Genomic DNA, 105871 nt, shown 5'->3' with positions numbered 1-105871 from the left:
TGCAGACAGCTGCTGCATTTTTCTGCTCCGTACCGGTACTTGTTTCTGCAGCATGCTGACCATTAAGTGCCTCTGGAGTGTTGGTCTCGGTGGCAAGCTCTGCAGAGCAAAATATCAAGTATAGTGCCTGGATAGTAGGTATGCGTAATCGCCAGGTAGCATCTCTCTACCTTAGATTCCCAGACTGCACAGGCGTCGAATGCATCGAGTACAGGATGGGCATCATCGGCACTGACGGGACAAGTGCCGCTGCCATTGGCTGCCGTGGTTGGACAAGATGCCAACTGCAGCTGATTGCGGGCAGGATCATGCCTGAATCGTACCAAGTAAGACCGTCATGGACTTTGTTGTCAGACAAGGGATGCAGCAAGCCAAGCGTTGGCGGCGAATAGGGAGTTGCACGGAGCTGTCCAAGTCATGTCGGTATAGGGGGCGAGACTCGCTTGCGAAACTTGCACGTACCTCCGGTTACTTATTAGGTATCTTTACAGCCCAAGCAACCTGACCCAACTGATGAACTATATATATGGCTTCAAAAACAGAGAGTAGCTTTCCCTTTGCATCATTGAACGGAGTCGGGTTTCAGGCAAAGGTCGTGACATAACAATATGCCAATTATAGAATAGAAACGTCGAGGTTCTGGGCCGGTTGCTTTGGCACTGCAACCCTCGGTTCTAAGCGCCGAGCAGCGAGTGGGGGAGAAATCATCAACGGTCGGGGGAGAAATTGGCACCGGCTGCCAGCGAGTTGGGGTCTGTGCTAAATTAGACTGCTGGCAGCTCATCATTAGCTGGTGCCACATTGCGGGCGGCCCGGCAGGATTGAGGTATCCCCACAAGCTTCCAACTTCTTTTTGGAACATCCAGTCTCCGTAATGAGATCAGTCCAGCGAACTAAGGTAGGTAAGAACGATAATGAGCAGCACAGCTAAGGCCAATCCGTCGACTCACCTGCCATTGATTCTTTCAGCCAAGTGTATCACAAGTCCGTACTTTGATCAAGTCTCTGTAATTTAGTACATGGCCGAGCTGATGAACAGAGGTACTCCCCTGGACCCGAATCCCCTCGAGTGGTCCGGCCTGGGTGATCCTACGAACATCGAAATATCCGCCGCGTTGACTCTCCGGGCTAGCAGCATGTGCGCATCTCGCCAATTGCGTGCGCAACAACGATGCATGTGCTACGCACTTGCCGCAACTTTTCCACCAACTGCTCAGCCCTGTGTCCTGGCACCTTCCCGTGCCGTGGCAAGTGCTTGTGCTGGGTACTAAGAACTATTAGCTGGAGAAAGAGCGAAGGAAGGCCCTGCTGACTCTACTCGTACCTTACTTTACTTGTACGAAGCCCAGCAATTCCGTCGTTCTTTGCCTTTCTCATCCTCTGACTTGCTAGTGTGAATAATCAGTTTCCCTTTTTTTGCTACCTCTCCATCATGAGGATTTCCTGACAACCCGAAGAAGAAGGCCTTTGAGCGTTCATATCTTTTATACTGACGACCCCTGCACGCGGGCGAGACACCCGTTTTTTTCTGCCCGTGGGCGGCCTCCCACGCTATTCGAGAACGACGAGCGACTGAGCGAGAGAGAACCGGACCGACGACAACAAGCAGCCAGGAGCAATGGCCTCGTCCAGCTCCATCATCACGGAAGCTGTCACGACCGACACGATCCCTATCAGCCGCCATGTGAGGATTGCAGGCGGAATAGCGAGTCATGCCTTGGAGAGGAGCTCCGAGGCGCTGCGCGGGCTGGCGCTCCAAGGCGGGAGCAGCAGCAGCGACAACATCGGCGTGAATGCGGATGTAGATTTGGACGAGAAGGAGTATTGGAATCGAAATCCGAAGGGGACTGCCATTGGGATCAACCTCGACACCAGGGACATTCGTGATGGCTTGCATTTACACAAGCGACACCTGGGCGGCGGCGCGATTGCTGGAATCACCATCGGTGCGGTTGTTGCGGTTGCACTGCTGGCCATCTGTCTCTATCCGTGCTTCCTCTATTTCAAACGTCGTCGAAGCGGCCAGTTGCATCCAGCATTCGATGCCGAGGCAGGCATCGCTCCCAACACTGGCCACCGCAGCAGCGCCTCCGGCGGAGCAAACACACCTCCCAAGCGCCTCTCGTCGAGCGACTCGTATAAGCACCGGGGCGACTTGACACGCGGGGGAGATGGAGATGGAGGAAGCGCCGACTATGGCAATTGGGAGGCTCCCGTCGACGGCGGCATCAACAATGGCTACTCTTTCCCTCTCAACGCGGCATATCTGCAACCTGGGGATCCCGGGTTCGTCGACAGCAACATTGCTCAAGAACATCGAGTCAAGGCCCAGCCGTTTCCGCTGCTGGGATGCGAAGATGGCGAGTTTGCACCGCCGATAGACGATGACCAGCCCGGCGTGCTCAAGGGAACCAGCGCCGACTACTACAGCCCCCATATCCCCTCTGAGGCCTTTGGCATGGTTACGCAGCCCGACGCGGCGCTTGACTCGCCCGTCCAGCCACCCTCTTCTCGTTCCAGCTCTCTTCGCCAGAACATGATGCAGATCTTCCGCCGCAAGACGGGCAGAGACGCAACCATAGACTCGACTATCTCACGAACAACCATCACAGAAGGAGCCGCATCTTCTCACCTTAACGGTGCCACTCCGCTGCAGACACTTATAACGACGGGTGACCGAGTCGAGTCTCCCACAAACCTATCGGCTGCCTCCCTACCCCTTTCGCGCTCGCCCTCACATCACCAACCCCACGCTGAAGCCGCGCCTGGAGCAAGCCTAGCGCCGGTCAGCCCGCCCACCAGTAATGCACCGGAGCCCTCCTCCAAGGCTACGCCTCCAGAGTCACCCCCGTTTCCGACATATCACCAGTTCCGAAAATCTCCCTCGCCGCCTGTTGCTGCTCCCGGAACCGTAAACCCCATGGACATTATGCCCGCTTCTACAGAAACCGAGGTCTGGCATAGGACCGAGCACCAGCTCTACGAGGCCTTTCACAAGGTGTCGACAAGCGACCCGGTCTCGGTCCCGGCGCAGGATGCGTCATCCACCATGCCGTCCCCTTCTCCAACGCCTCCCGAAACGCAGCCTCAGCCAATATTCACAATACAGTCCCCGGGCGAAACCAGTCACACCGGACTCACTCCCGATCACATCATCATCACCAACACCAACGCTAATACTCACAACGACAAAGCCGATCCCCAACGCGATAATGGCGATGTCGCTATGCTAGATGCAACTCTTACTCCGAACCACGACCACAGCTTGGCAGCCCCAGACGGCCGACACCCGAGCTACCCCTCCGACCATTCCACTCCGCTCCCCGGCCCTTCCTTTACCGATGTTTCATCACAGAACACGCCCTCGACTCAATTAGATACCCCCTCCCCCGAGTCCATGGGAAGTTCTGATTTCCGACACAGCGCGTCGCCACACTCTGGTGCTGGCAGCCACTCCCCCAGGACTGGAGCCTATCGATGCGATGAGCCGGGCTGCAACCAGTCCTTTGATCAGCCGCACAAACTTAAGTATGCGACACACATGTCCACCCCCCTTTGTCTAAGATCTGTACTAACCTCATGTCCTTTCCCGCCACAGGCATCATCAGCGATATCATAGCAAAGACCACAAGTGCCCGTATGCTGGCTGCGGCAAAGGTTTTGGCACCAAGACTCATCTGCAGAGGCACATCAATGACCGGCATGAGAAGAAGAAGAAGTTCCATTGCTCTGTTGTTGGATGCGACTACTCCAGAGCAGGGGGCAAGGCTTTTCCTAGAAAAGATAACTGGAAGCGACACATGATCAAGATACACAATATCGAACAGCAGCAGCTTCCGGAGCCGATTGAGGTCGATATGGATCTGGACGGAATATGACCAACACGGGGAACATGAAGGGGCGAAAAAGAGAGTGTGGAGACAGACGTCTCCCATACAAGGAATAAAGGGATACGAAATGCGAGAGTGAGTGAAGACGCATAGAGGCTCCTTTTTCACCTCCATGCGCCCTTGAGGACACGGGTCTACGTACTTGCGACGCATCATGACGCTTCGAAATCTTCATGGATTATGTGCTATTGCAGCATTGCAAGGTCAGGGCTCATCATTCACCGCGCTTCACTCAGTGGCAACCTCGCAGGCGCCGCTGGCGTTCCCGACTCAAAACGACGAGTGACCTCGGCGGAAGCGGACTCAACCATCACTGCTATACTCCCGCATCATGAAATTTTTTGAATCTTGGCAGGTCTTCTGCCTGTATGAATCACTTTTCCATTCTAGGCATAATCTGTCATTACCGCATCGAGCACATATGGTACAGAGTTCCATCGAGGAAAGGGCATTTTAGCTTCAGCGAGCGCTTGGATATCTCTGGTGAGCGTTTCACCCAACTTAGGTTATTGTATAATAAGGATGAGCCAGCCTCTTTCTGTTAATGGATAAAAATACATCACGCGGGGACGGACTTCAGGAAGGCGTTATTACCTCCTTTTTCCGTCCTCTCTTTTCAATCTACCTCGAAGGGTAGGTAGACATGCAACCCTAAAGGAACAAACAACGCGTGATGGGTATATTCAACATGAGCAGACGGCCCACGAAGGAAAGCCGTCCGCCAGTACTCCGTAGGTATACTGCGAACATTTGATGTTTATCTCTCTCTCTCGCTCGAGCTTGCTTCAGCTCAATTCTCTGATTAATCGCTTGACCAATTTCCTCTGTTCGTCCACGCCGAGGGACTTTTCGTCTGTTTCCTGAATGGCCCTGCCGACGGCAATGATGGCCTTGGTGCTGTCACTGTCTACCCACAGCCTGCCGTTTCTGCCGGTCGCCGTCTCAAACTGGACACCGGCGTCGGCAAGCTCGTCGAGGACCACAAGCCGTCCCTGCTGCGCCTTCTTGGGCATCATCAGGAGGCGGGCCATGCCGAGCGATATCGTAAACAGCATGCCGCCTACCAGCGGTCCAAGGCCATCGGCTTTGCCTGTTGAAGCGGAGACACACTCAAGCTCGGCGTCCATGTGCTTGTTGGCGAGCGTAACGCGGGCGTAGACGAGCGCTCCGGGGAGTAGGATGGGGCGCGTCTTCTTCGTCGCCGACTCGAATGAGAGCTGAGGGAGGAGGGCGGGAGCGGTGTAGTCGGAGAGGCTGACGAAGTAGACTTCTTGGGCGGATTTGTTGACGGTGCCAATGACGAGCTCGCCTACTCGCGGTATGTACTATTCGATGATATCGCCAAGCTAAAGCGTTAGCCGCTGAACAAGCACCACGATGGCATCGACATCGATGCAAAAACAATCAAGTTGACAGCCGAGTCTCACCCTGCCATTTGCCGTCTCTACACGGATGGCATTCTTCTGTCTGTCTGTCACCAGCTGACCAGCCAGCGTCGGTACAAGATCGCTGGGAGGGACATGGCGCAGGCCGGGGCCCAGTCGGAGAGGCTTCTTTTCGTGCGTGGGGATCAGCGAGGCATCAATGCGATCGCCCGGCAAGACAAATATTGCTTCTGAGGACATGCTGTGATGTGATGCCGAGATTGTATCGGTTTGTGAGGAACAAGGACAATGCTGAGGTTCAGCCTTGCGTTGCCTCGAGGAACTCTTGAAGTTGGTTTGATTTTTTGGAGCTTCCGACCACGGGCTTTGATTGGACGGATAAGCGATAAGGTTGCTTGCTTTGTCTGATTGGTCGCCTTCTATCGTCGCGGCGCGGGGTGGCTGTAGTCGCCACTGGACAGGAACCCGTCTGGCTGGGTCTCTTTTTTTTTTGCTCGAAATTTTTTGTTAGGAGGAAAAAAGCAGCCCCTCCACCAGAGAAGAGTCTCCAACCCACCTGCAACTTCTTACAATCTTTTCTGCTTGCGAATTGACCGACGCGGCAGCAACAGTCCAGTGTCCTTTATTCGTTCTTCTTTCTCGATCTCGTCTCTCGAAGCCAAGTTTCACACAACTCACAAAATCCGACCCAATGTCTGAGAGCAACGGCGTCAAGACCGGGGTCGAGCCCGGTGACCGGGTCGCCATCGGCATCACCTTTGGCAACACCAACAGCTCCATTGCCTTTACCGTCGACGACAAGGCTGAGGTCATTGCCAACGAGGACGGCGGTATGTTCTGATTCATCTTGATTACGAGCGGACGCTGCGTGGCTCTTCATGAGCATGCTGTTGGGAGTGGAGGGGATGTTGTTATGGCGCAGCAGATTCCCAACCGCTACTCCAGTATTCTTTTCAAGTTTCCCTTTGACTGACACCTCGCGGTATTACAGACCGACAGATCCCCACGGTTCTCTCATACGTCGACGGCGATGAGTACTACGGCACCCAGGCCAAGAGCTTCTTGGTCCGCAACCCGAACAACACTATTGCCTTTTTCAAGGACTTCCTAGGCCAAGAGTACGACCGCCCTTTGCCAACAATGATATGAAAAGCTCTATGGGGAGAGGGGGAAACCGACGACTACAAAGTCAAAACGCAGTGCTGACCATCTTCTCAGGTTCAAGTCCATCGACCCCACACACTGCCACGCTTCTGCCCACCCCCAGGAGGTCTCGGGCGCGGTCGCCTTCACCGTCAAGGACAAGGCCGGCGAGGAGGATGAACCCTCAGTCATCACAGTCTCCGAGGCTGCCACCCGATATCTGCGACGCCTCGTCACCGCCGCCTCCGAGTACCTGGGCAAGAAGGTCACCTCGGCCGTCATCACCGTCCCCACCAACTTCACCGAGAAGCAGCGCGAGGCTCTGATCAAGGCCGCCAACGATGCCGAGCTCGAGGTCCTGCAGCTCATCTCCGACCCCATCGCCGCCATTCTGGCTTACGATGCCCGCGCCGAGGCCAAGACCGAGGACAAGATCATCGTCGTCGCCGATCTGGGTGGCACCCGCTCCGATGTCGCCGTTGTTGCCTCAAGAGGCGGCATGTACACGATCCTGGCCACTGCCCACGACTACGAGTTTGCCGGTGTTCACCTCGACCAGGCCCTGATGGAGTACTTTGCCAAGGAGTTCCAGAAGAAGCACAACGTTGACCCGCGAAGCAACGCCAGGAGCCTGGCCAAGCTCCGCCTCGAGGCCGAGGCTACCAAGAAGGCCCTGAGCTTGGGTACCAACGCTCAGTTCAGCGTCGAGAGCTTGGCTGAAGGCTTCGACTTCTCCGCCACCCTCAACAGGACACGGTACGAGATGGTTGGCCGCAAGGTCTTTGAGGGCTTCAACCGCCTGGTCGAGAGCGTTGTTAAGAAGGCCGAGCTGGATGTTCTGGACGTCGACGAGGTTATCATGTGCGGTGGTACCTCTCACACCCCCCGAATCGCCACCAACTTCCAGTCCATCTTCCCCGAGTCGACCGTGATCCTCGCCCCCTCCACCAGCACGGCCGCCATCAACCCCTCCGAGCTGCAGGCTCGCGGTGCTGCTCTCCAGGCCTCGCTGATCCAGGAGTACGACGCTGCTGATATCGAGCAGTCCACCCACCCCGCCGTCACCACCGTCAAGCACATTTCCAACGCCATCGGTGTCGTTACTGTCAACGCCGAGGGCGAGGATGTCTTCACCCCCGTCATGCAAGCCGAGACGGCCGTCCCCGCCCGCCGGACCATCCACATCGCTGCCCCTGCCGAAGGCGGCGATGTCCTGGTCAAGGTTGTCGAGGGTGGCACTCACATCAAGGTGACCAAGCCCGAGCCCAAGGCCAGGGTCGAGGACGTGCCCGAGGACGAGGACGACTCTGACTTCGAGGAGGAGGAAGAGGAGGAGACGCGCGAGAAGATCTGGAAGATTGGCTCACCGCTCGCCGAGGCCGCCATCCGGGGCGTTGCCAAGGGCGGCAAGGTCGAGGTCACCATCAACGTCTCGGCCGACCTCAGCGTGATAGTCACGGCTAGGGAAGTCGGTGGCAAGGGTGGTGTCCGGGGCAACCTGCAGGCTCCGTAAATCGAGACGTGTCTGAAAGGTTGAGTAGAAGAGGGGAGGACATTAAAAACAAAGAAGAGGGGAAGGCAATATTCTTCGGCATGAGATGTAGAAAGTATATGTTACAATCTGCCGGCTGTGCGCTTTTCATATGGGGTGGAGCACATCTTTTTTTCATATAGAATTTCATGAAGAGCAAAGAGGCTCGCTGTACTCGAGTGATTCTGGGGGACATGTAAGTAGAGTATGGCCGATATGATTTCTGGGTTCTGAGGAAATAAATAAAACGGAGTCGACGTTTGGCAGCTTGGCATTTCCCATCAAAGAGAAGGACAGTAATTTCTACTGGCCATCGAGAATGTGTGCAGACGTGTGTGTTTGGACGGTAAAACGTGGAGGTGTGTCAGCTCGTTTGATAGTAAATGGGTAGTGACTATGAGAAAGCAAGTTGAACAATCCATCCCCCATATAACACCAATGGCCAAAGTATGATAGAGCACAAGATAGTTGAAGAGATGATGACAAAATCAAAAAGTAAAGCAGCGGAAAACCAAGATGAAATAAAAAAGCAAGGAGAAAGGATGATTGATGAAACCGCTGCCAAGATTCGCTGTACAAAACATAATCCACCGCCTATGCGCTGACGCTCCCAGGTAAACTCCAAGCAACTAAATCATCTCGAACATCAGACTCCCCAATTTCCTTTGCGCGTTTCATATTGTCCCTCTCGCGCTCGCTGCTCCCGAGCGTTGGCGCCAGGCTGAGCAGGCTGCCGGCGCTCTTGGTGCTGGCCATGTCGTCGTCCCTGGATGCTGTTTCGCGGCCGTCCTCGCGGATCCGCACACCCTTCTTAAACGGATTGCGGTTGCCTCCACCCGTGACGGTCGAAACGCTTTTATCGCTTGACCCAGAATGGGTGCGGCGATGGTGAGGATTGGGGCTGTGGGGGGGTTGATAGGAGCTGCCCGGGCGGAAGTGAGAGGACGAATTGGAGTGGTTGCGGCGGTGGTTCAGGGCCATGCGGCGATATTCGGGTGGCCGTAGGCCTCCCGAGTTCTCGGCGTCCTCTTCGTAGTATTCGTCTTCGGAATCGGGGCTGGTGGCGCTTCTATGCTTGGTCCTCCAGCCGTTGCCGCCAGAGAAGATGTCCTCGATGCACTCATCAGTGGGAAGCTCCGAGGGCTGACGGGTCCACGACGCTGCGAGGGTCCGACGATACAGATCTTGGACCTCGGCAACATCTCGGTTCTTAGACAAGTTTGGCAGAGCTACGGTGCCATCAGCTTCTATAAGTCAATAAACGAGAGCGCGCAAATCAAAGGGTATAGCACAGGTAGCTGGCCAAAGGGTTCAACTTACGCCCCAACATCTCGTCCTCGTTCTGCTCCGGTGCCATGAAGCCCACAATTCCCCCAAAGACTGGCGCCGATTTCAGTGGCGGCGCGATGAAGTTGCGTTCACCGTCAACCTGGATGAGCAGAATGCTAACTTTGAGAGTGCTGTTGACTTTGCTGTCTTGCATGAGGTATCTGCGCACGATGCCATCTTCGCACTCTCTTTGCATCTCATCAGACAGTTTCAAGTCTCTAGCACTTGTAGGGCTCAGTCCGGCGCTGTTGTTGCGTCGTCTAGTTGAAGTCGGCGAGGCAGGATCCCTCAGAAGGGTTTCGCTCTCCTCGACGAATTCGGCAAGGTTGATCTTGATATGACCAAGGGTTATCTTCTCGGTGAGGCCAAACTCTTGGACAACTTCGAGCTCCAAGAGACACTCGTTGAGGTGGTTGTTCTTGTCGACGGACATTCGAACCCCGGTGACCACCTTGCTGAAATTGTACTCAACTCGGTGATTCGCAATGGCCGCTTTTGCGGTGCGGCCACGATGCTCAGCATGCATAGAGTGAGGGAGATGCCATTTGATGAACGAGGTACCAGAGACGAGAGGCACATTGTTCAGATCGAAAATCTATGAGGTCATACCAGAACATACAACGTTAGAAGAAGAGTCGTCGAGGGTCTTTGAGAGAAATGAGGTTTCTCATCCGTGTAAGCTCACCTTGAGATGAAGGTCAAATCTGGGCTAGACACAGGACAGAGGGGCGTTAGTAAGAGATCTCTTGGCTGACCAGCAGTAGGATGGGAAATGGGCGGCGAATTGCCTCACCTTGCGCCCCTTGCCGACTGTGGGAAAAAAGGGCATGTTAGCCAAGTGTTGCTGCAAGTTGTCGTCCGGATAGGCCGGGCACAGGGACAAGTCGCGTCAGACCAGCTCACTGGAGCTCAGGAAAGACTTGGGGAGGGGAGCGGACGACGCATAGTCCAGGATAACAGAGAGCATGAGCACGAGGGAAGGAATGCATCAAGGGGCCACGCCCACTCAAAAGGTTGATGCACGCTCAGTCGGCCCGTGATAGTTCACCAATACGATGAGCGGGAGGATCGGGGCTTACTCAGGGCAGACATTGTAGCCAAACGAGGCCACGGCTAAGAATAACCAAGCAACCAATGCCGGTAAGGCCTAGGCAGTCTCACTAGTATGAGATGGTTTGAGACTGCATGGCAATACGGCAGATAGGGAAGCAAGCCACTGCAAGTGGAACTTGAGCTCCGCGGCGCAAGACGCTAGTGGTTTGCGTGAACCCGGCCGGTAAAAATTAACCGGAGGGAACAGATGGATGTGTTCTGGCTCAGCCGCGCCTCGAGACGTTGCGACAGGCTGGGGCGTGGGGTGAAGCAGCAGAAGCTGGCCAGGGGGCCCGAAGGATGCGGTTGGACGAACGATGGTCGATGACAAGCTGAGCGCTAGTAGGCGTACGAGGGCGAAGATGTGTAGCACTGATAGGCGTGGTGTGTTAGTGGTGCTGCAGCGGTAGAAGCAGGAATGTGGATGTTACATCGCCAGCTGACGGGCAGCTTTTGATGTCGTGAAGCGCGTGCCCCTATTGCTTGATGGACGAGGCGCATTAGACAGATGAGCTGCAGCTGTCTGGCGTGCTATGGAGCACGCTTGAAATGAGCGAGCGAATGAATGCAGCAGCATACGCGTACCTGTCAGGGGTGGACTCGCTAGAGATGAGAACCCGGCACTGCCGAATCGTATTGGCAACTGACAGGGTTGAGGTTCGGATGCTCCCAGCTGGGGTACAGTAAGAAGAGAGACGTTTTTGTTTCGTATAAGGATCGCTGTGATTAAAGGAATCAGAATCCAAGATCGAAGCCGGGCTATAAAGCGGCTGCAATTGTAGGTGTTATTAATGATCATATGAGAAATTGCTAGAAGATCGAATGGGGAGTCGGTTGAATCTGCTGATGCCTTTAGACGGATCGTTGACGTGGTGGAGATGATGAGCAGTGCGGGCAGAAGCTTGAGATGGGCAATATTACTCTAAGCGGTAAGCCATTGGACGGCCTAGGGCAGGTCTTGTCCTGTCCGGTAGGCGGTGAATCTGGAGCTCAGATACTAATAGGAGATGAGGTGCAATATGCGGTTGGGAAGGAGCTACAATTGTAAGTCGGTAGAGGAAGGTACTACTGGCACGGATGACGCACGTGGAACTGGGAAAAGCCTCATATCAGGTGTTTCATGATAACTTTACCTATCGGCAATGATGCTTGGGGAAGTCGATGAATTGGTTGCACTTGACATTGTACAAAATCATCGTCATGTCATTAGACAGTTATATCACTGTCTGCAGTGTCAATGCCGAGAAGAACAAGAGACACTAAAGCTAAGCCATTTCGAGAGAAGAGCAAAAGACATGATATCTGAAGCAGTGAAGCATCCACAACATTGATCACTTTACCTACATAGCTGGGTTCCTATGATGATACCCAGGTGGTGATACAGCGGGCAGCCTGACAAGCCGACTGGAGGATTATGTGGTCGGGTGTGTTACAGCGGATTATAGCGGGAGATTACAGTGGGTGCATGCACTGGCAAGCACAAACTTGTAGCTCCCCTGCTTATCGATAAGGCCTGGGCAAGAAAGTTTCCCAGGCTAAAGCATCACCGCGCATCAAACCTCGGTCAACCAGCAAATCGAGCTTCGCAGGGCTCTCCAGCTTGCCATTGAGATGGCTTCCAACCATTCCACGGGCGGACAGTCCGGTGCTGCTTCCAAGAAGCGCGGCGCACCGGCTCACAATGCCCGCAGCGATGCGTTTATGCAGAAGCGCGCCAAGGTGCATGCTGCGCGAAGCATCCCGACGCAAGCTGCTGATGCCGCGCTCAAGGATGGCGAGCTGGATCTGGTTGCCTTTGTGGCGGCTCATGAGTTTGAGATTCGCGCTCTGGAGCAGAGCATGGCCACGACCAAGGCCGTCAAGAGCAGCAGAGCCTTCCAGCAGGTCCCTCGCGGGCTGAGACGACGGACGGCGAGCCACAACCCCAAGCGGGTGCCTCGAAGGCTTCGCGCCAGGGCCAGGAAGGAAATGGACGAAGACAACACTCCCCTGGTCGAATCTCGAAAACGAAAGCCGAGGACGACGAGAGCGAGGATACGAGCCCAGACAGCCAAGCGACTTCGCATACTCTCAGCGCGAAAGAAGAAGAGGAAGCTGGAGAGGAACCAGCAGGCCTCCAACGACGCGAAGCGGGACGACCCGAAAGCGTCAGGGACCACCAACGTCGACGTCGTGGGAAGGGCTCCCAGGCCCAAGATACGGAGGAACGCGCTCAACGAACCTCCTAGACCAGCCGCAAAGTTCAGGAAGAGGCAGATCAACAAGACCTGGCTGCCGACACATCAATGGCACGCAAAGAGGGCTCGCATGACGGAGCCCACGGAACCCCTGTGGCGCTTTGCCATCCCGTTGACACCCAATGAAAAGATATACCGACCGACACACAGGGCACAAGGAGAACGCGGCACCATGGTTTGGGACATGACCTACATGAGCACCATTGGTCTCTATGGGAACTTTGCCGGCATGGCGAGAGTCCTCCGGAGGGTCGGAGTGACGAACGATTCTTGCTGGGACGACAGAGGATTGAAGTGGAGGCAGGGCACAAGAGCGTGGACTGGAATTTTGAGTCGGGAGAGAGCTGGGGTTCATCGGCCAATATGCCAATCGATTGTTATCTGGGATCCTGAACCACCGTCACAGCATACCGAAGAAGATGGCGCAGAAGGAGAAGGAGAGCAGCGAAGCAAAATCGATAAGAAGACGCAAAGACGTGTCTTTCTCAGAGTCCACCCTTCGGCTTTCCTAGAGCTGTTCAATGAGCTGCTGCGGCTGATAAAGATGGAAAAGCCCCGGCTGTACATTGAAGATCTGAGATTCGAGATCGGAAGCATAGAGCTCACCGGCCCTGCGTCTACTGAGACTCTGCTGTCAGTCTTGACGCCGTATCCTTCAGGGGGCTCAGGTCCGAAGAACAAGCACGCCGAGCTATTCGAGTCTCTGAAAGGGCTGATGAACCCGGCTGCTCTGCCGAGCAATTCAGTGCTACACTTTGCAGTCCAGGACCCTCGGCTGCGGTATCCGCCACGGAAGATGGAGTTTCCCGAGAATGAGCAGGCTCAGATGGATTTGCTGGCCACAATCGCCAGCTGGCCCGCAGAGAAAGACCTGCAGCCGTCGCTTTTGTTTGACCGACATGCCCGGCATAGGGCTTCCTGCTTGCCATCACAAAAGTCCATCAACAGGAGAAGAAGTAAAGCCACGTCCGGAGCACTTCTGAAGCCGACCATACATGATCCTCCCATTCCCGTTACGCTCATCGCGTCTCGTTCCGCACCAGGCACGCAGGCGCAAGGGACATGGACTCTCCTCGCCCCTTGGAAATGCATCCTCCCTCTGTGGTACAGCATCGTGCACTGCCCGCTTGTCTCAGGCGGCAACCCACGGTTCGCCGGGCTGAACGAGACGATGCAAGTGGCTTTTGAGCGCAGTCTTCCATGGTTCCCCGCCGACTTCCTGGGCACTGATGCTGGAGCGGGATGGGAACTTGAGCGGAGGCAGAGGCGAAAGAGGGATTGGGCACGGCGCCCAAAAAGCAAGAGGGTCGAGTGGGCGTCTCTTGCGCTAGGCGCAGGCCGACAGGGTGAGATTGGGGACGGACACGCTTGTGACTTTGAATTTCTCTTTGGCCTTGCACAGCAGCAGCAGCAGCAGCAGCAGCAGCAGAGTGCACCGCCCGACGATTCAGGAGATGCGATGGATGTTGATGATGAAAACCCGGCGCCGACCAAGAAGAAGGGGAATAACGTCGAAATACCTTACCTCAAGCTTCTGAACAGCATCCCCAAATCGGTCTTCAACAGCCTACTATCGCCATCTCCGACTCTTCAGCCACTCCTTCCATACGCTATTGCGTGTGTCCGGATATCGCTCCTCTCGCGAGGCGTTGCCAATCCATGCGCGAGAATCTACCGTCTGCCTTCAGAAGCTATTCCGATACCACCATCTTCTGATGCCGAAGTCCCCGCAAGCATGCCTCCAGGAGCGTCGTCTCTCCCGTCCGATCTTCGGGCGCAGTGGCTTTCGCGCATCCCCTCGTTTTCATCCTCTTCAACAGTGTCCAAGTCTAGGTCATCTTCATCTTTCCAGACTCAGTCGAAGAAGACGGCGTCACGATTAGACGACATAGAGACGCGCAAACGCATTCTAGCACAGGAGCTCCTCAGTGCTCCTATAAGTCTGGAAAGCGGTTTGGGGCCCAACGAAACAGACATTGGCGGACACCATCCGCTGGTGCCTGATGCGAAGGACCTCATCGGCTTTGTCACCACGGGATCGTTTTGTCTGGCGAACGGTCGAGGGGCGGCGATTGGCAGCATCGCCGTGGAGAAGGTGTTGGCCGATGTCCGCGCGAACCCCAAGGAGGGAAGGCTGTGCATTGTGAGGAACGCCGGCGAGAATGTTGGCTGGATCGCGAGGTGGGAGGTGGTTTGATTGTGCTTGCATCTTTTCTCACTGCTTAGGAACAGCATGGCCGCATTTTTCCGGCCCGTATATAGAGGATCATATAATGACGATGATGATGGTACAACACTCAATAGTCTGCAACCCTGACGTCCAATCAATTAATACCAAATCCACGCCCACGGGGTTGCATTCGACGCGAATCAATCACGCCAAGCAAGAAATGCTTCATCCAGCAGCATTTTTAGTACCAAGCGCCCTGAGCTGGACATCCATGTGCTTGCGATGCGCGACTACCTACACTAAGCATCGAGATGACGATAAGCTCGAGTTCGAGGGCATGTGAAAGGCGTCATTGACAAGGGCACGCCGACGGAGTTTTGGGTGAAAAAAGCGTCCGGAGTAATCTGTCTTGTTCTTTTCCTTACTTGTCAACTCTTGTATTTCCAGTTGCAGACCGTATCAATCAGAGCAGAGATGGCTTCATCAGACGACAAACCAGAGACAATCACCGGCGGCTGCGTCTGCGGTTCAGTCCGCTACACCGTTACCTTTCCCCCCAACCACGATTTCGCCAACAGAGTGAGTCCTCTTCCTCTTCAACCTGTTTCTTTTTACTTTTTCCATAATTTCCCCTCTCCATTGAACTAGAGCTGAGGAGAACGACTTCCAGTCAACGACCTGCCAATGCGAGCAGTGCCGCAAAAACACAGGCTCCCTCATCTTCCGCTCCCACAAGGTGCCCAAGTCCGCCGTCGCCTTCACGGCCCAGTCGACGCTCAAGCTCTACTCGGCCACGCCGCACTGCGAGCGCGGCTTCTGCGCCAACTGCGGCAGCTTCTTGTTCTGGCAGCGCGACGATCGCGAGGACACGTGCCTCACCGTTGGCTGCTTCGACGCGCCCATCCTGGCGCGGTACGGGCCGCTGCTGACCAAGGCCAGGAGGCACCTTTTCTGCGAGAGGGAGGTGCCCGGCGTGACGGACCATTTGGTTGGTAATAGGTTTGCTGGTGATGATGAATGAATCGCTTTGGTCATTTCTTGGTAGTAGGCTCGAGTAACAATGGTATTCACATATCAGTCATGTCTCGTCGTCTTAGTCTATGTTCTTCAATGGGTTTCCAACATGACGCTACCACAACTTTAAGAGGCGTCAAGGCCACAAGGGACCAAGGAGCAAAGAAGCAAGAAGAGCGGGCACGGACAAGGAGGAGGAAAAAGCCATCATTATTCTCGCAGGTGGTATCTGGCGTTAGTTGACCTATTTCAAACGCCGGCCCTAGAACAACCAAACAAATCAAATCCCACTGTAAAGTCAATCAATCATAAAGAAAGAGCAAAAAGAAAGAAAAAGAAAAGAAAAGAAAACCCAAAAAAACCCATCAACTCCTTGCCCTGTCTGTTCCCAAGTCGTCGCCCAAGTAATCCCAGCAATAATCGCCTCTGGAGAGCTTGTCTAGTCCTCCTCACTGATCTCGCTTTCGTCATCGTTAGCATTGTCGTTGTAGTAGTAGCCGTTGTTGCCACTGTCTTGGCCATTGCTCTCCAACTTTTCAAAGGCGTTCTCCAACTCTTGTTCCAAATCTAACTCCAAGTCGGCAACATCGTTGGTCTCCTCTGCTTCTCCTTGTGCTTCATCTTCCTCCTCTTCATCCACGTCCATGGCCTCCGAGTGGCTCTGGCTGGCGTTCTTCACTGGACTGGGCAGCTTAAACTCCGTGTCCGGATCCATCCCGTCGTCTTCGTCTTCCTGGTCATCATCCTCTTCCTCCACCTCGGACTCGCGCTGATCCATAAAGTCATCAAAGCGCCGAGGGGCGGGAAACGCCGGCGAGAAATGGGTCTGCTTGGCCGGGTTCTCCGCGCCCGGGTACTCGATGAGGAGATCGCCATCGTCGTCCTCGTCTTCCTCATCGTCGTCATCGTCCTTCTTCTTTCGAGACTCGGACTGTGCTGGCTTCGGCGGCTGCGGCATGGGGAGTGCCAGGTCAATCTTCTTGGGGAGCTTCTTGTCGAGCTGCTTTTTCTCGAATATCTTCTTCTCCAAGGATCTCTTCTCCACCGACTTCTTCTCTAGCGGTTTCTTGTCCAGCGGCTGCTTGTCGACCGGCTTCTTGTCAACGGGTTTCTTGTCCATAAGAGGTTTCTTATCGAGAGGCTTCTTCTTTTCAATGAGCACCCTGTCAGAGGACTTCTTGTCAAGCTTCTTCTGCATCACCTCCTTGGTCTGGACGGTGATAGTCTTATCATCAGCCTTGGGCGTCGACTTTGATTTGTCTTTGTTCGATACATTCTTCTTGTCTCCCACCTTTTGTGACTGGCCATTCTCCAGATGAGGGTATCGACGTCGCAGCTCCTCGGGGTTGCTGTTTCCGGGGATGCGCGTGAGATTCATGTTGAACGTGGAATCAACCTTGTCCAGGATGAACGCCTTCCGCTCGGGATCGAACCATAGCACGTAGTCGTCATCGTCGGTCGAGCGCGTTCCGGCGAATCCGACCGTTCCTTCGGGACTGGGAAAGGTCAAGTCGTAGGAGGTTGTCTTTCCAGGGAGCGACGGCTTCAAGCGTGCGTCGGACGCAGGGAACGAGGGCTTGTGGTTGTCTGCGCAATGTGTATTAGCATCTGTGTGTCTTGCCATGACATTGATTCGTGCCGAGCCGACGTACAGCGAATGCCGGTAAAGATGTCGTTGGAGGTCTTCCCCAGTAAGCCATCGCCGAGGATGATGGGGTAGTTGCCCTTGGCTGTCGGGTCAATCAGCTCAGCCATGGCGGTCCTGCGCGTTGAGCCGCTGTAAGCCTGTGATGCCCTGGTCGGTTGTTGCGCGAGGGACGAGTCGCAGCAGCGCCGCGAGCGTGCTTGTTCGGGGTATCAGCGTGGCTGTCCGGCGATCGGGTTACGGAAGGGCGTCGGCTGAAGCTAATGCTGTTGCTGCCGCTGCTAGAGATGCTGACGATGAATCGATGCAAGGCAGTGACGGAGACGGAGGAGGGAGAATGACGGGACAAGGGAATTGACTAAGAAAAGGCAACAAGGCCAGGGGCGCACAGCCTTTATAAGGCGCCGGTCCCCCTCCAAAAATAACACACCTCAACTGAAGGTGTCAACCAGCCTTCAACCTTCTTTGTAGGTTTCGCTACAACGGGTCGGTGGCTGTCAGCCTTGAAGCCCGGGCGCTTCCCCGTAGCTTGCTTCGGCAAGGCGCGCGCCAAAGAAGATAAACCTTCAGGCTCGGGCTGCTTTTTAATCTCGACCGTGCTGTTTGATTGCTCGGCGCAATCTGTTGGTTGTCTTTTGCTGCCTGCGCGGTACGCAAGAATACCTGCCCGCACTGGAAAGGGTTGATGAGTCCACTGGCAGAGTCGGTAGCACAACCGCTTAGAGGGGGTCCGTGAGCGGGCAGTGCGTCACTGGTATGCACTCAACTCAACTGCTGACCTAAACACAGGGCTATCCTTCGTCTCTGATCTCAAGGTTCCAGAGGCTGAACTCGCCTTGTTCACGGCCTGTTCTAATGCAATGCTCTGATGCTTTTCATCCCCCCGAATAAGCTGTTCCGATGTCACCAACTCGAATGAAACTACCTACTCGGTAGTATTCCATAGATACCTAGTGAGCAGCTGATCTCTGGGCCATTCGCATGGTTGGACCACTTTGCTGAGTATGAGGGAGGGCCCGACCTGGAACGGTCAGGTAGGCTCGCGATGGTGGCAGTGATATGTCTGCGGGTGGAGGTCACAAGTGTGCTCGTCTTTACTCAATTCCTCTCATGCAACTGCGGACTTCCCTCTTCACGACGTGGTGTTGCCATTTCGTCACTTGTGTCCAGTTGAGCTTCCTTCAATACAATTCGATCTGTGAAATTGCCAAATGTTGGTCTTAAGATATAGTACGAAGGGACACGAAGAGCATCTCAACGATTTCTCTAGAATGCAGATGGTTGAACATGATCCCTCTCGTCTCACCATGACACCGAACTCATGCATACCCTTTACAGCGTTCTCATCCGCTCTTTCATCATCGTACGTTCCAACCAAGGTATGCTATTCGGTGTGCATGTACACACGAGAGCGGCCATCGTATTCCAATAAACCGATTTCCCAGTCACGCAGTGGCAAGGACTACGGACAGGAGAGGGCCCCTCAGAGTCATGGCCTCGGCCTTGTGCTACGGGCTTTGACGGCGACCTTAGTCCAAGTATTCTGAAGCTCCTCAGCCTCAGAGTCTACCTATCCAGTAGTCAGGTATCTATACTTAGGGTAGCTTCAATTTGAGATTGAGGAACCTACAAAAGACACTGTGAGATGGCTTTATTTATCAGGTTCCAGTTGTAGAAGCAAGGTAGGAATTGGCAGTTACAGTACGTGATGCGCAACTCCATGCATATACTAGCTCTGCCCCTTCCATCGCCGTAGATCAAGACTGTTACCCTGCCTTCCTCAAGCATACAGCTAAGAGATTGTGAGTCCGCAGATGACATAGGAGGATAAGTACGCAGTGGTTACACCAAGTTCATCGGGAGTTGGCCAAACCAAGGCTGGCATATCGGTAATCGTTCGACTCTGAGATCCCCGATCGGGCTCCCGCAAGGACTTTCATTCGCAAAATGCCAGGTTTCACGCCAAAGTGTCTGCGAGGTCGCACCGTCTCCCTGGTCTGAATTCAGTACTGGTACTGGTCTGTACAGTGGACAGTATCGCCCTCTTGTCAAAGAGCTGCATGTAAGCTCCTGCAAAGCCGCTGGCACAGACATCTCGATCGTACCAGAGACGGGATCGGGGCATAGTAATATGCTGGCTTATCCTGTTCACTCTTCTAAGCGCCGTATCTCGGGTTTCAATGACAACTATAAGGCCATGTCTCGGCGTCATCTGCTTCCATCGGCCAGTTCATCGGCGAACGGAGCATCAATCTCGCCCTATTGCCGTGGAGAGCGACACATCTCTGCTTCTCAAGACATCGACCACTTGGAGCGATTACGCGGCATCCAGGCAGCTCACTCACTCAACTGAATCAAGAAACAAGGCGGCGCTTGGCGGCCTCACTTTCCGGCTGAGACATGGTCCTTGCAAGCAGTCCCCCGACCAGGCGCCGGAGTACCTGATCCCGGGTTCCCGGAGTAGTAGAAGTGGGTTTGCGGCTTAGAGGATCTGATACATACATGAACGCCGCGAAATCTCGACTTGCTTGTGACCTGTCTAGTCAGATTTGCAAGCAAGTGATTCAGATGCGGCTCCATTCACACCATCGATCGCCAGGCGCCTGCGCTTGTGATGAGAGCAGGGCCAACGCCAGCCCGACTAGGGTACCTGGTCATGGTCGTAGGGCGCCTCTTTTGCTTCCAGCGGTGCTCTTCTCGTCGTATTTGTGGCCGCGGTATTTGCTTTCTTTCTCCTTGTTGATGTGATCGCGCGATCAACATGAGCCATGAGATGCAATACTTGGGAGTGACCATCTCAACAGGGGGGCCGCTGCATATCTTGCAGCCCCGCCGGCCCGTCGATCAAGGTTGCCGGAAAGGCCAGGCTCTTTACCGCCTCCAAGGTTGTCTCCGGTTTGCCTGCCCAAAGAATGGCTGGGGTTGAACTTCTCGTACAAGTAGCCCAGGCTTCAATGGGCTAAAGCTACCTAGTGAATGACGTGTGACGGAGCAAGATTGCCAGGGCAAAGGAGGTTGTAAGGAGAGACGACGAAATGCTGGGGCACCAGGGGATCAGACGTGAAATCCTCACTCTGGACGACCTTACCCAGCAAGGCGGATCAAGTATAGTAAATAAGCAGGACCTGAAGCCAGAGCCAGAGCCATCCAAGCCAGCCTTGCTAACACCTCACAACCAACTGCACACAACCGTTAGTTGGCTTACTCGTTTCCATAGGGCAGATCTAGAGAGAGGCTTACCCGCCCAGCTGTATACGTACTACATACCATATGGGACGTGCACACCAACTGTCCATCACGGACTGCCGGACGATCTTGGCATGCGTAGAGACGGAGCAGTAACAGTACCTTGGGTTGCTTCGGCGCGGGTGGTAATTTAGATCCCGTAGTACTGCTGTACTAGTAGCATCCGTAGTCTGTGGTGCAACAATGTGCTCTCCCTTGTGGTGGGGGTGAAACTTGAGGTACTACTCCGTACATCTCTCGGGCATCTTGCTGTCGTGTCACACACAACGAACCGCATTGTTAGACGAGTCGAATGGAGGGCGTGAATGCTTCGTCCTTCATACTACGACAAGTAGTAGCTGCAGCATGTTAGCAGCCTTGTACGAAGCACTCGTATAGGCAAGTTGGAGGGGTCAAGAATACTCTGATTGGGCTTCCGTTTCTTACACCTTTCCTTTCTGTCTTTGTCCTGTCTCCCTCTTTCGCGATCAGATGTGGGCGATGCCTTTGGGGCTTGACGTAAACGATCGTAGAAATCTATCCACATGCCCCCCCTCGTTTGGGTAGCACTGACTGGCAAATCATGCGGTAGATGAGCCAGTCGGCACTGGAGAATAACACTTCGTATACATTTGTTGGCAGGGGGGCACTGCTTCGACTACTAGTAGGAGTCCGAGTATGATAACGCAGCCTGGACTGTGAGACGGCACATCTGCTCCGCAACGCAACTCCGCCAGGGGACGGGAGATGGGGGTTTTGCTGGGCTTGATTTGCACTTTCTGCCAGTGATGCCTTGACGATTCTGGGAGGTCGGCAAACATTGTCTGTGCGCGGGCCTCCAGTCATGTAAGGGATGTAATACCAAATGTGCGTTCGCTCACTTGCTACCTACCTGGGGTTAGGTAGCTAGCTTTTTCGGGCTTTCTCAGCGGCTCTGGCGGCCATTCTGTTCGGACCATGGTACCCGAGACCCGGCGACTGGTATCCTAAGAGGGTGTTATTATTAGATTTGGGTTGCTGTGCATTGAGAGGCCCGAGATCGCAAGCGTCGTCGTGTCATGCTGGAGTCGGTACTGGATGGCGGCCATTCTAGTAGACGATGGGTACTTTGAATTCCTCGGTAAAGACTGGCTGGCTCCGATGCCCCCCAGCTTGGCTCAAAGCTTAGAATTTCCTTCAGTCAACGTTACAAAAGCCGGCCTGCTTTTTCTTTTGGCGGACGAGGCGGATGAGAAAAATGACGAGTATCATGCAGGCAAGAAAAGGCCAATAGTGGGCCTGACTTGCATATACAGACTGCTCGACGATCCGTCTCGCCAGGATGATGGAGGGCAGCAGCGAACTGGAGCGATGGGCCATTTGGTGGACAAGAAGCCCAAGCAACAGGCCATCCTAAGAGGGGCCCGGAAACTCTGCTTGTGGTGGTGTTGTGTTGGTGCAGGCGATCAGTCCACAAAGATGTGTCTCACTTCTTGTGTGAGCCAACCGGCCAATTCAAGCCTGTGACCCATGCTGTGTCCAAGCGAGGTGAAAGAGGCATATGCCAACTCCGAGCACGTACTTGGCACCGGGTGGCCTGAATTCTCGCAAGAACCAAAGGGTCGGATCAAATCGAAATATACACAAGTGGACGAAAAAATGGCGATGGCAGTAACCTCAGGGTATTCTCGGGATCTTGGCCCCGGCTCGCAACGGGCCAGCGAGGTCAAAGCCTGATGCTAAGATGTATCACGCCCAGACAGAAAAAGGCTGGCTTCCTAGATGGTAATTGATGGAAGCAGTAGCATGTCCTCTGCATCTGCCACCCACCCTTTACTCCGGCAACACGGGTACCTCATACGTTGTACAGAGTCACGAGCACCCATCCTACTCTGGTACCTAGGTACCAAGTATGTATCCATCCAACCGGCCGGCACGGCCTAGAGCAGCCGAGAGACTAAGAAAAGTTCAGGTGGCTGGCTGAGAAGAGAGGGAAGAAAGGAACCCAGTCAGGTCGCAGGAGCAAGTATCGCCGTCGTTATTGGTGGCGAAGAGACCGAGGGCGGAGGACGGCCGCTGTCGGGGTTGTCGATGGCGGCGGGTCGGGAGTCGGGAGGGGAGAGGCTGCGAAGTGCAGGTCGTACGATGTGTGAAGTATCATCTATTAGTAGATGTAATTGCTGTAAATGGCGAGCGGCGGATATCAAGGAATTGCCCAAGCTCTGCTGCTACGAGAGCACATGAAGATTCAAGAGGAGAAAACCCGGTTTGCCTCTATTATTTACAGATTTGGTGCGGTGTATCGCTTCGCTTCGGACGCCTTACGAGCGGGCAGGCGCTGCCCTTCGGTGCCCTGATGGCCAAGTGTAAGTTGCCTGTCAAGTGCACTTGCCAATACCGAAACATCGCGTCAATCTGCCGATACCATGGGGCTGCTGCAGGGCAGGTGCACTGACAGGAAGGCAAACCCGGGCTTATAAAGACTGGAGGCAATAGGTAGGTACCTATAGGTACTACTTACCGGCAGCATGGACGTCAGTGTGCAAAATACCTCAAGATATGCTGAACCACTTGAGTCTTTAATTGCCTTTTGAAGACGCAGATGGCGTTTTGAGAATTGAAGTCATCCGCATAGGTAGCTCGCGCGCAGCACGCAATACCCGGCAGTAACAACTCGGACCACTGCAGACACCACGAAAGCACGACACCACCGCCCGCTCGGTACATATTACCCATCTCTGTGGCACCGCGCCACTCAGGGTACAGGTAAGGTGCTGAGGCTGTGAAGAGGTAAGGTAAGCCAGGTAGGTAGTATTTAGTACTGTAGGCATCTCAAAGAAGCAAGTCGGCCACCAAGGCCCGCGCGGTCATTCGTCCGGCCATTGTACGGGCCGCTGTCAAGGGCCGCACCGAGTTCCTGGTTACTACAAGTACCTTGGGTCTTGTATTTTTATTCAGGTGAGATCCTTGTTTCAGAGTAAGGAGGTGCCTCTTGGTGGCTCACTCGCTCTCGGCTCGTGCGTCTTTTCTCTCGCTCTCGCGCTCGATACTGGTTTCATCCATTGTGATTTCAACACGCCCCCTCTAGACGGCCGGATCGCCACGCCCAACACCATCCCATCACCTCAGAAGTCACAATCAATCGCCCTTCACCGAGGTGCACTAGCGGCATCGACTCGCGCCTAGCATTTCTGCCAAGGATCCCCCTGGTCGTATCATTAGTTCGGAACTGGGCAACTGGGGTTGCTTCACAAGCTGCATGTGCTGTGTTGGTGCGCTTTCTCTCTCCCGCCCTCCTCTCTCTTTTTTCTTCTTGTGCCGCCACTCGCACAAGAGCTGGGAGGAGAGAAAAATTTTCACCAGTCGAGATCCTGTTGCGTTGTTTCCTGAATCGACCTGCACTAGTAGGCACCTATGCAATTCCGTGGTATCTTGTTGGCTGCAACGTCCGCCTCAGATGCGAAGCACCATAAGTATGTATGTATACCGTTGTCATAAAGTAAGGTACATGTAAGATATGCCATCGGCTCGCCTCGCTCTTCTTGTTGTATCGGACTTCTTCCTTCCTTTCCTTTCATGTACGTCTTCTCATTTCTTTTCTTTTCCCTCCGTTTGCTGCTATTACTAGTCCATGCTCGTCCCTCCCCAATAGATCGTCGTCTCTCCGAGACCTTTGTCTTAAAAGACCCTCGTCCTCTGTGAAGCCGGACAAACACATCCCGAGTCTCCTGGCTTGGCTTGTACGACCGCCTGTACCACTACCTACTTAGACTCTTGTGATTCTCTCCTGAAGCCAGAGACAGACAGAGCTTCAAGACATGCGTGCCCACTGACAGCTGGCAATTGCATCACAGGGCTCGATCCCTGCCCTCTCAATCTCACTCCCGGGCCCCCCCAAGATTTCAGGCCCACTATCCAATCGGGAGCGAGAACCGGATCTCAGACGCTTGTCTCTCGACAGCTCTGATATCCACACCCTTCAAATCTCTTGCGGGTCGGAATCATGCCATGTATTAGTATGTACTCTGTAGAGGACCCAGGTAATAGGTACCGTCTTCTCTCCTGGTGATATTCTTCCTGCTACCTTACCTACCTTACTGGTTGGATCTCATGCTATCGCTTCAGCATGACAAAACCCTCAAAGGTACCACTGCTGCCGGGATGGTACAGGCTGTGTTGGGCTCATTCAGCAGCATGTGCGAGTACCGCTTGTAGTCCTGACCCCGTACCGAGACGGTAGGGATGCACGATGTGTGCTACCTGACGGTACTAATGAGTGTACTAATGCACCTCTTCGTTAGCCAACGAGCAGCACTGGGCAGCTGCTACTGCTCGCTACTGGACCTGTACTTCACGCTCCGATCTCCTTCGGACTCTCTCCCGGAGACTCTCCCTTCTCCTCTCTCTTCCCGTCCCTCTTGTTATAGGGCAGGGTGTAGGGGTCCACGGTACGGGATACCTGCCTTATGTCATTGTGCGTTAGCTGGGAAGGACCTACCTTACCTTACCTTACCTTGCCTTACCTTACCCCCAGCGGATGTATATATGCAGCCGGCCCCATTGTCCCTGCTGTAGAAAATCTTCCGTATAGGAGCAACCCAAGAAACACCTGCCTTCCGTACCTTCTCCGTCTGCCTCCTCAACCTTCACCTCTCCGACACTTGTTCATCTTCTTCATCTCCTTCACAGCTCCTTGTCAGAGCTCTTCGCCGTCTCAAACCCCTCATCTTCTTGATCGACCACTTTTTGATCTCCCTTTTTTGCACTTCTCCAGCCCATATTTATCCGCTTCGACACGCACATCGGGCCCGGCAATGGATCCATTGTCAGTCCCCGTCCCGCCTTCTTCTGACGCTGCCGCCATGTCCGAGTCCGACTCTTTCGCCATCCCTGAGCTCAACGACTCGGAGTACTTTACGGAAGTACTGCGCCTGCCTCCGGGCAAGTCTGAGGCGGAGGCTGATCAAGAGCTGGTCGCCAGAGCAAACGCCGCTGGCATCGCCGCCACTCTGCCGTCTGTTGCCAGCAAAAGACATCCGGCCAGCAGCTGTTCGGTCTCGTCGTTTGGGACCCAGCAAGACCGCACCTTTTCAAATGCGTCCAACGGGTCAGCCAGCAGTGCCTTGACTCCTCACTCTTCCATCTTTGGCCCCTCGAGCTCCCTCTTCGATACCGGCTCTGGGACAAGAGGTGTTTCGGCTGCGAGTCTTACGTTTTCCCACTACGAACGACTTATTGCCTCTGTGGACTCTGGTAACCCACAGCATCAAGTTCCCAGGCCTCCACCCACGCCCATTGCCAACGGTAGCTCTGCCCAGAGCGTTGTGAGCGTTGCATCAAAGAAGAGCCATCGTGCAAACCTGCGAGATCGCTTGCGTTGGAAAAAGAAAACTGTGGCGTCAGTGGAAGTCAAGATGTAAGCCCCTCCAATTCCATATATAAGTCTTGCTTCAGGTCAGGGAGCCTTATCATTACCTTGATTTCTTCAATATGGCGTTGGGATGAGCTGACACCCTTTTGTGAACGCTCGTACAGACCGTGCATTAGCTGCCAGAAGCCCTTTGGAGCAGAATCCAATGCTTTGCACAAGCTCCAGTGTGGACATATGCATTGCGTCGAGTGCATACGAGACATGGTGAATCAAGCCGTTCAGAATGAATCCCAGATGCCACCACGCTGTTGCTCTCAGCCCCTAGCAGCACCCCTTGTTAGGACAATCCTGAGCCAGGACGCCCAGGTGACATTCCTGCTGGCGGTCCTCAAGCTCAACACGCCAGTCGAAGAACGAGTGTTTTGCCCTGATCCAGCCTGTGGTCACTTCATTCCGTCTAACGATGCCCACGACGCCAAACATCCGTTCGACCTTACCTGCTTCAAATGCAATGGCCGTGTGTGCGCCATATGCAAAGGCGCTGCCCACGCCGTGGGTGAGAATTGCCCACAGGACTGGGAGCTGGCGGTGTTGAAAAAGAAGCAGCAGCAGCAGCATGATAGGGCATGTTGGAAGCGATGCTACGAATGCAGGGCGCTGGTCGAGATGACCGTGGAATCTCCCTACATGACCTGCCGATGCAAAGCTCGCTTCTGCTCTGTCTGCGCCGCCATATGGGATTCTACGACTGGATGCCCCAATCTCTGCAGCTTTGAAGAGGAGCTGAAGCGCCGCCGACAGACGGAGGAGACGGCTTCCAGCGAGGCTGAAGAGCAGATACGCGCCAACTCGTCAATTCAGCAACTTGGCCAGGAACAGCAAGAAGAGCTCGGCCGTTTCCTGGAATATAAGTCACAAGGCAAAGACGCCTTGCAGACGCGCCACCTGATACAAGAGGCCGCCGTGGAAGAAAAATACGACTGCCAAGAGGAGAAACTCCGCGAAAGACACGAGAGGGCTTGGGCTCAGCAAGAAGACCGTCACGTCGCCGCCGAGATGGCGCTGCTTGAAACGCTACAGCAGGATGAACTGAATATACATCTGCGACTCAAGCATATGGAGGCTTACTGCAACGGCGTTGGGCGGAACCCCAACTCGACGGCCCCCGTCAGGGTCGTCACTGAGCGAGATCTGAAAGAGTTGGGTCAGCAGTACTACCTTCGAGATGGCATGGATCGCACACGCGAGTCCAAGATCAATCTCATGCGGGAGCGGCAGGCCGTGAAGATGGAGGAGCTTCGGGCCAAGCAAGAGGAAGAATATGCGCTATTCACGGAGGCGAGACAAGAGGCGCTGGACCGGCTAGAAGCCCAGTTTGTCCAGGAAGAGTCTCAGTTCAATGCCATTTTCGCGTCACGCCAATCACAGCTGCAGTCTCGATGGGTCCTCGCCATTGAGGTCTTGTGCAAGGAGCTCGAGGAGCAGAACCCTGGCCAGATTTATCGCCGCATTGCCACACCGAGATGGCCCGATGAAAGGACCCTAGATGTCCTCAACTGAAACCGACCGGAGGCGGTGGACACTGGAACATCACTATAGAGCAGGCGGGCTCGCTCAGGAGCGGCTTTGCGTACACCTCGATGACAGCCTTGATGTTTTATACACGCCAGGATGGCCTCGTCGCATCTTGTTTCCTTTCGTCTCAATTCTCTTCTTTTCTCTTGTTTGCCAACTGAGATGTGGCCATCACCTGGGCTCTTTTATTCCATTTGTCTATCTCCTTCCTTTCCTTTGTCCTACTCCTGTCTCTTTTCCTTTGTTTTTTCTCTACCTTTTTTTCTCTTCTGTGAGTGCTGCTGGCAATCGGCAGATCATAACGATATTATTATTTAGAGCATGGGCACTTCTAATGTCTTTTTTTTTTCCCCCTATTCGCATCACACCAATCGCCAGTCAACACCAAGACGGTGTAACTGACGGCTGATTTCCTCATACCCTCCTTTTAATCCTTTTTCTCTCCTGTTACTTCCTTCATGATAGTGTCATTAGCAGCGTATAAGCGTTCAAGCATGCTTCAGGTTTAAAAGACAGACAGCCAGAAGGCAAGCAAACAGACATTTTTGTATATATTATCTCTATATTCTCCGCATTTCTGCGCGTCAGACGGAGTTCACTTTTGATCTTGCCTGTCATCGGTGCCTGGCGGAAGGCCAGTGGATTCTTACTATGATACCAACCAAAAGGGCGTGGGTTCACAAAGGGGTGCTGCTCGAGGATTCTCTTTTGTGTTGTGTCGAAGTGGAGGATTGAGCTGCTTCCCCAGCTGGCCTGGAGGCTCTTGTCACACGCAGCACCAGGGTTGCTATAATAGCTAACATAATGTGAACACCACTTATCTAAAAGATACCTAGCCATTCGGCATATGACATCTCAGCTTTTCGAGAACAGTGCGGCTGGTGCAGCAGTGAGCAAAGGCTGGGTCAGGGTCTTAGAGACCAGTCAAGTGAAAAGGGGAGGTCGGGTCAGAGCAAGAGTCTGGACCTCGAGCCCATCGGACCAACGGTACAGCCAAGCCTGCACGCGACGCAAATGACATACAATACTCTGGGTTCCCGGTTCTTGGATTTCATGTTGCAGATCTCGGTCGATGCCTGGCCTAGCTAGTACTGAGCGGGAGAGACATGCACCAGGCTACGGATCCGGTTCAGCTGGCTCCCCGCCACTTGGATCTTCCCCCCTGAGCATAGGCGCCGGAGCCAGTTCCGAGGCAAGTTCCCGTCCCAAGGGGTGTAGACATACCATCGGCCCAGGGTGATTTGCCAAACCGGAGTAACATGCTGGTGTCAAGCTCTTCCGCTGCGACATGATGCTAGGATGTCTCTTACCCGGGTACCTTGTGTTTCCTTAGGTATTTGCCCGTACAGCGGGGATTAAAGGAGGCTCGACAACCGGGTTGACGGATATTGCGGGCATTAGATGCTACCTCTGATCCGAATACACGTCATTCGTTTGGCTGCTTTCTGAGACAAGCAGAGTTGACTTTTTTTTGATGCCTGGATTCCGGTTTCCGCGCGCGACGTGAAAACTGGTATGACTGTGATATGTTTCAAAAGAGGTGCTGAATGGAGTCATGTGTGTGTGTGTGCCCGATGGCGCTTAGACGTACTGGCCAAGACACAGCAAGATGATCCGTTTGACTCTCCTCTGTACTGGTGTAAGAGTCATGCAGACCGTCTCGAGGAACAATTGCCTTCTCCCGCGACCTCTTGGCTGTTCCCGGAGGAAAGATAAAGGCGAATGCCGAGCGTTGATGACAGGGAGGAAAGACACCAAAGCACACACCTGGGTGGAAAGATGCCGCGAACTGAGAGACAAGACACCCTTTCCTCTTCCTTCAAGTGGCGTATCTGGTGTCTCATACTCATCATACGAAGTCAATAAGCCGCCGTGGAGCATTGGGTATCAGCACTTGCATTCGATCCCATGCTGTTTTCCGCGGCATCCAGGTTTCCGGTACCGTGTCTCCTTTGCGATGAAGGCCGGAGCAGAAGGAGCGAGAAATGAAAAAAGCAAAGAAACGCAAAGACGGCTAGTACCCCTGACAACCGAGAGTACCGCAGTTCAGCCTCGGTCACAACAGATATGTTCCGAAGGCAGCATATGACTGCATGAGCATCTGCACAATGGCCCCGTCTCATTTCTCGCTTTGGGAGCTCAGCTCGACACGGTGTGTAGCCTCCGCAGATGGTAGATCTGCGGTCTATCTGTTATCACTGCTGTACTCGGTACTTCGTAGAGAGTATTCGCAGTCGTCAAGCGTGACACACATGTCACTGGAATCACGCGATCAACGACATGGTGTCTGTGTTACCGACGTCGAAGCCGCGAGTAGGCCGGTCTCCTTGTCCGGAGAAGATTCAAGAATCAAGATCGGCGATTTGGCATCTCGCCAGAGGAGCGGCCGACGAGACGGTGCGCCGTTCGGATATTGCCTATGCGTCGTATCAGTCGACGCGATGCTGCTGCAATCATACGGGGAGTAGTATTAGCATTGAGCGTCTCAGCCTCTGTCTCACTTTGAGAGTCCTTCTGTAATATCCTTCACAACATAACCAAGCCAGAAGTCACGGACAAAGTGCTGTATGCAAGTGTTTGACACAGGGGAGTGGAGATGGCGCAGAGGCGCATGTTGGTGACCCCGGTCAAGAGCTGACAAGGTTTGGCACACAGATGGACAAGACGAGATGGCAGCTGGCGCTAGAGCAATGCGGCTCCGTAGATCCGGAACGCGGCTATTCTAATTCTCCGACATCGAACATCTGGCCAAAACGGCAAAGTGTCTGGTTGGGGCTTTGCTTATCGCACGTGACCTTATCGCTCGTGAGCCCCCCACAACGCGGCGCACCGAACTGGGTCTCGCAAGCAGGAAAAAACCCTGCCGAATAGCACAAAATTGCAGCCGAAGGAAAAAATACGCCCTCTTCGCTACCCACACGGTCTACCGCGACTTCTACCTTCTCTCCGCCCTCACCTTCTTGCAAACCTTCCACAGTCAAGGACACGCATCATTCACAATGGAATCCAGCAGCAAGGCTCCCGTTAAGCTCGTCAAGGTGACCCGAGTGCTCGGCCGAACCGGTACGATGAGACTTCCTCTCGCTCTCTCGCCATGATATTCTCCCTCTCTGCCGGTCTGTTGCCATCACCGCTGCTGCAATTGTCGTCGCCGTTCTCGCCGAACTATTGGGTCGGAGAAAAAAGGAAGAAAACAATGATGTTTCGATATTCGAATGGGAAAAGAGGGCAAGGAAGACTCGGCTCGACAGCGCGGCAAATTGCAAGCATACTGGTGCACGGTGGCCTACAGATCGGTTGAGGGGACATATTAGGGCAGCGATACGGAATCGAATCATGGAAAGCTAACGGAAGAATGCAGGCTCTCGTGGTGGTGTCACCCAGGTCCGCGTCGAGTTCATGGACGACCAGACTCGTTCCATCATCCGAAACGTCAAGGGTCCCGGTATGTCGAGTCCTACAGTCGAGAAGTTGGGTGGTAATTCGTTGGCTAACTGGCTTGCTTAGTCCGTGAGGACGACATCCTCTGCCTGCTCGAGTCCGAACGCGAGGCCAGGCGTCTGCGATAAGCGTTGGAAGGCTGGAGTGGTGGAAAACAAAGCGGATGGTAGAGTCTCTCAATGGCGTGAACGGGTACGGGTTTTTCTTTCGGGTGTGTTCCATCTGGGCATTTACGGCCTCTCTTGCGACGACGGCATGAAACGATGGTGTCAAGCAGCGACAACCGGCAGGGCTTCATCCTATTAGTCGGAAATACCTAGGCTCATTCTCATAAAAAGGAGATACAAGGCGTCTTTTTTCTTTGGGTCCAGGCACGGGATAAGTCCGAATTTCATTTCTCAAGTGCCGCTCTGTGAACTGCCAATATCTGGCTTAGACTGACACGACTCATCACTGGGCCTCCCCCCATTGGGCTGAAAGCTGCTTGAGAACTGCATTAGCAGAATCCACATACGTGGATGGTTGTGTTTGTCACTTGATATCCTTCTTCCCAAACGACGTTCTGACGACATCTTGTGGTGCTTGGGCTGACACACGTCCGTTAAAAATCGATGAGATCCCAAGTCGCATAGGATGCCGAGCATGGCTACCTGCTCGACTCTGTTACCCTTTGCATAAATAAGCATGTGATGCTACCAGAAATGTGCCTGATATCGATCGGTGACAGCTCCCTGCTACTCCTGCAACTGGTGGCGTTCTGGCGGCGTTCGCACGAGGAGGATGATGGGCTTGAAACCATCAACACCATTGCAAATACGATAGTCCCGGAGTGCCAGCTGAGGCTACGGTAGACGGAGCAGTGCTAGGTTGCCTGAGCGGCCAGTAGACTCGAACACCGGTCTCAGGGCTTGCTTTGTAATTGATCCTGTGAGCGCTCGTAATTCTATGAATCGCGCCGTAGTTGAGAGAGACCGGACACTTTAGTGGCGCCTTCGTTTCATCTCTCGGGCGCTGCTGAGATATCGGCGTATAGATTGAGGCCGGGGAGGGAAGATGGCGATGATACTGGTAGTTGCAACTTATAATGGCGTTAACCGCAAAGAAGCTGCGTCTCTGGCGGGTTACCTGGTGGAGAAGCCCGAAGCTGAAGTTGTTTTAGATCGATTTGTGATGGGTTAGTAGGGCCTTGGGCTGCCCTCCGGATGGATGCCTCGCTGTTGTGCCATCTTCGGTCCATCCATGTGCTGGACCTCCCACGTTTTTCGCGGGCACGAGCTACGGACCGCCTGGCTGGATATATGGCTGATCAGCGTCTGACGCCTGGCGCCTGTCTAATAGGTAGTAAGGTAGGCAGAGTGCAAACATTGGACCTGGGCGGCTTCTGCCCGGTCTGGTCGTTCTCTGGTAGGCTCCCCCACAGCAGCCACGCACATGTGAAGAGGCACCACTAGTCTAGATTTATAAGGTGAACAGAGCTCACCGAATACCACTGCCGAGCGCGAGCAGCTGCTGCGGTGTCGACACCTTTGATACGGACCTCTTTTCCTTTTGAATGGTGAACTCCAATCTAGAGGGGTAAAGCGCCAGAAAAAAAGTAGATACTTGGCTTCTTACAGAGGAAAGAAGAAAAAGATAAAAGAAAAGAGAAAGAAATCCGAGTAGTGACAGCAGTCTTCCCTTCATGCCTCCAGACGTGGAAGAGACGGGAAGTCGATGTGAAAGTGAGCTTCACCTTATGCAGCAAGCAGAGCCGAGTCCCTTCTCTAGCGGCAATCCTTCTGGCGACCTGCAGGCTTGAGGTGTACGCCGTCCTGGCAAGGGTACTGAGGCGGTACTAAAGCATCACCCAGCCGCAGCGTCCGAGGGCCCTGGAGACTGCGGCCGGCACGAGACGGTACTACTGTAGTGCCATCTCCAGCGTGCTGCCTCTGTGCTCTGCCAGTACCCTGCAAGTACAGCCGCCAGGCATCGCCTCGCTCAGCGAGACCAAGCCGCCAACGACCCCCGGAAGAGCCACTGAAAGCCAAAACGTGCCGCCGAAGACCACCCCCATACTAATCCGCTCTCCCCATTTTCCATCAATCCCCATCTCCATTCTTTCATCCCCATCCCCATCTCTTATCCCCCCATCCATATCCATCGCCATCGCCATTATCCGCATCGATTCACAGCCTCCTGCTCTCCCCATTATATTTTACAGTCTCTCAACCCGCAACAGCAATTGCACTATTCAGAGCCTTGGCAGCAGTCTCGGATCCCTTCGTTCTTCAGCACAACTTTTCGCGGTCTGTCCAGCCGTATCGTTGCTGATTGGCTTGTGCCACTGCTGCCCTCTTCTTTCAGTCTCCGGCCCCTCACCCTGTTGGCCTGCCCTTCTCTTCTCTTTTCCTGTCCTTTCCTTTCCTTCCTTTTTCCCTTTCCCTTGTCCTGTTTCCCTCTTCTTTTCGTCTCCGGTGACGGCGAACCAAGAGGCGGCATCTGTCAATGCTTTTCTGAGCTGATTGAAGCTCTGATAAACGACGCTTTCTTTGCTGTACAGAGCAAGGAAAAGCAGACGGTAGAGCTCCAACCGCGGCCTGCGGAGCTCATCAAGTCGCAAGAACATCCCACATCGTCCTCGAGGCAGCTTAGGAACCACAAGGGGCTCATATCCTTTCCTCTTTTCTTCGTCTCCGGTGAGTTTCCTGCCCCCCTGCCTCCCTCCTCAGCCACAATGTTGGTTCGTCGTATTAGTAGCTCGTTCCATTCCTTGTGGTTCCTGCATCTCACTGACCCGTATCCACATCCTAGCACGACACCCCAATCGCCGCGGCGCACCTCTTTTTTTCCCTCGCGAATCAGCGGGCGCTACGGAGTACGGAGAACGAAGCTCTAGGATTCGTCATCGTCCGCTGTCCAATCTCTCCCTCGCCAGTCACATACGAGGCGCCGAGCCCTCTCAAAGTCGGAATCGCACACAATGTCCGACTTTCGCTCTCCCATCGACACTTCTGTGCCGTCACTGTCGCTGCAGATGCCGCAGACGACGACGCAGCAGCACAGGCGGGACTATTCAGGATCGATCACGCTGGATGACCCTACGCTGGGTCGTCCAGCTTCCGGCGATGCTGCGGCGCAAGACGGCGCCGCGGCCGACAGAGGCCTCAGCGAGAGCATAGCGGCGCTTCACTTGGGGACGGTTGCAGACGAGCCCAGCCCTCCACCTCCAACCGATCCAGCTGTCTTGAAGCTGGTTGGTGAGGTGCTAGCATCAGAGGTACGACGGGGTCTTCCTAGCTCAATCTACGCGCGTCCTCTCCCCGTGCTAACCTCACGCTCAACAGCAAGGCATTCCCTCGTTGCTACATCGTCTGAAGCAGAGCATAGCTTCTGCAAAGGTACGTCCACCTATCTCGCATCGAGATTAGGCACTCTCGTGCATGATAACCGGCTGCACATCATTCAATGCTAGCTGCAGCCCTAGCACCGTGTGGCTGAGACATCGAGAAGCAGGAAAGAAGCTGACATCTGATTAGGAGTTCGGCACCTTTCTCAAAAAACGAGCCGGCCTAGAAGAGGACAGCGCTCAGACGCTCAAGAAGCTGGCGCGCGCCACCCAGGATAACATACGACGACCCGAACACCGCGGAGGCACCTTTGTCAACGTCTACGAGGAGATGGTACACATTCACGAGCGCATGGCTGATAACGGCATCCAATTCGCGGCCACACTCCTCCAAATGAACGAAGAGCTCCTCGAGGCAGCCGGGACTGCCGAGCGCAACCGCAAGGTCTGGAAGTCCAACGGCCTGGCCGCTGAGCAAAAGGTCGTCGATCTCGAGGCGGCCATGCGCAAGAGCAAGGCGAAATACGACTCTCTCGCTGAAGAGTACGATCGCGCCAGGACGGGCGAAAGCAGGCCAGGCGGCGGCAAGGTCCTGGGCGCATTCAAGGCACACAAGTCGGCCGCCCAACAAGAGGAGGAGCTCCTGAAGAAGGTCCAGGCGGCAGATCAGACCTATCACAGCGCCGTCACCACCCTGCAGACCGAAAAGGCCCAGCTCGAGACGACGACCCGCCCCGAGATTGTCAAGTCGCTGCAAGAGGCTATCCGTGAGATTGATGCCGCCGTCGGCCTGCAGATGCAAAGATTTGGTAAGTAAAGGCGCGGCACAATATCGTACCTCGGGGGGTCTTTGCAGATCTGGATGATACTAACAGAGGGCACCTTGAATAGCTCTGAACAACGAAAATCTATTGCTCGGGAATGGCCTTGTCATCAGCCCCTTTAGAAACTCTGCTACCATCGGCCCCAACCAGCCCCGAAGCATGCGATATGCCATTGCATCCATCAACATTGACAAGGATCTTGATGAGTTCGTCGCAGGATATCATTCCAAGGTTCAGCCGAACCCGGGCGAGGTCAAGTACGAACGCAATCCGGTGCGTCTTCAACAACAGCCTCCCATTAACTCGTTGCCAAGCCTCTTATACTGATGCCCATTGGTCTTTAGGTACTCGGTCCTCAGCCAAGCTCCATGAGTCACTCAGCTCTGCCCTCTGCACCTCATGCGTCTAAGCCTTCCGTCAGTCAGGCTCCTCAGGGCGGATACCAACAAAGCCCACAATCGTATTCGGTGAACTCGAGGACAAGTGGTGGCAATAATCTTCCCAGCCCGTCGGCGGGCGCCCCAGCTTCTCAGGGACCCCCGGGATCCATGGCACAAGGGGCTGCTGCTCCTCCCGCCAGTGCCGAGCCTCTCAAGTCGTTGCATCAGCCCAACCACAGCCGAAGCTTCAGTCAGGGCAACATGCTCAACTCTCCCATGAGCCCTCAAAACCAGCCATACGGTGGGGGCCCCCGATTTCCCAGCGGCGGCTCTACCACTACCGGCCCGCCCCAGCTCGGGGCGCTTCCGTTCCAAGATCACGACGGTCCGTCAGCCAAGAGCGCTTCACCTCCTCCTCAGCTGGGACTTCCGTACCAGCCTCCCGGGCCAAGCGCTCCACCGGCATACAGCGCCCCCAACCACGGCCCCCCAGCTCTGGGTGCCTCCACAGGCTCCAAGCCCGTCTTTGGTGTCCACCTTGGTCGCCTTTATGAGCGGGACGGCCTTGCTGTGCCCATGGTCGTGTATCAGTGTATCCAGGCCGTCGACCTGTTTGGTCTTGGGGTAGAAGGAATCTATCGCCAGTCTGGTTCATTGAACCACATCAACAGACTTAAAGCCATGTTCGATTCAGGTAGTTATCCACATCCATTTTCGCCGCTACCAGATTCAGCGGACCGGTATATGCTAACAGATGCCCTCTCATGCAGAATCTCAGTCGGCAGCCCTGGATTTCAGAAACCCGGAGAACTTCTTTCACGACGTCAACAGTGTTACGGGCCTGTTGAAACAGTTCTTCCGTGACCTGCCCGACCCCTTGTTCACCTCGGAACACCACAGCAGCTTCATAAACGCAGCAAGTAAGTTACGATCCATCATCACTCATGTCCTATCCAGAACATTTGTTCCCTGCATGTATTCGGAGCCCAGCATGGATACTAACCGCGCACCTGCAGAGCACGAGGATGAGATTGTTCGACGAGACTCGCTCCATGCCATCATCAACAGCCTGCCCGATCCCAACTACGCCACCCTGCGTGCCCTAATGCTGCATTTGCACCGTGTCATCGACAACTCTCACATCAACCGCATGAACTCTCACAACTTGGCTGTCATCCTCGGACCCACCCTCATGGGCACTGACCCAAGCACTGCCATTACAGACGCCGGTTGGCAGATCAAGGTCATTGACACCATCTTGGTCAACACTTACCAGATCTTTGATGAGGATTAATTCAGTGGCTTGCTTTGCTCTTCTGTAAGGAAATCTTTCCTATTCTCAAAATCCCTCTCTTGCATGGCGTTGTCTGCTTGTCCTCCATTTCTTGACTCGTCGGATTTTCTTCAATTTTTTCCTCGCAAATCTCAATATTTGGCCGGTCGCGCTTTTTTTCGCATTTGTCTCCATTTCTCAAAGACGTGTTGATACATACAATCCATTTCCTTTGCCATACTTTCCTCCCCTTTGTCCAACATAATGTCATGGTCGTCTGGTTCGGCGCCCATCTTTCTTCCATCTGTTGGGCTCCCTGTATTGTTCATAGCTTGAGGGGCTCAAATGGCCATTTACTACCGACGATCAACGATGGCTTGCCGGCTAGTAAGACCACCACCACATGTGTCGTGATTTCTTCTCTGCCACGGGTTGGCGTGGACGGAACTGGTTGATGGGATGGCTGGTATGAAATAAGCTAGGATAACTTCACAGTATGTATTCAATAGAACGTTGTCCCCGTGTTCTCTTGTTTCTGTCCTCCAGTGACACTCGAGGCTTTGGAGATGTAAAGATGACTTGCAAAAATATATTGATAATCCATAGTCATGTGAATCAGCAGAGGTATCCTACAATAACAAGGGGAATTGAACCAAGAGGAATAAACCCGCTCCAGGCCTTGTCATGCCCATGCCGTATACAGAACAACCGCCAAGGCCCGTTTATGAGATGGAGGAACAGAAATGAAATCGTCATGCGCCTGCTTCTACATCTTGCCTCCTCCCACCACAAAGAAAGAAAATAACCCATCTTCCAATGCTCCTATGACCCCGTCCTGCATAACTTCAGGCTTGACCAACAACCATGTAAACGTGAAAGGAAACCATTTCTACTTCTTCAAGATAAGTAAATGATATGGGTAAGAAGAAATCATAGAAGAGAAAAAAAAAAAAAAAAAAAAAAAAAGAATAGCAGGAGGCAGGTATGATGGAGAGAAAAAAAAAAAGGAAAAAGAAAATGCTATGCTCTCCCGACACTCCTTTCCCATCTCATGCACGTTCTTGTCCAATAGATTGTGGTTTCCAAAGAGACAGGAGTAAAGCAAAAGACACGTTGCGATCGCACGGAAGTTATAACATTCAGGACCCTCCATTCCCATTATGTGGTGTGATGCATCCTCCTTCGACAGACAAGCGCAGATGAAGAGACATAGCCAATGTTGACAGTGGAAGCGATGCAAGCGCTTTGCCAGAAAATGATATGCAGAGCAAAGAGAAAGAGAAAGGAAAAAAGAGACATCAAGGGCCTGGAGTTCCCATTTTCCTTTGCAGGATGATAATTTGATCGTGAACATTGCCATAATGCGCGCTGAATGGTATTTCGTAATAATGAGGAGAATATGATAGCTGGAAGTGAACGAAAGCTCAAAAGGGGGCAAGCAAGGCCCAAATCTCCGGGGGGGGAAAAAGGATATGAACACTATACACAACGTAAAAGAAAGTAAGGTAATAAGAAAAAATAGGCCCAGGCACTGCCGAAAGTAAGACAGTCTCTTAGATAACACACATTAGTGTATCCTGATGGCTTCAAAAAGACTTAGGCTCAAGCTCGTATCGTTCACTCCGACATTAGGGGTAGGCTCGCTAAGCAACTCCCACCGCCGGAGAACGTACGGAGAGAGCCTCTCTTGAGATGCCGGGCCAATGCCATACATTGCACCCATGCCCCTAGCTGCCGTGCTATGAGGCGTCGTCGTCTTCTCCCTGTGAGCAAGCATCAGGGCGTCCGTCGAGGCCATCTGCGGAACGCTGAGAATGTAATGCAGGCGAGCGTCCGAAGAAGTGTGAAGGCTCGGCATCATGCCCGGAAGAAGGAGAATGGACTTGGCGCAGTGAAGGCGTAGGTCATCCGGCAAGCCATCCGCGAGAACCGTGGTGACATCAAACACCTGCTGCAGCAAGCTGCCACCGACTAGCTGGCTCGGCAGCGCTTCGAGCGCAAGGAAAAGGCGGCAGAGAGTCAGGACAGTGTGCGCTCGCGCCTCGTGATGCGGAGGCAGAACCAGCTTGCCTTGGGCGGAAGTGGTCATGACGGACGCGCTCAATGGTTCCAGAGATACACTGTGCAAGAGCACAAACTTCAACAGCATTGGTAGCCAGTGTTCGATGATGGGCACGAGCATCCCCTCCGTCTTATCCTCATGATCCTTTGGCGCAACGACAATCTCAACAAGGTTCGACAGCCTATCAGCCACAACACTGTTGAGCTGGGCCGTGTTCGGCGGCGGCTGGCCTACCACGATGGCCTCAATGACGCCTAGTAGCTTTTCAGCAAGGTATAAGTTGTTACTGTTTGCAGCGGCGTTCTGGAGGTTGCTGGGCTCCTTGGAGGATGTCGGCACCAGGTCCAAAAACCGGGAACGAGCCTGGCTTTGTAGATGGCGAGAAATATCTTCACTCAGACAGGGGAGCATGGTCGTCCACATAATGTTCTGGGCCTCAATGGCGCGATCCATAGCCTTGGCAAATAGATCGAACGGGGAGGGGCTCGGCTGCTGCTGACCATCTTCACCCTCGGTCGGTCGAGGTGGCGAGATGGACAGATCCATGTTGAGCTTAATCTGGCAGAATGGCATGGTGAGCTCGTTGGTAAGTCGCAAAATTTCGTCATAGGATGCTGCCAAAGGCGCGCCTGGAGGATGCCCTTCCTGCTGGAAAAGGCTGCTGATCATCTCATGAACAAGACGGAACCCTGCCGGAGGTATGTTCTTGGGGCTGAAAGCTTCCGTGACGTCTGGTGTGTGCACCACAACCAATAGTCGCAAGGCGTCGAGCACACTCTCACGGTATGTATCGTCATCAAGGGGCAGTTTCGTGTTGCCAACCCGAGCCCGAAGGTCGGCATATTCAACGGCCGCATGGCGTATGAGCGAAAGCAGGCCTTTGTAATGATTCAGCTGTATGGCCCGCTGGTAGATGCCAAAGCGGTAAGCCTCCTCTTGGCTCAGGTCCGAGTCAGCAGGCAGTCTCGACAGGACCAGATGAAGCAGCTCCTGGAGGTAGGTTACTGCTCCAGGGGTTGCCAAATCCAAGGCAGTTGCCGCCGCTGCTTCGGCATCTCCCGACGAGGGCGCCTGGGTCAAGCTTGCGGGGCCGACCAAGAACGAAACAGGCAGAGCATCGGTGATGATGAGGAGAGGAAACACGGCATCCAATCTTTGGCGGCTCTTGAGTAGTCGAACACGCCCAACCCAGTCAGACATGAGCTTGTCAAAATGCTGGGCATCGAATAAACGTAGGCGGGTTAGAAGGGATGCGTGAACCCTTCGGTTGTCATCCATCTTGGCCCAGCCTGCTTCCAGTCTCCGTATGATATAGCCAAACAGACGGTTCATGGTTGGGTGGTCTATGCTGTTCCCGCTCGCCAGCAGCTTCTCAATCTGTTCCGAGACCTCGCCATCAGCACCCGACGGTGGATTGACCATGTTGTCCGAAATGGGGGAGCATGCGTCAGTTGCGTTGTTGCGATCGCTCTGGGTAAGCTCGTGGGCCAGATACTTGGAGAGTTCTTGGCGGCTGGGCATCCGCCGGGAGAGGAAGCAAAGCGCGGCAAGCAGCGGGCGCGAGACCAGTCCCTGCTCTTGGTTGATGGCCTTGAGCCGCTCAAAGAAGATGGTGAACAGCCGCTCGGCACCACCCTGGGCGTAGAATACCTGCAAATGGAGGTTTACAGTGTCGACGCAGGATGCGAGCACCTCGATGTTGGTCGTCCTGGAGCAAAGTTTGAGGACGTCACAAAGGGCATAGAAGTCTTGAGTCGCTTCCAAGATGGTGCGTATGGCAGAGAACATACGCAGGGATACTGGCTGGACAGATTTGACAAGCCTCAAGACAGTCTCGCGCAGATGAAGGCCCACGGCAGTCTGCAAAGCCTTTGAGCTGCTGATAATCCTCGGGAGAAGCTTCCGCAAAGGAATCGGCCTTCTGCCGGCCATGGCGTCTCCCTCCACAGGCAAGCCCAGGGTGTGGTTGACGCACATCAAGGAGTTGCTGATGTCGCTTGCTTCCTCGGCGGTGGAGTAGTTGGCAGCCCGCCTCAGCAGGTTGGCCCGGTCATCCTTCTGGTCTTCGGTGAGGTAATGTATGGGGAGGTGAATGAGCAATCGGGTGGTGCAAGGAGCATCGTCGGAGTCCACCTCGGAGGGGTGGCTGCAGGCGCCGCGGGCCACAAGCCACTGGAGATATTGTGAGACCAGGAACTGTCCCGTCCGGACCAGCTCCGTCACCAGGTGGTAGACCATCTGCTTCCGTCCACCATCGCCGGCCGGAATAGTGTCCATGTGCTCGAGAATGGTGGCGGTGACGTTGATCCTGAGCGTGCTCCAAACCTTGATAAGGTTGGCCGCGATGTACACCCTTGCCAGGCCAGGGCGATAGAACGACGTAGCCCAGTCCACGGTCGTCCTCACGATATCAACCTTGTCGTCTCCGGTGGCCCAGCACTTTTGGGGCAGATCGCGATCTATCTGGCTAAGCAGCGTTGCATCCAGTAGCCGCACCAGCTGCGGTCGCCCGGCCGCTGGCGAAGCAGTGCTAGTGATGGACACTTGGCCATTTCTGACACTGACATGGTGGTACGCCTCTCGGCCTGCTTTGTCATCCCGAGGTAGGAATGCTTCCAGAGCATCTTTGTATTTTGGCCAAAGGCCTGGGTCGATGAAGCTGTCAGGGTTGTTCCTGATGAGCGAGGCGAGTAGGGTCGAGAGCTGGCTCGACAGTTGAATAAGAATATCCTTGTCAGGGTGTACATGGATGGTATGAAGATGGCCAAGGATGGAGTAAACAAGGCGACGCCCATATTTGCGCGAGCGCAAGATGTCGGCCCAACATATCTGGGCAATCAGAATCCACATGGGGATCTTGGACTGAGGGCTGTGCTCTAGGCCGGATGTAATCCAGTCAAGGTAATGGTCTCGATCAAGGAGCTGCTCGGCATAGAGGTTCGTCGCCAATCGTATTCTATAGTATAAATGGTCAGCTCGTAAAGGAGAGAGGTGTGGTAGGGGTACAGGACGGTGGCATGGGTTCAACTTACGCGTAAGTCACCTTGGCCTTCCAGTCTGGTTCGCCAAACGCAGAGGTAACGGATTCTATAAATTGCTCCACAAAGACGGTCCAGTCTCTTATCCACTTGAACTCGCCTGCTATGGCAAAGGCGCCACCGGGAGCACCTTTTCTCTTGAAGGCGCGGATCTCGTTGGCACCGACACACTTGGCCAGCCAGACAGCTCTTTCGGTTGGGACGCTCTTGTTCAGACACTGGTCCAAAAGAGTGCGGCCACGGATGCCATGGGGGATGGTTCTACTCAGCCGCCGGAGGGAGATAGCGGGATTGGCCAAGTCCTTCATCCAGACCTCCCTCTTGGTATCCGTCAGGGTAACGCGAGGAGGAGGTTTAAACGTCGATGGAGCAGTGACATGACCGCGGTGCCTGCGCTGGTTAAGCACACCCATGAAGATGGTAGAAAGGGCACTGAGGCCCGATTTCTGCTTGATAGCCGGGGATATAGTCATTCTCGCGGAGCTCGTCTCGTTCTGGTTGCCACGATCCCAAGTGCCTTTTTGGATCGCTTCGGGGCTCCAGTCGTCTTCGTGATGCTTGCCGTTGCCGCCATGCCATGGGAAGAAGTCGGCGTGTCCAGAAAAGAGCCCCCGACTGAAAGGGTCACCACCCGTTGGGTTTGGCCGTTTCTCAGACGAGGGGTAGCGTGGAGCGCCCTTGGGAACCTCGACGGTCCAAGGCCTCGGACGACCGTCTTTCTTGAGGGCCGGCGCGGCCCGCGAAGGGGCTGCCAGTCGTCTCGAGAGCTCTGGGTATGTTTGTGATGTTGGCGGACGTCGTTTGGGCATGGGCAAAGGCTGGTTGTCATTGTCGATGTCGGCCGCCGAGGCCCGAGAGGGCGCCGGGCTGGAGTCGCCGACGTCTGCAGCATCAGCCATCGACGGCACCCGCGACGTGGCGTGGCTCTGGGGCGATGAGGCGGCGGAAACGGATGCTGAGGCCGACGCCGAGAGGGACGCTGACGCTGCGCTTCCTACGACCGGATCGATGTTGGAGAGTTCGAGACGCAGCCGCGAGCCGACTCTTCGCGGCGTGGCGACAAGACGGCCTTGGGCTTGAGCTTGGTTCGCGCCATGGCTCTGGGCCTGGACAGGGTCGAAGGAGTCGCTCGAGGCATCGCTGAGGATCGAGTCCTTGCGGATGGGCGATGAGGGAAACAGCTGTTGCGACAGGGCGCGTTGCTGAGGCGGAGGGCGCTGGACCGGCGGCAGCGTCGAACTGCTGAGAGCTCGCTGCGGCGGTCGCGGGTGGACGCCTATGGGGGTCCTGGAGGTCATCTCTCAGACAGGAGGTGAGGCGCCATCCCGGTGTATTGCGAGCTATCGAGAGGTGAGGTGTAGTAATTAGATGCTGGAGTTGATGGATAAGGTACGGTACGCAGTTGGTACAACCTGGTACTACTAGGTGGTTAACTAGGTAGTAAGACAGGTACTTGGGAGGTCGACGTCGTCGGGTTCGAGGCGGCGGCTGAACGTTCAAAGCGCTGGCTGGTCCGAGGCTGGTGACGGTGGCCACAGCGAGATCAGAATTTGGTGAGAGTAATGTTGGGTTGTAGTGACTCGGATAGAGGCGCGAGGAGAGGATACATGGACGTTGAATTTTTCTGGACCCCGAGAGAGAAGGAAGGTATTACGGAAGCGTCGACCGACGTCCGGCAGAAGGAAGTTGTATTTTCCCGCTGCACCCGAATAGCAGCCCCAGCCTCAGGCGTTGCGACAGCGCGCACGGCAGCACAAAGTCGGGGGCCCTCGTGCGGGAGGCTTTCGCGAACAGGACGCTCGAGATGTGCCTTTCTCGAGCAGGCCAGGCAATGGAGTGCAAAGGGCGAGGAGCAACGCCTGGCTGCCAATGATGGAATGGAGAGAGGAGGGAGTCGGTTAGACAAGACAAGGCGGCAGAGGCGTCTGGAGGTGGACGATAGCGGCAGCGAGAGCGAAGCTGACGGCGATTTTCTGCCAGTACTCCGTACGGGGGGAGGGTGAGAGGTATCTGTACCTGTGCCTGTCGCGCAGGCTGAGGGCATCCGTCCCTGATTGTGCCCTGTACCTGCACGCCGGACACTGTGCGGTGCCGGATTAGGGAGCCGGACAAAGCACCGGGTATCAAGTATGGACGAGGTGAGGTGCGCAAATCTCCCCGGGTTGGCGCCTATTTGGGCTGCTGCGTGTGTGTGACAGCCTACAATCCAGAGAACAGCGCCTCGAAGGCATTGTACGTTTATTGGTACGTGCAACACAAGAGGATTGGCTTCGATTCGAGCCTTTGATTCGCTTCTCCGGGACACTCCCCCTCTCCCTACGCAGGTCCGAATACTGAACTTCCAGCTGGCGAGGCATATCTGTTGTTCTATCTTTCGGAGATGCATTCATGCTCCTCTATCAGCTTACCTAGGCGGCAGAGAGGCTGCCAGCCTGCGTGCTTACGAGTAGGACCTTCCGAATACTGTAGCGTCTTAGTTGCTGGGGAGCTCACGGCTTGTTGGGTACGGACTGCGTTTGATGTTTGGGCACAAGAGGATCGAGGCCGAGATGGATGCACTGCTGTGCAGTGATAAATGCGAGGTGCGGGCGTGCAGCGCTGCCTCTTTCGGATGGGCACCTGCAGCCATCTAGCAGCGCGATAAGGGCACTATTGCGGCTCCAGGCAATCGCTCAGGGCCTTGTTTAGCGGGATTGGGGGACATTAGCGGGCGCTATCTGCGCTACTAGATGGCGCTAGTCCACGGAAAGCTGCTGGCTCCGTGTCAACGTGAGACCTGATGCCTCGCCACGCACAGTATTAGAAGGCATATGAGTACAGGTACCCGTGGACCTGAAATTTGCCTTGCCGTACAGGCACTCGCTCAGCCTGAAATAAGGTAACCCCATGCGCCACATGCCACACCCCGTTGCAACCACCCACCATGTGCCATCCATCTCCAGTCTCTTACATGACGATTTGAGATGCGAGGGACGCAAGCTGCAAATAACCTCTCATGTACGTATCGCGGAGACAGCGACCGATATGACGCTCTTTGGGCGGTGATGGGTTACTTCTGGCGTCGACAAGGGGCCACTGGCTCATTCATCCGGCCATCACTACATGTACTCACGGCCAGCCGGAGCATGGCCAGCACTCATTAGAAAGCCGGACCAACGCCGTCGTCGAAATGATTCACATCAGCAGGTTCTTGGGCGATTAAGGTAAGCGACCGTTGACCATGTCTGTTTGTCTTCTATCCGTAAACGGGTCCAACTTGTCCTTGCATCCAGCACGCGGAATGCGGGAGCATGCAATCCCCGCACAGGCACAGAGAGCATACCTTATGCATACTACTCGTAGCAGGTATGTGTACCCAATCTCCATTCCCAGTGCCTCTCCCCAGTCATTTTAGCCTGCTAATCAAATAGTTGGACCACGATGAACGTACACTGGTCATTCAACAACCTCCATTTGCGCTCCATTTCCCTCTCTGGGCGGGGCCCGAGGCGGTGAATTGGATGTCATGATTCTTGTTTGCTGCAAATTGATCTCGCGCAAGGCCAAAGGCATGTCTAGTCTGAGCGCCACAATGCGATAAACCTGGTCTGGTCAAATCATCGATTCATTCTACCTACAACTACAGGTAACAATAATGCTCTACGTGCTGCAGCTTCCTACCAGTAGTACGTACTAATTTCGGCATCAGAGCTCGAGGACAAGTGCCCTGCTCAAGCAGAAAGCAAACAGGCCAACCACGGAGCCTCGCTCCATGCAGCATTTGGGTTCATCAGTATAGGCATTTTCCTCCCTCGCAGCCACTCCCCGGAGCAGGAGACCGCATGCCCAACTGAGACCCCGAGATTGCACTCCGCATAGTAACTGGGGAAATGGCCGCCACGCAAACGACCACTGACCGTGCCTTGTACAGTGTCTGCGAGGTAGTCTCTACTCAGAACTGCACGCAACAGTATGTACTCCATGTACTATCACCACTGCTAGGGTCTTCTGAGGCAAGGCCCGGCTGTCGCTCGTACCGAACAGCCAGGTCTGTCCTCTGTCCCACTTTGTGACGCAGGTCAAGACAATGTCTCGTCCATCAACGAGGCTAGCGAGGCCGCTTTTCCCTCTCGTTCGTACGAAGGACTTCGCAGTGTGCAGGAGAACCGTCTCTCCGTTCCGTTCGAATGTGTAGGCGTCATGTAGATCACGAGGCTACCAAGTGAGAGGAGAGACAAAAAGCGCCCATCAGCACGTGAGAAGGGGTAATGGAGCACAACAAAGAACAAGTGATATCATCCGAATGCCAGTTGCCCGGTATTATGTATGTCTGATGATTAGTACTGCATCTCTCCGGCCCGGCAATCCTGAACAAAATGACCAACTTGATCATTATTTGTCATTCAATCCTTTGGAGCATTCAATCCTTTGGAGCAGAAGATCGAATCCGATAGTAGTCTCCATGGGATGAGACAGTCTTACCGGATGGCTGTTGGGCAGGTATCATCACATCATCCTTTTTCCACTTGGGTGCCAGCCAGCTGCGCTCCATACATGCACGTCGAATGCATGTACAAGCACGCTTCCTACAGAATATACAGAGATAGGTAGATGTAGGTAGTAATGTCGTTGAGATGCAAGGCCACGTCGACACGCATTCTATGCTACCCTGGACTCGGAAGCCACCGAAGTGGCGATAGGACTAACTACAAGCAATTACAGACAACAGATAGGCCTGATGGTAAGGCGAGATCAGAAGACAATGAAACGGTAGACAGCGTCATATTACTACTAGTTGTTACTGATACATACAGATGGTACAGGCATTGTACAACTGCGAGCATGACACAATCAAATATCTGGTGATACAAACTGGCGGGCCTCGAAATCCGAGTCACGTACTTTAAAGCTCGCCAGCACCGGCCTCGTTGATGCTCCACTCGCTCCAGCCCTTCTTCTCACCAGGCAGCTGGATGCCCTGCCACTGCTCCTTGGTAACATTCCTCCACTCCTCGACGGGAATCCATCCAATGTACGCACGGTCACCGAACCCGCCAATCCAGTACACCTGCGTAACCACCAGCCGTGCCCATTCGCTGGCGTGGATGGGATTGCCAGGCAGCCAGTACTTGGCGTCTGGGTGCTTGGTGGTGTAGCACGAGGCAAGCTGGACAGCCTCCTTTATGCTCGGCTTGATCGGTTCCAGATAGCCGATGAGCGAGAACCTGGGCAGGTTGGCGGCAGAGTAAGGTGCCGTGTCCGGGAGCGAGAGAGGAGATGAAACGTCCGGCTCGTCAAGTGTCGAGGCTTCTCTGTCGTCCTTGTTACCCAAGAACGGCACGAAGGCGGATAGACGAGACAGGAACGAGATGCGCTTGGCCGGCGGATACGGCGGAACCCACTCCACGGACAGAGACAGGTTGGATCCTGCGCGGGCGTTCTTGAAGCTGGTGGCAATCTTGATGGCCAGCAGCGTCGGGTTCCCCTCATCCTCGCAATCACTGATATACTCAAGTAGTGCAATTGGCAAGCCGTCGAGCCCCTCCGGTCGTCTCTCTGCGGCATCCGCCTCGCCTGTAGAGTGTGACTTGGGAAACACGGTCGACAAGGTGCCGAGCTTGCTGAGGGCCAGGATGCGCCTGCCCATGACGGCCGATTCGAAGCTGGTCGGGATGCGTCCCGCGCCGACGCCGCCCGTGTCACCGAAGAGCGGAGCGGCGAGCTCGAGGGCGGCGGCATAGGCCGAGAGACCGCCAATGAGGCTGATGAGCTTCATGATGAGTGATGTTTCAGATGGCAAGAAGTGGGAACGGCGGTTTCTGAGACAGCACAATCAGTCAGCAGCTGAAGCTGGTACTAGCAGCAGGCGATTAGGATTTCTTTAGGACGGGCCGCGGCCACGCAATGCAAGGGATGAATCAAGGCGCCGGCATACGACTTTGTCCACAGCCAGCCTCTGGATCAATTCAATTGGAATCAGGAGAGATCTGATGCGTAGTGCAGAAGCAAGTTGGGCGATGGCATACACGTAAGACTCAAAGAGGGGGAAGAAGAGGCTGGGTTTGATCCCCCTGCTCCGGGTCAAGTGATTGTTGGATCATCGACGGCGTGACGGCAGCTGACTTGACGCTGAGATTGATAAGATTAGATCATTGGCTACAATTAGCTAGCCACTTGCTGACATAAGGAGCGTGCTTCAAAAATGCCGAGGTACATTGAATTACACAGTGCGACATCCTCCTCTTTCAACCTCTCACGTCTTCCATCATCTGTCGCCCACAGTCCTTGTACCACTTCTCCAGCTGAGGCATGGGAGCCAGCTCAAAAGTCTGGACCAATTTGATGACAGGCATGCCGGGGTAGAGCTTTCTGACCTCGGCTTCCTTTATCATACCGTTTCCCCCGATGCAGCTCTTGGGTATATCCCTTGGGGAAGCCTCGCTGTTGTGGGATATCCATCCTTGCATGATGAGCTGCTTTGCCTTCTTCCACTGCTCCAACTTGTCAGTCGACGGTCGAACCTGAGCCTGCAGCTTCGTGATAGCATCCTTCTCCCATTTACTCATGAAGCTGCCATCAGCCCCGCTCATCGCTGCGAGGAGTAGCTGGTCGAGCTGCGCCACCTCTTGGTCGTCCTCTATGTCGACATGGACAAACGACTGGCCACCGAACAGTCGGGCCACTGCATGCGGATGCCATGATTGTTTGTCTACCTGAAAGGTATTCCCTGCCATCAGATGGATAACGCAGATGTTTGGAAGCTGGCGGTCTTCACCGAACAGGCCAGTCAGCAACAGGCTATCGACGGTCTCTACATCTAGCATCACTGCTCTCGTCTCCTGAAGGAGCTTCTTCTGTAGAGGGATAAAGCTGCTGTCTTTCTTCATTCTGAAAGGCGAAAGGTCTAATATGTCAGTGTGGCCGTTGAACCACGTCCAGGAGAGGGGGGCGAGAAACTCGTGGGAGTATAGCGCGCCATTCTGGTACGCAACGTATCGAGCCTCCCGGCAGACGGCGGAGATTGTTGGCGGAGAAAGCGTCTTCCATTCCAAAAATGACGGTTGGAGGAACCGGAACGGCCGAAAAATCTGCACAGGCAAGGCCAGTTTCCATATGCGGCATCGAAGCTCTGGGGGCAGACGTGAGAAGAAGGGAAACTCTGATGCACCTTCACGGCGTAATGCGAGGAGTTGGCGCTCCAGTTCTTTGATCTGCTGCTCCTGGATGAACTGAACTCGTTGCGCCCTCTCCAGCACGTCCTGTATGTCGTTGATGTTTCTCGCCGGCGAAGTTTGCGAATCGAAACAGCGTGATGGTGCAGCCTCGAGCAAGCAGTATGAGGTATCCATGTCAACTGTTTTGATACAGGTGATTGGGCACTTCAACAGTTCAACGGCGTCGACACTTGAAAAGCTTGGAGTGAGCAAATGTTGTACACAAACGTGGATGCCATGCTTGATCCATGGAAGCCCTTATGAAGGTTTCGATGTATGTGATTGTCTGTGGGCAAACCATCACCGGACTATTATTGCAGTCACTTCTACTGGGGAGAGATGAACGATAACTCTGGGTCAAGTGTATGCCTTTCAGCAGGTCCATTGTTCAATAACCCAGGTCTTTACTACGCGATTAATCGACCTGTAAGTCTATGATGGGCGAGAAGTGGCGACTGTTCACGACTCCTTTGATGCTTTGTTCCAAGCGGGAAAAGGGTGCTCTGATTGTGTGTGGCTTTGGCTTCCAAGGAAAATGCAGCATATCGACGCTGATTCGATAAACCTAGAGTGCGTGTAGTCTCGCGCTGGCGGACGAATTCTATGTTAAGAATGGTGACCAAAGAAGACATCGTACCCCTTTGACGATGCCAAGGTGATACATCGCCCCCTCCAACGATGCGAGAGTAGCGAGGGCTAGGGGCTCTTCGTACTACCCACTCGTATGAAAGCATTAGTCGCCCAACGGTGGTTATGGCTCTCTATGGTAATACATGTTGCTAACGGCCCTATGCTTCCCTTATTAATCGATGAACTTGTTTGTTTGTTTACTTGGTGTTCTTTGTCTTCAACAACGGCGTCTCCTCCATTAACCGCATGAACCTTGTCCCCCTCCCTCCACCCCTCGAGTCACTTGAAACACAAAGCGGCAAACTGCATTCAACACGAGCCCGCCCTTCTCCGCATCATGCTTTGTTTACACGTCTTTGCGTCCTTCTCCCTTGCGCAATGCGGTTCAGCATGCCACATGTTGTCATGGAAATAACATGGAGAGCTCAGACAATCCAGCAACGCTAATCCGCATGCAGAGTCAATCATTACAGGTAAAGTACGACAAACACCGTCAAAACTCAAGGAATCCATGTCGAGACATTGGGCAGTCTGCAAGGCCGGCAGACAGAAAGGCTCCGCTGGAAGGCCTGTCTGCAAGGCAACCAAACAAGGCTCGTAATGCAACGGCGACCCGAGTTCAAGTACTCGTACCTATGGAAACATCGACGATGAGGCCGATTCGGTGTCCAAGCTGAGAGATTCCGATCCTCTTCCCCCCCGCTGCTGAGGTCATTGAGGGAAGCAGCGCCACCAGCAACCCACTTGGCAGGCCTGCCCCCTCAACCCCTGTAGCCTAGTTCCGTAGCGGGGTGCCACAGGGCCACAGGGCGGCTACAGGGCACAAATCACAGCCCTCGCAGCGCCGAGCTGCCCTGTATTCCAGCGGCTGAGGGCGTCCAAGCGGCGCCTGGCTAGCGCCCCCCTTAGCAGCCTTGGGGACCCCACCCGCGATAATGCTTGTTGCTGCTGCAACCATGTTGACTTCCAGATCCTCCCCAGGCCCGACTGGTCCAATCGCAGGGGCTGCCCTTCTCCAACATCCCACTTTGCCCCAAAGGCCTTTTTACCCCCCATGCCACTTTTGCATATTGCTTGATCAATGATCGATGATACTACCTTGAAGCCCATCGATAACTTCTATCGTCGACTAGCAGCCTGGTCGATTCAGTGATTATCTGGTAGCTCGAGCTGCGTCTTTGTCTGCAGTGGAGAGAGAGAGTCAAGCCATTGAACAAAGCGATTACGGTGTCAGTACGCTCAGATTCCATTGCCTTTGTTTTCTTCTCTTGTTTCCATTTCCTGCGGCTCATTCACTCGACCAGCGGCTGACCTGCTTCTTCCGCTTCTGCCACCCAGACAGCAATAGCATCGGTTGTCGTTGCATCATCGTGCCCAGCATCTCATCCCGTCGTCAAGCCTTTGGTCTGGCTCCTCCAGCCTGCTCCACCTCTTTGTCCTCGTTGAAATCCCGTCCACCAGTTGGACTGCTAGACGAGGGGATCCGCAGACGCACCTAACACCCATACCCGGTGCAGACAGAAACAGGGCATCGCGCATACAGACGCAGAAGGCAGATGCTACTATCCTCCGCCGCAGACGCCCAGCAGCCAATCGATTCATCGGCAGCTTCTATCAATTTTTCCACCCTGGTCGGCAGTCCCTCTCCTCCACCGCCACGTCACGCCTTGCAGCGGGTTTAAAAAAAAATGGCCAGCTTCATGTCGAATTTCTTCCCCGGTGGTAGCAGCGTCGGTCCCGGCAGCAGCAAGGACAAGGCGCCGCTGGCTGGTGACGCCGCGCCTCGCCCTGTTACACCAACCATGAACAACATCAACAGCTTCGTCAACCCTCTCAACACGCCTCTGGGGAGCCCTAGCAAAAGGACGATCCCGCCTGGCGCTCACGACCTCCCCACAGTTTTCGACACCGCTATGAACCTGAATTCACCCGGCATCGAAGCTCCCGTGAGGCTGTCACGCCCGCAGAGCGTAGTCGCTCCGCTTTCGCCCGGCAAGGCCAACAACTCCCAGCCTGCGCCTCAGCCTCACCTCCAGCCTCGGGACGGGCAGCAGCCCAGCTCTGCCGCCATCGAAGAGGTCGCCGCACAAAGCGTGCAGAAGGGAAGAGCATCGCCTGGCACGCCCAGGAGGCGACAGAACCAGGAGAATGCGCAGCCGGTGCCTCGTCTCGCCGCTCACGACCAGGAGCGACAGCCCCACCACAGCCATGCCGCACTCTCTCGCCAGCAGCCCTACGAGACTAAGGATCGTCCCATCATTGCTAAGAGGTTTAACACGGCTCGCGGCTTGACGGCGGAGGAGCGAGAGATTCTGCAGAGACCCAATGTGCGCCGCATGGTCAATGTTACACAGCTTTGTAAGTCTTTCTGATCTGCTTGCCTTTGTGCTGTTTTCTTTGCATGTCCGTGATCCGAGATGATACAACAATGGGATGGGGGGGCAAAGAACAAAGGGGAAGGGTGAAATGGAGGAGAGGGCTGTATAGGACCCAGGTCAGGGACAGGAAAACGCTGGAACAGCTTTGGCCTTCCCTAACATCTCCGACCAACCGATTTGGCCAGCTGACTGATTGACTAACTGCCATCTTCCTTCTATCTAGATTTCCTGGATTACTACTTTGACCTACTTACGTATGTCGGCGCGAGACAGAAGAGGCTGGCCGCCTTCAAGGCCGACATCCCGGCACCTCCCGCCACTGACGAGGAAAGCTACCGACAGCTGTGGTCCAAGTATACCGGTCGAGAGCGAGCCAACCTTCGCAAGCGTCGCATCCGACTGAAGCAGGGCGACTTCCAGATTCTGACCCAGGTTGGCCAGGGCGGCTATGGCCAAGTCTTCCTCGCACAGAAGAAAGACACGCGCGAGGTGTGCGCCCTCAAGGTCATGAGCAAAAAGCTGCTGTTCAAGCTGGACGAGGTTCGACACGTGTTGACGGAGCGCGACATCCTCACAACAGCCCAAAGCGACTGGCTGGTCCGGCTCCTGTACTCATTCCAGGATGACAAGAATATCTATCTTGCTATGGAATACGTGCCTGGTGGCGATTTCCGTACCCTTCTTAACAACACGGGGGTGCTCTCCAACCGACATGCCCGGTTCTACATTGCCGAAATGTTCTGCGCTGTCGACGCCCTCCATCAGCTGGGTTACATCCACCGAGACCTGAAGCCTGAGAACTTCCTCGTCGATTCCACCGGGCACGTCAAGCTGACCGACTTTGGCCTGGCTGCCGGTGTACTTGCTCCGTCCAAGATCGAGTCCATGCGACTTAAGCTGGAACAGGCCTCAGAGACGCCGGTGCCGTTTGGCAAGCCGATTGGCCAACGGACCGTGGCCGAGCGCCGTGAGAGCTACCGGACGATGCGCGAAAACGATGTCAACTATGCAAAGTCCATTGTCGGCTCGCCCGACTACATGGCGCCGGAGGTCTTGAGGGGAGAGGAGTACGACTACACTGTGGATTATTGGAGCTTGGGCTGCATGCTGTTTGAGGCGCTCACCGGCTTTCCCCCATTCGCCGGCGCGACCCCTGACGAGACATGGCGCAATCTGAAGCACTGGAAAGATGTGCTCAAGAGGCCCGTCTGGGAAGACCCCACCTACTTCCTGAGCAACCGGACTTGGAGTTTTATCACGACGTGAGTTACAGCGCTACTTCCCGTCCTTTTCGTTACCTGCTTCCAAGCTAACACAATCATGGTATCAGGTGCATCAATTCGCGGGCCAAACGCTTCTCCGTCATCAAGGACATCTACGCCCACCAGTACTTTTCCGAGGTAGATTGGGCCACCCTTCGGCAGACGCGGGCGCCGTTTGTGCCGGAGCTTGACTCGGAAACGGACGCTGGCTACTTTGACGACTTTGGCAACGACGCCGACATGGCCAAGTACAAGGAGGTACACGACAAGCAAGCGGCGCTCGAGTCCATGGCCGAGCGTGAGGAAGAGATGAGCAAGAGCCTCTTCGTCGGCTTTACGTTCCGGCATCGCAAGCCGGCTACCGAAGACGGCGTCAGCCCGCGGAAGCGCATCCCGACTGATGACTCGTTTGGAACCATGTTTTAGAACCGAACATCGCTGTACAAAGAAGTCTATCATGGGGTCGCGTTCCGCTCGGCAAGGCTCTTTTGACACACCCATTGGCGACCACTCTTTTCCTTTGTGTTTTCTGCCGGAGCCATATATCTGGCCCATATATCATTGTTCAGTTATTGTTTATGCGGCGACCCTTTCTGAGTGATGGGCGGTAGGTCTCCCTCATTCTTCTTTCCCCTTCTGTAATTGGCCGCGGCTCTCTCTATACTGCGTTTCCCTTGTCGTTCTGGTTGCGATAACCGAACTTGTCGACTACGGGCTAAACCCCAAGCTACTTCTTTAATAAGACATCGCCTTTTCCCTCTTATTTCCTTGGTCTCTGGCCCCTCCCCTTTGTATTTCGTTGCTGTTATGTGTTTCACGGGGTTGGAGTTGCAGAGAGGGAAAATGGAACAAGAAGATAAAAAAAGACGTAAAAGGGGCGCCGGTGGCGAGAGTTTTCACTTGTGATGGTATAAAGGACCGGATGGGCGGACTGCCACGTTGGCCGGCTGGCATCTCGGCAGTTTCCAGAGGCGGTATGATGCATTCATGTAGGAGTAATGAGCACGAGTATATAGTACACAGGTAGACAATTGAATGTATAGCTTTGCATGCGTTCGCTAGCGTGAGTGCGTGGGAGAGGATGGGGGGAAAGACTGCCAATACCAAGCAGGTTAAGGATCGCACAGCCGCTAGCACCAGCTTTTGAGCATCATTGATTCATTTCACAAGCCTGCCTACAAAAATCGCAAAGCGCCTCATTATCTACATCTTCGGCCATCATAAAAAAGAAACGAGCAACGATTATATCCGCGCGTTTCCAACTGAAGCAGATTGCAACCACCTCGTCGTACCTTTCAAGTCATTATCCGGTCATTCCAAAAAGGGCGTCAAAAAAAAGAGGAAGAATAGAAGAGAGAAGGAAAGGAGGAGATTATGAGTATCCCTTGCGCCGCAGCCAATCTTCGTCAAGTAGATAACCTCTCCTGTCGGGAATCTCAAGAAAAGAAAAATAAGGTGGCGAAAAGAAACAAAAAGAGACAAGCAAGGGGACCGAAAACTGCGGGCGTGCCTCATCCAAAGCTGAAAACGAACCACATCATTGACGAGTAACCAAGGCGGGGAAATCAGGCTTCAAGGAAAAAAGGCAAAGTACTAGACAACTCTCTCCCTCTTGGGGAACTCTGAATTGAGAAGCAAACGGAAAACGCCCACACAATCCACCCGACATTGATCTATGAAAAGATTCGCAAGGCAAAGAGGAAATCAAACTGCAGCGTTGTATCGACCAGCTCCATCTTCGCTTCACACCTTAGCCGCAGCAGTCTCCGTGTTTATCCTCCAACGGAACTCAAAATTATACCGACATCAGGTCGTACACGCGGGGCCGTTATCGTGGCATCGTTGAACCTTGCCCCTGGCGTTCATGAGTGGGTAGCTTCTCAGCAAGCGTCCCCTGCCTCTGTACCATAGTTGCTGGATATCAAACCAAAGTTGCTCTTCAAAGGCCACCGCCCATATTTAAGCCCAGTCAGAAAAGAAACAGAAAGGAAAATAAGGAATAAAAGCCATTGTCAACCTCCGAAAGTAGTCGTACTTGCAACCCAAAATTCAGACCCAGGTATCATTTCTTGAACCAACACGCCATGAAGATGCCCATATTAAAGCGCCCAGTATCCTTCTCGCCGCCCTCAGCTCATCTGCAGCAATTCCAGCCACTCTGCAGTGTGAGCCAGTGGCCGGCTTCTTCTCCGTGCCTGCCATCGTCCCTTCACGCTGACCCGAACACTGTCCGTACGCCTTTTTTCTTCGTCCAGCATCGACGATCTCACGTCGTATTCGCCTCTCGCCAGCCTCTCTTAAAGACTCATAGTCAACCACTCCCATTCCTGAGGGCCTGACGAGCTACCGGCGCTGTTCACAAGGTTGGCCTGGGAACCACCCATGGACACCATGCTCGATCCCATCATGGAGCGTTGACTCATAGAGAAACTGCCACTTGAAAGCATAGTGCTAGAGATGGAAGGCATGCTGGGAGTCGGACCAAGCTGTCGTCCGATAGAGTCTCCCGGGCTGTCGAGGTCCATGGCTGACGAGGAAGTGCCCTCGCTCTTGCTGTGCCTGCGCTGTCTTTTGGAGGACGCCGTGGCCGGTCGGGACATGGATGACGAGGCTCCGGGTCCAGGCGTTGTCTTTGGCGGCGCCGCAGCAATGGGCACAACGCCCTTGCCGCCCACGATAGTGGCTCCTCCGTACTGGCTGCCAGGCGTGCTGCCCGCGGTGTGTTGTCCACTGCTGGCGGGGCTATCGCCGTCCTTGTTGCTGCTGGGGCGGTTCGTGGACGGCGGTGTCACGGCTTGGTGGTTCGCCGTAGCAACGGCTGCGGTCGCGGCGGCGGCGGCAGCCATGGACAGTGATGAGTTCTTCCTCGAAGCGGCATTGGAGCCGTTGCCCGCGTTCTTCTTCCTCGATCCCCCGACTGGAAGGTTGGCACCGGAACCCCTGTTTCTCTTCTTGATGACGTCCGTCTTCAAGCTGAGGGGCCGCACGACGCCGTGCAGCTTGAGGAAGAGACCACAGGCATTGCAGAGAGGCTGGCCCTCGGGGTTTCGTCTCCATAACGGAGTTGTCTGGGTGAAGCAGTTGGTGCATGTGGTGGGGGTGCTGTTCTCTCCGGGGTTTCCACCAGCCGCATGCAGGTTGGTCGAAGAGCCGTGCTTGGAGCTTGGGGGCGGTGAGGCTGGCCTGCTTGGCGCAACTGACGAAAAGCCGGAGGCGGTTCCCGAAGCATGAGGACCCGGCGAGCTGGGGAGAGACTGAGCGATTTGCTCGAATCCGCTGTGCTTGGCAGCCATGTGCGAGGGTGTCGACGAGTTGCGAGGAAGTCTGTTTTGTCGCTTGTCGTTGCCCATGCCGAGGGTCTGCGAGTGTGACCGGCTCAGGCTATGGCCGTCCCAGTCGTTACTGGTGTCGACGTAATCAGTCGTGACGCTTCCAATCTGCACGTGCTTGCGAGTTGGGCCGCCGGGGAAGCGAGCAGCTTGCGTGCTGAATTGTCCCGGCAGAGAGGCGTCCCAGCTGAATGTCCCTGCCTCGTCGACGGCAGATGTGAAGTCGCCGTGGAGGCCAACGCCACCGCGGTCTAAGAAGGCACTGCCATCATCCTCATCGGACTCTCCGCCAAAACCAAGCACGTTTCCTTGCTGCATTGGCAGAATGGGAGATGCGACCTGCGAGTCTGTCTGGAACACTTGGCTTGGGTCGATGTGCCCAAAGGAGGTTTGGGCAACGCTATATGATGCCACTGCCTCAGAGCTGGCGCTTGTGGAAGGGAACGCAGCGCCATTGCCGCTGCCGCTGCTGTTGCCGCCGTTGGAATCGCCATACATGAACTGGTGGTTCATGTGGTGGTTTAGGCTACCGGAGCTCTGTCGGAAGCCCGGTGCACGGTGATGCTGATGGTGCTGTATATCTTGGGAGCCGAAATAGACGCCGTCGCCCTCGGTCATCGGATGTGGGGTAGAGGTGGCAGAAGGATAGCCAGAGCCAGTCGGAGAGTAAAAGTCGGGGTTGTTCAGCGAGGATTGCAGCGCAGCGTTGTTGTACACGGAGGGGAAAGGACCATTATGCACCAGTGGAGATGTCGACGGAGAAAAGGAGAAGTTGGGATGGAACGGAGCAGAGCCAAGGACGCCGTCGCTGTCCATGAAGTCCAGATTGAAGGCAGAGCCTTGGTTGTTGGCCATGGGCTGCTGCATGGTCATCGCGTTTGTGTTGTCGAGAGAGTACCCATTGAGGTCTGGGTCCGCTTCCAGCTCGAGGCTGAGGCCAGACGCGTTCGTGTTGATGGCGCTCACATGGGGCGAGAAGTTGGCAGGCCGTTTCCTCGTCTTCGGATGCATTGTTAGCAATTTCTCATAGCCCACGATGGTTGATATATAATGTAGAGGAAGAAGCAGATTGAATAAATATCCACGGGGAGAAACGACGATGGCAGTCCAAAAGATAGAAAGACGGGGGTATATAGAAGGTACGGAGAAAGGCTAAGAAGGCAGAGTTTGGGGCGGAACGTGGCGTGCCATGGACAAGAAAAAGGGAAAGTATATAAATAAAAGAAAACGCAATAAGAAGAGTGTTGCGAGGGCACTGGAAAGGCTTGATCCGCTGGGTAGGGGCTCCTGTTCCAATGAAAGTCGGATGCACTCACCCGCCGGTCGTCTATACTCGTCTTCCTGTCATGTCGAGGGACGTAATGGAATTCATCAAATTGTCCCCGCTGGTGAGGTGGCGCTACAGGGACGGACTGGGCGACGAATTGATTGGCAGAAGAGCCCTTGCGGCCCTTGATGGGGATTGCCGAAGCCAGCGGCCTGGATGATTTGCTGGTCTTGGTGGCAGCGGTCTGCGAGCCGGAGAGAGACGATGCGGGCGGCTGCGGTGAGCTGTCCTTGACGGAGGCACCTCCCTCTTCGGCGAAGATGAAGTCGTCAATGTTCATGGCATCGATGCCCTCAGCATGGGTATCGGACGTCTTTCGCAGCTGCTGGGCGATGCCGCTGGGAGCGCTCTGCGGTTGCGTCGGTTGCGAGAGGGATCTGTGATGCAGGGAAAGAGAGGATCAGAAAACATGTCAGCCAGCGGCGGGATGATGTGATGAAGGGCGAACCCGCTTCCCTCCCCCCAAAGGGAAAGCCAAGCCGCATCGAGCCTTTTACATGGGCATCGACGCAAAGAATAGCAGACCAATCAGGTTGGGATGGCGAGGCATGAGACAGACGGCAAGGAGATTCTAGTATAATAATACCTGTTGTGCGTCTTCTGCTGCTGTTGCTGCTGCTGCTGACGCTTGCGCAGGTTGAGGGCCATCATGCGCCACGTTAGGTTCTCCATTCGCTGCTGGTTCGGCAGCTGCTGCTTTGTCCTGTTGAAGAACTTCCAGATCTGGGCCGCCAGCGGATCGTCGCTCTGCATCTGCTCGAGGCTGCTGGACGAGCCCGAGGCGGCGTTCTCGAGAGACGGGAACAGGGCGGAGTCGAGCACGCTGTTCTTGCGAGACGCGGCGGCCTGCCCGCTCGTCACGGCGGCGGAGGCATTGCCGTTGGTGAGTGCGACATGGTCGTCTCGCGAATCCATGCGGGCGAAAATGCGGTCGGTACTTCGATGAGGATCGGGTCTTCGCGGGAAGCGGTAATCGTGTTCTGTGACGGTCGGGTGCATCGCAAGCGGCCCGACAGCTGCCATGGATTGATTGATTTGCGAGAAGCCCTCTGGACGGCGCCTGCTGGATGAACTGGGACGAATGACAGGGAAAGCTACGCCTTGATGTGCTGTGCACGCCGAATGCCGTGTGTAAAGTACGTAGGATGATGCGAGTCCGGGTGGAGGGGTGACAAGAGAGGATTAAGAGAGGGAAAAAAAGAGTGAGAGCAGTACGGAGTACCCCTGCAAGTTTCTGCTTGACGTCGTCGGCCTGTGACAGGCGAAAGTAAGAAGGCTAATGGGAAAAAGAGAGAGAAGAGAGAGAAAGCTGGCGCCGACCGGTGCTTGGATGAGTGAAATTGGGGGGAACCGCCGCACTCTGGCCGGGCGGGTCCTCTGGCTTCAATCGCGAGAGCAAAGCAAGCAAGGCACAGATCTCAAGCTTGAACGTATGGACTTGTACAGTACTTTGAATGTGTGCCCGTAGTAAATGCACCAGTAGCAGTACTAGGCAAGGTAAGGTATTGTTAGCAAGGTCGGCGGCCTTGGTCTGTCGAAGAGCCGTCCAGCGCGGACGATGTATTACGGAGAGGTGGTATTCGCAGGTAGAGAGTGAGGTATTACCCAGGCCTGGGCGCCGAAAAGAGGGCCTCGGTGTGGACTCAGATCGAGCGCGTGCGTCTGTCCTTGTGTCTTGCCGACCCTGGTCGAATGTCTCAGCGTCTGAGGGGAGCGATGCCGTTTTGATCTGAGGCTTTGCGTTGCTATGCCCGGCTGGGATGATGGCGGAGGCCGGCCGCGGCGCTTTGCAGTTGTTGCTCTCGGGGACTGAGACTGAGACGCCCTGGAGGGTTGCGGGAAATAAGGAAAGGTCGAGAGCCAAAGCCGGAGCCAGAGAATCAAGAGTCAGAGTCAGAGCAAAGGCGAGAAAAGGCGTTGATGCTTCGATTCTAGGGAATTGCCTAGGACCTGCTAGCAGCAAGCCGGTTAGTAGCGAAAATGGGGACGTGAAGATGGAGACTGACCGATAATACTCCCGTCCCCCGTACCTGCCGCGCTTTCTGGTGATTACAGACAGGCAGGTGCCTGCCCGTGGCGACCTCGCCTCCAGGTCTCGGGTACCTCTACGCGCTAGATGCGTCCGGGCTTCGGACCGCGTTTGGGATGACTCTGGACGGAGCGCCCGCGTATTCATACATGGACTTGGCGTACCAGACTTGGACGTGGAAGGGACCCTCGTGGCTCGCAGCCGTCGGGTCCCACTCAGGTACGGATAGGGTACTTTCCGACTCCAATTCTCAAGGCACAGTAAGAGTACTGAGACCGAGTACATGTAAGTATTGGTTCCCTCTATTTCACCGTTGGCATGTGCTCGAGTCGAACATGGCGCTCGTACTGCAGGTGCCTTCCAGACCTGCTGCGAATTGGAGACCTCAGAGGCGAGGTACTGGGTACCACGTTTAGAAATGGACTGCTAACGGAACAGGGCACCATTTGCTCCTCCAGGTAGCACCTACCTGTTCCTTGTGTGTTCAGGATATCCGTCTGTACAATCACCTCTCACATTCTCCCAAGCGCTCAAAATGCAGCAGAGCAAATATGGCGCCGAGAAATAACACGGAAAAATTAGCAAAAGACGAGGGGAACTAGATTTCGGTACCAATAATCCATGTTCGCAATCTGCCAAGCAGGACCCTCAAGGGTAGTTACTGCAGACGAGTGTCGTTTGTACCGAGAACGGAGCTGCGCTTCTGCTAAATGGGCTCCACCCATCGGGCCCCACCATCCCGAGGCCCTGAGACCATCTTGGACTCGCTACTACCTTACGGTAATAACTTGAAGCGTTGGTCCATTGGTAGACGGGATGTACATGTACGAGAGCGGATGATGCTGCGGTAGCGGTTGGAACTTCATCCCAAGTCGAGAGTACCCAGCCAAGGCAACGCACACTTGAGCAGGTCGGGGACGATCTATGTTCTCCGTCAATGCAGCCACAAGCAGCGTGATCAGGACGATCAGGAGAGCACAGCAAATCATGATTCGCAGACCGGGTACAGGATGATGCACGCAAGCCAGGGACCGGACAACGATAGACGCGGTTGTGGAGCGGGGAAGGCAAAGTTCCCTGATGTGCCTTGTTTTCGGCCGTTTGCCTTTGCAGCTCGAGCATTCAGCTTGTTGCTCCAGTCAAAGAGCTGGTCGGCGTGAGTCTGTATTTGTGCTCTAGGCCCGAGACTGACTGATCAAAAAAACAAGATTTCATGGCTCTCTGGGCGATCCTACAGATGGCAGAGCGAACTTGGCAGTTGAGGAAGCACCTCTCCTGACTGCTGTTTTGGTGCCGCCGAAATCGAAGTCCGAGTTGATACTCCAGTATTTCAGAATCATGTACGAACTGGAGTGTACGAGAAGACTAACTCAGCATCAATCCACTAGCAAGCACCTCTGCTTTGCAGCAAACCGCTCCGGCAGCTTTTCCCCTTTGGAGTCCAGGCTTTGACCTCGTCCCCGCGCCGATGGACCGCTGCTCCCGCTTCACAGCCGCCGTGTTGCGTGTTTCGTACTCGGTACCCAGTAAGACTGGGCGTCTTCACTACGAGTGCGTACCGGTACCGTGCTCGCACTCTGTCGCGCGACGAGAACGTCCACCGGTCCAAGACAAGGGTCTCACGATGGAGGTGGGCATTGCAAGCATGCAACGCAACGGCTGTTGAGGGACCGGACCCTAGTCCGAGTCTGCGCTGCCTTGTGGGGGCTCTGGGCGTGGGGGAGGCAAAGAAATCAATGAAAATGGAATACCATTAATTGCTGCTATTAGTAGGACAGAAACTCCCCTCGCGGCATCCTCATACTTGTACAACTGCTTCGTTGGAAGTGCTGGTAGGTAGGAATGGCTGGCAGCGAGCGTGGAAGACGAGGCCAAAACAGGCAAAGCATCGGCCAGTGATGAAGCCGCGTGGCTGTTGCATCCTCTGTCAATTTATTGACGCCGTCTTTGGCCTCAGCATCAGCCCGTGGCGCTACTCTTGTGGCCACCGTTGGAACTTGGTAGGTCCCTTATAGAGGCAGCGACTTTGAGGCTCCCGTCTTGCTTCAGGTAAGGTACGTTGAGTACGCACAACCAGGTCCTTCCACTAACTGTTCAGGATATCTTGACGCAGCGCGATGCAGCTACTACTACTCTTCAACTTACATGAGACTCCAGCACTGTCTAATATGAAGCTCCTCGCAGCGGCTTGTGACGCACCGCGGGAAGCCGATGCATCTGGCACAGCCGATGAAATACGTACTTGTACTGCAGTACAACTACTACAGCCTTGATGCAGCCGGTGGTTCTTCCCGCTCTTATCTGCTAGCGGCAGCTTTATCTCGCTGACCAACTCCTCTGACATGTGCTTGTGGGACTCCATCTCCAAGCCCCTCCAGCCCCTCATGTCTCGACCTCTTCTCTCCTCCTGCGTCTTCTTCCTTCAGCAGTAATACTACCGGCATGTTTCTCTTTCTCCCCTCTATGCCCCAAAACAGCGCCACACAAGCAAGAACAGGTTGCCCTCCCCCTCCCTCCTCTTCTTCTCTACCTAGCCAACTACATACTAGCCGCCTCCCTCCCTTGCAGCCCTCGCGATGCTCAGGCCCTTCTTACCCCCGAAGGCTGTCTCGTCCTTCGGCTGCTCGTTGGCCTGCTGCCCCCACCCCGCTGGGTAGCTGGCAGCGGGCCACGCGCTCGAGCCGGTTCGTTCTCGTGCATCGGAATCGCCAATCCTTGTGCATCGACCAGCTACCCTGGCCGCCTGAGTCCGGCAAAAAGGCTGCACAGGCACCAATCATGGCACCGCGACGCCGCTATTGGACGAGCGCGGCCGGTGCTAGCTGAGAGAGGCAAGCCGTCGGTAATGGACGACCGTGGGCACAAAGAGCAACAGCTTGGATTTGTCAAGGTATTCGTATGAAGTACCTCATCTCTCGTCTTTCTCTCGTCTGCCCATTCCACTTCCCGATTCCTCAGCCAGGCAGTCAACATTTCAAGTGCTACTACCCTGTGCTCCCACGTTCTCTCCGAGCAGCTAACGAGCCGTCGGGCAGGGTGCTCGGGCGGGCGGGCATTAGCCATGCGGGCCAGCCCAGGCCACGCAAGGGAGACAAAGCGAAGAGCAACTCGACAGGACTCGAGCGGCAAGAACTCGTCGATGTACACGTACATGTACGAGCTGTGTGTGTGCTTGTCCTTTGCGTGTGTGTGCTGAACCAAAACGCCGAAGACGAGAATTGCCGCGAGCTGCCACAAGTAGGACTCGAGAGGAGTACTTACATGTGCTGCTTTCTCCTCGATCGCCTACAGACTGGCTTCCACGCTGCGGTTCCTGGATCCTGTCCAATTCAGGCTATCTATGTTCTGTTCATGTCCGGTGCGCCACAGACTCGCTACTGAATAGTTCCGAGCCAAGTTCATCAAGGCATGGAGAGTATGATGCTCGTCACGAACGTCACTACAGGTCCAAGGCGTGTCCTTACGGCGCAGCGCGCATGGCCTCGGGATCTAACCCCGAAGGGCCACACCCATTCTTACCCGGCTCGCTGTTCCGCGATCCCTCGTGCCTCTCTATTTTTACCCTACTGGAACAGCGGCTCACCGATTTAGGCTCTTTGAGGGATCCTGCGAGTGGCGCTTCTTGCCGGAGAGGGCCCCCCCACCACGACCAGAGGACAAAGGCTGCCTGCATTCTGGGTCCATACATACGTACAGCAGATTGGCCGGCTGGTCGCATGTGGTGGTGGTGCATGCTTGCATGTTGCATGATGCACTCGTCATGATACAGGGCCAATCAACATCACCAGACCCAGCTCGTCGCCAAATGGCCCGGCCACCGAAATACAGGTACGATGCGGGCGGCCGCATTTTGATTGATTCATAAAAGTATGCGGACTTGGGTGATTATTCTTGTGTAACGTGTTCATGTCATCTCAATGATATCGTGTACGAAGGAATAACGTACGCATCACAAACTTGTCTGCCCATGTGGTGGTAACACTTGGGTATGCATCGACGGCCTGTTTGGCAGTGGGGGATGAGATGACCTTGACGCTTTGGATGCTACTTGGCTCACGCTTATGACGGCTCACATGACGACCCTGATCATGGTGAATATCATGGCTCAAAGGCCGGCTATTCTCAAAGCCGGATTTGCAATGATTGACGGGCGCCGGATGGCCTGCTCTTGACCACCCCACGCTCCAGCCCACGAAGGCTTGGTGACTACTGTACCTCTGCACATTACTACCAACTCCGTCACTCTAGGTATCGTTATAGGGCCGATATATCCCGGCTAGTCTCGGAATTCCAACAGAGACATGAAGATGTCCCGGGCCAAGCTCCAAGCGATCGTTTCCCGGACCCTGCATGCATATCGGCATCAAACCGATCCCGGATGTTTCATGTCTCTGCTGGTGTTCGTACGACGTCTGGAATACTACTTGCGCATTGCTTACTTCGATCTCTCCAGCATCTGCGTCTGCTCATACAGCAACTACAGAGCCCTACGAAGAATAGGGAGTTGCTGTACGCCACGCTCGTTGACAAGGTGCATACTAGGTCCTACCTGGTAAGACTCAGCAGCCACGACCTAATAGTCTCAGACATCCGGGGCTCTGGATGCAGCTTTGGGCCTGTCAATTGACGCCACGGAAACAAGTATTCAGGGTCACTATGATGGCTCAACCAACGAAGAACTGAGAATCTAGTCAGCCCGGGCATAGTCAAGCGCCACCGGCTACAATCAGCCAGCCCCTTGGACGACACACAAGGGGACTTGGGGTGAACAAACTCCAAGTCCTTCTCTTTCATCATTCCATTCATCCGTTATACTTTTGCCCTCTTTTTTTCAGTTCGTGCTCCAAGTAACATGCGAAATGGCCTCGAATCTGGGGTTACACTCGGTCTAATCTGCCGAGACACCTCAGCCGCCAGCCATCGGAAGCAGGCATTTCGTTTTGACGGCTAAACATAAACGGTGGTTGACAGGCGGAGACTTCCATAAGATCCGGCAGTTGCCCGCCACAATTCCCTCGCCGCTGACCGTCACACACATAGGGTCTCTTGGATGTAAGTGTGACAGTTACACCAAAGTTGTACGAGCCCTATCCTGACTTACCTAACTTCTAGACCGAGCTTCTTTCTAGCAATAGACTTGTTAGAGGCCAGATTCCCTCCCATAGGCTTTGGTCGATTGAATCAAGGCTTGGATTTCTTGTCAGGCAGCGGTTCTTTCTGACGCCCGACTTACTGTTTGTTGATCCCTATTACGTATCCTCGCAGGAGATTCTCGAAGCTCAGGCTGACAAGTCCACGATGTTGTCTACATAGCGGGTTACAATTGCTGTGAAAGCTCATGTGATGGCTCGAGCAACTACATGTTGTAGCTCTGCTCTCTCTCATCGACCTAAGGTACGGCGCATGAGTTGTGCCCAAGCGCGAGCGGTGGATTATCCTGGGGAAAGTACACGTCCTGTTTACCACCATCTGGTCAAAGAGAAGCCTCGATCAGCTCTCTGCGACTGGCCTTCATGTTTTTCATCAATCGTTGCTTCACGCCTAGCCTCTAAGTGGCCGTCGATCTTCCAAGAACCCCCAGCATCGCCCAGGGGAGCCGATCCTTACTCTTTCTGCGTGCGGAAATGTGGACGTCTTCCAGTTCCATCACTGACGTCGACGAACCAGCGGGTCTGTGTGCAAAGGAATAGATGAAATCTAAGAGCCTTGGTCGAAGAAGGAGGAGAAAAAGTAAGGACTACCCAGGACATGGTTTTGCTATTCATCGTCCCTGAACTGGCGCGCTTTACCGTACTCACTCCCACGGCCGTCCCGCTTCGCCTTGGCTCTCACTAATGAGCGAATATCTCTCTCGATGAGAGGCTCCTGGTTAACCGCAGTCGCAACGCTGCATCTGCTCATAGCTGTTGATGTGACTACGGCACGGACTCTCGCACCGCAGCTTTCGAACCAATCCGCTGTGAGCGATGTCCAGTCGCCGACGGTTCCGCTAAAGTTGGTGAATACCGCGCCAGGGAAGCCGATCAAACCAGGAACTGAGCTCCGTATTCTTCCCGTTGGAGATTCAATCACCTACGGCTTCCTGAGCGACCAAGACGGCGGTGACGGAAATGGATACAGGCTACGTCTTCGGGAGCTTTTATCAAGTGAGAGACAAATTCTGACTTGCCAGGGTTGTTGCTGGCTTTCATTAACCATATCTTAAATGCTAATACACTGAGTGCAGAAGACAAGGTTGTGTTCGCAGGCACAGAGACATCACCTACCGGGAACATGACGGATGGCTGGTTTGTATGGAACAGAAACAACCCCTCACTGCAGTCTGTATATGTGTCTCATGGGATGCTCATGAGATGCAGGCGGATTGGTACCTGTGTCGACTCATAAGCTAATCGACTTCATCCTCGATCCACTGCTAGGCTGCGTGGAACGGCAAGACGATCCAGTACATCTCGGACCATGTCACGCCCTCGCTTGAGCAACGTCCAAATATCATCCTGCTTCACGCTGGGACTAATGACATGAATCCCAACAGCTCCATTTCCACCGAGGGTCACGACCCAATAGCTGCGTCTGAGCGTCTCGGACGCCTGGTTGACAAGATGACGGCATCGTGTCCGGACGCCGTCATTCTTGTCGCCATGATCATCGGGACTTGCAAAGCCGAGCAAGCACCGCAGACGAAGGTGTTTCAGTCGTTGATCCCCAAAGTGGTAGCGCCGAAGCTCAAAGCTGGAAAGCACGTGCTGGCGGTGGACTTTACGACGTTTCCGCTGGACGACCTGAGAGACTGTATCCATCCAACCAATGAAGGATATCAGCTGCTCGGACACTACTGGTATGACTTTATTGCTCAAATCCCGCAGCATTGGATCACGGCTCCGGTGGGAGACGATCCTCAGAGGCCGGAGCAGAATTCTGCCAGACGTTTGCATACAAATATGCCTCTTCTGGGCCTTTTGGGTATATTGCTTGTGTTGATGTATGCTTGATCCGATCAACATGGGCAAGGCTGCTTCGATTTGGTTAGCTCTTCCCCCTTTGCACGGGGTTGAGGTCATCAAACATTCGGTCTCGGGCGTTTAGACGAAGGCGATATGAGCCTGGAACTCACAACTCCAAGCACATACGACCATAGGTAGAGGAGAGCTCGGGGTCCCGTCTGCTCCCCCATAGATAAGCCTCTAACCGGCAGATTAGTAGTTGGGTGGGTGACCACCAGCGAACACCGGCTGTTGTATGTTTTTGTCCTTTTTTGCTTCTTTCATTCTTTCTTTTTCTTTTCTTCGTCCTGGATGGACGTATATAAAGTTACTGAAAAGCATTCTCCTTCTTCAGCCTTTGATCTGATGAGAAATTATTAGCGGCAGCGGAATTTAATCAAGAACATGCCATATATGATATGGAATATGTATGCTGTGATGGGGCGTGAAATTGAACTCAAGGGAAGAACTTGCGAGTATTCCTCGCATAGTCGTCGCACCGGGTCCACCATAGGTAGGTTTTCCCGAAACTAGCCCCTAATTCCACCTATATACTCAGACGGTCAGACAGACAGATATAGGCTCGAATCGGACCATTTGAATCGAAAAAAGAGATAAATTGTTAATTAGAATAAGAACGAAAGAAAAATCAGCAAAAAGCAAAAAATAGGGCAACTGGGATGTTTTGCTCCCGGCAGGGCTTGAACCTGCGACCTTCGCATTACCAACACTTAGCTTGGAGGCTGGAGTATTAGTACGAAGCTCTAACCAACTGAGCTACGGAAGCCCTCAATATGTTACTGCCTTGTCCTAATCCTTCCTATGATACTGGAGCAACGCCCTGGGTCCAGGACGTGGAATTCCTTCTTTGTATTTCTGTTATTCCGACACTGACATGTCTTTTACTTGCGTGTCCATGTATTGACGATGCAAAGCAATGGTCAAACACAGAGTAACATTTCATCCTATCCTGGAATGCTTCTCAGGATTCTGATGAGAGGGTTTGCCACATTCATCAACACTTTCTCCTATATCACACTCTTACACAGAAGTGGAATCTCGAGTATTTCCTAGGGTAGGTAGGTCGTCACAAGATGGACACAACAGTACATTTTCAGCATCATGAGACGTAGCAGATAGGAAATACACACAGTACTATGAGGTTTTCCATGAAATAATGCAAAGAGCAGATATGTAGGTAGTCGTATTGCATTGCAGGCCACGATGTTCTTCTTCTCGACATTCAACCTCAGTACAACTTCGTATTCGTACGAGGTCTTCACCAAGAAGCAAGCGTCGGTAGCCGCTCCGCTTAGTCACCCACAAGCTTCCCTCGGCCCCACTATGACCTCTACCAGCATTCGACCTCTCTCAACTCGGAAAAGAAACAAACCAAGAAGCGAACATCAACATCTTTCGATAATCCGACGCCAGCCCAGTCTTTGCTCATTTTCGCATAGCAATTGCATCGAAAGATAGTTCATAGTACGCATTCCGAATCACCACAGGCGACAAGAGCGAACGAAACAGCAAACCCCAACCGAGGAGCAGATTCCCATCTGCAACCTACCGAGAGCCATGCCCAAAGAAAAGAACTACAACCCGGTACAAGCCCAGCGCAAAGCTGACAAGGCCCGCGAGATCAAAAAAGGCACGTCGGGAATTCCACCCCTCTCTCACCCTAATCTGTAAGGAAAAGAAAGGAAGACTAACAAAGTTGCCCTTTCACCCTCAACAGGAAAGGCCGAAGCGCAAAGCCGTCGCAATGAGAAGCTCGCGCGCAAGAACCCGGAGCGCATCCAGAAGCAAATCGACGACCTCAAGGCCGTGGTCGCCAAGGGAGGGAAGCTGACGCGCCACGAGGAGCAGGTCCTCGAGGGCCTGGAGAAGGAGCTGCAGCTGGTGCGCAAGGCCAGGGACGCGCTGGGGGACAAGGCGCCGAGCTTTGGTCGCGGCACCTGGGACGGCTCGAGGTCCGGGGGAGCGCTGGGCAAGCGGAGGCGCGGCGGTGACGACGATTCGAGCAGCGACGAAGACGTTCCGGAGGACGTGAAGAGGATACCCATGCCGAGGGACACACCGCCGCCGATACCAAAGGCCGAGATGGACAAGTGGTACGCGAAGCGGAGGGCGAAGCGGGAAGCCGAGAATGCGGCCAGGCGACGCGAAACGAGCGGTGATGAGGCGCGGGACGGCCAAGAAAACGGCAAGGACACCAAGGGAGAAAGGGGACAGAAGAATGCGCCGCCAGTGGAGCCCAAGACGGTCTACGAGGCGAAGCCGGTGGTGAGAGATCTCAGGAAGGAAGCCGTCTCGGCGTTTGTTCCCACGTCGGTGCAGTTGAAGATGAGCAAGGGCAAAGGGCAGGGCGGGCTGATGGAGCCGGAGGAGGCAGATCGGCTCGAGAGGGAGGGATACCTGAAAACGGCCTCAGCTGGTGGGCGAAATGGCGATGGGGCTGGGGGAGCACAAGAGGACGAAGACGCCCAAATGGCTTCTCGTCACGTCATGATGGAGGAAGTGGAAGATGAGGAAGCATGAGAGGCGTGATAGCCGCCATCTCGTTTCGTCTTGTTTGCATGGTTTGGCGCATTCCGGTTTCAGGTCACGGCGTATTTGGACGAGTTTCATTCATGTGTTACATAGTCGATAGTCGAGCTCATTGGCTTGAGTCTCATGAGGGATGGATAAACAAGTCAAGGTCAGTTCCGTTATTCCCTCGAGCCGTTTGAGTCGGCAATAATGAGAGTATGATCATGTGAGGTTGTCCGTGATACCGATTGGTGGCCCTCATGCCCGACGAATCAGAGTCTTCAGCACAAGGTACTGTGGCACTCGCTGCAACGGCATCCCGAGGCTCTGGTAAAAGTTAGTTCCTGTTGGGTTAGCCGGCCACACAGATGGGATGGAAGAGCCTGTCGGATGATGCAATTCCAATGCCACGCAGATGCATGATTTTTTTATACTCACCTCAAGCTCTCCAGTCCTCTTCTTACCCAACAGTCATTTTTCTTGTGAGGTAAGAAAAAAGATGATGAAGACCCCGTTCCGAGATCTTTTGATTCTCATTGACCCTCTTTCACCTGAATTCCGCGCCTTCGACAACCGCAGTGTCCAACTTCGTGTCATTTTCTGACGTACAAAGTATATGAAAAGCTCCATACAAGGAAGTTTTCTTCGTCTTCGCCCCCATTTCATCCTCCACAATGGAGACTTCCGATAGGTGGAGCAGCCCGGAGTGCTCCGTCTCCCGCAGGAAAAAAAAAAACCACCAAGGAGCCGCTAATCTCAGCTATGACTTGGCAGCGCCCCTCGGGCTCTCTCGGGAGGCGGCAGCTTGGGGGCGGATCTCGTTTTCTTTGTTCTGGGGTCATGGAGACTAGCCCAATGATTGCCGAGATGCTTAATTGCAGCATCGTGCCTTTGCATGAACGGGAGGCGTGAGACTCGGGTTGTTGTTGTTGTTGTATTGTGTTAGTCGGGCTGTTGCTCGTACACGAGATGGCTGTTATCAAGAACTGAAAGCACCAGCGGCCATGTTGGGAAGCCAAACCCGGATACTACGCCATTTCCACGATGCCCGATCTCATTGCATATACTAGTCACCTCGGCTGACAAAGTCGATCGAGCATGCAGAATAAGCTGCATTTCAACCGGCGATAACCAAAGAAGTGGACCATCGTAGAAAACGGAGAGAAGAATGGAAAAGTTCTGCCCTGTCAGAAAGGACAAGATCCCGCGTCTGTAACTAGGAGAGGGAGGCTGGCGGTGGAACTGGCGAGGAGCAAATGGCGAGTTTCCATTACCTACACACGGCCTTGGTGCCATTGAGTCCTCGGCGCGCGAGCTCTTCGACCTGGTGCCTGGGTTCCACTCCGACAAACGGGTTTGTCGCCCCACGCCGCCCGCGGATATAAACGATTAGCATCCATACTCGTAGGGCGCCGGCTTGACAAGTTGGCAGCGTCCAAAAAGCCAAGACCTTGCTTCACTGGCTCAACCTCTGTTCTTCCTCCTTTCTCGTGTTCTGCTTCATCCGTCCTCGACACGACAAGGCAGCTCAGAAAGCTTCTTTTGCCCCTTTTGCTTCCTATCCTTTTCATCTTCACACACCCGCCTCCTCTCCATCCTGTTTGGCCACTATCGACAACAACTTGGATACAGCTGTCGACAGTTCTTTCATCATTAGACTTATTGTTGATTGTTGTTGATTCTCTCTGACTCCTGGAAGCCGAAAATCAAGCACAGCTAAATTTCGACAACTCTTCTGGGGAGGGCCAACAGAGGGAGAAAGCCCAGACACAATGGACGCCCTCCAGGTCAACTCGAGAGCGATTCACGATGATGCCGAGCCCGAGCCCGAGCCCGAGATGAACAGCTTTGGCTCGTCGTCAGACGAGAAAGAGTCGGTTGGCGTTCCTGAAAAGACTGTCACCGCGGCAGAGCATCCTCAGCAGCACTCCAGCCAAGATCTAGAACGACAACAGACGATGAGATCGACGGCATCGTACCAAGAGACCTATCCCGAGGGCGGACTCCAGGCATGGCTCGTCGTGGCGGGCTCCTGGTTCGCAATGATCGCCTCCATGGGCCTGATGAATAGCATCGCCGTCTTCCAGGCCTACACGCTCAGTCACCAGCTCAAGGACTATAGCGAGGGCACCGTCGGCTGGATCTTCTCCATCTACACCTGGCTGGCCTTTTTCGGTGGCGTCTATATCGGCCCCGTCTTTGACAAGTACGGTCCAAGATGGTTAGTCGTCGCTGGATGCGTGTGTACCGTTGGCGCCCTGGTTGGCATGAGCTTTTGTACAGGTACGATCTTGTTCAAATGTTTCCATGCTTTGATGTTCACACCAATGAGTCAAATCACGCTCCATCTCTTTCATTTTCCTGTCTTTCCATTCTGCTTTGTTGTCCAATGTTTGTGTGCAATCCACCCTTGTTCATCATCTTGCCCCTTTCCTTGTGCCTAAAGGCTAACTTCCATTCTCAGAGCTGTATCAGTTCATCCTGTCCTTTGGCATTCTCGGCGGCCTGGGCACCTCGCTCACCTTCACCCCATGCATCGCCGCAGTGGGTCACTGGTTCAAGGCCAGACGAGGCTTCGCCACTGGTCTTGCGTCGACGGCGGGAGGAATTGGAGGCATAGTCTTCCCCCTCATGCTCACCGCCTTGTTCGACCGCATCGGCTACGGCTGGGCCACTCGAGTGCTCGCCTTGATCTGCCTCGTGTGCGGGCTCATCGGCATCAGTCTCGTTCGATCCCGTCTCCCCCCGGCCCAGAACGCAAAGGCCCATCCCGACTTTCGCATCTTCAAGCAGATCCCCTTCCTCCTGACGACCCTGGCCATCTTCCTGTTGGAGTTCTCGCTCTTCATCCCCTTGACCTACATCGCCACCTACGCTCAGGACCGGGGCTTTGACACCGCGTTCGCCTACCACCTCCTGCCAATCATGAACGCCGGGTCCGTCATTGGCCGAGCACTCCCAGGATACTATGCCGACGTCGTTGGAGCCTTCAACGTGTGCCTCTTCTCCGTGGCGCTCTCTCTGGTGTCTTGCCTGTGTGTTTGGCTGCCTCTGGGCCACACAAAGGCCGGCATCATCGTCTTCTCCTTGCTCTTTGGCTTCGGGAGCGGCAATAGCATTGCCATTGCGCCAGTGTGCATCGGCCGCATGTGTAAGACGCAGGAATACGGCCGATACTATGCCACCACGTACACGGTCGTGTCGTTTGCGTGCCTCATCGGCATCCCCATTGCCGGCAGCATCGTTCAAGCCGACGGCGGCTCCTACACGGGCCTCATCATCTTCACCAGCTGCATCTACGTTGGATCAGCCTTCTTTCTCGTTCTCGCCAAGACGTGGCAGCTTGGTTGGAGAAACTGGCGTGCCAGGTATTGATTGGTTGAGACAGTTCATCTTTCGTCTCTCATAGAGACAACAAGCAAGCACAGTCACCCGCCCCTTTTCAGTTGCTCCCGTCGATTTTTGTCGTTCATCTTTGCAGGACGGGAAGCGGAGATCATGACCAGGTTCATGGACAGGTATCCACAAGGTTCGGCGCTGGCGTTTCGGTTCATCATGATGAAGAAAAAAGGAATTGTTTTCACGTAATGAAGGGAAAAACTCATGTTTGCATTGGCATCGCGTTTTGGCTTGTTTGTTTGTAAGCACACCGTTCTGCAGGTGTGTCATCTAGGCCGCATATAGGGAGCCGAAAATTGGTGAAAAGCGAATTAAATGACATATATTGAGATGCCCCCGAGGTTGCTGCTGGTATCGTGAAGTCCATGGCCTTTAGTACAGGACCCCTTCTCTCCGAGAATTGAGAACTCTCGCTCCTACTGATCCTGTCAGTCCTTTTCTCTGCTGCTGTATATCCAGTTCGGTAAATGTGACTGCCCCCCATCTTGAAAAAGATTGGGTTTTGTTGAATCTATGTTTGCTCAACGCTGTTTGACTTGGCAATGTGATCATTGTGAAGTTCTGCCACCGCTGGTATAATGAGAGCTTCAATCTCCTCTTCCGGGTCTCCCTCTGGCACCTCGTCCGGTCGAAGCGGCCGCCCCTCGGCATCGCCCCAGCCGCCACGTCGGGCGACGCGGAGCCACTGGTCCTCGCGGCCTGGGGCGACAAAGACAACTTCCCATTTGCGCGTGGAAAGCAGGTTCCCGATGACGAGATGATGCTGGTAGCGCTCAAGGCTGTAGCGTGCCTTGTGGACGAGGATCCGAGGATCCGTCTCCAGCTTGAAGCTGACAATCATGCCCAAGGGAGCCCAGCCTTCGACAAGGCTCTTGAGGAACTTGGGGACAGGGTCCAGATCTATAATGAGGCGCTTGGAGCGCGGCACGCGGGGGGAGGCATCGAAATTGTCAAAAGTCTCTTCGTCTTCTATCTGTGGCGACGGTGACGACTTGTCCTCGGGGTAGAGCCTCTCAACAATGTTGGTTGACTGGATCTTGTGCTCGGAGAGGCGCTCCGGCGGGACGAAGAAATCTGACACTGCAGCTGCCAGATAGAGCAGGCCAGCCGAGCCAAGCGGCGCCATAAGCCGGGCGATGGCGCGGAGCTCGTGCAGGTAATCGCCAATGGTGACAAAGGGCAGCAGCAGCAGCATGTTGTCGCGGCGGGCGCTCTGGTACTTGCGCAGTACGTCTAGGATCCTGCCCGAGTCGCTGGGCCTAACAGCGACGCGGCCGTCGGAATCCTCTTCGAGGAGGTCGAGGAGACAGTCGGTGGAATGGGAGTAATGGCGGGAGTAAGGGAGGAGGCTGAACTGGCGGTGGAGGAAGATGACGGCGTATCCAGCCGAGAGGAAGTACTCGGCACTAGTAGCACCACGGGTTCCGGCAGAGAAGTTCTGGTTTGATAGTGATGGAACCTTAGCATATTTCTTGTGACGACGTCATCCCAATTGATGATGAAATAGAACAAGACAAGAGACAAGAGACGAGACCCCCAGAGAGGCGAGCAAAGATGCTTCACATACGTCGATAAATCTCACGGTATTCTTCTCCAGGGGAACAGTCGTTCCTCCAGAGGTGACGAGAACCACGCGCCGGTTGGCCGCAGCATGTTGCGTGATGAAAGCCTCGGCTAGCGCAGTGTGAGCGGCCAGCTGCTTAGGAGGGGGATTGGTTGCGAAATAGGCGTCCTCGGCCTGGAGGGATTCTGACGCAGGCATAATGTCCGGCGTGGTGTTGAGAAGCAAAGACGTATGCAGTAGGTAGCAGCAGTTGTTGTTTTGGATGCAAGGCTACCAAATGAAGTTGGAGGTTCAAATAAGGTGGGAGGACGTTGCTCGTATTAGAGGTTAAAGGTACGGCGGGGTTATCAGATAAGGGAGAATGGTCAGCTCCGGAGCGGGAAAGAGCGACTAGCGAGAGGCAGACAATGGAAGGTGCCTTGTTTGCGAACGGGCAGGCAGAAAGACCAATAGAATCAACACGGCGATTGAAGTTGAATGTATCTTGGAAGCGAAAGAAGGAAGAAACACGGCAAGCAACTCGCATCGCGGCGTCTCATACATATATCCTAGGTGTGCTCACAACTACGAAGCAGCTCCCATCATGACATACTTAGCCAAGCCAACTGAGCCAACTGTGTTACACAAGGCAAGTCTCTCTTCTCGTACCAATCATACGAGCATGTCCCAAGGTGATGGATGATGATAATCCAGTTAACGAGCATCAAGAGTGACGCAAGATCTGCAGCTAAAAGTCTCCTCCCACCAACACCAACAGCATCTGCCACAAACTCGACCATACAGACCCGGAATGTCCCTTTCAGGTGGTGACAGTTTGGCCGAGCCACTCTGCCGGCTCCGGCACAAAATGCCCATGGGCCGAAATTCCGAACCGGCGCCGCAACCGGCTTTCGGCTCCGCATAAAGGTAGCACCCAGACAAGGCTGCTCTCAACAACATAAGGTACCCGACCGAGGCAGATAGTAGTATTTATTGTCGCTTCCACCGTGCATGTTACGCATCCACGAAATCTAACAGGAGCCAAGTCGACATTGATGAGATTTCATAAGGTATCTATATACATATATGATCATTCAGTGGCTGTTATTGCCCACTCATACACAATGCGTTTCTCTATTTGCTGCTGCCGCTCCCCGCCAATCTCCACGCTCTCAGCGGCAGGCTCTGCAAGTGCAACACCTTGGGCTTGATATACCACACAAATGTCGCCACACCAAACAAGACGCAGAGGATGTTGACGGTGTAGTACCCGTCACGAACCATCTCGCAGCTGCCGCCGCCGTTCAGGCACCGCTCCTTTTCTCCCTGAATAGCGCACGAAAAGGGCTCCGTGACAAGCGGGCCCTTCAGGTTGCTCGTGCCCGGCGAGCCGGGGTGGCATGTCGCGACGGTAAAGGAGTCTACAAGCTTCAAGACGAAGTAGCGAGGGAATGTACCTCCAAGGTTAGAGACGCTATAGAAGGAGAATTGTCAGTAACTGTCAAGGTACCCTAAAAGGAGATGAAAGACTCACGTTGCGAGGAGCGTCATATAAGTGCCTCCAATAACCGGATCTGAAACCTTGGCGTGGAAGGCCGAGACGGCCACAAACATGATTGTGTTTGTAAACGTCGAAAAGACATGTTCGCCAATGACAACAAGGAGATACCACGTCGTCACCCCTTCCGCAGGGAACATGGCCACCGTGACCTGCGCAATCAGCGCGGCCAGCAGACGGCCCGCAAAGCCCCAGCACCACAGCCGCATGGGCGTGTACTTTTGCGACCACATGCCGGCGTAGTATCCGACACCAATCTCAAAGGGAAAGTCGATGAGCACAGTAAGAGCCATATTGTCCTTGCCGAAGCCCTTGTCGAGCAGCTTGAGATTCGTCACGCCGTCGTTGGCCTGGAAGCCAATCTTGGCAATGAGGTGCACGATGATGATGGTCTGCACGTTGCGCAGCTTGAGAATCCCCCACATGATGCGGTAGACGTCCCAGACGCCATCTTCGTTCTGCGACTTCTCCTCGCGCTTGAGCAGGCCCAGGCCAATGGTGACAATGATGTAGGTCCACCCCCAAAAGGTCAGATAGCCTCCGAGAGAGACGAGACCGTCGTCGGAGGGCGTCGTCCGAACCCACTTGTTGGCAAAGTCGGAAGCGTTGAGAGCGAGGAAGACGGTGTAGGACATGAAGTGGCCCGCCGTCAAGCCCACGGTCTGCGCCGTCGAGGCATACGACACGTTTCCTGGCGTCAGCAGCGTGAGGGCCCAGCCGTCGACGGCAATGTCCTGCGTCGCGCACATGAGCACCAGGAAGAACCACCAGAGCATAAAGGACCAAACGGTAGGGCCCTCGGGCTTGCCAATCTTCTCCATCATCTCCTCCACGTTGGATCCCAGCCAGAGCATGCCAAAGCCGGACAGGAACTGGATGGGCACGATCCACGTCTTCCGTCGGCCAATCTTGGAGCTCCATACGGCGTCGACAAAGGGGCTCCAGAAGAGCTTGAGCGAGTAGGGATACGACGCGAGGCTGAAGGTGCCGATTTCGCCATACGACATGTGGTTCTTGAGCAGGAAAGGCACCGAGCCCATGGCCAGGCCCATGGGGATGCCCTGCAGGAAGTAGAGCAGGACGAGCAGCAGGAAGCTCCTCTGGTCCTGCGCGGGCAGCTGAAAGAAGCCGACGTCGGTGGTGGCAGCCGGCGACTTGGGCACGGGATCGTCTAGGGAGAAGGACTCGCGGGACATGTGGTTCGCCGCGATGCTGTTTGAATCCTGGTGGCTGGCGGCCTTGCGCCGCATCTCAACGCCGCTGCTCATCTTGCCGTTGCCGTTCGCCTCCCGCTTGAGCGAGAGGGTAGGGGAAGGCTTTGACGAAGGCGACTGAGCTCGTCTTGCACGGGCACCCATATAGCGCGATGTAAACTCGTTTCGGGCCGGCAGGGCACAAGATCAGGGAGAGTCTGTCGTTGGTCTGGGGCGTCGTGCGCGTCTCGGGTCGTCGGCAGCTTTGGGGGGCGCACGAGAGCGGTAGCGAGGGGAAGCTTTGCAGAACTGCTGGATTTATCGACGGTAACGTGAAACAGCGCAGGCGAGGCTCGGGTTGCTCAAAGGAATGGCGGTCGAGACAGTCGGGATTACGGGTGAAGCGTGGAGCGTGGAGCGTAAAGGTAAGATGAACGGCGACGACAAAAATGCCCCGGCACTCGAACAGCTGCAGAGAGAGGAGAGAATGAAGGTGAGGGCGCCAGACACAGTCCGCGCCGCAAAAGAAGAACGAACGGGATGAACAGCCTGACTATTGCGTCCAGGCAGCAGTCGCCAGAGAAATATCAGAATAGCTGAATTGTTGTTGTTTTTGTGGTCTTGTGCTCTGGTTTGGTGTGGAAGCTACCGTGGCCTCAAGGGCGTGTTTTTGGCCGGCTCGGCTTACATACAAAGGACGGAGGCAAGCCTCGCCACACAGACTCCCACAAGGCGAAAGTGGAAACGAGCCAGCGGAGAGAATCTTGTCAGAAAAGACGCCAGGAACCGGCACTAGCGCCTGCTGTCAACGATTTGAAGTGAACCCTTTTTCTTCCCCAGAAATGCTACCTTTAAGACGCTATGACGAGATACATATGATGTCCATGCCATAGGACCCTACGAACATTGGGAGGAAGCAGTCTGCTCAGATGTTTGTGTTACAACCTGATACAACGAATACATACCCCTATTGCCTTTCTTCTTAGTTTTTCACTCTCGTTACGTATTCAGAGACAGGAGACGGATATGCGAGGGAACGGATCCAATACGAAGTATTACAGGCTGCAGCAGACTCGACACTGAATGGATGGAATCGGGGCTGCAGGAGCATCGAAATGGAATCCAATGCAGGATTCAGTGCTCCGACCCCAATCATTGGACGCCCGGCCACAGGCAGCGCACAGCACCAACGATTGGCGCCCCAGTGCTCGCAGTCAGGCTGTGGACCGCTGTGATTCAGCGCGCTCACAGGGCGGGGAAGCGACGGATGCTGTCAGGGGCAGTTCATTCGGGTGCCTCGACTGCTCCTTTGGGAATTTTCTCGGCTCGGCTCATCGCATGACAGGCCCGCCTTATCTTATCGGCGAGGGTCTCTGCTGAGCTGCATCATTGGTGCGGTCGTTGCCATCATGCGACCAAACAAAACAACAACGTCAAGTCAACATTCAACGCTGCATTAGATTCACACACGAACACACTTCAGCGCCGGGCCCGCCGCACCTCGACGCGCTTCTTCATGTAGCCCTGACATTGCAAAACATCAGAGATGGACTCTACTCCGGATGAGCTGCAAGTCGACCCTCTCGACGAGGAAATCGCATCTCTCAAGCAACAAGGCAAGTTCTGCGCAAACGCTTCACCTCGATCGCGTCAAATCAGTTACGCATCGCATCGCATCGCATCACGCGCACCCCCAGACTAACAATTTGCTCATCCATACAGTTGCTCATCTGCGCAAAACCCTCAGAATCGAATGCTCCACCATCCTCTCCTCGCCCTCCATCCAAGAAGCCCTCCTCTCCTCCCTAAACCCTGAGCCCTCCGCCAAATCGGCCGCCCTGCGCCCCCGCAAGCCCCGGAGGTCTGTTGAGCGCGACGAGCAGCGCCTCCTCGCCCGCTCCAGGCAGCAGGAGGCCTACAACCAGCAGTGCCTCTACCGCATCGCCGCCTCCGTCACCGCCTTCAAGGTCCGCGATCCCGACCCGGCCGCCGTCGATGACGGACACGTGCTCGGCCTGCGCTTCGAGATCATGACGCGCGGCCAGTTCCTGCAGCCCTACTACGTGATGCTCAACCGGCCGTATCCCGGCAACCCCAAGTTCCTGCGCGTGCATCGACACACTGTTCCGCCGGCCATTCCGCTGCCGGGTCTGGCGGCGAGACACTTGCCCGCGCCGAAGCAACAGCTGGAGGACGAGGGCGATGCATCATCATCATCGCCACCCAAACAAGACCTTGAGCGATTCGTCAAGTCGTTGAGGAGGGAAATCATGAGGTACCACAACAGGCTGGGGGTTTCAGCAGATTTGCGGCGGAGCCTCGGAGCGCACAGCAGCCACAGCCTGATGGCAGCCGACGGCTCATTGCCCCCAAATACCATCGTCGACGTGAGCATTGCGGATACCGAGGCGAAGCAAATACGGCTCACCTGGGCCGACGAGCGAAATGGCCGCCTGGTCATGGACGATGACGGCAGGGTGGTCAAGTTTATGGTGTTCGGGATGGAGGGGAGGGACTGGGAGACAACAAGACAGCTCGGAGAGAGTCAAGGACGCGTCGAGGACGTGGCCAAGATGTTGGAGGAATATGCGGCTGGAAGGGAACAATAGCATCCATCATTCAATTCTTTCAAGAAAAGCGAGGCGTTCAGGGGTTTCAGATGGGAAGCACGGCGTTCAGATTCAAAAGCAAGGTTACAACAACTCTTTGGGCAAGGGAAAGTCTCAAGGGAGCATTTTGCGGTTCACGATTTTCACGACAGATATATATTCAGTGGGAGAGGGAACATTATATCGAATTCCCATGCAACGTTTACTGCATGACACAAGGCACAATTATCAAAGTTATAAACAACAATCAATTCAATCCAATCACAACAGATTATCAAACTCCCACCTCATACACCTCGACAGCCACGAATAGGCCATCACCCCGTCGAGCGTATGCTCAGCCTCCTTGCACGCCAGCGTAGCCCCTTCGCGAGGAAGATTCGAAGATTAAGTAAGTAACTGTACTCAATAAACAAAAAGGAAAAGGCGGTAGGCTGTGTTGTCCCCACCAGACGTCCCATAAACTCATCAAGGTATGTGCAGTCCTCTTACTTTGTCTCCCTCTGGAGCACTAAATACACTGCTGATACAGCTTCCATCCTCCGGCTTGACTCCTTGCACACTTCCCGTTTACAGGAACAGGGCGGCAACGGCACCGGCGAAGAGAGCCATGCCAGCGCCCTGGGTGCGGCTGACGGCGCCGTTGGGCAGGGGAACGGTGCTGTTGCCGGTAGGGAGAGGAGCGGCGCTGGGAGCAGTGCCGGCAGGAGGAGGAGGGCAGTAAGCGCCGCTGCAGCCTCCAGCAGGGCTGGCCGGGGCAGGAGGAGCAGCAGGGGCGCTGTAGGCGGGAGCAGAGGGAGCAGAGGGAGAGCACTCGTCGCCAACGCAGCCGGCGGGCGAAGACTGAGCGGGAGGAGAGTAGGCGGAGGTGGGGTAGGCCGGGGCAGAGCTGTTGCCGGGCACGGGGTAAGCCGGGACGGAAGAGCCAGCAGGAGCCGAGGCGGGACCGCTAGGGACAGCGGGGGGAGCAGTGAGGGCGGGAGCCGAGCTGCCAGGGACCGGGTAGCCCGAGGGAGCACCCGAAGGAACGCCAGAGGCAACGCCGGAGGGGGCGCTGGAGGGGGCACCAGCGGGACCGGTAGCCGGGAGAGTCTGGGTGCTCAGGGTGACGACGCCGGTGTTGGTCGGGACAGGAGAGGCGTTGGCAGGCGACGAGGCAGGCGAGGGGGAGCCGGCAGAGGACGGGGCCGGCGTCTGGTCGGCCGTCTTGGTCTTGGCAGCCTCCACGGGGCAGATGGTGGTGGTCTCGGGGATGACGACGGTGGTGGTGTGCTTGCCGTTGGCCGGGCAGTTGGTCACGGTGGGAGCGCAGCTGATGACGGTGTGCATCGAGGTGACGCTGACCGTGCTGGTGGTCCAGACCTGCGAGGGCTGCTCCGGCTTGCAGCTGTCGCCGCAAGGGTGGACAAAGTGCCAGCCATCGTTGTCCTCGTCGTCGCACTGGTCAATCACAACGCCGTGATGGGCCGGGTGCCAGACGTTCACGTGGCCGGGAGGAGGGTTGCCCGTGGGCTTCTCCGCCGCGGCGGCCGGCAGGTCGATGCCCTGGGGCAGGTGGATCTTGAGGTCGGCACCAAGGTCGATGGTCTTGGTCAGGTCGACGTTGAGGCCCAGCTCAAGAAGACTGGTGGCGGAAACAGCCGTGGCGGCCGTGGCAGCAAGAAGAAAAGACTTCATGGTGATGGAAATGAATGTTTTGAGTGAGTGGACGGGTCAAAAGAGCCCAAAGGGGTGCGTCGAAGAACAAGGAGCGGAAGGGGTGGAAAGATGCAAATGAGGCTTGCTGAGGGGAGCAGAGTCAAGAGAAAAGCTCGGCATCAAGGGAGGCGAGATGATGGTCTTAAGTAGACCGCCAACGTCTGCTTCATCAGAGTCAAAGGCGCCTGTCCTTTCGTCTCTCATCCTCATCCACCCCTCCGCATCCTCCGCCTCGCTCTCCCACAAGGCCCAGACCGGCCCCTCCCCTGGGTCCTCGATGGACAACCCCGTTATTGCGGGCAGGCTTGAAGAAGGGGGCTGGCTCAACAGGAAATTGGCCACAAGAGACAGCGGTAGTGACACCGAAGGGGCGAGAACGGTAGCAAGCGAAGATCAGGTACGGAGCACCAAGTGCATGCATGCCGGTGGTAATAACACTACCGGTGGTGATAGCAGAATGCAGTAATAACAGCGGCATCAGAAGTGGTCGATCCTGACGCAGGGCTCCGTACATGAGCGGAGCACGGCACGGTCGAAGTCGTGGGAACACCAGGTTGCAGTTCTGTCGTGGCATTGGCAGTCTCAAGGTGAGACTAGCTCGTCTCTCACCTTTCCTCTTCTCTCTTTTCCCCCCCTCTCTCTATCTTTTCCTAGAGTCCATTCAATCAGATGCTCCCATCGTGGTCCCATCCAAGTCTTGGAGCACGAGGCTCGAGGGAGAGACAATGGGCCAAGAGGCAGAGCGAGAAACAAGCCTTGTGCCCTTGCATGAGGCGGCCATGGGGTAGATCGGATGGATACTCTGTTCCTGCGCTAGCGGCAGGAGAGAGCCTCGCTTGAAGAAGCACCGCACATCACACTCTCCAGCACTCGCTTTAGCGATATCAGGGCCTCTGCTTCCTTGCCTTTGATTCCCCCCTTTTTGGACGCCTTATCCTCTCCTGGAGAGACGAGTGGGGGCAGTTAGTTGCTCGCTTCCTGTTGATGCCAATTGAGTCATTTACCAAGAGGACGACAACGAAGTTGTATCGAGCAGGCATACATACGGTTGGCACTGCGAAGCACATCTCGTCCCCAGTGGGTTTTGGCATGAAGTAGGACATATCGTCAAATGAACTGGCGGATGGATGGATGTGCAAGTTGAACGGACACTTGTGTAGCGCAAGTCATAGACAACCCCCTTGTCTCCGGAACCCCGGTCGTCGGTCGATGGAGCCCCTTGAGTCTGATGAATTGTGGAGGCCGGTGGGCGATCTTCACACGCCAACTTTCCAGGTAGCACGCGGGTGGGCTTGTTCGACTTTTGGCCACAGCCGTTGAAGAATCCTCGCAACCTCGTCAATAAGCTTGTTTGAGGCGGCAGTGGCAACAGGGCACGGCATTCGCGGCTGTGATACGAAGTGCCTCGTCTGATGTCCAGTGGCGGTCGTGACACCAACGCCGCGGCGTACTTTGTGCTTCGTCAATGGCACATCCACAACCTGACCTTGCCGGTACACGGCCACTGTTCCATCTTGAGTCTTTCTCTTCGTCTTGCCGCCACCGCCCCATAATCAGACAACTACCTAACTGCCTCCCCGTAGTATCTGGACATACAACTAGCAACTGGAGGTGAACCAGTCATGGCGGATAGGCAGGCCCCTATGCCGAGAAGCTGTTCCATTTCCGCTCCCCGACCGGCCTTAGATGCTTGTAATTGCATGATGGCACATGAATGCCGAGCTGGGTCCTAATGCAAGGCGGCCATCGCCTGTCCGGCTATGCTGAAAATAGCATCGCACAGTCTGGGGAAAGAAGCGAAAGGGCGAGAGGGGAAATAAGACAGACACCTCTTCAACCGGACACTGCTAGTACCCCCACTGCCGGTGGCCAAATTGGGTCCATGGCAAGCTTCTCGAACAAAGCCAGCCGATACCGCGGTTTGCTCCAGACGCGACGGAGCTGCCAGGGACGAAAGAAGCTGCAGTACTGAAGAACACATGGGCACTATTATAAGCAGAGACTGCCTCAACCAGAGGCACCCATCAGTCGCTGTTGCTCTCCGGTCTCCTGCAGAAACACAAGGAAGCTTGTTCGTACATGCAATTGGGGGTTTGACAATGCAACGTGCGCATCAGGATTCGTTCGACAACTTCACTTAGCCACATTAATGCAAACACGTCCAGAATACTGCAGTATAATGATCGTTGATCCCATCGCCTCGCGCTTCACCTTGTTCGGCGGTAGGAACAGCCCGTATCGCATGTGTTATATGTTGGCTGCATGAGCAGTATCTCGCTGTAAATTTCGGTAGGGAGCGTGAAATGCACATGACAAGTGTCCCTGTTCAGGGGAATTGCGATCTCAACTCAAATCAAGAGAACGAGCAGGGGGGGCTTGTCAGTACATGCTAGTACCACTCTCTATCGGATGGTCCGACCTGTGTTCCGACTTGTGCTTCTCATGCTCATTTGTATAAGTTTCCATCTCCGCTTTTCATGAATGAAGCTTCAGTCATCATCCAGCACGGCACCCTCAGCACAACTCTTCTCGACTTGATTCTCTTGTCCTCTTTACCCCCTTGTCAACGTGCCGCCGGTGCGGCTCGTCTGAGAAACCCAACCGCTGTTCAGTCTTTGCTGAACACGCTGTTCAGAGATAGAGAGAACGTTGCACATAGAGCCAGACGGAGCGTGGTGCAAGAATGCCATCTCGCTCCATCATGGATTGTCGGGTAGCTCTATGAGATCTGCGGCAACGCAGAGTCAAAGCCGCAGACCCCATCGCAAAGAGCAGGGCTTCGAAACGCAGGGCATCGAAACGCAGGGCAGGACAAAGCAGAGCGGTTGGCCTGGCAAAGCATAATGCGCGTCGCGCGCGTGCGTGCGTGTCCCATCCTGATCACCAGTCCAGACGCTGTCTTGATGTAGGCGGCGGAAGTGTGATCGCGCCAGCGGTGCCAGCGGTACTAGTGGTTGCGTCGTCCGCTGCTGCAGCTTCCACTCGACCATCTCCATCCTCGCCATCCTCGCCATCAAGCACAGACCGGTCAATCTTCCACAATTTGACTCGCTCGTCAACGATGTCGGTCCACTTTCTGATCAGGGGATGCGCCTTTGCCACATCAGCAAACAGCACCTCGTCATCTTCATTGGCTTCAGGCTTGACGTCGAAGCTCCAGTTGCCGTCAGGGGCCCAGTAGTCGGGGCTGAAGATCTTGGGCACGCTCAGGTCTTCTCGTGCCTCTGCCAACAGCTGGGATGCCGACTTGGCTCCCTCGTTCTCGTCACCAACCGGGCCTGGGGGCGTGTTTTTGAGAGCGTCCTGGATACCTTCCAATATGCCGAGCAGCTGCCCTGCCGCCAGCCCTATCGCGGCGCCGAGGCTGAAGCCTTCGTCGAAGCCAGCCTGGATGGTCCGCTCTTTTGCCGCTGAGATACCTTCCCGATATCCTGCAGTGGTGTGCTCCGTCTCTAGCCGCCGCATATCGGATGGGTGAAGAGGGTTTTCAGGCCCGTCCAAAGACGGAACGACCGCAGCAGCGTCGTCGCCAGACCCCAGCCCTACCTCAGGCTCAGGCTCGAAGACATCATCGAGGGAAAAATACACCCCGCCGGAACCAGAGCCATCCTCCGGCGCGGCTGTCTGACCAGAGTTGCCGCCCCCGCCCCGAGCGAGATACTCGTCATCCATTGACTGCTCGACCGGGCGAAAATGCATGCTTTTTGCTTGCTTTGAAGAATATCAGCCTACGAATGAACATACTGCAGTGGGAGGCACGGCAGGTAGAGACCAGCAGGAGGCAGCAGGCGTTGCGTACGCTCCAAACACTGCGTACCTAACAGTTACTTGTGTTCCTCCACTCTCTCTCTCTCTCTGGCTCTCTCCCCTTCTCTCGCTTCTTCTCTCTCTGTCCCCGAGCTGGAGGGCCGAGAATGTTTCGGATATGCGCAGGAGCAGGAGCAGGGGGGAGATGCTGCCGTACCTCGATCGATGCGAGTTCTGCCGCTGGTAGGTTGTCGTATCTGACGTGCTGTGCCTGTTTTTTTGAGCTAGGTTGGATTCTTCCGTAACTAGCATTCGAGATTCAGCCATGGCTCCCCCCTGCTTCATTAGTCACATAGTACCAATGTTTCTCGGCCGAACTAGTACGATGCAACAGGGTGGTAGTGGTGTGTCTTACTGTGTGTCTTGTGGTGCGTCTCCCAGAGACACTGTGCTGGCTTGACTCGCCGCTGGCGAGAGGCTGAAGCAGAGTCGTCCACTCTGACGATGCTTGGTGCGAGTTCCGTGATGCAATCCGCGTTCCAAGCAGCCGAGACAGTGCGTATACAGTCCGGCTGTACCTCATGCTAACCCGGTAAACAGGAAAGGCCGGGAAAAAAGAAGCAGGTCGTCCTGCACACTCTCACCCTCCCTTGCTTTGGTGGTTAAACAGCTTTCGAGTTGTCGGTGACACAAATTAAGGGGAAAAAATAGAGAAGTGCAAAAAATAAAAATAAAGCCCCCGGGTGCAAGGTCGACACCGCCTCTCAAAGAGACGGATTTTCCGCCCACAACCCATCCCCCTCTTGCTTCACTATTTCACGTTTCTGCTTTTCGCCATGTTCGTTTTCCGCTCACCTCGCTCGCCTTCGAATGCCCTTCAGCTTGGAATCGAGGAGCAGCAGAAAAAGCGAATGGGAGAAAGAAGATTCTTTCCGAGGAATGATGCCACTTTGACGTAGCCTTGCCGACCTTTCAGCAGGCACCTTTCGTACAATCTATACTTACCTTACATACATACAATCTTTGCTGTATGCGTGTGCTGTCATATCATCACTTCTTTCGAAGAACAGGTACGGAGGTAGTCGTTATCTTGGTCCCTTCCCACCCCTTTAACAGCACCCTCTGTTCGTGTGCTGTCTCTCAGTATGCACGACGAGTGAGGCTCTGTCGCGTAGATGTCCGTCGTGACCCTCGTGTCTCTCTCCCTTGCCGTTGCGACACGACACGACATGATGCCGATGCCAACACCAGCACGCAGGCGCGCATATCAAACGCACACGCACACACGCGGCCTCCCCTCCGAACAAATAAGAAGGCAAATCTCGAACTCGAATCATGCCACGTATTCCCTACCCTCCGGATTTCACCGTTTCCATTAATCATCTGGACGCCCTTGTGGCGGTCAACGGATGGGCTCCGCAGCAAATCGTCCATGCATGAGCTGTTTATGGCGCATGGCGTCAACCTTCCATCTCAAGGCGGTCAGAGACGAGACGAAGCCAAAGTTGGGTCAATGCTTGCTTCTCTTGCTTGTGCTGCCTGCTTCGTCGCCTTGCCTTCTGCTTGTTTGCCTTCATGACCCTGGTTGCTGCCTGCGTGCCTGGTCCGGGGTGTGTGTTCCAACCAACTCTCCAATCCCGTCGTCGTCGTCGTGGGTGTCGTTGTCATCGTCGTCCACCCTCACTACAACAACACCACCACCACCACCACCACCATCACCTTTCACCTGTCATGCCGGCGCAGACGCCCCGTCTCGTCCTCTCCGGTCCAGTCTGAGCCAGTCCTGCCTGCTTGAACGGTTAAAGACGTCCATCACATGGAAGGATCGCTCTCCAGAAAAAGACATGGATAGATGCAACGCCACGACAACAGCAACAACACGACCCTCGCTCACGCCAGGAGGTCGAGGCACACCAATGGTTTCGTCCGCCTTGCGGTGAGATAGAAGCAATCATGCAGTCCCTGATGAGTTGTCTCATGTGGCCAGACCAAACAAAGCTTGCCGAGTTTCTCTCACAACTCCATCATGGGTCGTAAACGGTAGAACCCAACGGTAGGTCGCAGAAGCAACATCTGCCCGAGCGGCTGAGACTCTGGTCCAAACCTATCACGGACCCCATCGTGCCGGAGCTATGGGAGGATCGGACCGGCCCCACCACTGCCATGGAGCGGGACGACGGCGCTCCATGTGGCTTTCTTACATGTACATACTACGTGTATGTACGAGGACTCCGTAAGCTCCCTCGTGATCCTCCCTCTGGCGCGCCATCTCTCAAAGAGGGCCAACAGAGACCCAAGAGAGGACGCTTGTGCCCATTGGAGTAAACGTGCCAGCAGCTGAGTCGTCCCCCGGCCCCGTTCGACGTCAGGCAAGGGAGCCATCCGGGCATGGATACCTCTACAGCTTGCATCTGCCATGCCATGCTGTGTTGTGCTGTTCCTGTAGCTCTGCCAAGATCTAGCTGAGTGTGTCGAACCAGAACGCTGTACGCTCATCCAGGAGTGGGCTCCGGGGAATCGCTTGGATGTCGTCGTCTCGTTTCCTTGCTCCATCCACGACGAACCACTTGTTAGGAGGAGTGCGTTGTTCGACGTGTAAGCAAGGCGCTCTCTCTCCATCAAGGCCCGCTCATCTTGCCACCAGGCGATGGGCCTGCGAGATGCCTTCTCCAACTACGGAGTACTAGTGTTAGCTTATCAGCGGCTCCCCTCGCACCACCCCCTAACCCCCATGACATCTCCCTGTGTGTAGATTCTCACTCACCGAAGTTGTAGGTCTTCCGTTCTCTCATCGCAAGGCGAGAAGATGGCAGCGTGAAGGGGTTGGAGAAGGAGAGGAATGGATGTGAAAGCTGCAGCCACCGTCCCAAGTAGAGAGACTCGAGGCTCGGGGAATTTTCCTCGTTCTCCCGGATATTCGCGCCAATACGGTAACCGTTAGTGCCTTTCCCTGAAAGTCATGGCCGGCCCACAATAGCAGCAACAGCAGCAGCAGTGCTTCTTGGTTGCCAGACAGGGGAGGGGGGATGGATGGGGGGGCGTCCTGTACGAAGTACTGCCTGGTAGTAGTACGAAATACGTAGTGATGCAGACATGGCCTGCTTACCACAGCATGGAGTACTTGTATAGAGTACGGAGTGAGTGCGGAGTATAGGGCAAAAGTCGACTGTACAGACAACTGTGCTGTACAAGGAGTGGTGCTCCGTTGGGACCGTGGAAGCTCGCATCGAACAAGCCCCGGAACGCCGTTCTTGGAGGCACCCATTCTTCAGGGCCCCGTTCCTGAGCTAGAAACAGCGGCCTTGTTGAGCAGGACTCGAGAGGGCCCGTCCCCTCCATCTCCCCACCCACGCTGTCATTGCCCGCTGGCACAACGATTGCTTTCCAAGGTTGATGAAACGTCGCCTTTTGCTGCCTTTTTCTCATCCGGCTAACTCCCGAAAAGGGGGCGGGGAAGCGGACAACGACAACAGGGGTTGAGGCTCTTCGGGATCCGGGCCGTGCACGTCATCAAACTCGCCTTTTCCCTCTCACTGGTCTCGTCACTCGACGGCTTTCGTTTCAAACGAGGCAAGGGAAGCTAGCCATGGATTCAATGCGCGCTATGGGCGAGGGTGTGCAATGTGTAAGTACTGCAGGTGTGCTCCGTAATCGTACTTGGTAAGTGGGCTTCTGTGTGTGCCTGTGTGTGCGTGTGCCTGTGTGATATGCGCTTGTGAACGTGTCGGTTACCCCCTTGAGAAGCAGCGAATGTCGTTTGGAAGCCGGTCCATCGTTTCTGGAATGCCGTGCCGGGCAGTGATGTGTTTGCAAGCAACGCCGCCGCCCGCCCGTTTGCGACAAACGCCATGCCGATTGACTCTCTGCTCCACAGTCTTTTTGCCTGCTGTCCCGGCCCAACGTGTTTCTCCCGCAACCCAACGCGAAAGGTCCAGCAGCGCTTCTAGAAAGGCCATGGGTTGTCCTGCATCCATGCCTGCCCCAGCTCACCTCACCCTTGCACCTGCACAGGACCCCTTCTTCCGCCTAATTCCCAAAACTTCCCACCCCCACTGCCTAGTCCGCGTCGCCCAAGTTTGGAGAGCGTTGGGCCAACCCTAAAACCTTTAGGTTCGCTCAACACCCAAACAACCACGCCTTCCTCGTCGTACTCATCTCCTTGGTACTTCGTAGTCACGTCGTCCCGGATTCGGAAAACTGAGACCTTGCCCTTTTCCGACAAGGCTCGCCATCCTCCATCAGCTCTTCATCTGTTATCTCTTCTCCCGTCCCGCGTACCGAGTGTTAGCGCCCGCGAAAGGCCTCCCACTGTCACACCCATCTCCGTCGTCCGCCTCTCGCCAAGACAAGGCAAGCACTTGAAAAAAAAAAGAAAAGAAAAGAAACAAAAGAGAAAGAAAAAGAAGAGGAAACAGACAGCCACCCCTGTCGATCACACAAGGGTAAATGAAAAATTCCTGCAGGGGCGAACAAAGTACATCAGGGGTTTGACTGACCGCCATGGGTAGACCGCAATATCGGGAGCCGCAATCATAGCAAAAATAAGCCCGACCAGCAAGAAAGCCACGCGAGAACCCAGCGAACAGGCGGCGAGCTCTCAAAAGAAGGGCTCTCACCGGGTCGGTGTGGGAACAGTTTAAAACATCAGACCGTTCCCGCAATTCCGTCCGCTCTTCGTTCTTTCATCCAACAAGAAAAAGAGAAAAGAAAAAAGAAAAAGAAAACGGTGCTTGTCGAGCAATCGTTCTGAACTCGACCTCTCCTTCCGTTTTTCAAGCTTCCGGACGCCTCTTGTGCAGTCCTGTCTCGCCGCACCACGACAACAACTATTCCTTCTTTTTGAACTCCTCCAGCTTTCTTCTTTCTCTCCCCAAGATCAAAATGCGCGGACCGTACGACACCACTGGCATCATCAAGCCCAACTCTCCTCAGCCACCAAAGCCCAAATAATGCGTTCATTTGTTATTGGGTTGGCCTCCTTTTCTTTCGACTGCTTTCCCTATTTATTTCTTCTTTCCCTGTGTGACACGCTGTGCCAGTCAGGTAATTGCCACCCCCCTTGTTCTCGATTTGCTCGCGTCACATACACCCGGGCGTTGCTGACACGACCTCTGCAGCGGTCTCTTAATAATAGTAATACGTCGATTGGACCAATCTCTCGATGACGATCGGATTTCGGACGACTCGGCGTTTCTTGGTAATGGCGGCAATCGTCTTTTCGACTGTTCATATACTTTGGGTTTCGGATAACGGATCGGTTTTGGGAGCAAGAGAGGGAAAATAGAATGGGAAAATATGGGTCAGGAGCTATCCGTCATGAAGCCCACGGACGAAAAGGCAATGCCGCGACATAGAGATATAATCATCCACATGAGCCCCCATGAGCTGGGTAATGTTTCCTTTGTCATATATATATATATATATCAGGCGCTGCTGCCGCCGAACGAAATTTAATGTCTATTTTGTCGAATATTCTCAAGTCAGAATGTGAAGGAGAGCAGAAGACAGCGCGTCGGATCATACCTGTCCAAAAAAAACCTGATCCCACCCGCCTCTCGGCCGCCTTGTCCGTACACCAACGAGTCTGATGGCAGCATGGCTACTGCAGAAAGCCTCCACTATTGTCCCGACGTCTGGTCGTCTGGCTCCTTGAGCGGCAGAGTCTCAGGGCATAGAGGGAGGTAGGAAGAGCGAATGTCGGTTCTTTGGGCGAGAGACTAGTGGAACGGAGAACGTTGTCAGCGCCGTGAGTGGGGAGCATGGTAGCCGGCGAAGTGGGACCAGATATGGCCGGCACGGCGTCCGGGGCTCCCAAGGCTCCCTAGTATGGCACCGGCGTGTGACGGTTGGGGTCTTGGAATTGCGGTGATTGCTGCCCATGGATACGTTCCCATGATATGGGACGGGGGTATGGGGTGCTACATGGGGAGAGACTGGGGATACTGGGGGGCTGCAAGCGCAGGCCATCCTGTTGTGCATCGCTTCTGGATCTGCCGCCCGCCTGGCTGGCTCGATTCGCTGATCTCGCAGCCCCGGCCGACTACTGCATCTCGGGCATAGGCATGTGGATGTTGTGGATGTTGGTGGACTTGCTGCGCCAATGCTATAAGAGCGGGATGCGGGACGGTGCGCCTTGGGATCTTTGACACACGCACTAGAAGCCGAGACGAGATTGGGTTTGGGTGTGGCAGCGCCGGTGGCCCGCCAGTGTCCAGCCCTGTGCCCAGCCATGTGTCGAATCCATGCGTCCATCTGTGCGTCCACCTGTGCGCCCACCTGTGCGTCCCATCATCTGCGTGTCCAGCTGTCTGCGTGTCTGCTCCCCTGCATGTCGGTTTGCGTGTGTACGAGGCAAGGTAAGGTAGCAGCGGCAGCTGCCTTGGCCACGAAGCTTGCCTTAGCCTATCCTGACCGTCTTCCGCACCGTTGAAAACCGAGACATAGAAGGCAAGGAAGAGACAAGGCGAGCAAAACCGAAGGGTGAGAAGAGGAGACGAAGGTCCGTTGGCCGTACGGTAGGCCAGGGATTTCGAGTTCCGTTTCGGCCATGAAGGCGGATGGTGCGTCCTTTTATACCACGAAGACGTTCCTTTCCTCTCCCCCCTCCCTTGTGTCGCGCGACCCTTCTCTCTTGGGCTGCGATTGTGATGGCTCGCAAAACCCGGCATGACCTGGGGCAATACCGAGATGGCTTTTCCTGTTCCGTGAGGCTGATCCTGGGCGGCACAAGCTCTTGTTGGTCGTGAGCAGATGGCATATGATGGTGGGGTTTCTGGCCATATCGGTAGTATCCATTGGAAATCCATTGGAAGTCGTCATACGAAGGTGGTGGGGGCGGGGTTGCAAGAGGGCAGAAAGTGCATCTTCATGCAGTGAGGTGCAGCTGTTCTTTCCCATGCATGCCGTCGAGCTGCCAAGAGACGTCGGATCCGGATCGCCTCTCTTTCGCGCTTTCCTCTTTGCTCGACGTCTCTCGCTTACGGCCCCTCCCCTCGCTTCTTCCACAGGCAAGAACAAAGGGCAAAAGTCTCCGTGTCGTCATCCCTCTCTAGCTCTTCTTGCCTCTCGGATATCTTTCTGCTCTTACTCGGTTTCGAGATGTCGCCGATTCGCCAACCCGCAAAACGATGCAGAAGACGGTTTATCCCTCTCTCGGGTGATGTGATGATCGACGGCTCGAGGCTTGATCCCTGTGTCAATTTCTGCAGACCATCCCCGGTACCTGCATTGCGGTCCAAAATGCCTCCCACGTCACTTCGCGCGTGGCCACGCCTCCTGGTCCATCTTCAGCCGAGGCCGGAGCTCGCGCCATGGCCTGATTTGCCCGAGAACTTGGTTGCTTTTGCTGCAGGAAAACAGAGGGTTCCCGCCCAAAGATCCCAAACATCAGGGCACGAGGTTGATGCGCCCATGGCGTGTTAGAGGTAGTTTGATGGATACATACATGATGCTTGCGAGGCTTGGGATCATGTGAGGGGCATTGGACAACTGCTCAGTGGTGAGCCCCAGAGTATGTCTATGTGCTTGCACGTCCAACGAAACCTCTGCTTCTGCTTCCCGGCCTCTCTACTTATCCTTGCTCTTTTGCAGTTCGCCCATCCTCCCTCATGCCGGGACGGCCGCCAGCCCCGTATCCTGATGCAGCTCATTCCAAATGTGGGTGTTGAATAGCCGCTTTGGACATGCGCTACCGACCTGATGGTGGTGCTCCGCTGCATCGACGAATAGAAACGTCACACATCCTGTGGCATGAGGTACTGTCCATCACACCAATCGTCAGCCCTGGTGGCATGTCCATGCCTCGGGCCGTTCTGAACCAGTAGTCAAACACGCAGTATGTACAAGCAGGCAAACATTGGGTCAAGCAGAGGACAAGCGGAAATGACCCGACCTGGACTACGATGTTCGACCAGGTGAGAAGAGCAACATCATGTGCTGCGGCCACATACAAACACCATGACGCTGAGTCCCTCGCCATCTTCAACTTGCGAATACCGTCGCCATGAAAATTGGCGGAATAAGGTCACGAAAACACCATCTATAAATAACGACTGACGGACTCTCGCTGATTTCTCTTTACTGGTCCAGGCAGGAAAGCAGAAAACATCGCCAACAACTACATACATAACATTACTGCCAAAGTACATACTCCCAGACTTATGTTCTTGTGTCCTTTTCAGAAGCGGATTTTCGCTTGTGCAATTTCCTTTCCTCTCCTTCTTCCTATTACTTGCGAAGATTACTTGCGAAGACGCATCATGCCAATGGAGTCTCAAGTCCTTTAGTCAGCCAACAAACCGAGCATCGCAAGCATTGCGACGATTGTGCCATCTTCAGGTTTTACATCTCCAACGAATCCAATGTGTCCAGCCCCGTATTGAGCGAAAACCATGGGCGAATCATTGGAGTCAACCGCTGGCCTAATGACAGGCACCCAGCCATCCATGACCGGGGGTTCCGTCGGGAAGTACCACGCCTCGCACGGCTCCATCCCGCGAATGAAGACAGCCCTCTGTGTATACGAAGCCGAGAGTTTTTCTCTGAGCGTCGCGCTGACTGCGTCGGAGTTCAGGGACACCGTGGTGCGGTGGACGGAACTGATTTCCCACGGCAAATCCCAGGTTTGCCTCATGATCTTGTCCAAACTTTGCGGGCCCGAGGCAGCAAACGAGCCGCCAAAGACAACAATACCGCCGCGTGAGGCATATTGCACGAGCCTCTGCGAGGTGACCTCGCACTTTGGACGAGCGATCCCTCCATCGGCCACAAACACGGCGTGCGGCTCTGCGCATTGTGTAAAGAGAGAAAATGCCTTCTCGGCTGTCCTTGCGTGCCAGACAGTCGCTCTCTCGAAGAGCTCGTTCAGGAATCTGGCGTGGGAGTCCTGGAAAGTGATCTGGGCATGCTCGTCGCCTAGGGTGAGGACAAATATGATGGGCTTGCCCAAAACAGAGGAAGAGCCGTGCGTGTTGTTGCTCATGTTGACCTTTGAAGCAGTCGAAGAGGGATGAATGAAGAGAATCGAATAAAGAGCGTTGGAAGCAAAAGCCCGGAAAAGATTATGCTGTGTATGCTGACGCCGGAGCGAGGGCGATCTGGAGGAGAGTACGGATGAATATTTATATTCGAATGCCTGTCGAGAACTCGCCCATGGTATCAATGGCTTCGGGAGCTGCTCCTGCCTCTGCCGTTCCTCGTCTCTGGCTTCCGCAACACTTGCCAGTCGATGGCCAACGCGTGCATATCGGAGCGCATCTCCGTCAAGAGTACCTTGCCGCTCACCACGAACATGGGTTCCACCCTGGTGGACGGCATTCGTCTCGTCGGATCCTCATGTATGCTGTGCGCCCAAGTGCTCATACGACTTTGATGTTTGTGTTACCAACATGCTTCCCTAGTCTAAAGTCATCACGGAGCATGGATTGACGGCCTAGAGTGGCCCGTCATGCGGCCTACGTGTAACCGTTCATACAGAAGACCTGGCTCATGCTCAGAACCATCCGTTCCGTACAAAGCAGACGAGTCTCTCGATTGTCTGCTTACACCGTGGGATTGTAGATTATCATTGAGCAGAACAGAGAAGCCATCGTAGGTCGTACGTCCCGATATATCTGAGCTAAAGAGACGTGCTGCAGACTCATCGGTTAAATTTGACAAAGGTGGACAGTGCCTCAGTGGCCCGTTCCGCCATCACCTGTGTATCTGGACCAGGCATACGAAGTACCGCAACATCTCAACAATCAACCCTGGGGACAGTTGACGGAGATTGGCATGACGTGCTGGCCCGAGAGTCAACCAGTCCACCGGACTCGGCGGAGCAATCGACACGGCATCGGCCTATAGAGAAATCCAAGTTCGACCTGCTATTCCTCGAAGACTTGAAAACACACTTCCTTGTGCCGCAATTTCTCTCTAGTGTGTGTACAAGCAGCACTTGACAGCCTCTGAGAATCCGAGTCTAAGCGCTCACAGGGCCTGGGTATGTGGGAGTCGTCAAGTACCTCTTAGACGGCTCGGGCAGATATACCAAGCCTGTTTCGATCGGCAAAACCTTCTATATGTGTCTATGTTCACACCACCAAACCTGCCGTCACGGTGTGATGGGGGAATTCGTGTGCATGACGGGGCTCAGGGACATATTTCTCTTGTCTGACCTGTGAGGCTTACCAGGAGACATCGGGCTCATCCGAGCCCAGAGCATCTGACTGGCTCGCGCCTGAGACTCTTCAAACTGTTTTCTTAGAGCCGCCTGGAATGCAGAGCCGAGGCAGGTAAACACAAATACTCCTGGGCAAGCCGGCGACGGGAACATTGATCATCGGCTTAGCTAGCAGACCTGCAGGAAAGGAGCTCGGCCAGAGGTGCATTTCTAGCGACATTATGAGGACGCTGAATGAGGAGAAGAGGAGAATAGCCCAAGCATCTGGGCAAAGCGTCCATGTATCATGGCTTTGATGACATTTGGGGGAAGGGGGGAGGGGGAGGGGGGCAGGGCATGCGGATCAGCCACACGAACAAACGATTAAGCGACGACTATTGGCAAGCCACTCGAGCGGGGAGATATTGACCAGGCATTGCTTCTTGGTTCTAGGCCTAGGTTGGAGCTGGATGGACCAATTGTCCCTACTGAGCTGTGGGGGTCTCTCAAAGCTGCCTGTTGCCCCCGTGAACCACTCTTTCGGTTGACCTGCAGGATGGCACCTTCGGGTGGTGAGCTGGGCACTTTGAGAGGTTATCGAGTTCCCATTTTCCTCCAAGGCTTCTCTTGAAGTTAACCTTCTACATCAATTCCCAGGCATATGGGCTTCGGATCCTGGGCGGAATGCAGCTGCCTTTGAAGCCAGGGGAGAAGATGACTGATTGACCAGCGTCCGTCCACTGGCTCCGTTGCAGGCGAGGAATAACGGGGCGGGGCCGTTTGGAGAGCCGGACCCGCACCGGTGTGCTGGGTTTGTTCAACTGCCAGTGGCGGGTTTCCTCACAACTGACCGCAGCAGGGCTCAACAATGGAATGAGGCCGACTTGGCCCATGTCTGCCTTTACTCTGGTCCATGGGCGAATGGACGCCACCCATCTTCTCGACCCGCCTTCGTCTCTGTCTCGCTTGCATGGCTCGCAACGGTTAATGCCGTATGTATCCAATGAGCTTCTGAGTGAGACCTGCGAGATGCCAGTCATTCAATGCAAGCACCACATTCTCCAATCATCGTCTTGCATCGCGCATACTCGGTGAGCCGCAAGCAGCTTGGCCTTCCACTCAGCTCTTTGACGGACGGGGAGGGGGAGGGGGGCTTACCATTCGAAGGATCAGAGGTGGCAGCTGCGGCAGACCGCGTGAAAGGGTTGTGAGTCCTGCTCCGAGATCTAGTTCAACAGCTAGGTGCCGAAGGGTGCGCCAAAAATCCTTCCAGTCACCCTCAACCAGGGGCAAGGCAAGCAAACATTCACATCGCGTACAAAGTAGGTTCCCCCCTCCTCCCCCCCTCCCCGGGCGCTGGCCTCTCGATCTGGCTGGATGTCGCACGTCCTGATCACCGGCATCTATTACAGTGTCGGCGGTTAGAAGACGACCAGGACTGATACAAGGTGGCAGCGGATCTCGCCTCGAAGGCTGAAGCCACCAAGAGCCCATCTTCTCCTTGACAGGCCTCTCCCAAGTACTTATACGTGCCAATCAAACAACCTCTGAGTGGACCCTTTGGGCGGATTTCCAAAGCTGCCGTGCCGTTCAGTATCAACGAAAGGAAGACTTCAAGAGAGCAGAAATTGACACTACCTGACCGTATCACGACGGCCTCGGTACAGGAAATGCTGTATTGTCTACTTCGTAGGAGCGATGGTCCGGTGCCGGCAGTCACTCTACTGTGTGTTGGACAAGTGCGTGCGGGCATGTGAAGATCCAACCGCCCCTGAGATGAAGCCATGCGAATATTTGCAAGTCAAAGGCAGCGTGGGTTACACACTCAGGCGGTCCAAGTGATAACGGTGAGCCTAGAGGAGCCCCCGGATAGCAGAGGCCCTGTAGTTGTAGGACAAATACTGGCCCTGGTTTGCAGCTCCAGGGGTGATCCGGCAAGGCCAGTAGCTCGACAAGTATTTCATAACATGGAACATCCTCTACGTAGTCGGTAACCTGACTTGCCTGAGCTCGTGCCGTAAGACAGCATAGCCCAGTATTGAAGGCTTCTCCATTGTCACTCGGCTCTCGCTACCCTAGTAGTAGTACTCGAGTTCCACCAGGCGTCTGGAGACATGGGTGCTTCTGCAGGACGCATGAGACACCGCAAAGCCTATGCTTTGATTCTCATGCGCGTGTCCAGTCCATGTCAAGCTGAAAAGGCGCATGTCCGACTCTATCAAAGGCAATCATGACATGGGTGCTATCCGTCGGGAGCGTGGATCACCAGCGCAGGGCGTAAAAGAATGCAGGCATCCGTACGAAAACGGGACCGCAGATAGACGCTACTATCCTGCCAAAGTCGCCGAGGTGGCAAGCTGCGCATATGCAAAGTACCCTTGTTTGCAAATCCCATCAGTATCGCATCTCTGCCGTCGCCTGCATCATCTGGACAAACACTTCCCTGGATGTCTCTTTGCCAGCTGACGGAGCCAGGGAAATACCTCCCTTGATCGAGCTTTTTTGGCCGGCGTTTGGATCCAGGTATGAAATCCTGAGACGTGGAAGAAGAGCAAAGACTGTCCTTTGCCAAATCCAGTGGGGATAAATGTTCGGGTCCTCGAAGTCATGATGCCTTTCTTCCCATTGTCGGAGATCAGCGTGAATCAAAGCAGCGACCTGTAGCGACTAGCCAATACCGACGGCATCCGGCCAGCGGCACGAGGTAGTACAAAGGCTCCATTCTGTGTGATCAAGTTTGCAGGATGCATGAGAATATTGCATAGCTGCAGCTTTGCGTGCCGCCTTGTGCTCTTATCCGCGGATGACCGAGTCGCTGCGGCTGCCGCTCGAAACGTGATCTTGCAGGCCGAGATTGCAAGAGGCATCTACCCGCGCGAGGATGGAAACTTGGTAGCACAAGAAAGCCTTATTCAGCATATGAACACACCGTGATGTCGCTGCCTGGGGCTGATTGGCAATGTAGAGAGCCACAGCAAAGGGCTGAGTGCAGGCGAGGCCGGGATAAGGTAACACTGCGATGCATGGTTCCGGCTCGAGTGTTCGCGTGTACACGTACTCAGTGAGTAGGTAGCCTGCAGGTTCGGAGAGTCTCGTCCAGAGCGTCCAAGGCAGCCGTGACACTTGGGAACGAAAGTATGTATGATGCGCGTCTAGAAGGCAAAACAACAGTTAGTGGCTGGGTGCTACCCTCGCTCATCAATGAGAAGAGCCGCATATCATGTCAAATCGCCCAAAGGAGCGAAAGTAAAAAACCGCAAAATGTTTCGCACAAGTCCGTCGTGGGTAGAGCTCTGCGAATCCGCTCCCCAGACCATCCGTCAGCAGGAGGCGGAAATGTTGCAGCACTGTAATATGGACAGGCGTCCTTACGGGGGTTGCCTCGCCGTTCGGAGCAATTCATAGCCAAAACGGCACGACCAAAGGCGCCGCATCTGCTGTTAGTGCAAGGTACGGGCACCAAGAGGTGAGCTTTGATGTCAGCACACAGCAGCTTCTGGTCAGCTCTCTTCTGCTGGTTCTCCACCCGGACCGTACAGCCTCGCCAGCAGCGTTGGATTCAGTGTGGGGAAGCCAGACGAACTTCTGGCCTCTTCTTCCTCCTCCGTACAAGCACGGGAACCCACGGAGCAATACTAGCAACACTAGTACTGCTGAAGTGCCGGAAGCAAGACTGCGCTAGGCTCTTTGCCTTTAATTCACCTCTGATTCCCCTTGATCCTCTCCATTGTGGGTGGGTCCTGTCTCGGAGAGCTTCACTTCTCGACACCCAAAAGCCTGCTTGTGCGGGCTCTCATCATTCGGGAACTTGCCGTCTGTCTTTCCCCTCTTTTCTGTTTATTGTCGTCGTACAGATTAGACAATCCGTTTCCTGGCCTTGCCGCATCTGCGCTATGGTGGCCGTCGACCCTGCGACGCGGAAGCGTGTGCTTCGGGTTGTCATCGTGTCGCTTCTTCTGGATTTGGTAAGCCGCAGCAACCAGCAGGAGGCATCATGAGCATGGACGATACCTACAGAGTAGACAGCTGATCCGGGAGGCACCCAGATATCCTTCACATTCATCCTGCCTCTCTTCCCAAAGCTGCTAGAGTTCTACCGGGACCGCGAGGCCCCTGACCTGATCCTCAAAGATGCACCCAGTACTTTCCTTCAACAGGTCCTCGGAGGCTTGAATGCATACAAGTCGTCTTTCTCGCGACCAATCGACTCGCGATATGACATTGTTCTTCTCGGTGGAGCACTGGGCTCCTTATTTTCGTGAGTATTCCTAATATGTCATCATCACAGATCAAGGCTGCTTTGTCTGTTGGATCTGATTTGATGGAAAGGGGGGTTGGGCTGCAGTTTGACTGACAAGATGCGGCCACAGCCTCCTGCAAGCCATCGCGTCTCCCATGATCGGCCACTTTTCTGACCGCTACGGCCGTCGCCATGCGCTGCTGGCCTCCATGTGCGGGAACATGCTGTCTGTGCTCCTCTGGGTTGTGGCAGTCGACTTCCGCACCTTCGTGGCTAGCCGCGTCGTGGGTGGCCTCTCCGAAGGCAATGTCCAGATTGCTACCGCCATGGCTAGCGATATCTCCGACGAGACGACGCGAGGGTCCACCATGGCCATCATTGGCGCCTGCTTCTCTGTGGCTTTCACTTTCGGCCCCGGCCTAGGGGCATGGTTGAGCACGGTTACCACGGCATGGGCCAACCCCTTTGCTGTGGCAGCAGGATTCAGCCTGTTCCTGATCAGCGTTGAAACACTATACCTGTACTTCTGTCTGCCGGAAACACTGCCATCACTAACTGGCAGGGAGACAGCCACAGGGAATACTCCCAACGACAAGAGTGGAACGAAGACAGCAGCAAAGCAGGTCGAGCGGACCAACTCACGCTTCCTGCTCTATGCAACTCACTTTGTGTTTCTCTTGTTCTTCTCGGGAATGGAGACGTCGCTGTCTTTCATGACGTATGACCTGTTCCAGTTCACCTCTGCAAAGAATGGTAGGCTGCTTGGATATATCGGCCTAGTAGCCTCCATCTTCCAAGGAGGCGTCACGAGACGACTGACTCCCCTAATGTCCGTACGGATCGGAACAGTCGCCTGCCTCACAGCCTTTATCCTCCTCAGCCGCCTTTCCACACTCGGAGGCCTCTATACCGCAGCGACTTGCCTCGCCGTCACGTCAGCCACAGTGGTAACAGGACTCAACGCTCTCAGCAGCTTCGAGGCCAACGAGCACGAACACGGAGGGAAGCTAGGCATTATGCGAAGCTGGGGCCAGCTGGGTCGTGGGCTGGGACCGATTCTATTCACGAGCGTATACTGGTGGGCTGGAAGAGAATATGCGTATACCATGGGTTCGATGGGCGCTCTTGTCGTCGTCACGGTCGCATTTTTGGGGCTGAAGGCTCCCAAGGGGATGACTCGTGTGAAGGCGACTGAGAAGAAGGGCCAATAAACGCAATCGAAGGGAAAGCCATTTCGTTCACCTACCTCCTGGGTATCTAGCGATGGAGAAAGGCGTAGCACGGCTGGAAGGAACACATATGGCGAAGCTCGGTGAAAGAGATATCGAGACAGAACAGACAGGATTGTACAGTAACAGCAACATACAATTGGAACACGGCGTTTGGAAGGTGATCTGTGGTGGTAGAGGTGTGAGAAAGAGGCTCTACTAACGGGATACGAATCATAACGTCGATGTACTTCAGGGATGTGTCTTTCTCCTCATTCACCTTAGTAAGGCAGGTGCATTAGATGTCCTAGAACTGATGACACAAACGAGTTACTACCTACCAACCGCGCACTGCATTATCAGGGAAAGAAGTAGGCATGACGTGCAAGATCAGTAATGGATGCCCGAGGCATCAAGATATCTGAAGAAGCAGTATTGCCTGACAGCACTCATCGCTTGCATAATATCGTAGATGTAATGTAGTAGTTCCAGAATAGAAGAGAAATGGCAAGGAAATGATGGCACAAGATTGACACATGAGCTTAGAAAGAAAAAGTAAGGTGTATAGACCAGAGAGTAAAGGGGTAAAAAAGGGGAGGCGTCGATGGGAAGTCGAACAACCGCATGTCCGCACCCGGATTTGCACCAGGATCCTTGGCTATCTCCTACGCAGAGAGAATAGGAGTCCAACGAGTTGCTCTCGCTCTATACGGGCGGGAGTCTGGACCACTCGACCATGCGGAACGGTGGTTTTGTTTGGATCACAGGCGTATAACTGGGCTTTTAAGAGGCCGAGGGGAGGGATGACGGTCGCCCGGCAGCTGGCTCGCGAGTGTCTGGACGCTGAGGCAGTACGTGGTGCAGTTGGCAGCCATGTGTCTCGCCAGCCAGACGTTGCTCATGGCTCCGTGCCCTGTCTTTGGAACCGCTGGACGGAAACCGTGGAGACAGGTCACCTCGGCAGAGACTCCCATTGGAAGGATACCGTTAGCGATATGGGGAGAGGAGATTGAGCGAGTGTTCTTCAGCCTTTCGCCCCAGAGGCCCTGATTCTGCCTTCTTTATCAGGCTGGTGGTAGTAATGTGACGACTATACATGTGTTTATACCCAGCTACTCTCGGTAGCCCTTGAAGTGTCGAGCCAGTATCGTGAAGCCGTCTATTGATGAGTGGGCGTCTTCAGATTGGGAACAGAGGCCGGCCAGCTCTATCACATCAACAGTGGAACGACTTTGGTGGCGATGGAGACGGACTGCTGCCGCAGATAGAAGTGACAGTCTGTCTTAACTCGATCTGATAGCTCTAAATAAGTGTCGTTAATCAGGAGAGGGCGCCTGGCTAGTTCACCTCAACGACTCACAAAAAGGCATCTACTGGATAGGCGTCAATTACGTATGTGACATCTGGTCTTTACTGATCAGGATCCAAGTGTTTGCAGCTTCGCCAGCCAATGTTCACGTTACTTGAAAACCTCAGGCCACCCTAGATCGGTCAAGGTTCATCTTGCTCTCTCAACAGCCTAGCCGCGTAGCCACGGCATCCGACTGGAAGGCGATGTAGGCTTTGTCAACACCGTTCGATTCAAGGAGGATGTGGTTTAAGAGTCACACCGAGCAGCGGCTTTCCCGTCGGTAGATCCAGGTCAGGTTAAGCTTCAGCTGTACCCTCGATAACGGGACGGATGGCTCCACTCCGCAGCCAACAGCCCGGTTGGTAGTATGTACTAAGATACGGCCACTTGATCCGTGTCCAAGCCTACGAGGACGTACTGGGTACGCCATCTCAAGGTGAGCAGCCAGAAGCACCGACCAGGCCATAATAATCGATCGATCACTGGTTGGACAGAGCTTCAATACTGGCAAGGCTGGTGATACGCATGCCTCTGCCTGATCCAAGTTGCCGTTCATCGGATCCACTCATTTGCCTCCCTTGCCTCCTCAACCCCGGCCGGCCAACTTTTATCCGTCGACATTCTTGATACACGACTCCATACGAGCTGATCATTGTTCGGCGTTTACGAGCGTACAGATCGAAGAAAAAACCCAGAACAGAGTCGATGAGAACATGAGCCAGAAAAAAATTGCAGTGGTGGCAATGCCTGGGTGATGGATAGAACTGCATGAAGTGGGGGCGTTGACGTTTCATGGTGGGCTTGAGTCCCGTCCTTGAGCGCAGAAGAATGGAGGGGCTGATAATCCAGAGGGGTAGCGACGGGAAAACAGAAAAATCATCAGCCTCGAGCAGGGAAACCGGCTCTGGCGATATCATATATTCTGCAGGGGGTCAACCTGCTAGTCCTACTGGGGTAGCTGCGGCCCTGGTAGCGGATCCAGTTTGCCTGAAGAGCATTCATACGATACATACCTAGGTACTATTATACTATGTCGATGAGAAGAGCAGACGCTTTTCTTGTGGAAAGACTCTTCGTTGAATGCTTCAAGGCAGCGATGGTAAAACACCGAGATCTTCTCATCTATCGACGGCTTCGCTCACCGCCGTTGACTCACTGCTGTTGTGTAACCCGTCGCGCAGCGGGAGGTCTGAGGTGAGGAAGATAGGAGTTTAGAAGTAGTACCTCTACTTCCCCATGAGATGAAACCCAAACGACAGCGGCGAGTTGGGCAAAATCAGGCGCGCGCCAGTAGCAGAGGTGTGGGTGGATTGGGCCGTAAGAAAAGGCATCCCTACATGCAGCAACAAAGCATCAATAGCACCAGGCCAAAGGCATCTCGCCTACGGCGTCAATATCAAACCATGGGTTATGTCGGATCTGTAGGCTACAGTAAACTTTTGTCGTTGATTGTCTGTGTCATACCGAGCCAGGACACGAAGCTTCCGTCAAGTTCCGGAAAGCGGCGAATGACTCTTTGGGATGCGCAGAGACTCTCAACTGAGATGCATGTACTGCAGTCGACCAGGCTCGAATGCGACTGCACACACCACGCCACCACACGGCACACGAGGATACTGGCTACTGAATACCTGCCTATCAAACCAGTGGGAGTGCGTACCTACCTGATGCGCTGGGCACCCGTACTGCAAGAAGGATAGGTCACTGCTGCGAGTGATAGATGAAGGCCCCCCAATCAACAGGATGTCATATCTCTCACCAGCGTCAGGACAGGCCTCGTGCAAATGTGTACTCCCAACAGACTGCGAATGATGCGTAGCAGAGCCCATCCATGTACCTGACCAGTAGATTCCATCACCCTTCTCACGAATTTCCGAGAACTCGCACCTTCAGCTATGCCTGTCCACCATCATACCAGATCGTATCGTGGCGGACACTTGGAAAGGACGAGCTCTAAAAGCCGTCGCTGATTGGGCAGATCAGCCACAGCCACTGGCGCTCGGGGCGAGGAAAAAAAAAATCTTGCGGGTGTGCAGCAGCATTGAGTGGGAAGCGGGAGCCGCTGCAAGACGCTGATTCGTCCGGGCTGGCTCGTTAGGGCTAGACCAGCAGGCGGGCGCCGCTTATTTTGCCCCTCCTAAGGCTTTTTTTTCACAAGCCCCGTTTTGCTGCCCCGCGCGTGGCAGAAAAAAAAAAATACAGCACGAGCGCTGGCACTGCACCCCTCCACCCCTCCGCCCACCACCTTTTAAATCTCCTCCTCCCACCACCTGCTTTCGAAATTTTCTCTTCTTCTGCTCTTCGTCTCGCATACCCGGTTCAAGCATCCGATCTGCGAATTTGTATGTGCTGCCTTTCCTTCCGACCCTTTGCTTGGTGATTCCATCTTCCAACAGCTGGATCATCATCATCATCTGCGTCTACATCTTGCCGTTCATCTGAGGAACATCTCCAGCTGACTCTGCTTGCCTCACAGCGATCTAGTCAAGAACTACACAGCTCAACCGCTACATCTCACAAACCGTCAAAATGGGTAAGGAGGACAAGACTCACATCAACGTGGTCGTTATCGTACGTACTTTCCCATCGCCGCTCTGATTCTACGAGATCATCCTGCTAACAGCGTCTCCTAGGGGTGCGTATTCCATCAACCATCATGAAGCAGATCGACCGAACACACAATACTGACTTTGCTACGACAGCCACGTCGACTCCGGCAAGTCTACCACCGTGAGTTACACCCATCTCCCTCCCACGACGTCAAACTATGGTTTACGCGGGGCGCCTCTGCGATGAACAAGCGAGACTAACTTTGCCTACAGACTGGTCACTTGATCTACCAGTGCGGTGGTATCGACAAGCGTACCATTGAGAAGTTCGAGAAGGTAAGCTTCAAATCCTTCAGTTTCGAGCCCATTTTCCGCCTCATGCCTCTGTGCCCAATATTTGTCGTCGAACGGATGCCCGTTTCGACAGGGACTTGCCCATCACCCCGCTTTCCCTTACCCCTCCTTTGAGCGACGCAAATTTTTTTTGCTGCTTCATCAATTTTAGTGGGGGTGCATCTCGAGCAACCCCGCTACTGCCTTCAGACCACTATTTTCTTGCTGTGTCCTACAACAGTCTCACTGCACTCGTCCGCGTCATCATCACTGCAGCTGTATTTCGCGATGCTAACCATCTTCCCCTTAACAGGAAGCCGCCGAACTCGGCAAGGGTTCCTTCAAGTATGCGTGGGTTCTTGACAAGCTCAAGGCCGAGCGTGAGCGTGGCATCACCATCGACATTGCCCTCTGGAAGTTCGAGACTCCCAAGTACTATGTCACCGTCATTGGTATGTGGATCCATTGCCTCACCGCGTCTCTTCGGACACGGCACTAACGATTCCCGCACAGACGCTCCCGGCCACCGTGACTTCATCAAGAACATGATCACTGGTACTTCCCAGGCCGACTGCGCTATTCTCATCATTGCCGCCGGTACTGGTGAGTTCGAGGCTGGTATCTCCAAGGATGGCCAGACCCGTGAGCACGCTCTGCTCGCCTACACCCTGGGTGTCAAGCAGCTCATCGTCGCCATCAACAAGATGGACACT

The 105871-nt window shown here is 54.6% G+C and overlaps 27 protein-coding genes and 1 non-coding gene across 28 annotated transcripts in view; 14 read left to right on the top strand and 14 right to left on the bottom strand.

Annotated features, from left to right (window-relative positions):
- Positions 1-1618: 1618 nt before the first annotated feature.
- Positions 1619-3878, top strand: BBK36DRAFT_1108947 (hypothetical protein; the record flags this gene model as incomplete). The annotated part of the gene is made up of 3 exons (XM_024889421.1): positions 1619-1801; positions 1907-3528; positions 3599-3878. 3 exons carry the CDS (start codon positions 1619-1621, stop codon positions 3876-3878), a joined length of 2085 nt encoding a protein of 694 aa, XP_024753680.1.
- Positions 3879-4675: 797 nt separating this feature from the next.
- Positions 4676-5515, bottom strand: BBK36DRAFT_1155170 (hypothetical protein; the record flags this gene model as incomplete). The annotated part of the gene is made up of 2 exons (XM_024893800.1): positions 4676-5215; positions 5318-5515. The coding sequence occupies 2 exons, from the start codon at positions 5513-5515 to the stop codon at positions 4676-4678; spliced, it is 738 nt and encodes a 245-aa protein (XP_024753679.1).
- A 245-nt stretch (positions 5516-5760) lies between these two features.
- Positions 5761-8133, top strand: BBK36DRAFT_1133937 (actin-like ATPase domain-containing protein). Its single transcript, XM_024892140.1, is given in 5 exon segments — positions 5761-5897; positions 5908-6105; positions 6267-6393; positions 6494-7938; positions 7990-8133. 3 exon segments carry the CDS (start codon positions 5967-5969, stop codon positions 7929-7931), a joined length of 1704 nt encoding a protein of 567 aa, XP_024753678.1. The 5' UTR covers positions 5761-5897; positions 5908-5966; the 3' UTR covers positions 7932-7938; positions 7990-8133.
- A 410-nt stretch (positions 8134-8543) lies between these two features.
- BBK36DRAFT_1174003 (hypothetical protein) lies at positions 8544-10107 on the bottom strand (the record flags this gene model as incomplete). The annotated part of the gene is made up of 3 exons (XM_024895897.1): positions 8544-9178; positions 9270-9873; positions 10072-10107. 3 exons carry the CDS (start codon positions 10105-10107, stop codon positions 8544-8546), a joined length of 1275 nt encoding a protein of 424 aa, XP_024753677.1.
- A 1874-nt stretch (positions 10108-11981) lies between these two features.
- Positions 11982-14804, top strand: BBK36DRAFT_1155167 (hypothetical protein; the record flags this gene model as incomplete). Its single annotated transcript, XM_024893799.1, has 1 exon — positions 11982-14804. One exon carries the CDS (start codon positions 11982-11984, stop codon positions 14802-14804), a length of 2823 nt encoding a protein of 940 aa, XP_024753676.1.
- A 447-nt stretch (positions 14805-15251) lies between these two features.
- Positions 15252-15798, top strand: BBK36DRAFT_1108155 (hypothetical protein; the record flags this gene model as incomplete). Its single annotated transcript, XM_024889336.1, has 2 exons — positions 15252-15356; positions 15448-15798. The coding sequence occupies 2 exons, from the start codon at positions 15252-15254 to the stop codon at positions 15796-15798; spliced, it is 456 nt and encodes a 151-aa protein (XP_024753675.1).
- A 432-nt stretch (positions 15799-16230) lies between these two features.
- On the bottom strand, positions 16231-17546 carry BBK36DRAFT_1173989 (hypothetical protein; the record flags this gene model as incomplete). The annotated part of the gene is made up of 4 exons (XM_024895896.1): positions 16231-16362; positions 16471-16887; positions 17008-17378; positions 17444-17546. 4 exons carry the CDS (start codon positions 17544-17546, stop codon positions 16231-16233), a joined length of 1023 nt encoding a protein of 340 aa, XP_024753674.1.
- A 7956-nt stretch (positions 17547-25502) lies between these two features.
- On the top strand, positions 25503-27571 carry BBK36DRAFT_1137022 (hypothetical protein; the record flags this gene model as incomplete). Its single annotated transcript, XM_024893129.1, has 2 exons — positions 25503-26056; positions 26176-27571. 2 exons carry the CDS (start codon positions 25503-25505, stop codon positions 27569-27571), a joined length of 1950 nt encoding a protein of 649 aa, XP_024753673.1.
- Positions 27572-30459: 2888 nt separating this feature from the next.
- BBK36DRAFT_167506 (ribosomal protein S28e) lies at positions 30460-31364 on the top strand (the record flags this gene model as incomplete). Its single annotated transcript, XM_024897789.1, has 3 exons — positions 30460-30649; positions 30948-31031; positions 31094-31364. Coding segments are annotated over exons 1-3 (204 nt in total), but the record flags the coding sequence as incomplete, so codon positions are not given.
- A 2989-nt stretch (positions 31365-34353) lies between these two features.
- On the top strand, positions 34354-36850 carry BBK36DRAFT_1108466 (RhoGAP protein; the record flags this gene model as incomplete). Its single annotated transcript, XM_024889368.1, has 6 exons — positions 34354-34404; positions 34543-35161; positions 35244-35449; positions 35521-36250; positions 36327-36476; positions 36573-36850. Coding segments are annotated over 6 exons (2034 nt in total), but the record flags the coding sequence as incomplete, so codon positions are not given.
- Positions 36851-38396: 1546 nt separating this feature from the next.
- BBK36DRAFT_1109106 (hypothetical protein) lies at positions 38397-43227 on the bottom strand (the record flags this gene model as incomplete). The annotated part of the gene is made up of 3 exons (XM_024889436.1): positions 38397-39881; positions 39987-41847; positions 41924-43227. The coding sequence occupies 3 exons, from the start codon at positions 43225-43227 to the stop codon at positions 38397-38399; spliced, it is 4650 nt and encodes a 1549-aa protein (XP_024753670.1).
- Positions 43228-46768: 3541 nt separating this feature from the next.
- On the bottom strand, positions 46769-47727 carry BBK36DRAFT_1133934 (hypothetical protein). The gene has a single exon (XM_024892139.1). The coding sequence runs from the start codon at positions 47682-47684 to the stop codon at positions 46812-46814; it is 873 nt and encodes a 290-aa protein (XP_024753669.1). The 5' UTR covers positions 47685-47727; the 3' UTR covers positions 46769-46811.
- A 426-nt stretch (positions 47728-48153) lies between these two features.
- BBK36DRAFT_1108174 (hypothetical protein) lies at positions 48154-49257 on the bottom strand (the record flags this gene model as incomplete). Its single annotated transcript, XM_024889338.1, has 1 exon — positions 48154-49257. One exon carries the CDS (start codon positions 49255-49257, stop codon positions 48154-48156), a length of 1104 nt encoding a protein of 367 aa, XP_024753668.1.
- Positions 49258-51452: 2195 nt separating this feature from the next.
- Positions 51453-53818, top strand: BBK36DRAFT_1109283 (protein kinase; the record flags this gene model as incomplete). Its single annotated transcript, XM_024889454.1, has 4 exons — positions 51453-51725; positions 51831-52110; positions 52354-53392; positions 53461-53818. 4 exons carry the CDS (start codon positions 51453-51455, stop codon positions 53816-53818), a joined length of 1950 nt encoding a protein of 649 aa, XP_024753667.1.
- A 1871-nt stretch (positions 53819-55689) lies between these two features.
- BBK36DRAFT_1108222 (nitrogen regulatory-like protein) lies at positions 55690-58963 on the bottom strand (the record flags this gene model as incomplete). Its single annotated transcript, XM_024889340.1, has 3 exons — positions 55690-57720; positions 58038-58425; positions 58635-58963. 3 exons carry the CDS (start codon positions 58961-58963, stop codon positions 55690-55692), a joined length of 2748 nt encoding a protein of 915 aa, XP_024753666.1.
- Positions 58964-62622: 3659 nt separating this feature from the next.
- On the bottom strand, positions 62623-63750 carry BBK36DRAFT_1137015 (hypothetical protein; the record flags this gene model as incomplete). Its single annotated transcript, XM_024893128.1, has 4 exons — positions 62623-62838; positions 63066-63237; positions 63339-63390; positions 63597-63750. 4 exons carry the CDS (start codon positions 63748-63750, stop codon positions 62623-62625), a joined length of 594 nt encoding a protein of 197 aa, XP_024753665.1.
- A 2181-nt stretch (positions 63751-65931) lies between these two features.
- Positions 65932-67069, top strand: BBK36DRAFT_1173960 (carbohydrate esterase family 3 protein; the record flags this gene model as incomplete). Its single annotated transcript, XM_024895895.1, has 3 exons — positions 65932-66223; positions 66304-66368; positions 66497-67069. The coding sequence occupies 3 exons, from the start codon at positions 65932-65934 to the stop codon at positions 67067-67069; spliced, it is 930 nt and encodes a 309-aa protein (XP_024753664.1).
- Positions 67070-67746: 677 nt separating this feature from the next.
- BBK36DRAFT_t3 lies at positions 67747-67847 on the bottom strand. Its single transcript has one exon. It is a non-coding gene; the product is annotated as a tRNA-Ile (tRNA).
- Positions 67848-68606: 759 nt separating this feature from the next.
- Positions 68607-69838, top strand: BBK36DRAFT_1133932 (hypothetical protein). The gene is made up of 3 exons (XM_024892138.1): positions 68607-68711; positions 68799-69750; positions 69816-69838. Exons 1-2 carry the CDS (start codon positions 68639-68641, stop codon positions 69599-69601), a joined length of 876 nt encoding a protein of 291 aa, XP_024753663.1. The 5' UTR covers positions 68607-68638; the 3' UTR covers positions 69602-69750; positions 69816-69838.
- A 1526-nt stretch (positions 69839-71364) lies between these two features.
- BBK36DRAFT_1155155 (MFS general substrate transporter) lies at positions 71365-72967 on the top strand (the record flags this gene model as incomplete). Its single annotated transcript, XM_024893798.1, has 2 exons — positions 71365-71875; positions 72057-72967. The coding sequence occupies 2 exons, from the start codon at positions 71365-71367 to the stop codon at positions 72965-72967; spliced, it is 1422 nt and encodes a 473-aa protein (XP_024753662.1).
- A 535-nt stretch (positions 72968-73502) lies between these two features.
- BBK36DRAFT_1107538 (DFP-domain-containing protein) lies at positions 73503-74753 on the bottom strand (the record flags this gene model as incomplete). Its single annotated transcript, XM_024889265.1, has 2 exons — positions 73503-74429; positions 74559-74753. The coding sequence occupies 2 exons, from the start codon at positions 74751-74753 to the stop codon at positions 73503-73505; spliced, it is 1122 nt and encodes a 373-aa protein (XP_024753661.1).
- A 914-nt stretch (positions 74754-75667) lies between these two features.
- Positions 75668-77558, bottom strand: BBK36DRAFT_1133931 (hypothetical protein; the record flags this gene model as incomplete). Its single annotated transcript, XM_024892137.1, has 2 exons — positions 76069-77558; positions 75668-76008 (listed from the first exon to the last, which is right to left on the bottom strand). The coding sequence occupies exons 1-2, from the start codon at positions 77448-77450 to the stop codon at positions 75669-75671; spliced, it is 1722 nt and encodes a 573-aa protein (XP_024753660.1). The 5' UTR covers positions 77451-77558.
- Positions 77559-78831: 1273 nt separating this feature from the next.
- BBK36DRAFT_1173933 (hypothetical protein) lies at positions 78832-79894 on the top strand (the record flags this gene model as incomplete). Its single annotated transcript, XM_024895894.1, has 2 exons — positions 78832-78943; positions 79008-79894. 2 exons carry the CDS (start codon positions 78832-78834, stop codon positions 79892-79894), a joined length of 999 nt encoding a protein of 332 aa, XP_024753659.1.
- A 570-nt stretch (positions 79895-80464) lies between these two features.
- BBK36DRAFT_216 (hypothetical protein) lies at positions 80465-81571 on the bottom strand (the record flags this gene model as incomplete). The annotated part of the gene is made up of 1 exon (XM_024897920.1): positions 80465-81571. One exon carries the CDS (start codon positions 81569-81571, stop codon positions 80465-80467), a length of 1107 nt encoding a protein of 368 aa, XP_024753658.1.
- A 2901-nt stretch (positions 81572-84472) lies between these two features.
- On the bottom strand, positions 84473-85291 carry BBK36DRAFT_1137007 (hypothetical protein; the record flags this gene model as incomplete). Its single annotated transcript, XM_024893127.1, has 1 exon — positions 84473-85291. One exon carries the CDS (start codon positions 85289-85291, stop codon positions 84473-84475), a length of 819 nt encoding a protein of 272 aa, XP_024753657.1.
- Positions 85292-93620: 8329 nt separating this feature from the next.
- Positions 93621-94319, bottom strand: BBK36DRAFT_1107129 (hypothetical protein; the record flags this gene model as incomplete). The annotated part of the gene is made up of 1 exon (XM_024889222.1): positions 93621-94319. One exon carries the CDS (start codon positions 94317-94319, stop codon positions 93621-93623), a length of 699 nt encoding a protein of 232 aa, XP_024753656.1.
- A 4878-nt stretch (positions 94320-99197) lies between these two features.
- BBK36DRAFT_1133929 (MFS general substrate transporter) lies at positions 99198-100938 on the top strand. The gene is made up of 5 exons (XM_024892136.1): positions 99198-99252; positions 99320-99439; positions 99489-99490; positions 99523-99735; positions 99848-100938. The coding sequence occupies exons 2-5, from the start codon at positions 99371-99373 to the stop codon at positions 100926-100928; spliced, it is 1365 nt and encodes a 454-aa protein (XP_024753655.1). The 5' UTR covers positions 99198-99252; positions 99320-99370; the 3' UTR covers positions 100929-100938.
- Positions 100939-104579: 3641 nt separating this feature from the next.
- Positions 104580-105871, top strand: part of BBK36DRAFT_1133928 (translation elongation factor) — a 2433-nt gene continuing 1141 nt past the window's right edge. Inside the window, exons 1-7 of the mRNA XM_024892135.1 lie at positions 104580-104618; positions 104753-104847; positions 104910-104911; positions 104979-105006; positions 105099-105161; positions 105472-105610; positions 105672-105847. Of these exons, the coding sequence (XP_024753654.1) occupies positions 104806-104847; positions 104910-104911; positions 104979-105006; positions 105099-105161; positions 105472-105610; positions 105672-105847 (450 nt within the window). The 5' untranslated portion in view covers positions 104580-104618; positions 104753-104805. The remainder of the gene's footprint in view (positions 104619-104752; positions 104848-104909; positions 104912-104978; positions 105007-105098; positions 105162-105471; positions 105611-105671; positions 105848-105871) is intronic.

The sequence above is a fragment of the Trichoderma citrinoviride genome, assembly GCF_003025115.1.
Source record: "Trichoderma citrinoviride strain TUCIM 6016 unplaced genomic scaffold BBK36scaffold_1, whole genome shotgun sequence".
In the NCBI taxonomy this organism is placed as follows: Eukaryota; Fungi; Ascomycota; class Sordariomycetes; order Hypocreales; family Hypocreaceae; genus Trichoderma; species Trichoderma citrinoviride.
The sequence above is the reverse complement of the archived record's forward strand: the minus strand, read 5'-3'. Positions and strand labels throughout refer to the sequence as shown.

What these genes read in the sequence shown, in the direction of transcription:
- BBK36DRAFT_1133929 (XM_024892136.1), top strand. Translation starts at nt 99,371, where the DNA reads ATGGTGGCCGTCGACCCTGCGACGCGGAAGCGTGTGCTTCGGGTTGTC. An exon ending in GCACTGGGCTCCTTATTTTC is followed by an intron (nt 99,736 to 99,847) that starts GTGAGTATTCCT and finishes ATGCGGCCACAG; the next exon opens with CCTCCTGCAAGCCATCGCGT.
- BBK36DRAFT_1133932 (XM_024892138.1), top strand. Translation starts at nt 68,639, where the DNA reads ATGCCCAAAGAAAAGAACTACAACCCGGTACAAGCCCAGCGCAAAGCT. An exon ending in GGCCCGCGAGATCAAAAAAG is followed by an intron (nt 68,712 to 68,798) that starts GCACGTCGGGAA and finishes CACCCTCAACAG; the next exon opens with GAAAGGCCGAAGCGCAAAGC.
- BBK36DRAFT_1133934 (XM_024892139.1), bottom strand. Translation starts at nt 47,684, where the DNA reads ATGAAGCTCATCAGCCTCATTGGCGGTCTCTCGGCCTATGCCGCCGCC.
- BBK36DRAFT_1133937 (XM_024892140.1), top strand. Translation starts at nt 5,967, where the DNA reads ATGTCTGAGAGCAACGGCGTCAAGACCGGGGTCGAGCCCGGTGACCGG. An exon ending in CATTGCCAACGAGGACGGCG is followed by an intron (nt 6,106 to 6,266) that starts GTATGTTCTGAT and finishes GCGGTATTACAG; the next exon opens with ACCGACAGATCCCCACGGTT. An exon ending in AAGGACTTCCTAGGCCAAGA is followed by an intron (nt 6,394 to 6,493) that starts GTACGACCGCCC and finishes CCATCTTCTCAG; the next exon opens with GTTCAAGTCCATCGACCCCA.